The 103128-nt window shown below is 43.6% G+C and overlaps 3 protein-coding genes and 1 non-coding gene across 9 annotated transcripts; 3 read left to right on the forward strand and 1 right to left on the reverse strand.

Annotated features, from left to right (window-relative positions):
* Positions 1 to 8678: 8678 nt before the first annotated feature.
* On the forward strand, positions 8679 to 12190 carry TMEM167B (transmembrane protein 167B). The gene is made up of 3 exons (XM_042998115.1): positions 8679 to 8825; positions 10964 to 11095; positions 11635 to 12190. Exons 1-3 carry the CDS (start codon positions 8816 to 8818, stop codon positions 11715 to 11717), a joined length of 225 nt encoding a protein of 74 aa, XP_042854049.1. The 5' UTR covers positions 8679 to 8815; the 3' UTR covers positions 11718 to 12190.
* A 3181-nt stretch (positions 12191 to 15371) lies between these two features.
* Positions 15372 to 15782, forward strand: LOC122241782. The gene has a single exon (XR_006222004.1).
* A 1392-nt stretch (positions 15783 to 17174) lies between these two features.
* CC1H1orf194 (chromosome C1 C1orf194 homolog) lies at positions 17175 to 28063 on the reverse strand. The gene is made up of 5 exons (XM_007076435.3): positions 27177 to 28063; positions 18893 to 19009; positions 18255 to 18370; positions 17765 to 17895; positions 17175 to 17322 (listed from the first exon to the last, which is right to left on the reverse strand). Exons 1-5 carry the CDS (start codon positions 27510 to 27512, stop codon positions 17252 to 17254), a joined length of 771 nt encoding a protein of 256 aa, XP_007076497.2. The 5' UTR covers positions 27513 to 28063; the 3' UTR covers positions 17175 to 17251.
* On the forward strand, positions 28020 to 100718 carry ELAPOR1 (endosome-lysosome associated apoptosis and autophagy regulator 1). 6 transcript variants are annotated; one of them, XM_042998116.1, is made up of 24 exons: positions 28020 to 28150; positions 28366 to 28574; positions 65022 to 65142; positions 67714 to 67906; positions 72962 to 73109; positions 73805 to 73885; positions 74468 to 74573; positions 74707 to 74856; positions 80803 to 80891; positions 84772 to 84949; positions 85646 to 85774; positions 86170 to 86260; positions 88228 to 88333; positions 88609 to 88746; positions 89262 to 89525; positions 90826 to 90999; positions 95714 to 95894; positions 96200 to 96296; positions 96765 to 96866; positions 98199 to 98325; positions 98403 to 98581; positions 99103 to 99268; positions 99512 to 99567; positions 100402 to 100718. In XM_042998116.1, the coding sequence occupies exons 1-24, from the start codon at positions 28027 to 28029 to the stop codon at positions 100499 to 100501; spliced, it is 3309 nt and encodes a 1102-aa protein (XP_042854050.1). In that variant the 5' UTR covers positions 28020 to 28026; the 3' UTR covers positions 100502 to 100718. The 6 variants fall into 6 exon arrangements, with proteins under 6 accessions (XP_042854050.1, XP_042854051.1, XP_042854054.1 ...); XM_042998117.1 differs by having other exon boundaries at positions 28021 to 28150; positions 100433 to 100718; XM_042998121.1 differs by lacking the exon at positions 28020 to 28150 and adding an exon at positions 28176 to 28227.
* Positions 100719 to 103128: the final 2410 nt, after the last annotated feature.

Raw genomic sequence — 103128 nt, forward strand, 5'->3', positions numbered from 1 at the left:
CTAAGGGCCTAGTTCGTCATTGGCTATTGCCAGAGGCCTCCCTCAGTTTCTTGCCACATGGTCCTCTCCACACAGCAGCTTACAACATGGCAGCTGGCTTCAATTAGCACAGATGAGGGAGAGAACCAGGAACATCCAAGACACAGAAGCCACAGTTGTTGTTGTTGTTGTTGTTGTTGTTGTTGTTGTTGCTGTTTTGTAACCTAACCTTGGAAGTGACATCCCATCACTTCTGTCCTATTCTGTTTACTAGAAATCAATAATTGCAGCCCATACACAAAGAGAGGGGATTACATAAGGATGAGTATATTATAAGGCAGACATCACTGGGGGCTTTCTGAGAGGCTGCCCACCACAGTAGGTTATATTATCTGTGAATGTCATTGCAGAATAATAAAGGAGACATTATAATACTTTTGTTATTTAAGAAAGATTATTGAGTCTGATAGGGTTGAGAACTTCTGTGTTAGGTAGTGATGAAACTCTGGGTTCGAGTATAAAACATTCATAGTGTCAGCAGACAGATAAAATATTCCAGATGCAGACCAAGAGGTACTATGCAGCAATCAGAAGCAACAGACTAACAACATGGACAGAGCTTAGAAACACAGCGCTAAGTTTAAAAAGAAACACAATGAGATCTATAACAATACCATTTATGTAAATTAAATATACATACACACAAAAAATAGGAACAAATGAAAAAGCATAGACATTAAATACATTGAAAGGTTGTGGGGCAATGCACAGATAAACAGCAAGTGAAGGACTTTGGAAGGGCCAATTTCAATACTATGTCATCAACTGCAGAGCATCAATAATTCAGCCTTCAAAACCTGAGATCCAGAATATCTAGGGAAGAACGTGCAGTTATGAGCAGATCAGAAATAAAGCACAGAAAGTGAAAAGTCCTGGTGTGCTTCCATAAGATGTTTTGGGTGGATTACCAGAGTCAAGTTTGTTAGGTGGGGATGCAGGAAATGAGGCTGGAATGAAGCTGGAGTTAGAGTGTGAAAGGCCTGGAATGTTCTCTTCAGAGACTAAACTTCACACTGCAGAGTTCCTGGGAGGTCTTTAGGCAGAAGAGGCATATGACCTTATCTTTTTTAAAAAGATCACTTTAGCAGGGAGACCTAGGATAAGAGATGATTAAAACCTGAATTACAAAGAAGGAACTTTCAAAGGTAGAATTTGCAGGACTTTGTGTCTGAATGAATCTAAGAGCTGTGGAGAAGTTTACATACAGATAGATGGAATGTGTTATTAATATAAGTTGGAAAGTAAAATGGGAAAGCAACTGGGGGTGGGGTGGGGAGAATAAAATGAACTCGGTCTAAGAGTCTAGAGATGTCCTATAGACAGGCCTGGAAATCCACAGAGAAATTAGAACCAAAGAAAATGGCACTGGAGACATCAACACAAAGGTGATAGTTTAAAGACTGCACAGGAGGGGCGCCCTGGGTGGCTCAGTCAGTTGAGCGACCAACTTCGGCTCAGGTCATGATCTCATGGTCTGTGAGTTCGAGCTCCGCGTCGGGCTCTGTGCTGACAGCTCAGAGCCTGGAGCCTGCTTCTGATTCTGTGTCTCCCTCTCTCTCTGTCCCTCCCCTGCTCATGCTCTCTGTCTCAGAAATAAATAAATATAGGAAAAAAAATTTAAAAAAAGACTGCACAGGAACAAAGTCTAAGAAAGAAGGGAGCCAAAGAGCAGATCCTTAGAAACAGTACATCAGGAAACAGAAAGACAGAAGGAATGGTTCAGGAGGTAGTGTTGAAATAAATCTCTAGGCCCACGATGGAGCCATTCCCGTCCCTGGTGCCATGTCAGCAAACGGAAACTTAAATGCTCTATTTTACCAGAAATGCAGCATATTCCTCAGCCAATCCCCAAATGCCAAGCAAACTCTGGGCCTTCTTACTCCAACCAAGGTTGACTATCAGCCAGCCAATAAGATATTTTAATTTTTCTTTCTTGTTCTTTATTCTTTATCCTATAAAAAGCATTCTTCCTTCCACCCCATTTTGCAGTTCTTTGAAAGGAGACTGCTTCATTAAGTGTTCAAATCCAAGGCCTTTTACTAAATCTCTTTAATCATCTTTAATAGCAGGAAAAGATAAAAGAAGAATGATGAAAAGAAGAATATCTTTTGAAAGCCAAAAGAAAAAAAATTCAAAAAGAAGCAAGTGGTCAGGAGTGCTCTGTGCCACAGAGATTAAGGGTTTAAGAGATTTATATTTTTTTAATTTTATTTTTTATTTTTTAAAATTTACATCCAAATTAGTAAGGGTTTAAGAGATTTAAAACGACGCCTTGGATTTTACAATTAGGAGGTGGTGGAATAATCTGGACAAAATAGTTTGAGGGCAATAGTGAAGCCAGACGCCAGATTATAAGTGGTTAAGGAATGAGTGTATAGTTGGACAGTGAAGGGTAGAAAAGCAAGGAGAGGAAAATAGCCTTAGAGGGCAGTAGGGTGAAGGAAGGTGGACTTTCAATAAATGACTACCGAATGAGTAAGGCCGTGAACTTGCACCAGACACTTAACTGCTAGGAAATCCAGGTTTTCATTATGGCAAAGAAATGGAATGAGCTTCTAAAGAAAAGGTTAGTGACAAAAGAGATCTGTTCACAAAAGAATGGAGTCCATAGAGAGGCCGACAGCAGTAGCTGACAGAAAGAAGCAGTAGAGCTGAGTTGTGGGAGAAAAATTTGGACAGAAAGGCGATAGGAGGGGCTATCAGAAATGAGGAAAGCAGAGGCTGGGTGGTGTGCTTGAGGCATGTAGTAGTGATGGGATGGGAGAGGGCAGGCAGGGAGTACCAACTAGACCCCAAATCCAGAAGCAGTGCAGTCCCACACTCACCACGCCCCCACTCTCACCCCTACACCCCAGGGTACAGACCTCTGCTACTCACTGTTAGGGGCTTTAGGGAAGTAGTGTCATTTTTTTTTAAGTGGCTTTCAGAACTTCCACAATAATCTTGTGCAATCTTAACCACATGTTTGTTTACTAAAGAACACCTATACTCCCTGTTCAGCTAGCAGGCTCTGGGGTCAGATAAATTGGTTTTAAAATCCTAGATGTATTACTTACCAGCTATGTCACTTTTGAGACAACTTACTTGACCTCTCAATACATCCCTTCTTTATCTGTGAGATGGAGCTTTTAGCAGTTACTAACCTTATAAGGTTATTATGAGGCTTGGATACGTTAACACCCATAAGACGCTTTGAGTTGTACCTGGCAGGTAGTAAACATTCTGTGAGTGTCAGCTGTTTTTGTTCAAGAACCTATCTTTTCAGCAGTATCTTCTATTCTCCTTCATGAACTCTACATTCTAGTTCCACAAAACCACATTCAATTATTCACGCAACAAATATTTAACAAGCACCTATAAAATGTGCAGCGCTTGTATGGGACTGTGGATAAAATGAAAAACAATGAAAATTCACAGTCCCAGGCCCACAAACCTTACAGTGTAGCAGAGGGACATGAACTAAATAGATATTGTATGCTCTGATAGTTTATGATGGGGGAAGGCAGCCCAAGAAGGTCAGAGATGCCTTCCTTGAGCAAGTGAGGTTTGAGCTGAGACCTGAGGGATGAATGGAGTTAGTCAGTGAAGGAGAAAGGGAAGAATACGCTGTGCCCGCAAACTTGTCCTGTGCTTTCCTTTCTCCAGGCCTTTGATCACTGTTCTCCTTTCCCACTAGAATACCTCTTTTTTTATTGAAATGCTACATGCCTTTCCAGCCCAGCTAAAACATCCGCTTCTCCACTAAGCCTTCCCTGGGCTCTCCAGCTGAAAGCACTTTCTCTTTTACACTCCCACAGCACTTAATTTTCATTTTCCTTCTCACTTTCTACTGTATTTTCTGGTTATTTGTACACACAGCTTATCTTGTCTAGAAAATCTTATTAAAAACAGAGTGTTTATCATTCATCTTTGAGCTCCCAACGGCTAGCACATTCCTTAGGCTTAGAAGTCCTGGAACAAATATTTGTAGCATAAATTAATGCCTGTTTGACATCCCTTTTCAAATATGTTGTAATTCAAATGAAGCTATTGTGGCAAGCTGTGCCTTTGGGAATGAACTTACTCTTTGGTTAGACCAGAATGCCATAGTCATGGTCCCAATACTGATTAGTGTTCACCACAGTGACCACAACAACCCTAACAAACAGGCCACTGTTCTTGACTGGCAGGTGTTTGGCAACAACTGCCTGTCTTCTCATGGAGGCTGAAATGAACTGAGGAAGGACTGTCTGAACTGAGTCCCTAGTCAGTGGGGTTCTATTTATTCCTTGCAGTTTGGCTGCAAGAGCCAATGGCCCGGATTTGACCTGATGTGAGGCTATGATGCTTTCCACAGTGACAGAAACACTAATGCTTGGAACAAAACCATCAAAGATTAGCATCAGTGGAAACTATCCTAATTTGAGGGAGTGTGAAGACAAGGGGAAGGGGGCTTTGAAGTCAGATAGACTTGGGTCTGGATCCTAACTGGACATGTGATGTCACCCATGTGCCTTCTTTAAGTCTCAGGTTTCTCATTTTAAAAATATTCTGCAGGAGCTCCTGGGTAGCTCAGTCGTTTGAGTGTCTAACTGGTGATTTCAGGTCAGGTTATGATCCCAGGGTCATGGGATCGAGCCCCACATAAGGCTCCATGCTGAGTGTGGAGCCTGTTTAAGATTCTCTCTCTCTCCCTCTCTCCCCTCTCTCTCTCTCTCTCTCTCTGCCCCTCTCCCCACTTCGTATTCTCTCTCTTTAAATAAAAAAAATAAAAAATAAAAATAACCTGCAAAACAGTTGTGAAGATGAAAGATAATGTCTTTACATACAAAATGCCTGTGGTTTATTAAATATGTTTATTCATCTATCATCCCCAATACAGTTTGTTCCCTGAGAGCAGAGACTCCTTTTTGCCTCTATTCCTGCAAAATCTAGCAAAGTGCTCAGCACTTTGTACACACTATGTACACACATAGTACACACATTTTAAACAAATGAACAACAATAACAACAACAACAACAACAACAACAACAACAGTAATAACTAGCATTTATGGAGCACCTACTTCATGCTAGCTATTGTTATAAATAGTAATTCATTTAATACTTCAACAACCCTAGAAAGGAGCAACCAATACAACCCAATTTTAAAGAGAGAAAACAGAATATAATATTTTTAAATATAAAATTCCTAATATAGCAGATTTTTAAACAAAAATCTGGTGAGATTAATTTTATTCAATAAAAATACATAAAATGCTTTATAAAACCTGGAAAGGAAAAAATGTGGTAGAGAGAGAAGAAAGGACATAAATGTAAAAGTGGGAAGAAAGAGTAGGAAGAAGAAGAAAGACACATGGAAAAAGAAGAAACAGAAATGTGTAAATTCTGAGCAGTGTAAAAAATAACTACTTAATCAGAGTAAGACATTGTGGTCTATCACTGTCCTTTGAAATAGTAATTAGCCAACTACTCAATTACTCTTCTCTGCCCTTCAACTGTGATTCTTTTGTCCTCAAACTTTATTCCTAAATTCTGTGAGTGATGGGGGAAAAAAGACGTCTTTCAGAGAATGACAAAAAATTGGAGTGGTTTCCATCTAGTACAAAATGAGGAGATAAAGTTATCACCAAAAGAGTAAATGGCATGAGGGGCCCCTGGGTGGCTCAGTCAGTTGAGCATCTGTCTTTGGCTCAGGTCATGATGTCACAGTTCACGAATTCAAGCCCCATGTAGGGCTCTGTGCTGACAACTCAGAGCCTGGAGCCTGCTTTGGATTCTGTGTCTCCCTCTCTCTCTGCCCTTCCCCTGGTTGCACTCTGTCTCTCTGCTTCTCTCTCTCTCTCTCTCTCTCTCAAAATAAATAAACATTAAAAAAAATATATTTAAAAAAAGAGTAAATGGCATGAGCAAAAACTGTGAAAGCAAAGAGCACATTTGAAGAACACAGAAAAGTTTTTTCACAGTTGAAGCTTAAAGTGTTCACAGAACAGTGGAAAATGCTGCAAGAAGGCCATGATAACAGCTAAGGAGTTCAACAATATTTACCAGGCGGTGGTTGCTGTTGCAAGAAACAACAGTTGTGATTTGGAGCAAAATTTTCCAGTCCTCAGTTCAGAAGACCAGTATTATTGTTTGAGTGTGATACTGGGTAGTCTTAGGCTAAAGCTCACTTTATCTCTAAAATTGGGTAATAAGGCACTTGTGAGGATTAAATAAGATCATAAAACAAGGTGTGTTTGGCTTTTGAAATGTCAAAATGTCATACAAATGTACATTTTCACTTCTGGAGGATAGAATTGATGCTTAAGACTGAAACAGTAAAATCACTAACATGATGACTGCAGGATTGAAAAGGGAACAATCTGAATGACATTCTGAAAAAAGTTAATTGACTCAAAGATAATTTACAAATTTAAACTTTAGTGATTAGGGGAAAAGGCATATTAACCCTAGAAACTGGGAAATTGGTGAGAAGGAATTGCGTTTGGCTTTAAACATTTCAGATTATCAGAAGAACATCTATTAGAAATGTAGGATTGGAGCTTGGATAGGACATCGATTTAAGAACTCTACAAAGACGGGGTGCCTAAGTGGCTCAGTCGATTTAGTGTCTGACTTCGGCTCAGGTCATGATCTCATGGTTTGTGAGTTTGAGCCCCAGGTGTCAAAAAAATATATTTAAAAATATATTTTAAAAAAGAACTTTTTGGGGTGCCTGGGTGGCTCAGTTGGTTAAGCATCCGGCTTTGGCTCAGGTCATGGCCTCACAGTTTGTCAGTTCAAGCCCCACATCGGGCTCTGTGCTGACAGCTCAGAGCCTGGAGCCTGCTTCAGATTCTCTGTTCTCTTTCTCTCTCTGCCCCTCCCCTGGTCGCACTCTGTCTTTTTCTCATAAATAATAAACAAACATTAAAAAAAAATTTTAAAAGAACTTTTCAAAGAGGTAGCAGTTGAAACCATGAACAGAAAGAATAGGTCGCCAAGTGAGAGTTAATAATGAGAAAAAGAGGGTGCAGGTTTCTTAGGAACATCTATATTTAGGTAGAAGAAGAACCAAAGTAAAGAGAACAATTAGGTGCAGGTCAGTGAGGCTAGCACAGTTCAATAGGATCCAAAAAACAGGAGGCTTTCTTTAGCTGAAGATGAGCTACACGATTCAATCTAAATTGGTGAACATGAATTTATTTAGGACTTGGTTTGAGTTCTATCCAGCCATGGTGCAGGGAATTAACAGTCAGTTGCTAGTGATATTAGTACTGATGTTGTTTTAGATAACAATTGATGAAAGGTTCAAACGCCAAGACAATTAGGGGAAACTCAGTTGTTTTTGAGTGGTACTGAGCAGTTCATCTGGGCAGGGGGATTTGTCTGTGTGTGTATGTACATAAATATATCTGGCCTTGTCTTAGATTTTGTCCCCTATATTTTCCTTTTTTTTTTTTTTTTTTTTTTTTTTTCCGTGCACTGATGCATATTTTTGCAAGGAGTCTGTCTTCCATTAGACTTTTTTTTTGGCTTGCCTCTCCACTCCAGCTCTTAGAAGGAGGCATTCTGGTAGGTTTTTTTTCCCTGTAACCAAGCCGTCTGCAGTCAGCAGATGGCACTGCAGCAAGAGAGGCACAGAGTTCCTTTAGGACCTTTGTCAACCACTACAGACTGGTAACCTAACTAGTAATTTCAGCCTGGGAAGGCGGAGTCGCAATTTCGCCCTTATTTTAATACAGCAGGTCGGGTTGTGCACAATTAAAGATTTTGATTTACAGAATGGAATCTGTGGCTTTGTCTCCTCCACTCTCCTTCATCATTAAACTGGTATCTTTCCTCAGCGTGTGAAAGTTTTGTGAGAAGCGCTGTCCAGATATCGCCAATTCTTGGTTAAAGTGGCCAAGTTGACCCTAGCATTTAACTAAACACAGGAGATCATCGAGACTCTACTGAAAGTTTAAAGAAATATCCACAGAAACAAACAGGCAATTACCTGAATGTTTCCCGACAGACTGGAGCTTTAGGATCTGAAATAGGTGACTTGTTTCTGTTATAATGTTTCTTATTTCACTCCGAAAGTTCAGACGGAACCTAATTATTCTGATTTCCATAAGAAGTAAGAAAGAAGTGATTAGGTCAATTATTTCTCAATAAAAAATGGAGGGGGGGGAAGATTCTGGTATACCCGGTAGCAAAAAAGAAGGAAGAAAGAAAGGAAAAAACGAAAGAAAGAAAAGAAGAAAGGAGCCGCGAAGCAAAAGAAGTCCTTCCTGGAGACCGCAGGGACCGCCTCATGACCTCCGCTGTCAGGGTTCTCTTAACTGGAAGCGCGGGACCGAGACCTCCCCATCACAGGAAGGCTGCTGCTGGCGCGCGCGCGCGCACACACACACACACACGCACACACACCAGCTGCCACAGCGCAAAATAAAGTGCAAAGCTGCAAGCTTTACCTTTCCAACTACACTGACGCGAAAGGTCAGGTTACGCCCCCAGCACTACTGCTGCCAGGACACCAAGGAAAGTTGGTTACCATGGCCACTTAAGAAGCCTCCCGGATGGCACTCTTACGCTCGCGTTGGCAAGCAAGTGCCACTACCCACACAAGTCCCGTAGCTTGGGAATCAGCTAGCCACTCCTGATTGCGTTCGGCGCTCGCCTGTCTGCCCTTGCGCCTGCGTACTACGCCTCGTACCCGTCGCCGCGGCCCCGATCGGGAAGTGTCAACACGGAGCTGGGTTCCCCAGTCTTCGCGGCTACCACCTTCAGCCGATCCCGGACCCCCTAACCAGGCCCGGGCCCAGCCGCCATGACGAACGGTGAGAGCCAGTGCCCAGAGTGGAGAATGGGAGTAAAGGACGAGGGGAAACGTGGCGGGCGGGACCCGGACTGACGTGGCCATTCTCCCCGCCCCCTCCCAGCCCAGCCCCACCATGGCCTTTTGCTGCCCCTGTCGCTCATCCCCCAAGTCTTTCCGCAGGTTCCCCCGTCCCGTGCGCATCTAGAAATGCATATGTCTCATGTGCCCACACCCCGGGTCCTCGGTCTCTACCCCGTACTTTCTCTTTCTCCTTCCTAGAAGTTCGTTTTGGCCATTGCAAGACTCTTGGGCAGGCCAGTCCCGGTTGAACTATTGCTTTAGCACCAGGAAAAAGAGAGGATCCTCCTCCCAGCCCCCTACGTAGGCTTGTTGGGAGGACCAAGAAATCACAGAGGATGTCAAGTCTCACATTTTTTGGATGCAAATATAGACCATTGGAAAAAAAAAAAAAGTTCTCGAGAAAGTTATGTCTAAAGTCCTGCCTAGGTGATCCCATCTGGAGACCCTGGCTAGTGTTGCAAGGGTTGGATTTAGACACTGCCTCTTCTAAACGATGTGGCAATTGCAGCCCTGTTTATCCAAACTAGTTTTCCAAACGTCTTCATACACTTGATAGAGATGATTTCCGGAATTCCAGGGAAGGGCAGGAAGCAGGGATTTTATGGTCTTTAGAGTCAACTTTACAGGAAAGAAGAGAAGGCCTCTTGGTATGATTTGAGGGGTACAGGAAAGTATTTCTCAAAAGTACATTTTCTGTAAGCCTGGCAGTGGTGACTCAAATTTCACCTCCTTGTGAATTTTGGCATTGTCTGCAAGAACTTGTGAGAGTAAAAGAACACACTAAGGTATCAGTCTTCATAAAAACTTAGTGTATGTGTTGACTTATTGGACCCTTTCTCGTACGACACCTGGCTGTGAGGTAGTTTTACTGGAGGGAGGTAGAGTGGTCTAGAACTGGCAGATACTGTGTAAAATATCCTTTTGGAGCTTCCTGGGTAAGTCATAGGTATGAGGTTACTAAGCACAGTACCAGAAGTTACATCACCTGGAGGAAGACATCATCTGGACCAGGAAATAGAATAGCAGTTTGATACAGAATAATTACTGAGTAATTTTTAACCTTCCCTCCTTTTGTTATCTGATTATTTTTTTTAGGTGCCTCATTGTGCTTACATGTACAAGAAATAGCTTGTTTTATATATGTAATAAATAGAACTAATTGTTGAAAGCTTTATTCCCACAATTGTTTCGCTATGTTGAAACCTCAGATACTTTTTTTTTTTTTTTACAAGAGTCTGTTGTTATTCTACCAGCAATTTGGTTTGTAAGTAGAGTACTATGCCTGAGGTGTGAAATGAGCATAGGATAATTGTAGTTTTATGAAATCTAAAAAAAAAAATTTTTTTTAATGTTTATTTTTGAAAGACAGAGCACAAGCAGGGAAGGAGCAGAGAGAGGGAGACCCAGAATCCGAAGCCAACTCCAGGCTCTGAGCTGTCAGCACAGAGCCCAACGCGGGGCTTAGCACAGAGCCTGACACGGGGCTTGATCCCACAAACTGTGAGATCAAGACCTGAGCTGACATCGGACGCTTAACCGACAGCCATCCAGGCACCCCTGAATTCTAACTCTTGCTATTTCCATTAAGCTTTACTTTTTGCTTTAACATATTCTTCACCAACAAATGCAGATTGGGGAGACTTGGCTAAACATCTGGCTCTCCTTTATCACATGAGTGATTGATCATAAGAACATGTGTACTTTTGTTAGCTCAGGCTCCAAGGATTCTTATGCCTCTCTCAACCTGTTACCACTACTGGCCATTCCTAGGAGGTTGATTCCACGTAAAACTGATACCCTTTTCTCAGAACTCGTAGTTCTTGAAAGGGGAGGAGAGGGTGCAGTGAAATATTTGTACGGGGGTTGTCTACAAGCAGTTTGAGGAACTATAAAGTAACCTTGTTAGTCCCAGGATTTGGGCTCCCTCTTATCAAGGGTTGGCATTGTCAGTTGTGTTTATCGTCTTGATATTATATCACATTCTGTTCTTGAGTTCTCAAGTGGGATCACCTATCACCTGTCCCAAACTAGATTAGCATCAAAGGTTTTGTTGTTGTGGTTTTGTTTCTGTAACAGTGTACTCCTTGGATGGGATCCTGGTGTTTGGTTTGCTCTTTGTTTGCACCTGTGCTTACTTCAAGAAAGTACCTCGTCTCAAAACCTGGCTGCTATCAGAGAAGAAGGGAGTTTGGGGTGTGTTTTACAAAGGTAAGATCGTAGCTAGACAGTGAATGGAGATTGCCATGTCTGGACAGTGAGGTGCTACAAAGTGGGGGTGGGGATAGGCTGGCATTGTATTTGGTTCCACATTTACATAATTGTTTATTTTAGCATCAAGGTAATTTTAATATTCCCCACGGAGTAAAAATAGATAAAGAATTTTAGACTGGACTGGAATTGTTGGAATATTTTCCCAGTGAAAAGTTTTTCTGAATTTCTGGGAAGAATATATTGGAGTCTCTTTTAAGTTTTGATTTCATTAACTCAGAGGCTTTTTTATTTTTTATTATAGATAAATCCTACCTATCTAAATCTCTTTTTCAAAATAGAGCAAAATATAAACAAACAGTATATCCACCTAGAACCTATAGCTTAAGGATAGTATTTAAATGCATTCCTGGGTGGGCTCTTGAAAACCTTGATAGATCTCTTTGTGTAACTAGAGATTTCAGAGCATCACCTTGAAATTGAGGACTTACATGAAAGGCGGGTTTGATTTCTTTTCTCTTTTTGCTTTTGTCTGCTAGCCGCTGTGATTGGAACCAGGCTGCATGCTGCTGTGGCAATCGCCTGTGTTGTAATGGCCTTTTACGTCCTGTTTGTAAAATGAATTCCAATGCATCCATCTCATCAGCTGCCAACCAAGAGGATGAGGGTGAAGAACCTGTCCGGGGCCTGGGCCCAACGTGAGAAAGCTCAGCTAAAATCATCAAAGTCCCCAAGATGACACCACAGCATCTGCTCCTACCATATGTGGGGAAAACTCCTCATGGTTACAAACATTATTTATGCTTCAGGGGACTCGAGGAAGCCAACTTCCTTTGATCTGTGTGTGAATCAGTCCTCAGCAGAGAGCATATAATGTCCAGATAAATTACACTCCACGGTGATAAGATTACATATACCTCCTGCATAAAAACCTGTCACCTGTTTTGTTCTTCAGTCCCTCATCAGGAGCTTTTCAAACTGAGACTCATTAGGGAAGGACATAGGCTGTGTTCACACCTCTTGGAAGGAGAGAGAATTTTCAAGACTTGACTTTTCTTTTTCACTGTTTGATTTGCATTTGGCAAATTGATGGGAACGGGGTGGGTGGGTGGGTGGGAGAAAGAGGAGTTAAACAATGCCAAGAAAATTTTTGACTTTGGAAATTTATCTTTCATATACTCATATGGGAACGTAAGAGAGAGGCATGGTCCTCATTGCAAAAAGAGAACAGATGATATAGTTGTGCTGTGTGCTGGCAGCTTAAGAGTTTGCCAAGAAAATCTGGGCCTGTGTAAGATTTATCTGTGATGAGACCAGAAAGCAGTAACTTAGATAAGGAAAAATGTTCTGTTCACCAGTATCCCCCAAAGGAGACTTCACCCCATCAAATGGTAGATGGAAAATGAATCTAGTGTTGCAATTTTCCTAAAGCCTTTTTATATATTTTAGATTACTGAGTGCTGAATAGTGTCACTCAGTTTTAAATGCCATCGCTAGGGGAAAGAGAAAGTATTGAAGAAATAATTTTTAATATATTTGCAGTGAGGGTAAAAGAAATCTAGTATATAATTCATACACTAGTAAAGTCATCTAGTATAAGAATTTATTGTGATGTTAGATGGACGTTTTGTCACGTTATCCAAGACTTATTGGATTATCCACGTTATGTCACGTTATCCAAGACTTATCCACAGTCTTATTCTGTGTTTAAGTCTGGCTTATAATGGTAGTTTTTAATTGATTACTTGTTTTTCTTGGGCAACTCTTAGGTTGCCTCATATTGCAGTACTTTTTAGCTATCCCTTGGAAATTCTGTGTTACAAGAACATGATAAATTCAAGTGAGAGAGAGAAGTTGCTGATATGCATAGGCATGTTTGGATAGTTCACAGAATCCATGATTGAAATGAGGGTGTTTTTGAGAATAAAGGAAAACAGATGTTTGCAAGGGTGATTGATGGGCTTTCCCATGGAGTGTGGTAACTCTTGCACAAATCATTCTAGATGACTCAACATTTGAAGGGATGACTTCTCCATTAAAAAAAATGAAAAAGAGTTGGTCTAAAATTACATTATTGTAAAAAGCAAGCATAGACATAGGAGCCAATTGAATCACCCATACAGTAAAACGTGATTGTGGACAAGTTGGCTGTAGTTGACCTCTGTGTGGCAGGAAATTGTCTTTTGTCTTATCCCCAAAGAAAAGCTGCTAGGAAGTTTAGGTTTCAAAACAGGCAGTTTAGTGCTTTGAGGGTTTCTAGAGGTGTAGCAGGTCACCAAGTAAACACTACACATCTCATCCTCTCAGAGTTGTGCTTTTTTCTCTTCAGGAATTGGCCCAGAGGGTACATTTCACTGATTAGTATGGTTTCCAGTGTCCCTCCTGAGGATCTTTCACACGAGGGAAAGGAAATCTATTGGAACAGAAAGGAAGAATTACACCTTGTAGGTGTGAGTTTGGGACCTGTTGGCCAGCAGGAGTGCCACTCCCGGGAAATACAGGTTCAGCATGTTTTGCACTTGTTATTCTGTAGCTTTAATGACTTGTTTTCCAACAGGGCTAATGTCTCTAAGCTTGGTGAATAGAGCTGCTTCCATTTTAAACTCATTTCACAGTTCTAGTTCAAACCCAATTTTTACAGCCTCCTGGGCGGGTCATCTTGCCCTAAATTGTTATATTTTGAGGTGTTTTCATATGAGAATGTACCAAAAAGTGTACAGAATGAAGGTAATTTGCAGCAAGAAACAAATAACACAGCTTATTTCATTTCTTGTGTTTATGTAAGCAGATAAGCAGAAACCTGTTTAATTCATTACTTTGGTTGGTGTGTCATATATTTTTTGACTGAAAATTGTAGGACGTTATTCCCCTAAGGAAGTCTTAGGGGTAGGAGAATGGGGATAGCAATATTGCCTCAGATTCAAACTGGCATCACCATAAACCCTGAATGCCAGGGTGGAATGAAGTCAGCCTTTTATAGTTGAAATACAATTTTTTATTCACCACTGTCTGCACAAATCCTTGAAAATAAAATTCCTTTCCCTACTGTTTTTGTCCATTTTATTTGTCACATGAATTCATTGAACTTTGTTCAATACTCTGCTGGGTTCTGCCCATGGTATATATACCTTTTTAGTTTACATCATAGTGAATACCATCATTCCTGTTAACCTAGTGTGATGATCACCAAATATACGATATAGTTCATAATTTATGAGCGTGTGGTTTTCTCCTTTGAGGGAGCTCATACATGCATCAGCATTCATATATATCAGCATATATACATGAATAAGTGTTGAGGTGTATTAAATAAGGTAAATAGCACTCCTCAAAACATTTTGTCTACCACTACTATTAAAATACAAGTATCACCTGCCATTACCAGTCATAAACTCCTTCATTCAAGTGAGGTTATCAGGTTAACCAGCTATGAACCTAGGCAATCCTTGAGCCAATGGGATTCTGGCACATAAATGGATACTTTCCCCCTATTTGTTTATAAGCGCACGGTGGGATTGGTACAGTTACAAATTATAAATTAATATTTTTCTGGTTTACCCTCATGCATACCTTTTTCACTGAAAAAAGAGAAGGTAACTGAGACATTAAAATTGTGTTCCTTGATATGAAAGGAGCTAATACTAATTATATAATCACTACTTTTTTTTTTTCACTACTTATTCTGGAATTGGAAAGTTAGACATGCTTTAACAGACATGCAAGTTAATGAAGGTTCAGCAATATGACTGCCACAGAACCAAGTTCCAGGTAGCAAGAGGGCTCTTGTGAATGAGGATAGGGATATGCCTTCCTACTTTTACTCATCTCACAATTATCATGACTAACAAGCCCTTGGATTTAAGTAACCTATTCTCACCCTTCCCTTTGGTAGAATGATGTTTTCCTTCTCTCTTGGGGGAGGAACTCCTGCAGAACCTGATACTGGTTAATGACCGGGATTTGCCTTCTCCATGGGAAAGTAGCCACCTATAAATCTGAGACTGAATCATCTTATATCCAGAACTTGGGTCAAAGACCAAAGAAAAACTAGAGATATGGATATAAATATGCTACTGCACAAAGACCAAAAGACAAGCACGATTTAGGATTGCCGGGTTTTGTCCAGCCTTTCCCTCGGACCTGGGTTCCCCTCCGAGCCACGCGAGGGCAGCAAAACGCATACCGTCACGAGGGCCTATGCTCAGTGGTTCCTCCCAGAATCCTCCGAGGTGGGGGAGGGGCGGAGGGATTTAAAAGAGGATGCGGACTTCCGTTCTCTTTCCGGAGGGAGAGCGGCCTAGGGCGAGGTGGTTTGTGTGGTGCTTTGGTGTTGAATGGAAGGCGCGTATGGCCTGAGTGTGAGTGGATGCGCGACTGTGAGTGTGCGCGTGGGGCGTGCAAGGCGAGTGTGTGCGCCCGTCCCTGAGCCACTCTCCCCCGCCTACACCTTGATCTTATTTGATCGGGTTGTGACCCTTGCCCCGCGGGGCCGACCCGATATGAAAAGCTCCCCTCCTGCGAAGCCCCCTCCTCTGGGGCGCTGTGCAGCGAGGCCCCTTTGGCGGCGGCGACGCTGCGGTCCCGGAGCCGGTCTTACGGGGCCCGGCGCTCAGAAATGATGAATTGATCAGATAGACGAGGCCGGGCTAGTCCCGGGCCACTGATTATCGAGGCGATTCTGATCTGAGCCCGGCCCTGGGTCACGGCCACCCGTGGCATTGGGGCTAAGCGTTTACAATAGGCGGCGGCGGGGGCGCTGACGGGTGGGGAAGGCGCGGGTGAAGGAGCCATCGCTCCGCCCCCTGGAGCTGGAAGGGCACGAAGTCGTGTTTGCCGCTTCAGTGTTTTTCTTTAGCACCCCTCCCTTTTTTCCTTTAGTCCCGACTTGTGATGACCGTTTGTATGGTACCAACACTGGTGCCCGCTGATCTAGAGGCACACTACAGCGTCTGTCGCTAAAGGCTCTGTGTATATATGCACGCCTATATGTGTGCGCGCGCGTGTGTGTATATCGCGTGTGTGAGTATCCGTAAGAGAACTTGGAGAGCTTGTAAATATTCAGATTACAGGGACCCGCCCCGGATTTACTGAATTAGATTTATTAGGGAGGTCAACGAGTCTGTATTTTTAAAAACCTTGATGTATGGGTCACAGTAATAAATTTTTAAATATTTCAGTATCAAATAACCTGCATGAGATGATTATCTGGAGAGTCACCATCTCTGCCGCTTTCAGCCATTATAAATAACGAGAACTGAAACTTCATATTGTCACTTGGCAGCAGATACTATCTGAATAGGTGGAGTAACTGTGGAAGAGGGGCTGTGATAGATTGGTGGGATTTAAGGGCCATGTGTACCTAAGTAACAGGAAGAAGTCCTTTCATATCTGCATTATTCAATAATGCACATGCTGTCCAAACTTAGAAATGGAAGGTTACCCTACAGTATTCTAAAAGGTCTGCCATTTCTTGCCCAATTTAACAGCAGGTCCTCCTGAGTGACTTGTAATTTTAGAAACCACATTAATGCATCGGTTTTTAGGTCCCCTCAAGCCCAAGCACCAGATTATTGAACCATGTTTAGAAGAACTGCCTGTATTTCAAGGCACAAATTGACAAAGAAGGGAATTGACTCCCAGGCAAGAAGACCGCAGGCAGAGTCAGACAATGAGCAATGGCAAGGAGCCTGGACCAGACAGATGGAGCCCTCATAGCAAGGTAGAGTCCAGTAGATGACAAAATCCACTTGGTCCGAAGTATGTTAAGTGTGACCTCATCATAACCATTAATGCCACATAGAACTACCAGAATTATGGCAGTGTGAGCTCATTAAGAAAATGGGCTACGTCCATTCTTGTTTCCTCAACACTTAGCTCAGTGCCTGACATATAAAAGTTCGCAAGAAATGTTGAATGGATACATCAATGTTTGGAATGACTTCTAAATCCTTCTCAGCAAAATGACTCCAAATTGCAAATATGTCCAACAGGACTAACTTCTAGAAGTTGGGAAACTTCCATATTTTAAGAGTAGTCAAGTGTCAACTTTTACTCCTTGGGCAACACACTTCAAGCTTCATCCAGCACAAATCTATTTAATGGAGGTGGGTGAAAGGACGTTCCACTATGATTAATTAGTCCAGGGGCCTGTCAACACTAGGTAGAGAAGAAGCCACCATCATTCTTTCGGGAGTAGCCTCCATTGGTGGCTGCAGTATGAGGGGACACTGTGGAGAAAAGAGAAGAGGGAGTAGGTTGTGAATTTCAATTGTTTGCCTTTTCTGGGAACCTGTAATCATCCATACATTTCTGGGTACTGTGGAGCACTAACAAGCTGTCTTGTAACAGCTGGGAAACTGGCATACAGGGGACTAATGGGAGATAGCTAGAGGTCTTTCATTCCCAGGTTTCTGCCCTTTGCTAGAAATTTTGTTCCCTAGACCTAAGGCTGAGTTAAAGGCTCTGAAAAATTGAACTCATTTCCTAGCTTATAGGCAGCATGTCCCCTGGGTTTAGCATGATATATGTCAACTTAGTCACTGCTATTCCTAGATCCTAAGTTATCCCTTAAGTTCTCTAATGGCCAATCACCTCAACTCCCTGATTCCTAGGTCCATTTAAAAAAAACTCTTGTACCACCCATCTGCCCCCCAGTCTTCTAACCCTTACCTATGGATCCCTGGATGCTGTGGATAGACTCCTTCTTAGGGTTGATCCAGTGTCTGATGTTAGCCTGGGAAGTGATGGAAGGTGGCAGAGGAGGGGGTAAAGGTTCTCCAGGGAATTGGGTCTTGATGATTCTAGAAGATGGTATGGGGAAGAACAGGGGAGAGTGAAATCAATCAGAAGGAGAAAGGTGAGGAGGGAAAGATAGTTGCATGCAGCCTCAGAAATAATGCAGCCAAAGATCCTTTTTATCTTTTTCAGTGGAATCAACTGAAGCTTTTGTTTATACAGATAAGCACAATCCTGGAGGATCGCTATTCATTTTAGATAATAAAGATATAGAAATTGCATTACAGATACAGATGTAAAAAATATAGAAATCTGTATACAAATGAGTACCTCTTGGTTATCGTTATTTCTCAGGTAACACTTTACCTTACTTGACTGGATGGCATTGTCCTTAGGACGGAGAGGCTCCACCTCCACCACTTACCCATGGGTATCCTGGGTGGTCTCCTGATGTAAGAGTGTCTCATTTTTGTTCTTGAATGTCCCTGTGTGGTGGTTGTACAAGGCTGCTAAGCGGAAATCCAGGTCATCCTTTGGTATCTACAGAGGAAGTCAATCCCCCCCACCCCCAGGGTTAACTTGCCACCTCTACCCCAACTCTAGTCAGTTCTGCTGGGCTCTACTTCTCCCCAAAAGCAGAGTGAACCCTTTTTGTGCCTGAGATCCACCAACTCCTTACACACCAAAGACATCTTAACTCTTGTCAATATAGAATTGTGTCATGGTTAGGCCTAAGGAGGGGTGAGTTCTTACTGGAGATATGGAAATAATTATACTGTCCTTTAGTTGGGCCTAATGGGCCTTACTTCATTTATGGTTACAATCAGAAGAGAAATCTGGTAAGAAAACAACTTGCTCCAGATAATCAACTGGAGAAAAAACCGAAGCCTTCCAACTACTCAGGGGCCAGATAAATCAATATTTGGTTTTGGATTTGGTAGGATCTTGGATTGGGGACAAAATAAAGATGGTGATGCAGTTAAGGACAGACTACCTTTCCAAAAATGATAGTCACGAGTCTTAGGCGGATGTAAAGAGAAATAGCATTTCAATACTAGGTACCTCAGGATCAAAAAAATAAACTTCCCGCCTCATGGAGGTGACTGTGGGAGTTGAGTTGAGCCGACTCCAGGGTTCCTGTTGCTGAGCAAGGTGATTTGGGTTCTTATATGGCAGTTTCTGCAAAAGAGAAACCACACACAGGACCTGGTTACAGGAGGCCTTGCTGATGTGATGGCTTCAGTGACACCATCTCCTTATTCCATCCTATTTTAACTGAACCTCAGATATCTTCCAAGGGAGGAACAATATGAGGCAAGATTCCCAGACTTTAGATGCTCCTAAGTTTTCAATCTTGGAACTGGCAGAAGTAGGCCAGGAATACAGGGAAAGGGGTGAAGTGGGACAGGGGGTAAAGAGTGCAGAGGAGATAAGATGATGAGCTCAGGCTTAGATGTCCTGAGTTTGAAGAAAAGGCAAGACATCTGATTGCAGTCAACAGGTAGAAAATGGGAAGTGTGCAAGTTAGAGGAGAGCTCAGAACACGTAATAGAGGTTTGATGGTCTTCCGCATGAAGTAGTAGCTGAAGCCTGCAAAAGGAGTGTGGCCAAAAGGGCTCATGACTGTATAATATTATAATGGGGGGGGGGTGGGTGGAGAGGAAAGAGAAAGGACACCAAGGCAATCAGAGACAGGAGAATCAGAAGAGTGCAGTGTCTAAGCAGGAAGAGAAAAATATCAGCAGGGAAGGGTTATTGTGACTGCAGAAATGTCAAAGAAAAAGTACACTGGTTAGTCAATCTTCTAAATAGAACCGCATAAGCATGAATGTGAAAAGCACATAACTGATTTTCTTCATTGTATGTAAAGCTATATTGTATCCCTAGTGTCTAGAACAGCAACCTAACACATGGCATTCAAAAATGAAATACTGTTTGCATGATGACTGAATTCTAGTGAGTACAACTCCAACCTAGTAGAAATCAAATTCAACCTATCCAATGTTGAAATCCTCCTCCCCTCTATATATGGCAAAATGCTGTGTGACTCAGGTCAGTTATACATTAATTGAATACTATGTTCCAGGCAGTGTGCCACCAGCAAAAAAGATGACAAATGAAACAAGAAAACTACAAATATATGAGGCAAGCATAGGCAGATTTCCTCCCACTTTTCAAAAGCTACAGAAGTCTCATCATGTCCTCATTCAGTGGATGAGACTGTCTTTGAGAAAGTCAAGACTGTTGAGCATGAATACCATCCTCACATCCAGTGTCCTTCCATCTCAAAGAAAGAGATGTCCCTTTTACTCAAGAATAACCCTTATGAATGGAAAAACATATTCCCCTCAAATGGAAGAAAAAAAAGCCAGGTAGCAATACTTATATCAGACGAAACAAACGTTAAAACAAAGACTGTATCAAGAGTCAAATAAGGGCATTACATAGTGATAGAGGATCAATCCAACAACAGGATATAACAATTACAATTACCTATGTACCAAACACAGGAGCACCTAAATACATAAAGCAAATCTTAATAGACATAAAGGAAGAAATTGAAAAAAAAAAAGCAAGAAATTGATAGTAATACAATAACACTAGGAGACTTTACCCCACTTATATCAATGGATAGATCATCCAGACAGAAAACCAACAAGGAAATGATGTTTTTGAATGACACATTAGATCAGATGGACCCAAGAGATATATACAGGACATTCCATCCAAAGCACCAGAATTACACATTCTTTTTGAGAGCACATAGAGCATTCTCCAGGATGGGTCACATATTAGGCCACAAAACAAGTCTCAATAAAAAAAAATTTTAATTAAAAAAATTAAAAAAAAAATTTTTTTAATGTTTTATTTTTTATTTTTGAGAGAGAAAGAGAGAGACAGAGTGCAAGCAGGGGAGGGGCAGAGAGAGAGGGAGACACAGAATCTGAAGCAGGCTCCAGGCTCTGAGCTGTCAGCATGGAGCCTGATGTGGGGCTTGAAGTCATGAACTGTGAGACCATGACCTGAGCCGAAGTTGGAAGCTTAACTGACTGAGTCACCCAGGCGCCGTAGTCTCAACAAATTTAAGAAAACTGAAATCACAACAAGCAACTTTCCCGACCACAGTAGTGCTGAAACTAGAAATCAATTAGAAGGGAAAAAAAAAAAACCCTGAAAGAAACACAAACACACAGAGGCTAAACAACATGTTACTAAATGACCAATTGGTCAACTAAGAAATCAGGAAATCAAGAAACAGAAAATGAAAACACAGCTGTCTGTCCGAAGTCTTTGGGATTCAGCAAAAGCAGTTGTAAGAGGGAAGTTTATAGCAATACAGGCCTACATCAAGAAACAAGAAAAATAATCAAACGATCTAAAGAAACTAGAAAAAGAAGAACAAACAAACCCTAACAAAGAACTAACAAAGTTAGTAGAAGGAAGGAAAAATTAAGATCAGAGCAAAAATAAATGAAATACAGACTAAAACATACACACACATACACGAAAAGATCAGTGGAACCATGGGAAACATAAAATTGATAAACCTTTAGCTAGACTCATCAAGAAAAAGAAAAAAAAGAGAGGACTTAGATAAAATCAGAAACAAAGGAGGAGAAACAATAACCAACATCACAGAAACAGAAATAATTACAACAGAATATTATGAAAAATTATATGCCAACAAATTAGGCAATCTAGAAAAAAAGGATAAATTCCTAGAAATGCAGAATCTTCCAAAACTACATCAGGAAGAAATAGAAAATTTGAACAGGCCAATTACTAGTAACAAAATTGAAATGGTAATTTAAAAGTCCCAACAAACAAAAGTGCAGGACTAGATGGCTTCACAAGTGAATTCTACCAAACATTTAAAAAAGAGTTGGGGCACCTGGATGGCTCGGTCAGTTAAGCATCTGACTTTGGCTCAGGTCATGATCTCACAGTTTATGAGTTTGAGCCCCACATTGGGCTCTGTGCTGACAGCAAGGAGCCTTATTTGGATTCTCTGTCTACCTCTCTCTCTCTCTTTCTCTCTCTCTCCCAAAAATAAAGACTTCAGGAAAATAAAGAAGAGTTAATGCCCATTCTTCTCAAGTTATTCCAAAAAAATAGAAGAGGAAGGAAAACTTCCAAATTCCTTCTACAAGATCAGCACTACCCTGATGCTAAAATCAAAGACACTACAAATGAAAAAAAAAAAAATACAAGCCAATATCCCTGATGAACATAGATGCAAAAATCTTCAACAAAATATAGCAAAACAAATTCAATAATACATTTAAAGGATCATTCACCATGACCAAGTGGGATTTATTCCAGCAATGCAAGGGGGCTCAGTATTCACAAATCAATCAATATGTTACATCACATTAACAAGAGGAAGGATAAAAACCATATGATTATCTTAATAGATGCAGAAAAAGCATTTGACAAAATACACCACCTGTTCATGACAAAAAAATCTCAACAAAGTAGGTATAGAGGGAATGTATCTCCACATCATAAAGGTATATATCAATTTTAATGGTGAAAAATTCAAAGATTTTCCTCTAAGATCAGGAACAAAATAAGTATGTCTGTGCTCACCATTTTTATTCAACATAGTATTAGAAGATTTAGCCACAGAAATCAGATAAGAAAAAGGAATAAAATGCATCCCAATTGGTAAGGAAGAAGTAAAACTGTCACTATTTGCACGTGACATGATACTATGTATAGAAAATCCTAAAGAGTCCACCAAAAAATTATTGAAACTAGTAAATGAATTCAGTAAAGTTGCAGAATACAAAATTAATATACATAAATCCATTGTTTCTATACACCAATAACAAAGTGGGAGAAAGACAAATTAAGAAAACAATTCCATTTACAATTGCACCAAAAATAATATTATAGCTAGGAATAAATTTAACCAAGGCAGTGAAAGACCTCTTTTCTGAAAATTATTAAGACATTGATGAAAGAAATTGAAAACAACACAAATGGAAAGATATACCATGCTCATGGATTGGAAGAAATAATATTGTTAAAATGTTCATACTACCCAGAGCACGCTAAAGATTCAGTGCAATCCCCATCAAAATACTAATAACATTTTTCACAGAACTACAACAAATAATCCTAAAATTTTATGGAACAAAAGACCTCGGATAGCCAAAGCAATCTTGAGAAAGAAGAACGAAGCTGGAGGTACCACAATCCCAGATTTCAAGACATGTACAAAACTATAGTAATCAAAACAATATAGTACTTTAGGTGCCTTGCTGGCTTGGTTGGAAGAGCATGAAACTCTTGATCTCAGGGTCATGAGTTCAAGCCCCACACTGGGTGTAGAGATTACTAAAACAAATAAATAAACTAAAAAAAAAAAAAACAAACCCAATATAGTACTGGCACAAAAATAGACACATAGATCAATGGAATAGGATAGAAAGCCCCCAAATAAACTCATGCTTTTATGGTCAATTAATCTATGACAAAGGAGGCAAGAATATACAATGGGGAAAAGACAGTTCTTTTGATAAATGGTGCTGGGAAAAAAACTGGACAGCTACATGCAGAACAATGAAACTGAGCCCCTTTCTTATATCATACACAAAAACAAAAGGAAAATAGATTAAAGACTAAATGTGAGACCTGAAACCATAAAGTTCCTAAGGGAAAACATATGCAGTAATCTCTTGGACATTACCCTTAGCAAAATATTTATGGATATGTCTCTTCAGGGAAGGGAAACAAAAAGAAAAATAAACAATTGGGAGTACACCAAAATACAAAGCTTTTTCACAAAGAAAGCCATCAACAAAATGAAAAGACAACCTACTGAATGGAAGAAGATATTTGCAAATAATGTATCTGATAATTAATATGCACAATATATAAAGAATTTATACAACTCAACACCAAAAAACAAAACAAAACAAAACAAAAAAAAACCTGATTAAAAAGTGGGCAGAGGACCTGAATAGACATTTTTCCTAAGGGGACCTACAGATGGCCAACAGTCACACGAAAAGATGCTCAACATCACCAATCATCAGGAAAATGCAAATTAAAACCACAATAAAGTATCACCTCACATGAGTCAGAATGGCTAGTATCAAAAAGACCAGAAAAAAAAAGACAAGAAATAACAAGTGTCAGCAAGGATGTGGAGAAAAGGGAGCCCTTGTGCAATGTTGATGGGAATGTAAATTGGTGCAGTCACTGGGGAAAACAGTATGGAGGTCCCTGAAAAAATTAAAAATAGAAATACCATACAATTCCATAATTCCACTACTGGGTACTTACCCAAAGAAAACGAAAACACTAATTAAAAAAGATATATGGACTATGTTTACTGCAGCATTATTTACAATAGCCAAGACATGGAAGCAATCCAAGCACCTATCAATAGATGAATGGATAAAGAAAATGTGATATCTATATATCTATATATCTTTATTCTTTTTTAATGTTTATTTATTTTGAGAGTGAGAGAGAGTGCAAGTGGAGGGGGGCAGAGAGAAAATGCTAAGCAGGCTCCACACTGTCAGCACAGACCCCAACATGGGGCTCGATCCTGCCAACTGTAAGATCATGACCTAAGCCGAAATCAAGAGTCGGACACCTAACCGACTGAGCCACTCAGGTGCCCCTATATCTTTATTCTTTATCCATTCATCTATCTATCTATCTATCTATCTATCTATCTATCTATCTATCCATCCATCCACCCACAACGGCATATTACTCAGTCATAAAAAAGAAAAATCTTTCTGTTTTCAACAACATGGATGGAGCCTGGGTATCTGCTAAGTGAAAGAAGTCAGACAAAGAGAGACAAATACCATATTATTTCACTTATATGTGGAGCCTGAAAAACAAAACAAAACAAAAGCAGAAATAGACCCATAAATGCAGGGAACACACTAAAGGTTGCCAGAAGGAAGGTGGGTAGAGAGAGGGGTGAAATAGATGAAAAAATTAAGATATACAAACTTCCAGTTATAAAACAAAAAAGCCACGGCAATGAAAAGTACAGCATAGGGAATATAGTCAATAATATTGTAATAATGTTGTACGGTGACAGGTGTTGACTACACTTACTGTGGTGAGCACTGAGTAATGAAAAGAATTGTCAAATCGCTATGTTGTACACCTGAAATGAATATAACACTGTATGTCAACTATACTTCAAAAATAATAATAAAAAGGAATAACCTTTTCCCCCCTGAACCTAGCCTTGTGCTTCAGAGAGACCCGCACCATCCTAGCCTCCCCTGTACTCAGCTTCTCTCTCGTTCCTTTATCACCGTCTCACTACCACTCTATCACCTCCCCTGCAGAACTAGACTTCAAGAGTTGACATTTACTATCTCCACTTCCTCCCCATTTCCGTCCCCTCTTTAGCCACTGCAGTCTGGCCTCTTTCTCAAGCAAGCACTGAAGCTGCTCTTGCAAGTGACCAGTGATCTTTATCTTTAGCCAGGTTTGGAGGATCCTTTCCAGACCTGATCTTATTTGACCTCTGCAGTTTCTGGAACCATGATTCAGATTCCCTCAAATGTTCTCTCCATGCTCTGTGGGTCCAGTTCCTCCTTGTTTTCCTCTTGAGTTTAGTCGTAACTGCTTAGCTCCCTTGTCAGCACTACTTTCTCTTTCTCTGCCCCTTAGTGCATTCTCCAAGGTTTTTATTTATTTATTTATTTATTTATTTATTTATTTATTTATTTATTTTTTTGTATTCTTACATTCACTGGATGAGCTCATTCCTTCCTATGGCTTCAACCACCACATGGCTATTTTGATTTCCCGATATACATCTTCAACCTAGAACTCTCAAGCATGTTGCCTGCTATTCATGTTCACTTAAGAATCCTACAGGCACCACAAAACAACACCTACATAACTTATCTGAACATCTTTCTCCCCAAACCTGCTTCCCCTGAATCCCTCATTCAGTAATGGCATCAATTAAGTCCTCGGACACCTAGGAGCTATCCTAGACTTGTCCCTTCTTTTGGGCCCATCCATATCCAGCCACAAAGTCTCATCAGTCCTGCCCTTTGCATCTTTTTCACATCTGCACCATATTGCCATCCCCTGCTTTAGATCCGTTATTCCTCCTGGAGACTGCTGCCTCTGGAGGCTCTTGCCTCCTTGCTGATTCCTCTTGTCCTAACTCCCATTCTACCCAATCCACTGTCACTGTGTTTTCTGAAACACCCATTGATTGTGTCATTGTAGTGCTTAAAATCCTGATATGATGCCCCGGTGCCTCCAGGATGGAATCCTAGCTCACTAGCATGGTGTACACAGCACATCCAGTCCAACAAGGTCACTCCGGCTCCTGCTCTCTCCCCTCCTCCATCTCACATTGATGCTCCAGCCATTCTGGACTCTGGTCCCCAACAGGCCACTCTTTCTCTCCTTTCCATGTATGGGCACCCGCTGCCTCCTCTGCTCTGAACGTCTGGTTCTTGTTTCCTTCTTCCTAACTCACATTCCACCTCCTCCCTCACCTGGGCCAGCTATTTGGATGTGAAAACTCACCTGCTCTGGGAAGCTTTCCTTTAAGCTCCCAGTTCTCCTGATATACAACATATAACTCTGTCATAACACCTGTGCTATTGTGCAGGCATTCTTGCTGTTGTGGTTGTCAGTCAGCTTTTCTACCAGAGTTCCTCTAGAGCAGGAGCCATATCTAATTCATCTATATATCCTCAGTGTTGAGCAGATTGCCTGGCATATGGTAAATGATAAATGTTGAATAAACCAAAGGAAGCTCTTTGATCCTGTTATTTAAGCCACAATTACTATTTAATTCACCGTATTTCACACCACTTCAAGCATCCCAAATACCTCTGCCAGAAAAAAAAAAAAAAGATCATCTAAATTCCCAAATCACTGACACACACACACACACACAAACACATTCCAGTATTAACCAAAAGACAGAGATGGTGTGAAGGCAGATGTATAAGGCATGACCTGGTGGCTTCCAGAGGATTCTCTCCCATTCCATATCTCATGTCTCTTCAGAGAACAGTTTTCCAAACAGGGCAAAGGGCGGTTTGGCGGGACCTGCGACTGTTTAAGCCACATTACATAGCATTGCTTTGGGCAACGAAAGCCCCTTGTTCCTCTGGGCTAGAGCTCTACTTTACTCTCCTCAAAAGCACCTCTGAAACGTTAGCAGACCTGAATATGGGGCCAAGGAGGCAGGCAGAAAGCAAACTTATCCGGTACTTGACTCAGTGTCCTCACCAGAATCCTTTAAGTTACCATCTCTGCCCATTAGGCGAACAGAAAGAAGAGTGCCATCGACCCTGGTGGGAATCTGCGCAAGAAACCACAGTACCTTGGAAGCTCGGGCTTTTCCCAAGTAGGAGTCATCGTTATCCAACGTAGGGTGCTGGAAAGGGTCTCGGGTGAAAGGCATGGCAAAAGGCGCTGGTGTGAAGGACTGGGGGCCCGCGCAGCCGCACACAACGCACGCGGAGGATCCCGGGTCCCAATTGTTTGGAACGCCCAGTTTCGGTTGCCGAGCAACTGCCCCACCGTCTGTGACTGAGGTGAGTTCCCTTCGAGAAGGGCGCCACCTGGCGGTGCAGCGCGGGAGACCCCTTGCGAGGGAGCTCCTGGGAACGCAGAGGGAAAGTGTCACCGAGTGTACCAGGGAGCCCTGCATTTGCATTCGGGAGGCTTAGTTGAAAAACGCCGGCCTCCTGGCGTGCAGGACTTCTGCAAAAGACTTCATCTGGGGAAAGAAGTCCTAAAAGATGACCCAGGAATTTCCTTCTACCTCGCATCTAACAGAAGGATTTTTCAAAGCAATGAGAGAATGAGGATGTCAGGAGACGGAAGAGCCCAAGTGTCTTGCACAAACACTCCTTCCTTAAACCCGTTTATGCCAGTCTCAAGTCTTCTCACAGAGCCGGTTGTAAAGGCACCGCTGAATTTGGTGGGACGAAAGTTAAGATCTCCAGAAGAGGCTGCTGCAGTAGGTAACACGTACCGGGGCCACTCTTCCAAACTGTAACTTCTGGAGGTGAGATGGCGTCTCAATCTTCCTTCTATCGCTCCACACACAGGAGGTGCTAAATAAGTATTTGTCGAACGCCACGTCTGCAAAATTAGAGGTGCTCATAAAAGGCCCATGGCACAAAAGGGCAATGGAAAAGGTGGATTTGGTGGCGATGGCTTGGAGGATGTTTCTACTGCGTTCTTTACACGCCCCCTGTGCCCGCCTGTTGGGCCGGTTGCAGACCCCGGGCGCGCGCGCCCTCCCACGCGGCGCGCGCCAGCGGCGGCGGCTGCCATGGCGACCGGCAGGTGAGCGGCAGAGGAGCTCGTGGTCCCTGACCCACCCGCGCGGAGGGAAAGAGGAGGCGGTTGCCAAGGCGACGTGGGTAGGAGGAGAAGAGGAAGGAGGGAGGAGGAAGGATGGGCGGCCTCGGCGTAGCCGCAGGGAGGTGACTGAAGCGAGCCCAGCCCCTTGCATCCTCCCCCTGTGAACCTCCCTCCCCTTTTTTTCCGCCTTCTGCCAGCAGTAGCAGCAGCCGCAGCACCTGAGCCGCTGCTGCCGCTCGCTCAGGACAACGTTATGGCTGAGCCTGGGCGCAGCCTCCATCCCTCCTCCGGACGCAGGGGAAGAACTGAGCGGCGCACACTCCGGCTTCTGCGGCTGCTGCTCTGGGTTGGGACCGCCTTCCAGGTGACCCAGGCAGCGGGACCGGAGCTTCACGCCTGCAAAGAGGTACTGTCTTCCCCAATTCAACCCCACTTTGGTTAGAAAAATCTTGGATCCTGGCGGAGACCTTGAGGACCCAGGCACAGACAGTTTCAGAGGCCACGGAGTTTAGGTTTCTTTGGGGATGAGACGTGGGGCTGGGGGAGGGAAGAGGAGCAGACTGGCGTCATGGAGAGGCCAGCCTACTGGAGGACTCACGAAATAGATCATCCTCACAGCTTGGGCTGCTGAGCTCAGGGGGGAAGGTCCCAGCTCCAAGGAGCCCAGGAGGGACCCAGGTCCCTGGACTCAGGAATGAGGGAAGAAGAAGGCATGGGTTGTTTTCCAGCCGCAATGAAATTACCTTTAGTTGAAAACAAAAGATTATGTACAGAGGGGCAAAATGGAAAGTGAGAGAGAAGAAGTGGGGTAAGAGAAGAGTTAGGAAGGCCAGAGGAAAGTAGGGGAGCAAAGTGGGAATCCTTGTGGTTTTATCATGGCTTCAAAAAAGGAGAGTGAAGGTGGAAGATGTGTGAGGGGAACTGAAGGAACCCATCACCTCTCTCTCCCCACTCCGTGTCAAACATCCATTTACCTTGCAGACTGCTAAATGCTTTGCCTTTCCCAGTGCGCTTTGTTTAGTATACCTGATAGCACAAGACCCACCTCTGACCACACTTTGAGTCCTGTAATATTTCGCTTTCCACAAATCTCTACTTTCCTTTTCTGGACTTCTGCTGACGTACGTCATGAGTTTTTTTCAAGGTGTTACTCAAACGCTGCCAACACAATTCAGACAATAGGTAGTGAATGTCTTCCAATTAAAAATGTCTTTGAGCATTCTTTTTGGAGGGATACACAAGGTATTAAGGAGTAACAAAACTCAGTAGTTTCTATAGTGTTGAAATAACAATATTTGGTTGTTCTCGGAGTAACCCTTTTTAACCATATGGCAGAGACAGTAACAAAATACAAGAACTGCATTGGGGAAGGCAAAATAAAAGTTGTTCTGTTATTTCTGTGAAATGTGAAAGAATCGTAATGCACCAGTAGTTTAGCCCCATAAAAGGAATCTCCAATGTCATACTTGGCTAGAGTTTTGAGAGGTTGAAATACTTTTTGTAAGTTGTCAGTGTTGACTGATTAGTAACAACAACCCCCTCCCATATGGACATACATTATTATGAAGGTGCTCTATTCATTACACTGTCCACAACATAACAGATCAAGAAGTGAAGGGACGGGAAGAGAGAGAATTTCTTTTAATGTTTTTATTTATTTTTGAGAGAGAGAGACAAAGTGTGAGCAGGGGAGGGGCGGAGAGAGAGGGAGACACAGAATCTGAAGCAGGCTCCAGGCTCTGAGCTGTCAGCACAGAGCGCGACATGGGGCTTGAACTTGTGAACCAGAGATCATGACCTAGGCTGAAGTCGGATGTTCAACCAACTGAGCTACCTAGGCACCCCTTAGAATTTACTTCATTCATGAACATGATACAAGTGGCTCCAGTTAATGGCAGTTCTGGTAACTCTCGTCAGTCCCCTTGATGACCTGCTCTGGGCCATCTGTGTTGCCACTCAGCCACTTTATGACCTGTTTTAAAGATGGCTGGGAACAGAATGATTTTGTCCGTGACTGTGGCTGACGGTCCTTGGTGGCCTGTGGTCTAACCAACTGAGATAACTAGTTCAAGCAAGCCCACTTACCTAAGAATCCAACATGGGAGTCTTCTGAGTGAAAGGTAAGAGTCTTACAGTGCAGCGACTACTTCTTGGTGAGATCTTGTCAGCTCTGGAAAATATGAGACATTCGAGAAATTAAACATGTTGTATCATCTTGGTTTGGAGGGAGGGAAGAATATTGACACTTGAGAACTATAACTTGGGTACAAATTTAGCCTTTAGTCCTTTTTAAATGGCTGACATTTGCCTAAACAAAAGGTCTTGCCACAGAGCACGAGCTTAGGAGAGTGGAAGACTGTGCAACTCAGTTATACGAGGGTTCCACTCCCTGCCTGTCACTTACCACACAGTTTTTGAATTTGTAGGATGGATGTCTCAGTATTACCTACCTGAAAAAGGACTGCTTTGAGTACTGAAAGAGAGAGTAAAAATAAAAACATAAATTTGCATTACCTAACCTCCTTTCCCATTCAGCTTCTTTACCATTAGATCCACACCCCGTGCCAGAGTGAAAGTGGCTTAGGAACCATGCTTATTGGCCACAAGCATCAGCAAGTCCTGTTGAGACTCTCCTTGAGCAAATAGTGGCTGTTGGACACACGTGATACCAAAATAATAAGGAAGAGAATAAGCCCATTGTTATAATGTTCTTCATTTGGCAATATGAACTGATGCAACAAGTTTGGGGGCTTCCAACCCTAAATGGTGACAAAACAATTCAAGGTAGACTAACCCTTCTCTACTATTAATCTTCGTATGAATTTCTTGTGAGTCCAATTTGGGTATTACTGACAGGGACTCTTATCAGAGTCATTAGGCCAACCCTAATAACAACAGTGCTGTTGCAGCCTTGTTCCTCAAATCTGAGGTATCCCTCTAGAGCTAATCAGGAGACAGAGAGGTTTAGCATGAGGCCTAGACTAAGGTGACAGAACTGGGAGTTCTAGGTTGCTAAACCTGGGCCAGGGTGTGGCATGCGTTTCCTTTCACAGTTTTATAATAATCAGGGTCACCAGTGGAACTAAGAATCCTGTATGGTATTTGTTTTCATGAATGATTTCTTTAGCCCTGTACTAACCTGGGCCAAGTGCTGACTGAGAGCCAAAGGAGCATTTCCTATAGCACGATGAGTCTCAATCTAATGAGAGAGGAGCAGAAAACCTTCTTAACAGATCTGCCTTGTCCTGAGGCTCCAGCATTAACTGCCCCAAAGGGACTTCCCAATCTATACTGAAAAGTTTGTAGGGTTTAGGAATCTGGCATACCTGGATTGTAATAAAATTCAATTGAGTGAGTGATGACTCTGCCACTTAGTAAGGATGCTACTTCGAACAAGTTAATTAATTTCTTGCAACCTCAGATTCCCGATCTGTAAAGTGGGGATGATAATACTCTTCATTATTCTTACTCTCACAAAGCTGTTGTGAGGATTAAGTTAGATAACACGTGTAAAACGCCTAGTGCATGCCGTTGACATGTCATAGGTGCTTAAGAAATATTGGTAGGCAGGGGCGCCTGGGTGGCTCAGTCGGTTGAGCATCTGACTCTTGATTTAAGCTCGGGTCATGATCTCACAGTTTCTGAGTTCGAGTCCCTCATTGGGCTCTGTACTGACAGTGCGGAGCCTGTTTGGGATTCTCTCTCTCCCACCTCTCTCTCTGACCCTCCCTCCTTCCTCCCTCTCTCTCTCCCTCTCAAAATAAATCAATAAACTTAAAAAAAAGAGAAATATTGGTAGGCAGAAGAAATAAGTACACAAATAATGATACATAAATGATAACATAAGGTTAACATGTGGTGAACAATGCAAGAGTGGCAATATAGACGTGAATAGGAAGAAGAAAACATATTCGAACAGTTAGCACTTGACCTACTTCTGGAATAATCAGTAGGACTGCAATGGGCAGAGATGGATTAGATAGAGGGAGGGGCCTGTGGAAAGGTACACCAGGAAAATGCAAGGGATCCTGGGAAGAGCAAGTAGACCAGGCGGCTGAAATGTGAAGTAGGTGTGAGTACAATGGGAGATAAGGTTGGAATGTGGAGTCGGTGTGGGGTACAGTAGAAATCAAGGTTGGAGAGTTAGAAATCTGAAGTGCAGAATCCTTGAAGGATTTCTGGCGGAGGTAGTGGCCTGCTCAGAGCAGATTAGCATGAATGAAAGGTAAACATGGTTGGGGTGTCTGGGTGACTCAGTCGGTTTGAGAGTCCCGCTTCGGCTCAGGTCATGATCTCACAGTTCGTGGGTTCAAGCCCCACATCAAGCTCTGTGCTGACAGCTCAGAGCCTGGAGCCTGCTTCGGATTCTGTCTCCCTCTCTCTGCCCCTCACCCACTCACACTCTGTTTCTGTCACTCTCTCAAAAATAAATAAACTTAAAAAAATTTTTTTAAAAGAAAAGTAAACATGGTTGAGGTAGGCCAAAAGGTGAGAGAAGGAAATGGGGGCAAGGAGACTGGTCAGGGAGGGGGCTAAGAGAGGAACTGTGCTGGCTGGTGGTAATGGGACACATAGAGGTGTAGATATGAAAAATACACTGAAGGCTAGAGGGTTTGGCGACTGACTTTAAGTGCAGGGTGAAGAAAAGGGGCAAGCTGAGGGTTTTGGTCAGGGTTTTAGAGTGGGCATGGGAGATGCAGAGAGAACAGCTCTTGAATCAGAGTGATGGCCTTTCGCAGTTCTGACTTCCCCAGAGTCAGCCCCCGTACCAGGAGGGAGAACAGCCTGAGACCCTGGCACCACACTTTACCCTCTGATCATAGCTTCTGGGCTTCTATATTTCCTCCTGTATTTGCTTCTAACTCATTATTCGAGGTCTGAACTCCTCAGGGAAACAAGTTGATCTAGAAAACATTGAGGACCTCTGAGCTTTCAGGAAATATTTCACTGAAAGCATTAAGAGTTAAAGTGACTCCTTTGATTAGGAATCATCAAGGTTGGATGTTTAAAACATCCTGCCATATTTGGTGGACAGGGGAAATTGAAAGTCTCCATTCATCATGAAGTATTTATAGGGTTGCAAGAGGTTCTGTTTTTGTTTGATATCAGAGGGCGCTAAAGAGTAATAAATTCTTGAGATCTGAAGACAGTTAGGAAGTCATTTTGTCTATTCTCCTGTCTTAAGGTAGGAGTATAAAACTGAACCAGACTGATCATTATCTGCCTTACTTTAATAGAGAAACTTTAAAAATTGTAAAAGTGACTCGTTTCATTTACAGAAAACTTGGAAAAAAATAAATACAAAGAAGACAGTAGAAATCACCTATAATCCTAGCATTCAAACCATCATTTTTATGTATGTATTTGTGAGAGGGAGGCAGGCTAGTGGTACAGAGAGTGGGGTCTGGATATACTAAGTGGGGTGGGTTCAGTTTCCAGCTCCTCCATTCAGTAACTGTATGACCTTGCGGAAATTATTTAATCTCCTCAGGACTCAACTTCCTCATCATTGTGGTGGGAATATTAATAAAGACCACTTAATTACTATATTATGACAGTTAAGTGAGTTAATACATGTAAAGTGTTTAGAACAGTTACTGGTGCATAATAAGTACTCAATAAACATTAGCTGTTACGAATTTTTAGTGGAACTATGATTAACATGGTCTTATAGTAGTAAAAAATTAATAAGAATTTAATGGTGGTAAAAGTGTTGGAAAGGGGAAAAGAGTAGATGTGAAAGATATTCTGAGGACAAAGTTGGTAGAATTTGGCCAAGAGAGGGAAGAAAGCATAGCAGTTAAGGGTCTGGAGTTGTACTATCTAGATATGGTAGCCACTAGCCGTGCGTGACTACCAAGAAATAAAAATGCAGCTAGTGCAGTGAGGAAATGAATTCTTAATTTTTGTGATTTTAATTAAGTTGAAATTAAAATGCACACTCAATTCAATCATTGAAAAATTATTGGCTGTGTTTGGAACTACTTGGGTACTTTCATAACCATAAATTTATGAAATCTAAATAGAGATCAAGTATTTTTGATGAAGATGTAGCATCTGAGTTCGGTTGTACGGTAAAGTATAAAACACAACCAGAGTTGGAAAACTTAGTACAAAAAATGAATGCAGAATACTTCAGTAATATTGCATGTTGATTGCATGTTGAAGTGTATTATTAAAATTAACTTCTTTTTTTTAATGTTTATTTATTTGAGAGAGAGAGAGAGAGAGAGAGAGAGACAGATCACGAGTCGGGGAGGGGCAGAGAGAGAGGGAGACACAAAATCTGAAGCAGGCTCCAGGCTCTGAGCTGTCAACACAGAGCCAAACGCAGGGCTCAAACCCATGAACCATGAGATCATGACTTGAGCCAAAGTCAGATGCCTAACTGACTCAGCCACCCGGGTGCCCCTTATTAACATTAATTTCACCTGTGTCTCTTTACTTTTTCAAATGTGCCTGCTGGAAATTTTAAAATCTTGCATGTGGCTAGCATAGTGTTTCTATGGGACAATGGTGGCCTGGAAGTGATGGCTGTGTGAGTTTGTCACCTGCGGTTGAATCCTAGTTACCATTTCAACTGCATTGTCTTGGGCAAGATACTCACCTCTCTTTGCCTCAGTTTTTTCATTTGGAAAGTGGGGATAATTTAGTTCTTACCTTTTATGGATTGGAGGAGGATTAAAGTGCTTTGCAAAATGCATAGTGTATAGTGAGTGCTTAATAAATGTGTTTGTTACTGTTTTATGAAATCTTTGTTAAAAACTTAGGAATGGGACTGAACTCCAGATTGTTTTATTCCCTTTTGTCCTATTGAATACTATTTTGACTACTATTGAATACTTTATTCCCTTTTGTCCTATTGAATACTTTTTAATTTCCCTTTTGTCCTATTGAATATTTTTTAATGTTTATTTATTTATTTAAGTAATCTCTACACCCAATGTGGAGCTTGAACTCACAACCCCGAAATCAAGAGTCTCATGCTCTTCCGACTAGCCAGCCAGATGCCCCTTGAATACTATTTTTAAATAGCTTTATTATTTTTGTAACAATGATACATTCTTACTCTAAAATTTCAAAAAATATAGAATGCGAACAAGGACACAAAACTTACCCAAAAGTTTGTAACCGGCTAAAATCACCATAAACATTTTGTTGCATGTTTCCAGACTTCTTTCTATACTTCTAGACTTTCTATACTTCTACACTTATATGTATAGATATAAGTATATAATTCTCCAAAAGTGGAATCATATCACACATGCTGTGTTATAACCTAATTTTTTCATGCAATAATTTACAAGAGACATTTCTGTTAATAAATATAGGTCTGACTTCATCATTTTTAAGGCTGCATAGAGTTCTGTAGCATGTATATAATATAACCTATTTAATCAACTTAACCAATTCAAATGACTTCTAATTTCTATTACTATATACAATACTGAAATGAATGCTTTTGCATATATATTTGTAAATACTTGCTCAATTGTTATCCTGTTAACTCCTTAAGTTATATTGCTAGACATGGAGATTCCTTGATCAAAGAGCACATATTTTTTTAATATGTTTTTAAAGTTTATTTATTTATTTTGAGAGAGAGAGAGCGGGGGAAGGGGAGAGAGAGGGAAAGAAAGAGAATCCCAAGTAGGCTCTGCACTGTCAGCACAGGGCCTGATGTGGGGCTCAAACTCACGAACCACGAAATCATGACCTGAGCTGACATCAAGAGACACATTTAACCAACTGAGCCATCCAGGCGCCCCAAGAGCGCATATATTTTATATTGCTCTATATTATCCAATTTCTCTTTTGAGGAAATTGCACCAATTTTATTTTCCACTAAATGTCCTCACCTTTTCTCATACCTTTGGCAATACTGTCAGTCCTTTCAAACTTGACAAATCAGTAGGAAACACACACACACACACACACACACACACACACACACACACACACACACACACAAACACATCCTTTGGTTTTGCTTGGTCCATAGCAGAAGGACCCCTCCTGTTTCAAGAAGGACCCCACCTAGAGCTCCCAACCTACCTTAGAGTGTTTCTGGAAGCTATTACTGCAACTGAGAGACAGAATCTTCCTCATTCTATAACAAAAAATATAAACAAATCCCTATACATCATCCAAGTCACTTCTCAGCTGCTTCCTCCACCAGCCAGGAATGAATGAAAACTCTCTTTCACATTTCCCCACCTAAATGGTTCTGGGGTGGAACTGGGCTTGGAAGGCAGACTGTATACTCCCAAATTACCAATGCAATTGATTTACAAATTTGGTTAAGTGGTAAGAAAGAAAAGCAAAAGCTGTGGCAAGGAGACCTAACCTAGATTATAGATTGGGAAGGTTAGAGCTGGCCACTCTGAGGAGTGGGTTTAGTGGCGAGCTGAAGGTTTGGAGAAGTTTGGCAGGTGAAGACGAGTGGACAAGTTTGCAGGCAGGAAAGAGTCTGTGCTTACAGGACAGAGAGAAGGCCAGAGGGCCTGACAACATAATATTATACTTGCAAAATGAAGAATGTATATCCCCATTTCGAAGTTTCAAAACTATTAAAGGAAGACACGAGATCTTAATTAAAAGTCCTTGTTGGGATGGATTTGTTTAAAAATTGTTATTTACTTTTACATTTTAAGGTAATATATGCTCATAATAATCATTCACATTTATTGAGTGCCCTAAGTGACCTACAGGCATTTGGTTCTTATAGGAACTCTAAGCAATCCATTTGGTCCTTACAGGAACTCTATGAGATAGGCTGTTAATACCCAACCTCCATTCCACTTCCCATGGTTTCCTGTCCTCTTACCTGCTTCACTTTCTTCTACAGCACTCTCTGCCATCTGGCATATATTTTACATATAAACATATGTGTGCATATACACCCATATTTTTTAAATTGTCCATATCTTCCGACTAGAATGTAAACTCTTGAGGGCTGGTATTCTTGTATGTTTTATTCCTTGCCACATTTCCAGTGCCTGCCACAGAGAGATGAGCCTGCCAGAGGTCACTTGGCTGGTAAGAGAGCAAGAACTCAGGCAGCTGAGCTCTTAATCACCGTGCTGTTTTCTGCATGTCAGTCCCAATTGTGCAGAGGGTATGAGCTGAGAAGTAAAGGTTTCCCCTCCTCCCTGCAAATCCCCAAAGGCTAACCTCTGTCAACTCCTGCTTAAATATATTCTTCTTGAAATGTTTTATGCCTGTACAAGCACATCTGTCTTTTCTTTTTACCTTCTATACAAATCAGATCAGAATATTTGTCCTGTTCTATAATTTACTGTTTTCCTTACTTTAGGCCCATGTCTTTATTTTTAACAACTGAATTGTGATTCATTATAAGCATGTGCTATGATTTATTGAAACAGAAACTTGATGAATAGGTCAGTTCCAGTCATTTTTATGGTAACAGTGCCACAGTGAACATCCTCCTGTGTGTATTGAGGCATAATTGTTTGCTTGAGTCTGTCAGATGAATTCTTTCTGTTTTTCAGTTTTTATGTATTTATTTTGAGAGAGACAGACAGTGTGAGCAAGGGAGGGGGAGGGAGAGAGAGAGAGAGAGAGAGAGAGAGAGAGAGAGAGAGAGAGAATCCCAAGCAGGCTCCACACTATAAGCACAAAGCCCAACTCAGGGCTCAAACCCAAGAAACTGTGAGATCACGATCTGAGCCGAAACCGAGAGTCGGAAGCTTAACCGACTGAGCCACCCAGGCGTCCCTCATAGGATGAATTCTTTTTTTTTTTAATTAATTTATTATTTTTTATTATTTATTTTTATTTTTTAATTTACATCCATGTTAGTTGGCATATAGTGCAATAATAATTTCAGGAGTAGGACCTAGTGATTCATCCTCTACATATAACACCCAGTGTTCATTCCAACAAGTATCTTCCTTAATGCCCCTTGCCCATTTAGCCCTTCCCCTACCCACAACCCCTCCAGCAACCCTCAGTTTGTTCTCTATATTTTAAGGGTCTCTTAAGTTTTGTCCCCCTCCCTGTTTTTATATTATTTTTGTTTCCCTTCCCCTATGTTCATCTGTTTTCTATCTTAAATTCTATATTTATATAGAATTTAAATTTATATCTTAAATTCTGAGTAAAGTCATATGATATTTGTCTTTCTCTGACTTATTTCACTTAGCATAATACCCTCTAGCTCCATCCACGTAGTTGCAAATGACAAGATTTCATTTTTTGATCACTGAGTAACACTCCATTGTACATATATGCCACATCTTCTTTATCCATTCATCTGTCATTGGACATTTGGGCTCTTTCCATACTTGGGCTATTGTCAATAGCGCTTCTATAAACATTGGGGTGCATGAGTCCCTTTGAAACAGCACACTTGTATCCTTTGGATAAATACCTAGAAGTGCAATTGCTGGGTTGTAGGGTAGTCCTACTTTTAATTTTTTGAGGAATCCCCATACCATTTTCCAGAGTGGCTGCACCAGTTTGCATTCCTACCAGCAGTGCAAAAGAATTCCCCTTTCTCCACATCATCAGATGAATTCCTTTTTTTTTGTCTTTGCTATCTTTTTTATTTACTTATTTTATTTATTTTTTATTTTTAACTTGTTTTATTTTTTATTTTTTAAAATTTACATCCAAATTAGTTAGCATATAGTGCAACAATGATTTCAGGAGTAGATTCCTTAGTGCCCCTTACCCATTTAGCCCATCCCCCCCCCCACAACCCCTCCAGTAACCCTCAGTTTGTTCTCCATATTTATGAGTCTCTTCTGTTTTGTCCCCCTCCCTGTTTTCATATTATTTTTGTTTCCCTTCCCCTATGTTCATCTGTTTTACATCTTAAATCCTACATATGAGTGAAGTCATATGATATTTGTCTTTCTCTGACTAATTTCACTTAGCATAATCCCCTCCAGTTCCATCCACGTAGTTGCAGATGGCAAGATTTCATTCTTTTTGATTGCCGAGTAATACTCCATTGTATATATATACCACATCTTCTTTATCCATTCATTCATCAATGGCCATTTGGGCTCTTTCCATACTTTGGCTATCGTTGATATTGCTGCTATAAACATGGGGGTGTGTGTGTCCCTTCGAAACAGCACACCTGTATCCCTTGGATAAATGCCTAGTACTGCAATTGCTGGGTCGTAGGGTAGTTCTATTTTTAGTTTTTTGAGGAACCTCCATACTGTTTTCCAGAGTGGCTGCACCAGCTTGCATTCCCACCAACAATGGAAAAGAGATCCTCTTTCTCCACATCCTCTCCAACATCTGTCGTTGCTTGAGTTGTTAACGTTAGCCATTCTGACAGGTGTAAGGTGGTATCTCATTGTGGTTTTGATTTGTATTTCCCTGATGATGAGTGATGTTCAACATTTTTTCATGTGTCAGTTGGCCATCTGGATGTCTTCTTTGGAGAAGTGTCTATTCATGTCTTTTGCCCATTTCTTCACTGGATTATTTATTTTTTGGGTGTTGAGTTGGATAAGTTCTTTATAGATTTTCGATACTAACCCTTTCTCTGATATGTCATTTGCAAATATCTTCTCCCATTCTGTCGGTTGCCTTTCAGTTTTGCTGATTGTTTCCTTTGCTGTGCAGAAGCTTTTTATTTTGATGAGGTCCCAGTAGTTCATTTTTGCTTTTGTTTCCCTTGCCTCTGGAGATGTGTTGAGTAAGAAGTTGCTGCGGCCAAGATCAAAGAGGTTTTTGCCTGCTTTCTCCTCAAGGATTTTGATGACTTCCTGTCCTACATTTAGGTCTTTCATCCATTTTGGGTTTATTTTTGTGTATGGTGTAAGAAAGTGGTCCAGGTTCATTCTTCTGCATGTCACTGTCCAGTTTTCCCAGCACCACTTGCTGAAGAGACTGTCTTTATTCCATTGGATATTCTTTCCTGCTTTTTCAAAGATTGGTCATACGTTTGTGAGTCCATTTCTTGGTTCTCTATTCTGTTCCATTGATCTGAGTGTCTGTTCATGTGCCAGTACCATACTGTCTTGGTGATTACAGCTTTGTAGTATAGCTTGAAGTCTGAGATGGTGATGCCTCCTGCTTTGGTTTTCTTTTTCAAGATCACTTTGGCTATTTGGGGTCTTTTCTGGTTCCATACAAATTTTAGGATTATTTTTTCTATCTCTGTGAAGAATGGTGGTGTTATTTTGATAGGGATTGCATTGAATATGTAGACTGCTTTGGGTAGTATCAACATCTTAACAATATTTGTTCTTCCTATCCAGGAACATGGAATCTTTTTCCATTTTTTTGTGTCTTCTTCAATTTCTTTCATAAGCTTTATATAGTTTTCAGTGTATAGATTTTTCACCTCTTTGGTTAGATTTATTCCTAGGTATTTTATAGTTTTTTGTGCAACTGTAAATGGGATCAATTCCTTGATTTCTCTTTCTGTCGTTTCATTGTTGGTGTATAGGAATGCAACTGATTTCTGTGCGCTGATTTTATATCCTGCAACTTTGCTGAATTCATGAATCAATTCCAGCAGTTTTTTTGTGGAATCTTTTGGGTTTTCCATACAAAGTATCATGTTATCTGTGAAGAGTGAAAGTTTGACCTCCTCCTGGCCAATTTGGATGCCTTTTCTTTCTTTGTATTGTCTGATTGCAGAGGCTAAGACTTCCAATACTATGTTGAATAACAGTGGCAAACGTGGACATCCCTGTCTTGTTCCTGACCTTAGGGGGAAAGCTCTCAGTTTTTCCCCATTGAGGATGATATTAGCGTTGGGTCGTTCATATATGGCTTTTATGATCCCGAGGTATGCTCCTTCTATCCCTACCTTCTTGAGGGTTTTTATCAAGAAAGGATGCTGTATTTTGTCAAATGCTTTCTCTGCATCTATTGAGAGGATCATATGGTTCTTGTCCTTTCCTTTATTGATGTGATGAATCACATTAATTGTTGTGTGGAGCCTGAACCAACCCTGCATCCCAGGTATAAACATCAGATGAATTCTTAAATGTAGACATAGTGGGTCAAAGAGTCCAAGTGTTTAACATTTCAATAGATGTGTGTCAGGTTGGGAGCATGGGTTTTTAAAGCTAGCATTAGCCTTCTCCACCTGCAGTCAGATGGAGGAAGAGGGAGGCCTTGCCTGGAAAGACTGCTGCCAATTTATTCCCCCCCTGGGAATCACTGAGACCCAGAGGGCAGGGTTGAAGAGCCTGTCAGCTTTATCAAGCTGCCAGCTTTTCCAAGTCAGGGCAGATGGGCCTGATGGCTAATTTTGCCAGATTTTCAGAAAATAATTTGGTCCAATTTATAGCTTTTTCTCAGTCTGTATCATTCCTCTTGTAAGTGACAAAAATTGTGCCATTTGTCACATTTCTTCTTAAGCTCTCCTTCTATGTCATACCAGATAAAGCACAGAACAGATAATTATAGTTAGTGCTTGACAGCTGCCAAAAGAAAATACATTTTTCATACTTCCGAGCTCTCCACTTTTCAAAATCTTTTTAAGTCTGAGAGCCCTAATATGAGGTTATCACCCATTCTTCTCTTTCGATTTGACATGTGTTATTAAAGGCATTTATAAAAGACCCACAGAACTATGTGGGGTGAAAAAATAAATACGCTGATTTTCACAGGCCTAGAATGTGATTTTCTAAATTGGAATTGTACTGATGATACAAAATAAAATGCAAAACTAGCAATAATAATTGGACTTTAATAAGCCTGTGTGCTAATTGGAGTATCCTCTTTTTACTGCATGCACAACAGTCAAGGAGACCTGTTTCTGAATTAGAAAGGAAACTGAAACTGGCTAATTTTCTGCTTGAAATTGATTACTTTGCCCTCCAACCTCAATCATGTGAAAATAAAAGAGCGGCTAATAATCCACCAAGAGGAAAGATAAAGGAAGCATCAATTGTATCTGTTCATCTGACTTGGTTCAGATTCTCATAAGGATGGTGCTGGCTCAGGATAGCACTTTGGAAAAGTCAGGCCTGCCAAGCCCTGTGCTGAACTAGATGCTCCATAAAGTTTGAATTCATGGGTCAACTTACTTTCCTTATAAAACATTTGTTTTAATAAATCAGTGCTAGAGCTCCCATTTGCATACATTCAGCTGTATGTATAAATCATCTGTAAAAGAAAAGAAGGGATTGTGGGGTACCTGGGTGGCTCAGTCAGTTAAGTAAGCATCTGACTTTGGCTCAGGTCATGATCTCGCAGTTTGTGAGTTTGAGCCCTGCATTGGGCTCTCTGCTGTCAGTGCGGAGCCTGCTTCAGCTCCTCTGTCTCCCTCTCTCTCTGCCACTCCTGCACACGTGCACTCTCTCTCTCTCTCAAAAATAAATGAACATTGGGGCGCCTGGGTGGCGCAGTCAGTTAAGCGTCCGACTTTGCGTCTGACTTCAGCCAGGTCACGATCTCGCGGTCCGTGAGTTCGAGCCCCGCGTCAAGCTCTGGGCTGATGGCTCGGAGCCTGGAGCCTGTTTCCAATTCTGTGTCTCCCTCTCTCTCTGCCCCTCCCCCGTTCATGCTCTGTCTCTCTCTGTCCCAAAAATAAATAAAAAACGTTGAAAAAAAAATAAATGAACATTAAAGAAAAAAAAATGTTTAAACAGGGCACCTGAGTGGTTCAGTTGGTTAAGTGTCTGACTTCAACTCAGGTCACGATCTGGCGGTTCACGAGTTCCAGCCCCGAGTTGGGCTCTGTGCTGACAGCTCAGAGCCTGGAGCCTACTTTGGGTTCTGTGTGTCTCCCTCTCTCTCTGCCCCTCCCCTGATCATTCTCTCTCTCTCTCTCTCTCTCTCTCTCTCTCTCTCTCCCTCTCAAAACTAAATAAACGTAAATTTATTTTTCTTTTTATTTATTCATTTATTTTTTTATTTTTTTTTAACTTACATCCAAATTAGTTAGCATATAGTGCAACAATGATTTCAGGAGTAGATTCCTTAGTGCCCCTTACCCATTTAGCCCATCCCCCCCTCCCACAACCCCTCCAGTAACCCTCAGTTTGTTCTCCATATTTATGAGTCTCTTCTGTTTTGTCCCCCTCCCTGTTTTTATATTATTTTTGTTTCCCTTCCCGTATGTTCATCTGTTTTGTCTCTTAAAGTCCTCATATGAGTGAAGTCATATGATTTTTGTCTTTCTCTGACTGACTAATTTCACTTAGCATAATACCGCCCAGTTCCATCCACATAGTTATAAATGGCAAGATTTCATTATTTTTTTTTTAATTTTTTTTTAACGTTTTTTATTTATTTTCGAGACAGAGAGAGACAGAGCATGAACAGGGGAGGGGCAGAGAGAGAGGGAGACACAGAATTGGAAGCAGGCTCCAGGCTCTGAGCAGTCAGCACAGAGCCCGACGCGGGGCTCGAACTCACGGACCGCGAGATCGTGACCTGAGCCGAAGTCGGACGCCCAACCGACTGAGCCACCCAGGCGCCCCTCATTATTTTTGATTGCTGAGTAATACTCCATTGTATATATATACCACATCTTCTTTATCCATTCATCCATAGATGGACATTTGGGCTCTTTCCATACTTTGGCTATTGTTGAAATGTAAAAAAAAAATTTTTTTAAACTTAAAAAAAGAAAAGAAAAGATGGGATTATGACCAAATATAAAGTAAATAACAGCTTAGCAGCAAGTCGTAAGAAAACAAAGAACTATGGGGGGTGGAGGGGAAGACATGTTGTTAAACAATCACATGTGTTTTTAGCCCTAGGGTATCTAAAAGACTACTCCTGATTTTTATATTCACCAGCTAGTTTTTCTTAGGTGGGGATAGATTCAGGTAAGGTTTCAGAAGAATGTGTGATTGTGGCCAATGTACTTGGTTGTGTATAATGTAACTCTCATTCTAGTCAGATGATGAGTGACCAAAGGGAGTGGGCATGAATGAGTGTGAGCAGAAAAAGGTGGTACCGCTGGGAATATGCAACAGATTCTCAGGAGCTTCTCTGAAAGATGAGACATCCTCTTAATTTTTAGATAACTTAAAAATCTCAGGCTTTGTTTTTGAAGTTATTGATATCACCCCATTTCCATTAAAATCTTTATTTTATATGTGCAGAAACTGAGGCCCAAGGAGATCAACAGGTTGGTTCACTCTGGGGAGTGTCGTTTAGATATAAAACTGTGACCTCACAAAAAACTGCTGTTAAGGTGGATCTCAGTAGCCATCCAGACATAAGGCATCCTGACTAGCTCCCTAAGATAGTGGAATGGTGCTTATCCTCAGGTGGGTTATATTGCTTAACAATTACAATTGTTTAAAAAAGTACTTTTCACCCCAGGTAATGAGAGGCTCACTATTTCTAGAGTGAACCCCCTACTATTGGGGTAAAAAGTATTCTTTTCTAAACTTTGTAATTATGAAGCAACATAATTGGTCCTCTGATGTCCCTATTGTTTATGGCACTCGTTTCCTCCACCCTAGACCCTTTCTGTTTTTTTCCTTCTTAGGAAGATTGACAGATATTGTCCATATTGGTACCTAGGCCCAGAGAACAGTTATCGTTAGAGTACTCACAGTTTGAAAACATTAATGACAGATTTCCTCTAGAGATCATGGGCCATCATCAAGTTTTCTCCACCAAATACGTATTTTTTTCTCTTATATATTTAATCCTCTGAAATTTAAAATAATTCACATAGCAAGTATTTATTGAACATCGTGCACTGAAGGGACCCTGGAAGAATGATAGGACATGAAACTGACATCGATGCCACCTACAGTCTTTCAAGGAACAAGCAGTTACAAACGGAGATCAGTGCATGATAGGATGAGGCCAGATCGGAAGGAGCAGTGGGCAGAGCACTGCCTCTGGAGCCGGGTTCATATCCCTGGTGAAGCTTCACTGGCTGTCAGACTCAATTGTCAAAGGAACTCATCATATGTAATTTGAAGGATTTTTGTGAAATTAGAAATGAGAAATAAGATATGCACAGTGACAAGTTGTATTTGTTTGTTAGGGCTGCAGTAACAGAGTACCACAAGTTGGATGTCTTAAAACAACAGAAATTTATTCTCCCACAGTTGTGGAGGCAAGAGGTTCAAATTCAAAGGGTCGCGGTGCCTCTGTGTTGGCTCTAGGGAGGAGTCTTCCCTTCTCTTCCTCGCTTCTGGTGGTTGCCAGAAATCCTTGGCACTCCTTGATTGGTAGCATCACTTCAATCCTTGCTCTCTTGTCACATGGTCTTCTCCTGGTGTGTTTCTGTGTCTTCACATGGCCTTCTTATAAGGACATCAGTTATTGAATCGAGGGTCCGTCCTACTCCAGTATGACCTCCTCTTAACCAATGACATCTGCAAACACCCTGTTTCCAAATAAGGTTACACCTTCTGAGGCTCTGGGTGGACATGACTTTTGGAGGGACACTATTCAGCCAGTACACCAGCACATAGTAAGTACTCAGTAAGTCAAAGTGATTATGGTTACCAAGAGCCAAAGTGCAAACGAACCGAGAAAAGCGATTTCAGTACAAGCTGGTGTGGTTAAGGAGAGCTTCTCCAAAGATGTGAGAAGGTCAAGCAGGGCTTTAGAGAAGTGGTAAAATTTAGATAAGAACTGAAGGTGTAGGTATGGTGGGGGAGGAGGACGGCATATCAATATTTTAACAATGGGACTATTAACCATGTAAAATCAGCTATTAATGAGACAAATCTCCTTTGTTCCAACAGGAATTTAAAACTATAATCTTTTTCTGAATGGATAAGCACATATATTGTCTATTGTTATCTATTATCTATTACTTTATAACCAATGACCCTAAAACTTGGTGGCTTAAAAATAACAAACATTCATGATCTCCGTTTCTGTGGGTCAGGAATTTAAGAGTGGCTTAGCTGGGTGATTCTGGCTCAGAGTCTATCATGAGGTTACAGGCAAGATGTCAACTTGTGTTGCAGTCCCCAAAAGCTTGTTTGGAACTTGAGGATCAGCTTCCAAGATGGTTCAGTCACATGGCTATTGGCAGGAGCAAGTTCCTCCCACATGGGTCTCTTTATAGGATTGCCAGAGCGCCCTTACCACATGGCAGCCAGCTTCCTCCAGAGCAGGTAGTCAGAGAGAGAGTGAGAGACAGAGAGCGCAAAGAAGCATCCAGGGACCCTTTTATGACCTAATCTCAAAAAGTCACACACTATCACTCTTGCCATATTCTTTCTGTTCTTTAGAAGCAAATCGCTGAGTCCAGCCCCAACTCAGGGGGAGGATTGAGCTCTTTCTTCCTTTGGAAGGAGGAGCGTTCAAGAATGTGTTGACATGTTTTAAAACCACCACATCATAGTACATCATGAAATCATCCATTCCTTTGACTGTTGGACTAGTTTCCTAAATTTGATGTTCCTAAATCTCCATGTTATTATTATTACTATGTATTAATACAATAATCATTTTGAACTCTGACAGTATGCCAGACACTGTGCTTGCAGCTAGAGATTTGGAATGCATTGGTCCAATGCTTGCCTTCAGGGAGTTTATAGTTTAGTGGGAGAGGGACTATGTCATAAATATAATGCTCTTATATAAGTGACAAAAGTGAATATAAACAAAAGGCTTTGGGTTTGCACTATAAGAAGGAAACTGCAGAAATCAGAGAAGGCTTTTAGGGGTAGGTGGTATCTGAGGGCCTAGGGTAGCACCTCAAGCCTAGCCACCTCTTGGTATAGACTAGATGCTGGGAAGGTCTTTGGGGAGGGACATTCTAGGCCAGGAGATGGGAATGTGCAAGGTTTGTATGGGGGATTTTCAGGTTGTCCAGGGTGGCTTTCATGGAAGGGGAAGGAAAGGGAATGGGAAGGTGGATTGAGGCCAGTCTTAGAGGCTCTTATAGAATAGACAGTATTAGGGAGAAAGATTGAACTTGATTCTGAACACACTGGAGTTTTTTCAGGAGGGTAGCGAATGCTTACATAGGTGTTTTGGAGAATAGAAAAAGTTAGACCAGAGAAACCAGTGTAGCTGTATGTGTGAACTCATTCATTCACTAATTCATTCACCCATTCATTCATTCAACAAACTTTATTGCAGACCTGCTATGTTGCCAGGCATTGTTTATAGTCTAATGGGATATACACATATCTGAAATCATCACAGAGATAAAATTACAACTGTGACAAGTGCTACAAAGGGAAGGTACACGGTGCAATGAGAGCACCTATTACGGGATTTGACTTAAGCAGGAAGTTCAGGTAACTCTTTTCAGGGCAGTGATAACCCAGCTAGGGTCTGAAGGATGTCCAGCAGTAACAAGCCATGAAGGGGTAGGAATCAGCACATGCAAAGGCCCTGAAGTGAGTACAAAGGACTGAAAGAAGGACAGTATAGTGTGAGGAACAGGGAAAGAGAACATGGTGAGAAATAAGAAAGGAAAGGAAGTCAATCAAACCATGAATGGTCTTATTTTAATTAAGTAATTAGCAGTGCCTCCACCTATAAGGACTTCAGTTTTCAGGAAATATTCCATCAAAATAGTAAAAGCCAAAGATAAAATAAAGATTATGGCAGGAAAAATACAATTTAGAATGGCAAATACAGAAAAAATAATTAAATGAATATATGAACCCTATGCAAGCAAATGGACTGGAAACTTGACCCTGAGCTTCCCGGTGGCTAAGGTAAAAAATGAAAACGTTATAGAACATTCTCAGAGCCCATTAAGAAAACACATGAGAAAATTACTTAGCGGGAAGATGCAACAAAAAGATGTACTGATAGGGCAGCTGTGGCATGAGAATGGGAAGGATTAGGAACATCAGAGGAAGACATTGCAGAGAGATTCATTGATGAGTTAATATATTACTGAGACTCTATAGTATCTGTGGATATTATCTCTCAGTATCTTTGGAGATTGTTATGGGACCAGTGATTATTATTTGTCTCTTGTATATATGTATATGATATAGAGATGGAATATATCTTCTTTTCAAGCCAAGATAATTTCCTTTGGTCTCTAACTGAAATTGCAGGGGATACAGTGTTTTGATTGCTATCTATTAACCATTACAGAAGTTGGTACTGCTTGGAGTGAGAGGAAAAAACAAGATGGCTTGTTTATCAGTAAGTGTAAAAATAAAGAAGTAGGGGATTTGTCCTGATTTCTCCTGCTAAAAAGCAGGATCATCTGAGGCCTTCCTGAAAATTAGGGAGAATGGCATCCTGCTTTAATTTCTTCCATCAGATTTCACTCTTGGACCCAGGCCATTTCTGCTTTGGCAAAGCAAGGGGTGCTGATGTGAGCTGTGTTCCCAGTGATGGTGCTCCAGGCTGGCCCCAGGGGAACCTTTCGAGATTGTTGTATGCAGTGGTTGCCAGAACCTCAGGCACCATCAGGTGCCTGGCCGTGGGTGGGGGGATGCGGGAGGGCAGGAGGAACTCTGTTACCAATTTTAGTACCGCATAAAGAAGCCTTTCATTTTCTACCTCCTAGCAGAAGCCATCTGAAAAAGTGAATTTAGGCAAATGGCTTGAAGTTGAGCATTCTGCTTTGGACCCTGTTCTTTCTTCCAGCCTCTTGCTTTAGCTTTAGGTTTTCAGATCTTCTTCGACAAAGCCTCACAGCCTGCTCCAGGCAGAGCCCAGCGGTGGAACTCTGGTTTGGGCCACGCACAGGCTTTCTCCACCTCACAGGGCTCCGGGGCCTCTCCCTGGCTGGCATCTGGCTGCCACCCTCGTCTGCCACCAAGACCCTTAGAAAGAAGAGTGACTTCCTTTAAGAATCAGCTCATTCTTGCAAAGGATTGCTGAGTCCTGGCCCTCTGTCCCGTGAACAGATGGCTTCTATGATGGTCTCCTCGGTTTACCGATAACAAGCAGTTAATCTGTTCAGTTGGCTGCTGTGTCTCCTGCTCTGGTCTTTTCTTCATGACTATGCAGCTGTGCAGCTAGTTGGTTCCACCTGGATCTTCGCTTCATGCAACTTTGAAATCCTTGGCAGCTTTCAAAGCTTCTTGCCCTGGAGAGGCCTGTCAGCTCTTCTTTCCCAGTGGAAAGTCCTCCATGGTGTTTCATCAGAGCTTCTCCCAGGGATGTCTCATCACTTCCAGCAGAGCAAAGAAACATGAAGAAAGGGTTCAGATTTAAACACTTACCTCCAGGCACTCTCCTCCCTCCTTTTAATTAATTAATTAATTAATTTTGAGAGGGGGGGGGTCAGAGGATCCGAAGTGGGCTCCACTCTGATAGCAGAGAGCCCAATTTGGGGCTTGAACACAGGAATCACCATGAGATCATGACCTGAGCCGATGCTTGACCCACTGAGCCATCTAGGCACCCCTCTCCTCCCTCCTTTTAAAAAATACTGGACTGTATTTAAAAAATACTTAGGTGCCCCTAAGCATCCAACTCTGGATTTCTGCTCAGGTCGTGATCTCAGAATTTGTGGGTTTGAGCCCCACGTGGGGCTCTGGGCTGACGGCTCAGAGCCTGCTTGAGATTCTGGCTCCCTCTCTTTCTGCCCCTCCCCTGCTTGCACGTGTGCTCTCTCTCCTTCTGAAAATAAATTTAAAAACCATAAAAAAACAATAAAATAAAATAAAAACACTGGAGCCATGTAACTTTTCAGCATAAAAAGCAGTGACAATGGTGGGAATTGGAAGACGAGGTTTCTGGAAATCCTATAACTGCATAGGTGACTCAAAAAAAAAAAAAATGACCAAGCCAATCTCTAAGTCCCCACCCACTCTCGACATCTCCCAGCCAGCTTCCTGGTTTAGTGAAGGGGCTCCCCGCTGCAGCTGGTATGAGCAGCACATGGAGGGCTTGCTACACCCCAGATTGCTGGCCCCACCCTAGAGGTTCTGATTCAGTGGGTCAATGAAAAGGCCTAATAATTTGCATTTCTTACAAGAACTTATTGAGGCTGGTGGTCTTAGGTCCACACTTTGAGAACCACTGCTTTAAATTTAATGGAAAGGAGGGGCGCCTGGCTCAGGTCATGGTCTTAGAGTTTGTGAGATTGAGGCCTGCATTAGGCTCTGCACTGACAACACATAGCCTGCTTGGCATTCCCTCTCTCCCTGTCTTTCTTTCTCTCTCTGTCTCCCTCTGCCCCTTTCTACTGCCCGACTGCACACACTCTGTCTCTCAAAATAAATAAATAAACTCTAAAAAAAAAATAATAAATTTAATAGAAAGGATAAGAGTTTTGAAGACAGGTGGGTTTGGGCCTGAGTCCCAAACCAGCAGCTTACCAGCCATGTGACTTTGGGGCATATGCCTGAGCATCTCTGATCTAATTTCTTCATCCTTAATATGGGGTAAAAAATATCTACCCCACAGTTCATTGATCCAACACGTATTTGTCATATAACTATTGCAGTACCAAGGTTCTAAGCTAGCTGGTGGGGACATGACAATGAATGAGACCATCTTTGGTGTCAAGGGATTTGGGGTAGTTGTAAAGATTAAAAAGAGAAAATTTGCAAAGTTTGAAGACCCTGAGAGATGTCTATTAAATATTCATTTCATTTCCCTCAGAGGAGGTAACATGATGCTGCTTTTACTTTTTTCAGGAGGGGGTGTCCAAAAGAGTCATCCTCAAATTTTATAGTATAGGGCCTAGAGTCATACTTCTCTCTTTGTCTAGATAGAAAATTTGAGGTATGGGCACTGGTGTCAGTTTAATCGTGTCCTCCAAAACTCATATGTACCTTGGAGTAACCCCGATGTCCTCCAGCACCTCAGAATGTGCCCTTATTTGAAATTTGGGTTTTGGCAGACTGTAGTCAAGATGAGGTCATTTGGGTGGGTCCTATTCCAATATGACTAGTGTCCTTATAAAAAGTGGAAATTTGGACACAGACACACACACACAGACACACACACACACACACACACACAGACACACACACACACACAAAGGAGAATGCCACGCAAAGATTGGGGTTATGTTGCTGCAAACCAAGGAAATCCCAGAAGTTGTCGGCCATCACCAGAAGCTAGGAGGGAGGCATGGAACAGATTCTCCCTCTCTCGTCCTGTAAAATGAAAACTGTACTGGTGCCTATATATGCCGGGACCGCCTTGATCATATTGGTATCTCCTCACCATATCCATAGTAAATATTTTAGCTGAATTACTCTGAAGTAAAGCAGGAAACATCTCAAAGGATTATGGTGAAGGCATAGGGTTGGAATAGAGATACGGTAGAAGTAAGCAGGGGCCAGGGAGTGAAGTGAACCTTGCAGGGAGTCTGGTGCTTACTCTGAGGGCAATGGTGGGGCAGTGGTACATTATGTTTTGTGGTTCAAGTGGGTCACTCTGGCTGTGGCCTGGAGAGTGGCTTGGAGGAAAGGAGGGAGCCAAGCCCAGGAGACAATTGAGGAGGCTTCTCTAGGCAAGAAGTAATTGTGTTTTGTCTTCATTGGTAGCAGTGTGGATGGAGAGAGGTGGACTGACTCAAAAGATATTGCGGAGGTAGAAAACAGATAGGTCTCAGTGATTACGTGGGGCCTAAGAGAGGTGTCAGGAACACAGTTGCTGGCTTGAACAAGTACTGAATGTAACAGCTTCAATATCAGAGCAAAAAGACAATGCCAAGACTGGTATTTTATCTTTTAAAGTGTTTGGGGGGGGGGGCCGCGCCTGGGTGGCACAGTCGGTTAAGCGTCCGACTTCAGCTCAGGTCACGATCTCGCGGTCCGTGAGTTCGAGCCCCCAGTCGGGCTCTGGGCTGATGGCTCGGAGCCTGGAGCCTGTTTCCGATTCTGTGTCTCCCTCTCTCTCTGCCCCTCCCCCATTCATGCTCTGTCTCTCTCTGTCCCAAAAATAAATAAAAAACGTTGAAAAAAAAAAATTTAAAGTGTTTGGGGGGGGTGCCTGGGTGGCTCAGTCAGTTGGCCATAAGACTCCTGAATTCTGCTCAGGTCATGATCCTCATGGTTCATGGGATCAAGCCCTGAGTCAGGCTCTGCATTGACTCACTCTGCAGTGTGATGCCTGCTTGGGATTCTGTCTCTGCCCCTCCTACACATGTGCACGAGCACATGTTCTTTCTCTCTCTTGAAATAAATAAACTTAAAAAAAAACCCTACTTTAAAAAAGTGTTTGGAATTTATTAAATATTTTAAAGAAATAAGTAAAACTAAATATTTAAACATTTTTTGAAGTTTTATTTATTTTGAGAGAGAGAGAGAGAGAGGACACGTGCACATGAGTTGGGGAGGGGCAGAGAGAGAAGGAGAGAGAGAATCCCAAGCAGGCTCTACGCTGTCAGCACAGAGCCCAACTCGGTGCTTGATCTCCCAAACCATGAGATCATGAGCTGAGATGAAATCAAGGCTCCCCCACTCAACCAGCTGAGCTACCCAAGCACCCCACTAAAATAGTCAGACTTTTCAAGTGCACCTTCTATAACACATTAAGTAAATCACATTCATAAAAATATAAACATTATTATCATTCTCATATAAATTGTTAGCAGATAAAATTAATGAAAATAAAGTATTATTCAACAAACCCTAAAGATCATTATTGCTACCACAGGTGGATTATGGTATCATTCAGTTAGGTATGGAACACCAGGTGGGGAGGGTAGTTAAGAACTATTTTTTTTTTTACTTTTTATTAAAAAAAATTTTTAATGTTTTATTTATTTTTGAGAGAGAGAGAGAGACAGACAGACAGACAGACAGACTATGAGTGGGGGGGGGGCAGAGAGAGAGAGGGAGACACAGAATCTGAAACAGGCTCCAGGCTCTGAGCTGTCAGCACAAAGCCCGACGCGGGGCTCAAACTGGGAACAACGAGATCATGACCCAGGCTGAAGTCAGATGCTTAACCAGCTGAGCCACCCAGGTGCCCCTATTATTTTTTTTAATGTTTTATTTATTTTTGAGAGGGCGTGAGTGGGGGAGGAGTGGAGAGGGAGGGGGACACGGGATCTGAAGCGGGCTATGTGCTGACAGCAGCAAGCCTGTTTTGGGGCTCGAACTCACAAACCGAACCATGAGATGATGACCTGAGCCAAAGTCACATGCTCAACATACAGAGCCACCCAGGCACCCTGAGAACTATTTTAAAATGTTGGTTCTGATGCGCCTGACGAAAACCTGCATAGGCAATTAAAGCTAAGGGTTGGGGGCACCTGGGCAGCTCAGTCAGTTAAGCATCTGACTCTTGATTTTGGTTGAGGTCATGATCTCACGGTTCAAGGTTTGTGGGATCAAGCCCGGCCTTGGGCTCTACTCTGACAGCACGGAGTCTGCTTGGGATTTTTCTCTCTTCCTCTCTCTCTGCCCTTTCCCCACTCATGTGAGCACTCTCTTTCAAAATAAATAAGTAAACTTAAAAAAAATAAGGATAAGGATCAGGAGCTCTGGGGTAAGGGCTGAGCTCAAGGTATAAACTTGGAATTATCAGTCCATGAAGGCAATTGAAACTTTGGAAATAGCTTTGTGTAAGCGATTTGAACTGAGCTTTAGGAAAGTCTAGGATTTTAATTGAACTAGAAGATGTGTAGGTAGAAGGATGGATTTACAAACTGAGGAAAAGAGCAAAGCAAAGAAAGCTATGGTGTTAAGATTAAGTGGATACTGTTAGCCGTGCGCTGGCCAATGTTTAACAACTTGCTCTTCAGAGGTGAAGGGAAACCCTGGTTTATCGTGTTTGCTGATTTCCGTGGTAATGCTCCCATTAGAGTCACTGTCAAGCTATCAGCGTCACTGAGCATGGGGTTGGGAACAGATGAGCACAATCAGCTGTTGTAAGCTCATGTTGTGAGCAAGTGAACTTAGCCCACAGCTAAACGCAGTCCTGATGGAGAGGGAGGGTTCTATCTGGGAGTGGTGTTGGATACATTGAAGATAAAGTGAACGACTAGTGTGGCTGTGAAGACAGATGACAACAAGTGTTGACAAGGAGGTGGAGAAATCAAAACCTTCATACATCGCTTCTCGGCCTTTTGGCCAAGATCAAGTGTAGAAACCTTCATACAGTGCTGCTGGGAATATAAAATGGTGCAGCCACTGTGGAAGGCAGTTCGGCAGTTCTTCAAGAAGTAAACGTGGAGTTACCATATGACCGAGCAATTCCACTCCTAACTATATTTCCAAGAGAACTGAAACATATGTTAACACAAAAACTTGTCCATGAATACTCATAGCAGCAATATTAACAATAGCCAAAAAGTGGAAACATCCCAAATGTCCGAGTAATGAATGGATAAATAAAATGTGGTATATCCATACAATGGAATGTTATTGGGCCATAAAAAGAAATTAAATACTGATACAAGCTACCACATGGAGGAACCATTGAAAACCTTACGCTAAGTAAGAGAAGTCAGATACAAAAGGCTGTCTATTGGGGGCGCCTGGCTGGCTAAGTTGGTAGAGCATGAGACTCTTCATCTCTGGGTCATGAGTTCAAGCCCCATGTTGAGATTACAAATGAAATGAAATGAAATGAAATGAAATGAAATGAAATGAAATGAAATGAAATGAAATAAAACGGCCACCTATTGTATAATGCCATTTATGTGAAATGTCAGTAATAGATAAATCCATGACCCATAGAATAGACTGGTGGTTGCCAGGAGCTGGGGGAGGGAAAGATGGAGAGTGAATGTTGATTGGTAAGATTTTGAGGACTCTTAACCCCCAGTTTGAGAAACAATATTCTAAGAGATTGTGGCATGGCAGCTGTTCAGATATGTTTGCTTCATTGGAATTACTGAAGCCCTGACTGCTGACCTGGCTCTCCAGGCTGGAAGTCTCTCCACCAGGTCAAGTTCTCCATCACAAACAGCTAACACATCTGAATATGAAGCTGTCCTTGGAGAGCTTTGCATAGACCAAGCCTAGCTGGCTTGTGTCTTTCATGCATGATTAAAAGCTCAGGTGAAAAAAATTTGATGGAACATTTTGATCTCATTAAAAACCAAGAAAAGCACATCTTTGAAATATAATCTCATAAAACCCTGCTTGTAGACAGATGTGTGTACCAAATTCTCACCTATCAGAAAGGGATTGAAATTTATAAAGGGACATTTTGTTTCCTGGCGACAAAGCCATTTCAATCCTAGGGATATTTACAAGCAATACCAAAAAGCTCTCTGCACCTGACAGACTGGCTGCAGGTACCAAGTGTCTAAATGTCAGTGACCAGCCTCTCTCTTGGAGAGATTAGCTTTGGAGGAGTTGTTGGGGGAGAAAAAGTGGAAAAAGGACAGATGTTATTTCATATGTATGAGCAGACTGGGATTAGGGGGTGAGTCAAGACGGGTGGTAAACAGCAAGGGGAACCAGGGAGGTCTAACTGCTGCTGTCATCATTGCTGTTAGGCCAGAAATGGCTCCTTCCTCATAGCCCTCACAGAAAGAGGAGTGAAGAGCCTGGGCACTCCCTCCATGAGCTCTCTGCAGGCAGGGTCAGCTGGCTTTGTTTTCTTTTTTCTTTTTGTTAGCCAATTTACAAAGAGCTGAACATAATCTCCTAATTGTCCTGAGAATTTGATGTTACTCAGTTTGGGTGGGTGGGTGGGATCCACTCAATCATCTTAGCAGGGCATTGTCATCCCTGTTTTATGGGCACAGGGTTTAACCACGGGTCCGCGGTTGTGCGGGACAAGATGAGAGTCTGGATCCCTGGGGTCTAATCCAGAGCGCCTTGCACAACTCCAGAACCACTCTAGAGTCTGCCCTTTTGCCACCATTCAGTCACTCAACAAATACTAATTGATAGTGATTGTGTCAGGCACTGTTCTGGGCCCTTGGGCTACATCAGTGAACAAAAACAAAGATGCCTCTTCTTGTGTTGTTTCTGATCTGGAGTGAGGGCAAGGGCAGAAATAGACAATAAACACAACGAAAAGTTAAGTTAGAAAGTGTGTTTGAAGGTGGTAAGTGTATAGAAGAAAGGAGTCACTTAGGATTTGAAAATTGATAGGGTGGGAGGGGAGGAATTACAATTGTAAATAGGGAGGTGGAAGCAGGAGGAATAATATCAGGGGCCTTGGTAGGGGCTGAAGGGGAGGGTGCACGTAAAGAGAAGAGCCCCAGAGCCGGGTGCAAGGGTGCCCGTACGTGTCACTAATGGCGGCTGTCGTTACCACACCAGTTCCATCTCCTGTGCCCAAAGTGGACAGGCAGCTCTAGTTCCAGACAGGCTGGACAGCAGGGCCTGCCTGACCCAGGGCCTGGTGGCACAAACTGCCCCAGCTGGGTGTGAAGACCCAGCAACCAGTTTTGTGTAATGTGCCCATGGTCAAATGAGCTGGGGTGACCGAGTGCCGTCTGCGGTTTTTGATCAAAATGGGAGTTGAAAACCCCAGAGTCGAATAGAAAATGCTGAAAGAAGGGGCAGCGGAAGGCTAAGGCTCCCCCATCCTCCTTCAGACTGGGAGCCCCGGGGCTCCCAGCTCCGTATTGCTAGGCAACAGCACACAGATTGAGGGCAGCCAGCAGGGGCCAGCCTGCCTGGGGTCTGTTTGCTTTGGCTGCTGCTGGGTCTGGTACCTGTTCCGGGGGAGAGGCTGTGTCACTTGGAAGCAAACACCTGACTGTGTAGGGTTATTAAAGGAAAGCCAAAAAGCCATCCTTGACTCTGAGTCAGCCTCAGGGCCTGCAATTCCACCTTTAGCAATTTGCTCCTTCAAGCAAAGTCTGTGGTGTCAAACTTTTTGGGGGCTAAAACAAAATCTTAACTGAGAAGACTAAATATGCAGAAGAGATTTTAGGGAGGAAAATGTTGCTTCATTAAAGGGGGGAATCCCCACTCCCGGCTGAAGGGGCTTTCTAAACCCCTAGATTCTGAACCATAATTTGAAAATCCTTGGCTTAAAGTATTTCAGCCCCCTGTTAAAAAGTGAACAGCCTTTGTTCAGCAAAATATTAAGCTATTTTATTTTATTTTATTTTAATTTTATATTTTTAAATGTTTATTTATTTTTGAGAGAGAGACAGAGCGTAAGTGGGGCAGTGGCAGAGAGAGAGGGAGACAGAATCTGAAGCAGGCTCCAGCCTCTGAGTTGTCAGCACAGAGCCTGACACGGGGCTTGAACCTGGGAACAGCGAGATCATGACCTGAGCCAAAGTCGGACGCTTAACCGACTGAGCCACTCAGGCGCCCCAATATTAAGCTATTTTAAAATTACTAATATGTTATGATAGATTTTCATGGTTTTCTGCTGGGGTAGGGATGGTGGAGAACAGACTCCTCTGAGGATCTGATGAAATCTGTACACCCTCTGCCCAGGAAAATGCACATACGTGAAATTCTGCATCTGGTTGTATCGGGGAAGTTGTCCATAGACCATAGATTAAGGAGCTCTCTTCTTTCAGGACATTTGTTTATCTGATTTACTTCCAAATGGGACAATACTTAAGTCTTGAGAAGAGTGAGTTTTGAAGGGGGGAGGGAGGAGAATCAGAATCTTGGGGATGGAGTCTGTATTTTTAACATGATCTCCAAGCAGTTGTGATGATCAGGTAGGCATGGGCATCAGGGCTCTGGAGGTGGTTTGTCTAGCCCCTAAGGCCCAGGAGACACTGCTGTGAGTTGGCAGCCCTTATGAGGGTGAGGAAGAGGGAGGCAGAGAGAGAGAAGCCCTGCTTTCCCTCTCTAGTCTGACAAGCTGGAGAATAGGAAAGACCCTGTGTTCTCCATCCTGCCCTTCGTAATAGGAAACTGAGGTTACTTGTGCCCCTGAGCCTCAGCCAGGCCCTCCACTCAAAATTCAAATGAGGGCACTCCAAAGCAAAAAGAACAAAGACCAGTACTTCAGGACACCATCCAGCTAGGACTGGGCCTAAGAAAGAGTCTCATTTGGGACACTGATGTTCAAATTCCGATATTTGTGGTTTTCCATGTTCTGTATTAATGAGAGGTCATTCCTCCCTCCTAGCAAAGGGTTAGTGTCTCCTTAATAGTCAGGATTGTTTAATGGGATCTGCTCCCATCTGGGTCAGGTGCTTTCCAAGCAAAGAAGCATTCGCCACTGAGTCAACAAATAACCTATTGATCCCTCTGTACCAAGCTTGGGGCGTTTTCACTGGTCTACCTCGCCTCCATCCTGACATTCTTTTCGGAGGATCTGGTTTTCAGGGACAGCGAGAGGACAGGAGGATGAACCTGCAGTTGGGGGAAGAGCAGGAGGCAGCCTCCTCCAGACCCCAAGGCCTGTAGTCAAAATCCGGGTTTACTTAAGAACCTGTTTCTTGACGCAGGCCCTATCCCAGCCAAGACAAACCCAAGTCGTGTTTCTCTCCTGCTTCCTTGGGTGGTTGTAACTTTATGCTGCATGACTTGGTGGTTCTTGGACTTGGGATATGAGACCCTGGTTGGCTCTGTCTCTCCTGCCTGTGGTGGGGGATGTATCCCCTTCCCCCCACTGTAGTTGCTGCAGTAATCCTTCCTCCTCTCAATGTTTTGCTCAAGTGGAGCCATTTATCCAAAATGAACAGTTAAGATGTGTGCATTCCAATGTGTATAAATTTTACCTAAAAACAAAACAAAACAAAACAAAACAAAACAAAAAAAACAAAACCAAACAGCAACAACTTCCAGAAGGGAGGAGTGGGTGGAAGTAAATGGGGAATGAGTAGAGGTAGATGAAGAATGACAGAAATTAAGAATTGAAGCTGGGGGGTGGGGGTCATCATATTCTGTTCCAAAATTCTTGTTTTGACATTCACCACAATAAAAAGAAAAAAAGTACTTAGAGATGTCTGTTTTCTCTTAGAAGTCTCCCTACATGCCCCTTCCCCACTCAAGAATCTTGAAGAAACTCATACCCTTTACCCTAGTAATTCCACTTCTGGGAATGTATCCAAATCAAATAATGAGAGATGCACAGAAGGCTTCATAGTAATGCTATTTAAAATAAGAAAAAGTTGGACAAAATTCCATGTTAAAGGAACTGCAGTGCAATCATTAAAGCCACGGGAAAGTGCTTGTGACCGAAATTGTAAAAAAAAAAAAAAAAAAAAGAGTACAAAACTCCACACTGTATGATCTTCATTTGGTTTTTAGAAATGCATGTGCATGTATAGAAAAAGAATGTGGAAAGGAATACAATCATAGGTTTAAAGTAGTGATCTCTGTTTGCTGGGCTTGTAGATTTTTATTTTCATTTTAATACTAGCCTATATTTTCATCTTTTCTACAATGCACATTGAGCACTTTGACAATTATTTTAAAGACTGAGAAGTGCCATTTTGAAGGAAGCAGGAGGAAAAGGTGGAAGAAAAAACAGATTTCCATGCAGGTCCTAGCCGTAAAATAGTAAGGTACTGGAACTGGAAGGAATCTTGCAAATGGCAAGATTTCTCAGTTACAGATGAGAAGACTGAGGCCCAGAAGAGTCAAACAACCCCCTCCGCTGTTTGTTGTCAGTCTCTCAGACTGCTTGTTTTAGCACCACACGGAGCCCTTACTTCCCTCCCAGGAACTTCGCAGCTCCAGAGTGTGCCGTGTTAACCCCTGCAGGCCCCGCTTGGGGAGCAGCCTTTTGTCTTTCCAGTCTAGGCCACCTGTTGCCAGCGTCCTTGGCCAGCGGGGCTGCAGAAATGACCTGACAGGAAGAAGGCCAGAGGAGCAAGGGGCCAACTGCCACCCGATCACTCAGTGCCTCTCCCTCTGACAGTTCCAGCCAACTATCTCCCTGCCTACTCGGTTCTGCTGTGGTTACTTCTAAGGAGTGAGGTTAAATGTTTGTGGGGTCTGGCCTTGTGGCTTTCAGGCCATCATGAGTTGAAAAAGAAACAGTGCAGTTCAATGGTTACTGTCACGTTGGAGTCAAGAGACGTGTTATAGTCTTTGCCAGAGTCCTTACACATGGTCTTAGTCCGTTCTGGCTACTATAACAGAACACTATGGACTGGGTAGCTTAAAAGGCAAACGTTTCTTACTCATGGTTCCGGAGACTAGGAAGTCAAAGATCAAGGTGTAGGCAAACTCATTGTCTGGTGAGAGCACTCTGCCTGGTTTGCAGATAACCCTCTTCTCACTGTATCCTCACATGGCTCTGTTCCTCTTTTTTTTTTTTTTTCTTTTTCATGTTTATTTTTGAGATAGAGAGTGCCAGCGGGGGAGAAGCAGAGAGAGCGGGGGACAGAGGATCAGAGCCCGATGCAGGGCTCAAACCCACAGCCATGAGATCATGGCCTGAGCTGAAGTGGGACGCTTAACCAACTAAGCCACCTAGGTGTCCTGACACTAATCTCTTCTTGAAGGCTCTACCCTCAGGCCCTAATTACCCACCAAAGGCCTCACCTCCAAATACTATCTTATCAGGGCTTCAACATATGAATTGGTTGGGGGTGGGCACAAATGTGCAGCCCATAACAGTTATCAAAACCTTCTCTGGAGATCGTGGGGGCAAGCAGGAGTATGCAATGATAACTAACTGTAGAGAATGGTGGAAGACCAGAAATAAGCCTACCTACGTGTTTATGGTCTGTCTCCTCCCTGCCCCATCCCTGCCAGCACACTCCCCACCATGCCCACATCTATACCCTTAAGAGCTGTGACTGTCTCGGATACCACTGCTTCACCAGAACCTAGCACATAAGAGACCCTCAGTAACTACTTGTTGAACGCAGTATATGAGTAAACACCATTTTCCTAGAATGTGGAAGACCCGACATGTTCCAAGCTAACGGTATTCCCAGAGTTTAAACATTTTAGTTCCAAAAGAGCAGAATGTTTGAAAAACAGTTATTTTTTAGCACTTAATATTTATTTGTACAACTGTAACACGATGCTTCCAAACAGTTGTCAGTAGCCAACACATAAGCACCAGGGAACTGCCATGGGCATATCCAGTGAGACTGTCATGATGTCCGCTCTGTCTGTTGCCTTCCACTTTTTCCTCCACTCCTCCCTCTTGGTGTCTTTTGAATTTGGCATCTATCTATCTATATATATATCTACATATATATATAGGTAGATATACTTTTTAAATATATATATTTAAAAATATATATACATATATAGAGAGAGATAGATATACACTTTGGGGGATATTTCTTTTTTTTTTTAATTTCTTTTTTATGTTTGATTTATTTTTGAGGACAAGAGAGACAGAGCACAAGCAGGGGAGGGGCAGAGAGAGAGGGAGACATAGAATCTGAAACAGGCTCCAGGCTCTGAGCTGGCAGCCCAGAGCCCAAATGCAGGGCTCAAACTCACAGACCGCGAGATCATGACCTAAGTCGAAGTCAGACGTTTAACCAACTGAGCCACCCAGGCACCCCTGGTAGGCTATTTCTTAAATGCAACTACCGGATCACAGATTTCTACTCTCTGGGGTACTTAATAGGATAAATCAGAGGTTGGGCATTTTCCTGTGGCATAATCTTTTTTTTAATTATTTTTTTTAAATTGTGGTAAAATACACATAGCATAAAATTATCTTGAACATTGAAAAGAATTTTTAATGTTGATTTATCTTAGAGACAGAGCGTGAGTGGGGGAGGGGCAGAAAGCGAAAGAGAGAGAGAGAGACAGAATCTGAAGCAGGTTCCAGGCTCTGAGCTGTCAGCACAGGGCCCGAAGTGGGGCTCGAAACCACAAACCACGAGATCATGACTTGAGCTAAAGCCAGAACGCTTAACTGCCTGAGCCCCCCAGATGCCCCTATCTTGACCATTTTTAACTGAACAGCTCAGGCATTAAGCAGCCATCACCACCATCCATTGACAGAACCCTTTTCATCTTGCAAAACTGAAATTCTGTACTCAGGGCCCCAGTCCCCAGGAACCACTAATTCTACTTTGTCTCTCTATGAATTTGAGAGGTACTGTGGCTACCTCATATAAGTGGAATCATACACTATTTGTCCTTTGGTGAGTGGCTTAATACAATTGGCATAATTTTCCTGTACCAACAGACAGCTCAGCATTTGACCAAGGAAGTTCCAACTTAGGGATTTTTTTCTTCTCTTCTCTCATATTCCCCAGGAGTATCGCATGTGGCTGGAGGATTTAGGGGGGGGCAGATTAGCTAAGGTGCCCACCCCTCATTTCCAAACCCTACCGTTCTTTTCCTGATGACAGGCAGCAGCCACTGCCTACTGTGCCCTGTTTGAAATTGTGAGTTGGATATGTGCACGGGGGAGTGAGGAACTGTGTGCTAGACATACATGCTGAATATATTTGTGGGTCTCCTTTGTGAATCTGTATGTTATGCAGACTATACGCTTTCAAAGATCACTGGGTGAATTGAGGTACTGTTGGGGATTTGATTTGTTCACAGAATGCTGAATATAGTCCAGGAGTGCTGCCATTTATATCTCTGATTTAACTATCTGTCTAAGCTTATATTGTGAATAGTGAGATCTCGAAGGATAGTTTAGATTTGAAACAGCTGCAGTAGACCCAGCCACTTTGGATGGTGGAAATATCCCCAAGTGACATGAAATAAATTAGCACATATTGAAAAGGGAATTTTCTAAGGCTTGGAATCATCATTTTCCCGGCAAACCCCCCACCCAAGTGGCACCCAGGGGACACCAAATGAAAGGCGATGAAAAGAAACACACTTGGCCCGTGTGTCTCCAAAACGCCAAATGTAGTCTGAGTGAACTGAAATTATCTGCTCGAACAGATTAGATATTTTAACACCCATTCTCAGGCCTCCGAAGCAAGCCTGTCAGCTGGCACACAACCAACACTGTCTTATTTAATTTTTAGATTTGGCTGTTAAATTTGGCCCAGTGTGAGTCTGTGTTTGATTGGGTGTATGAGGATGGTGGATTTCTGGTGGGAAGGCCTGGGTTCTAGCTCAGTGACTTACCAGCCGTGTGAACACAGGCCATTTCACCCCTGTGTGAGTGTTTCCTCACCTGTACAGTGAGGGAAGCACTCCTGCTCTGCTTGCCTTATGGGGAATTTGAAGATCAAATGAGACCGTGTTTGGGAACCGTAAAATCACCATGCAGATGACCAGCTTAATCACGCTTACAGTGGGGACATCAAATCCTTTCTGCCTGGTTCACTCAATTTGCATTTAATTTACATACTGTGAATTTTACCCCTCATTCTTGCCGTAAAACCCTTTGGGGAGTATCATATTTAGACCTGGAATTGCTATATGTGTAGTTGCTCTCTTCACCTTAGAGTCCTCTGAGATAAGGAAAAGACTGGAATTGGGGGTGGGGGGAATAGACCCAGAGACATGGTAGCCCAAGGGCACAAAGAATCCTGATGTTTTTCTTTCCTAGATGACACTGACGTCTAAGTCCAAAGCCAAAGATTCTCATCAAAAGTTAGGCTACTGGGGCAGCTGGGTGGCTCAGTCAGTTAGGCATCCGACTCTTGATGTCAACTTACAGTTGGTGGGATTGAGCCCTGTGTTGGGCTTTGCGCTGACGGCACAGGACCTGCTTGGGATTCTCTCTCTCCTTCTCTCTCTGCTCCTCCCCTGCTCGCATGCACTTTCTCTCCCTCTCAAAATAAATAAACGAACATAAAAAAATTAGAACTCCCAAAACAGTTCCCCCAATTTTCCCCTTCTCCGCATCTTCTCCCTTCGGATGAAATTGCTGAGTTTGTATGTTGCTATCTTGAGCCATACTGGGCACAGCACTTAGTAACTCTAATGGCTGGGCATAGAATATATATTTGGTAAATATTTAAAATAGAGGGAAATAAAATTGTTCTCTTATCATCTTGAGTTTCTGAAACTACAGCTCGAGAAACAACACGTTCACTATATTTCCACAAATCTGAGATGCCATTGCTTCTTAGACCCACCGTTTTTTACGTATTGCAAAGAGAGGAAAAGCTTTATCAGTTAAAATATGACACAGTGCTTCCTTATTGTGTCAATTATAAGCCACTTTGATTTCACAGATGTTAAAATGTGAAATAAATATGCATTTTAGAATAAATGAAATGCAGCGTGTTTACCTCTTCCAATAGGTAAAGATTTCTGCTTTTGGTTCTGATGCATTCTTAGATTAGCAAACTTCAAAATGGTCTCATTTTTAGTCTCAGCTCCTTGCATTTACATGTGGTATGCAATCATGCTCTTATGTGGGTTGAAAGGGGACATTAAATTGATTTTTCTTATGGACACAATAGTACCAAGTACTTCCCTGCACTTGAATATAGATTTAGGTAAGGGCGGATTATAAAATACTTGTCAGAGCCAAAATGATAATAGTTCTGTGATCTGTTGTTTATTACGAGATTTAAAAGAGTGAGAAATGTTTAAGGGCATTTGATGGATCCATTGTGGGTTTTTTTTATCCTCCAAAGTAGTGCTTTTTATTACTTTTGTTGTTACTGTTGTTCTATTTAATACTTGATTGGGCTGTTTTGTGGCTCTTATTTAGGTTATTGTTAGTTCAGTAAAGCAACTGAACTGTGAGTGTCCCACTGCACAGAGAAATTAGGCATGAATAGGTTCAGGTGATGAGAGCTGCCTGGGTGAGATAGGATGTTTTCATAAAATGTAAGGTGGGAACTCATCATCTTTCCAGGCAGAAGGGAGTGTGAAGAACAGGAAAATACAGCTTCTGTGACAATCCTTTGCACGTTTTTCACAGACCAGTTCTTGCTCATAATTCTACGGTTTAGGACAAGAAAGCCAGCACCTGTTTCCAGCCTGTTCTGTAGTTTCCTTCTCACATTCCTTTGGTCCGTTGGGTCATTATCTATATACAACAGCAAAGAGAGTCACCACACAGAAAGGATTTCTAAGGACTGGACTGTGGTTGGGTGGAGAGGAGTGATCCAAATCATTGCAGCTCCTGTGGGCTTCCTAACAAACATTCGGGCACCATGATCCTTGCTCCCTGCTGGGGCCCCAGGCGCGTGTCGGCAGCCCGGCAGCCCCATGCTGGGCGGGAAGTGGGTGGAAAGCTGTTAATGTCTGATCACTGCTAATGCACGTTTTGCCCACTGTTGTCTCCCCTGCAGTCTGAGTACCACTACGAGTACACCGCGTGTGACAGCACGGGATCCAGGTGGAGGGTCGCCGTGCCGCACACCCCGGGCCTGTGCACCAGCCTCCCCGACCCTGTCAAGGGCACTGAGTGCTGTAAGCATTCCTGCCGCTCACCTCTGGCCTCTGCCCCGAGCCTCCTGCCATCCAAGCCAGGCCCTCTCTGACAGCGCAGCTGCCTTAAGGAATCAGATCTCTCCCCCAGTTAGTCCCCAGCCCCTTTGAGATTTGGTACAGAAATGTGATTTCATGGATGCAAACTGGGTATCTAAATTTGCTTTTCTTTTCTTTCTTTCTTTCTTTCTTTCTTTCTTTCTTTCTTTCTTTCTTTCAAATTTAAATCCCATCAGGGGATAAAGTATGAGCAATTCCAGCTGTGTGCCAGTCAGCGATTTCTTTCTGTTTGCATACATTTTCTTTTGTGCCTGTGCATCTCTCTCCAGTCTGCACTTACCAGCCACAATCAGGCATTAGGAAAAGACTGTGATTTGCTTTTGTTCTTCAAAAGGAAGCCAGAGAAGATGAATTTCTGCACAGACAGACCTTTAAAATGCACTGGGCATCACTTCAGGGAACAAGAACCTTGCCCAGCTGTGGAGCTGACTGTGCGATCAGAAAAGCCGTGACTTGTCTGCAGCTCTGTCCCCACCTCTGCGACTCTGTAGTCACAATTTTTCTACAATTGGCAGCTGTTTCCCCTCCACTGTTCTTCTTAGCAGTGTAAAGGGATAAAACAGGGACTAGAATCAAGGAATACTTGGAGATTTGGAAAGGAGATTTAAATTCTTTTTTTTTTTTTTAATATTTATTCATTTTTGAGAGACAGAGCATGAGCAGGGGAGGGGCAGAGAGAGAGGGAGACACAGAATCCGAAACAGGCTCCAGGCTCCGAGCTGTCAGCACAGAGCCTGACTCGAGGCTCGAACCCACTGAGCGCGAGATCATGACCTGAGCTGAAGTAGGACGCTTAACCAACTGAGCCACCCAGACACCCCGAGGGCATTTAAATTCTTTAAAAAAAAACCCAAAAACTTACATAGTGCCTGGTTCAGTCGGTGAGCAAATAAATGCTTGTTAAACTACTGAACGGATATTGTGAAGATCTGAGCGGGACTGAGGTGTGACTGCTGCAAACAAGTGAGCCATCTTCAGGTAACTCCACCAGCTTAACCGAGCTCTTCTTATGTGCATGCGCTGTGAACCACAGAGATATATAAGGCACAGTCTCTGCCTTCAAAAGCTTAACGTCTGGTGGAAGAAGCAGACATTCATTCCTCCATTCATTTTTTCAGCAAAACTATACGGAGCCCCTACTATGTCTGTGCCAGTTACTGAGCCACTGTCCCCAGAGGAGCTCAGAGCCTAGCAGCAGGCACACATCAATATGATGTATTCATATGAGATGACAAAGGACAGGAGGTACGGGTGCCTAGGGCTCAGGAACAGCTCGGGGAACTACTTGGGCAGAGGTTTGCAGGTGGAAGAACACCAGACACATTCAGGGAAGAACATGTGGTCTGGGGTGGAGGCAACGCATGGAAGGTGACGGTGACAGATGGGGCTGTAGTGGAGCAAAGCCTGTAGTGGGAGATCAAGCTGGAAAGTTAGGTTGAGGAAAAAATTGCAGAAGATTTTGAATGCCTGGCTGAGAGCTTAGATTCTATAACCCAAGGGGAGTGCCTGATGATCTCTTAAATAACAGGAATAATAGTACCTACCCGTGTTTTAGAAAGATACCTCTGACCACAGAATGAGCAAAAGCAGGAAACAGGGAACTAGTTAGGAGGACTCTGTAATCATTGAGCTAACAGCCAGGAGAATCCCAACCAGCATGGTGGCAGTGGAGCCAGAAAGGAGACAGAGACCAGAAACTCGGGGAAATTCATGGCTGAAGGGCTGGGCACCGTTCAGAAGACCATGGTATGTTCTACTGGAGAGCTCTCAGAATGGCCAAGGCTGTCCCTCAGGAAATGAAACCGTCAGGGACAAGTTCACTAAAGCAGAGCTCCCACAGCCTTAAATTTTATTTTTTTATTTTTTATTAAAAATTTTTTTTAACGTTTATTTATTTTTGAGACAGAGAGAGACAGCATGAACAGGGGAGGGTCAGAGAGAGAGGGAGACACAGAATCTGAAGCAGGCTCCAGGGTCTGTGCTGTCAGCACAGAGCCCGACACGGGGCTCGAACTCACGGACCGCGAGATCATGACCTGAGCCGAAGTCAGCCGCTCAACCGACTGAGCCACCCAGGCACCCCCAATTTTATTTTTTAAAATAACAGCTTTATTGAGATATAATTTGTATATCATAAAATCCACCCCCTTAAAGTGTAAAGTCTAGTTTTTAGAATATTCACAGTTGTACAACCACTATCTAACTTCACAATATTTTCATCACCCCCAAAAGAAACATCATATCCGCGAACAATCTCTACCCACGTCCCCTCCCCCCAAGCCCCTGGCACCATAGATCTGCTTTCTGTCTCTGTGGATTTTCCTATTTTGGACTTTCCATATAATGGGAATCATACAAGATGTTTTAAATCTTAGTGGGTCAACTTCTGGATCTTGATCCTCTGCTCCTCATTTTAGGGTGCCCACAGGCTGCCTACTCCTCCTGGTGGCAGTGGCCTCACCATCCTGCCCTTGTCCCTTCTCTGCGTTCCAGCCTTTTCTTGCAAAGCCGGGGAGTTTCTGGACATGAAGGACCAGTCCTGTAAGCCATGCGCTGAGGGCCGCTACTCCCTTGGCACGGGAATCCGGTTTGACGAGTGGGATGAGCTGCCCCATGGCTTTGCCAGCCTCTCAACCAACATGGAGATCGAGGACACCACCACCGAGTCCACTGAGAACTGCACTGCGTGAGTGCTCCCTATAGTCCCTTCCCCTGTGCTGGGCTGGGGAGGATGGAAACCAGGGAGCCAAGCAGCCAAGGGTTAGGTTGGAGCAGCTTCCACAGGACTGTTGGACATAACACCCACCTCAGCCCACTCTTACTGATCCAAGCTTACAGTGACTGACAGGCGTTGGTGAGGGGTAAAGAACAGGGGGAAATAGAGAGGGGCGGATATGGTGGATAAGGGTTAAATGGCCCCGTCCACTTAAAATAGAACCTAACTGGATTTCTGCCATGGGATTTTGGATCAGCAATAAGCTGCCTCAACTTGATTGCAACCCAATGTGTAAAGCGCTAGGTATCTTCCTGGCTTTGGTGTTAACTTCTAAAACTGGTCAGTCCAACCTGAGTTTATAGGTTTGAGGGAGATAGACTAGGGACAGATCTTTGGTCAGTGGTGGGTGGGATCTTCCAAACCTCTTGAGACCCTGGTGACCAGAAAAAATTTTCTAGCTCAGAAGGAGATCTTTTCAGTACTTGAAAAGCTCAGCCCCAGGTGCTTGAGTAACTGGTGAGTGATCCTTATCGTATCTTTCGATATTTAATTCCAGGGACAGGAATTAAATGATGTGCCTTCTATGTGTCAGGCACTATTCTAGATGCTTTACATATATTACTTTCTATAATTCTCTCAAGAACCTTCTGAAATTGGTTATCATTATTTCCTTTACACAAATGAGGAATTGGAGGCTTAGCAAGGTTAAGTGACTTGTCCTTTGTTACCCAGCTTAGAACTGGTGACATTGGAATTCAAACCCAGTCCCAAGCTCTCTACTGCCCCATGAAGCCACCCTCAGATAACATTTAGTGTATGCTAGGCAATGTCGGGTCCTAGGGAGGAGAAGCAGAGGGGTGCACAGATGCTCTTTGACAGATAAGATGCGAGGAAAGTACATGAAAGTTTCTCTTACCCCCAAGTAATCAAAAGGATAAAAGGAGTTAATGATTGTTTACACTTGGGTCTCTAAAACTGGGACCAATGTGTCCCGTTCCTACACTTAAAAAGAAGGCCCATTAGCGGAGCCAGGCAACAGGTATTTTATAGTCCGATTTTAATGTCACTTTAGAGTTTAACATTATGTGTCAAAATCATTGGCATGACAACGTTGGCAACAGAGATAAAGCCAGGGAGGATTAAAGCTGAAAGGAGAGCCATTTACATCCTAATAGAGAATGTAATTGACTCCACCTCCCCACCCCTGCAACAAGGTGCAGGCCCGGTCACCCAATCAATTCTTACCCGCTTGAAGAAAGGGTTTCTCTCTCTGGGGACGTCACTGAGAGTCCAGAAATCATTACCTCTCAGCAAGACAGGATGTGGGCCAGTTAATAACAACTTGTGTTTCCACAGCACACACTGCTTCAGGGCCTGCATCTTAAGGCATCCAAGACATCCCTGGGAGGGGAGAAAGAATGTTTTTCCTCTGTAGAAATGGAGACGAAATGGCCATCTAGAGAGGCTGTGTGATTTCCTCACCGCCCTCAGAAAGGCAATAATTGAACTAGTACCGAGATGTTACCCGAACCCATGTCCGCTGTCTCCAATCTGACCAGAGCCAGCCTCCCCGCTGTTCTGCCTCCGGCGCCCCCAACTCGTCTCAGCCTCTGCTCCAGCCTCTGCATGCCACTGGCGGCCAGCAGCCAGACCGAAAAAACACAAGTCCAACCACCGTACTTCCCCACTCGAAACTCCAGATTCTGTGGATTCCTGTTGCTCCTGGAATAAAATCCAATACCTTGCCGCAGCCTGCGTGGCCGGCCTGGTCTGGCCTCTGCCTTCTGCCCATTTCTCCAGCTTCACCCAAATGCCTTCCCTCTGGCTTACTGTGTTCCAGCCACGTGGCCACCATACTCCTTCCCTCCTGGGTCTTTGAACACGCTCTTCTCCAGCTCTTCTGGCTCACTGCTGCTTCACACTCAGGTCTCTGCCTGAAGGTCACTTCCTCGGAGACGCCGGCTCTGACCCCACAGATTCCCGTCACATACACACTCTTGCACCATCTTGTATTTCTCCTTATGGCACTTAGCAGACTTATTACTATGTGATCAATTGTGTGATTAGTTAAGTTTCCTAATCACTTCCATGCCTCGATTTCCTCATCCTAAAAAAACAAAATAAACAAACAAAAACAGTGTTAAAAATAGTATTCTTGTAGGTTGTGGTAAGGATTAAATGAGATGATCCATGTGAAGAATTCAGAGCAATCCCTGCCACTAGAAATCAATCAACACATGTTGTTATTATTGAATGTGAAATGATCTTCACCAGAGACAACTCTGACAAAACCCAGAATTGTGATGCCTTTTGCAAATGTAGCCCACTTATGGCATCCTTTTAATTATTCATCTCACTCTAGGAGTTATTTATGGAAGATGCCATGGAGCACATCAGCATTAAGCGTTGTCTCTTTTAGCAGGAGAAATCAATACCATTAGATTAGTTGGGGTGTCTGGGATGAGCTCAGCATAGGTATTTGAGAATAACACTATTTTTTTAATGTTTACTTATTTATTTTGAGAGAGAGAGAGTGGGGGAGTTCAGAGAGAGAGGGAGAGACAGAATCCCAAGCAGGCTGTTAGGGCAGAGCCCAATGCGGGGCTTGATCTTACGAACCGTGAGATCATAACCTAAGCAGAAATCAAGAGCTGGTCGCTTAACCAACTGAGCCACCCAGGTGCCCTGAGAATAACACTATTAAAGAACTTGAGGGGCGCCTGGCTGGCTCAGTCAGTTGAGTGTCTGACTTCAGCTCAGGTCATGATCTTGTAGTTCTTGAGTTCAAACCCTGCATGGGGCTCTTTGCTGACAGCTCAGAGCCTGGAGCCTGCTTTGGATTCTGTGTCTCCCTCTCTCTTTGCCCCTCCCCTGCTCTCTCTCTCTCTCTCTCTCTCTTTCTCTCAAAAATAAATAAACATTTAAAAAAAGTAAATAACGAACTTGAAATACATGCTATTATTCTAACAAACATAGATCCCCTTAACAGACCACTGTTAATACTTGCCTGGGCTGGTCTCAGGCAAAACAATGAAAGAGTGGGATTATCTTTGGTCACCATTTTCTACATTAATCTATATAATTCTGAGTCCCTCCTATGTGCCAGGCACAGGGCTTGGTCCTGGGGCTACATTAGTGAGCAAGATAAGTTTGGTCTCTGCCCTTACAGCATCTGTAAGCCAGCCAGGAAGACAGACAATTAAAGAAGAATTAAAGAAGAATTAGAATATGATCAGAAGAGGGGGCACCTGGGTGACTCGGTTGGTTGAGCATCTGATTTTGGCTCAGGTTATGATCCCAGGGGCATGGGATTGAGCCCCTTGTCAGGCTCTGTGCTGAGCCTGGAGCCTGCTTAAGATTCTCCCTCTCTCTTTCTCTCTCTCCTTCTCTGCCTCTCTCCCCTGCTCATGCTCTCTCTCTAAAAAAAAAAAAAAAAAATATATATATATATATATATATATATAATCAGAAGAAGCCGAATTGCAAATAAAGAAAAGATGCTCAGCCTCACTAATAATCAAAGAAATAAGATGTAAAGCCCAATGAGACACTGTCTCTTACTACATCACATTGGCAACAACTTTACAGTCTGACCATTCCAAATTTGGGGAGGACGTAGAGGAACAGGAACTCTCTCACGTGCTGGCGGGCGCAAGTTGGTAGCAACTACTTTGGAGACGGTATGGCAGGAGCTGGGAGAGCTGGAGGTTCACATGCCCTCTAACCCAGCGGTTGTTCTCCCAACCACCTCCCTCAGACACGCGTACGAGGAGCAGAGCAAGAGTGTTTCTAACAGAGTGGGTACAAGAGCAAAACACTGGAAACAACCTAAAAGTCCACCAATGAGTAATGGGTAAATAACTGTGGTAGAACCATGCAAGGCAATATTATAGAGTAGCAGAAATGAAAAAATAGCTCTGTGTGAATAGGGATGAATCCCACAATCATCATACTGAAACGAACAAAAAAAGTAAGTTTCAGCACACATAAATATGATGCCATTTACACGAGGTCTGAAAACGTGCAAAACCATGATCGTAGGGCATATTGTTTAGAAATACCTGCATAATTATTAAAGGATAAGGAACCATGTGCAGATGGTAAGCACCATATTCTGGAAAGTTGTTACTTGGCTGAAAGGAGCAGGTGGTAGTCAAGGGCTTGAGATTAGCTGGGTGTACACCAAGGCTTCTGCTATATTGTATTTCTTAAGCAGGGTGGGGGTCTTCAATCTCTCATAGTATGTGTAAGTGAAGTAGAGGAGAGTTATGGCTACGAGAAGAGAATCTGTGAGAGCTCAGGGTACACATAGCAGAGGCCAGTAGAGTCAAGGGGGACTTCTCAGATGAGGTGACGTTATTTTAAGACATGAGGAGGAAGTAAACCGAGGGGGAGAGGAGGTAGTTTGTTCCAGAAAGAGTGAACAGCATGTGGGAATACCCAGGGGGAGGGAAAGTTTGGCAGAGAAAGTGAAAGAAATGCTGCAGGGCTAGAGTCTAGAAGGTTCTCTGGCCTTCCCTCTTCCCAGTTGCCAGTTACATGCAGCATCTAAAAGTGGGCATTTCCAGAAAAACAGGTGGGATAGATTGGATGGACTCTTGGTTTCTGAAAAACAGCAGTGTCTGCTAAATTTCGTTGACAGCTTCGGAATTAGGCAGACTTGGGTTTGAATCTCAGCCCTGCCACTTGCTGGCTGAGTGATACCGGGCAAGGTACTCACTGAGCCTCAGTTTTACCATCCATTAAATGGGAATGAAAGGAAATCATGAATATAAAACGTGTAGTTCAGTACCTGGGAGGAAGACAGGTGGGGGTACACCTAACTGTCTTCCTCATGTCGGCTGTATCTCCAGCCTCCTTGATCCAGAGGTCATTCTTTACTGAGCATGTTCGTGATGAAATTCCCATTTGTGAGTCACGAGTCTGGAATTCCACAGAGACCCAGCAGGACATGAGACCTGCACTTCCCACAAAGCATGATGGGCCGTGCGCCTGCCAGTGAACTTGGCTCTCGTTCCCTCACAGGTCCAAGTGGGTTCCCCTGGGTGACTACATCTCCTCCAACACGGACGAATGCACAGCCACGCTGATGTATGCTGTCAACCTGAAGCAGTCTGGTTCCGTCAACTTCGAGTACTACTACCCAGACTCCAGCATCATCTTCGAGTTTTTTGTAAGCCCCTGGCCATGGGGGAGGCTGGGAGGTAAAGGCTCTCCAAGGCTCAGATTCATTTACAGGATCACAAGCACATTTCCGGTTGGGGATTTTCCACAGTTGTCTTCCGTCTGGAGAGAACTATGGACAAATGGGCTGAGACTTCAAGATGTGGGGAGAAAGGCAGAAGTTCGGGGGCTCTGCAGGGGCAGGAGACCCTAGGCATTCCGCCTGCTCAGACATGAAAACAGCATGTAAAGTCTTCTGAGTTATGAGTTATTTTTTCGGTGTTGATGCATTGCCTTTAAAATAATTTTTTTTTAATGTTTATTTACTTTTGAGAGAGACAGCGTGAGCAGGGGAGGGGCAGAGAGAAAGGGAGACACAGAATCGGAAGCAGGCTCCAGGCTCTGAGCTGTCAGCACAGAGCCTGATGCGGGGCTTGAACCACGAACCATGAGACCATGACCTGAGCCAAAGTCAGATGCTTAACCAACTGAGCCACCCAGGCACCCCTGCTTTGACGTTTTGTGTGTATAACTAGCTCTTGCCCTGCTTCAGGACTCGTGTTTTGAGCTCAGTCCCCAAAAGAAACTGGAAACTCTTCCCCCATAAGAAGAGCCCTCTGGAAGCCTGTTGCAGCATGGGGGGGGGGTGAAGAACCCATTTTCTTGGAAAGCTTTGACTCTGTCCCCAAACTCTTGCCACCTCAGGTTCAGAATGACCAGTGCCAGCCCAACGTGGATGACTCCAGGTGGATGAAAACCACAGAGAAAGGGTGGGAATTCCACAGTGTAAGTATCATACCAGCCTTCTTGGAGCCTTTCCTGGGGCTACCAGAAAAGGGATCAAGGGCTTTTCTTCCAAGGACAGTTTCCTCCTGGTCTGGGCTTCCCACCCCTCTGTCCCTAGAAGGCAGGGGTCTGACATGATGAGGATGCCATAGTTTCTGTCCTCTTGAGTTGACAGAATATGGGTGTGGGCCGACTTGCTCCCATGGCTCGACCCCAAGGACCAGCAGCTTCGCAGGGTTAAGGGCCAGGTCTTCTGGGGATACACAGAATCAGAGAAGAGTGAGGGAAGTCCACTCACCCTCCTGTCAGCACCTTCAGGCTCCTCCATGGGTCTTACCTTGGAGATACTCATAGTATATGTGGGTGAGGGAGAGGCCATGAGGGTTGTAAGAGGAGACTTCAAGGCAGAGAGGAGCTAAACTGATCTGGGAGGAAGGGCAGAGCTGAGGAAGTTGAGGGAAGGGATCAGAAGAGGTGCCTCCACGCAGACAGTAAGGGGAAGGATCCCCACAAGAGGCTAATCCGATGGATTAGGGATATCCATCTCTGCAGCTAAATGAACTTCCTGTTTGCGGTTTCTAGGTCGAGCTAAACCGAGGCAATAATGTCCTCTATTGGAGAACCACAGCCTTCTCAGTGTGGTCCAAAGTTTCCAAGCCTGTGCTGGTGAGAAACATCGCCATAACAGGTACCAAGGGGGAGTTGGGTCCGGCATCTGCTGCTGATTTCCTAACTCTGTGGGGGGGGCTGGTGAGGGCCGGTCCCCAGGCCTCAGTCTCTAGGCTCAACCGTTGCTTTTCTATGTTGTTCGTCCTCCCTAGGGGTGGCCTACACTTCAGAATGCTTCCCCTGCAAACCTGGCACATATGCAGACAAGCAGGGCTCCTCTTTCTGTGAACTTTGCCCAGCCAACTCTTACTCAAATAAGGGAGAGACTTCCTGCCACCAGTGTGACCCTGACAAATACTCAGGTGATGTTTCTGAGGGTGGGTAGAGTTTGGTGGAGGTGGGGAGGGGGTGATAACCAACAAACATGGGGAGAAAACAGGAAGGAGAGCATCCTTCTGACCATGCTGAAGACGATGCTTCTTAAACCCTGGTTTCCTGGACACTGGAAGAGCCTTGCTGATCCACACTCCACTGATCACTCTGGAAACAAAAATGAAATTGTCCAACAAGTAATTATTGAGCCCCTACTATGTGCCAGGCCCTAGGTGCTTGGAATACACCAGTGAACAAAATCGGCAAAGCTCCCTGTTTTCATGGAATTTACATTCTGGTGGGGGGGGGGGGAGGCAGACAATAAACAGTAATGATAATAAATATATAATAAATTATAGTACATTAGACAGTAAAACGTGCAGGGGGCTGTGGCAAAAAGAAAAAGCAGTTCAGGGTTACAGGGATTAGGAAAGTTGGAGAAAGGGGTTGCAATCTTTTTATTTTTTTCCTAAGCAGTGAAATTTGTAGACACAAAACCTTATATAAGATTACAGTTGGGGTGCTTGAGTGGCTCAGTCATTTGAGCGTCTGACTCTTGACTTCGGCTCAAGTCATGGTCTCCTGGTTCACAGGTTCGAGCCCTGCGTCGGGCTCTGCGCTGACAGTGTGGAGCCTGTTTGGGATTCTCTCTCTTTCTCCTTCTCTCTGCCCCTCCCCTGCACTCATGCTGTCTCTCTCAAAATAAATAAACATTAAAAAAAGATTATAGTTATAAATAATAGATACTGTAAGTAAAAGGTATATGTTTATATATTTTAATTCATAACAATTATTATCAAAGTTAATTTAGAAGAGCCATGAGGCTGTATTGATGAGCAAAACATTTTGACAGCAAGGGCTAAAGATGGAAGTTACAATCTTTTTACTACTTTTAGCAGCCTGAGCATCCATTGAATTCAAGGGAGGCCTTTTCAGGAAATCCAGGGTTCCTTGGAACATAGTTTAAAAACGAGTGTTCTGAGGGAAAATAAGGGGACAGGTGTAGCAGGCTGTTGCTAGTCTCTGAGTAGCTTCCTAAAGCATCACAACTTGAGAAACAGAACTGGTCATTTGAGGGAGTCCCAGGGTAGCAGGGCTATGGTGTAAGGTGGGCAGTCTCCCCAGAGGACCCTCTGCTCAGGCACCCCAGGCATTGGCACAGCGGCCAATCTCTAAGACAGGTTCTAAACAAATAAGCCGGGAGGGAGAAGGAGTCCCTTCGCTTTCCCTACAAACACTCATAATTATTCCAGTTTCCTTTTCTTACCCAGACTCACATACACACCCAGCTCAAGGCTCTCTCTCAAGCAGACACTCAAACCTGTCCACAGACACACCCTTCAGCAGGTGTTACACTATGTGTTTGCTCGGCCAAGACGAGCCACTGACCATGTGAACCGCTTGGTTTTTACACTATTCCTAAAACAACAGTCCTGTTTATCTACACAGATCTTGCCAAATGAGTATAGTTTTCAGCAAGAACAGGAATGTTGAGATCTTGAGGGATGTTTTTAATCCATAAGCCTAAATTCCTGTTTTTCCACTTGCATTTCTCATTCTCTTTCCCTGCTCTATCAATGGCAGCCTTTGTTGGTCTTAGTCTCCAGCTGCCTTTCCAGCCCAGCAGCTGTACAAGAGTTTGAATGGCAAGGTGGCTCTAGAGAAACCGCCTGGGAATGTTTTGATCAACTCTGTATGTAAACTGATTGTCATCCAGACAACTGTTATGAAAGTGTTCAGTGGGGAGTCTGAGTTTTTGAACTTTTGCCACCAGGTTCTCAATCCACCTCTTTGACTAGAAAGTGAGTTTTTACAATGACTTGACTCTTCCAGAATACAGGGTCAGTGGGAGGCTGGGGAAATGCAGAGAGAGAGAGAGAGAGAGAGAGAGAGAGAGAGAGAGAGAGAGGCGGGGGTGGGGGTGGGGGTGGGGGAGAGATCAGAGCCTATGATGGACTGTGCGTAAAGGGAGGTCAGAAGACCCTGTGAACATTTAGTCATCCATTTACAACTAAGTCCTGAGTGCCGGCCAGGTGCCAGGGCTTGGGCTTGGTGCTAGAGTTGGAGCTGGTGCCTACCCTCTACCTTATGTCGGAAAGTAGGAACGCCGTTATAGGAACACCTGAATTTAGTAACCCCATGGTGCAGTAGCTGCTGGGATAGGAGCTCTGAGTGTAGCACACAGTAGAGGCAAAGAAGAGAACTGGTCAGTCCTTTACTGTGGAGACAGGAAAGGGTTCAGTGGCTGTGGTCTTGAAAGATGAGTTGGTGATTTGACGGATGGTCTAGAAGTGTAGCCAAAGCCAGAAGGCTCAGGGATCTTGAAGAAACTTGGCATGGCAGGAACTGACTTGGAGAGACCTAGCATCCAAGGCCAAGAGGTGGGCAGGCAACAGGCCATCCACCAGCCCTTCTGTGCCATCGCTAAACATTTGAGATTTGATCCTATCAGCAGGGATGGGGTGGGGGGCATTAAAGAATTTTAGCTGGGGAGTAACATGATCTGGCTTGTGATTTTGAAGGACCACTCTAGCTGCCATTTGGAAAATGGATGAGGAATGGAACAACTGGAGGTGGACGCCACAGTCCAGAGATTTTGCAACAGGCATCATTGCCGGTATCCAGGACCTAGACTAGGAGCTGATGGGACTGTATCTGTTAAGGACAAAGACTTGACTAAACGCATCTTTCTTATTGATAACTAAAATTTGATCATTAAGATGAATTCCTTTGTGTTACATTGAATATTAGGGACTTACTTCCTAGTAGAACAGCTTTGGGTTTAAGAGCATGGACTCCAGAACTAAATTACTAAGGTTCAAATCCCTGCTCCACCACTTACTAGCTCTGTCACCTGGGGCAAGTCCCCTGTCTGTGTATAAAATGGGAGTGGCAATAATCCTATATACCTCATAGTGTTATTGTGTGGATCATTTGATTACTACAGATAAAGGATTTGGAACAGTGCCCGGTATGTAGTAAGCACGTATTTTATCATAGCTGACCCTTGAACAACTTGGGGACAAGGGGTACCCACCCCCCAGGTAATCAGAAATCCACATGTAACTTTTGAGTCTCCAGAAACTTAACTACTAATGACTGGAAGCCTTACTGCTAGCAAAAACAATTGATCAACACATATTTTGTATGTTTTGTGTATTATATACTGTATTCTTACAATAAAAGAAGCTGGAGGAAAAATGTTATTAAGAAAACCACAAGGAAATCTACTCCTGAAATCATTGTTGTACCATATGCTAACTAACTTGGATGTAAATTAAAAAATAAATAAAATACTAATAAAAAAAGAAAAAAAGAAAACCACAAGGAAGAGCAAACACATTTACAGTATATATACTGAATATATATATATATATATATATATATATATATATATATATATATATATGTATAAACCCAGTCTGCATATAAGTGGACCCGCCTGGTTCAAACCTGTATTGTTCAAGGGTCAACTGTGTTCATTTCCGTCAAGGCTAGTCCCAGCTGTCTTCGCTTAATATGAAAGTACTTTTAGCATAGGTAACAACAGTAACACGTCACTTGGATGGTACTTTACAATTTACCAAACATTTTCTCATGTATTACTCACAGCAGAGTGCAGGACTGATCTCCCTGTTTATAAATGAACCAAGGGCAGCACAGAGAATTCGAGGGATTTGTCCAGAGTCTGAAGTGGGGTCTGACCTGGGCCAAGCATTCATTAGATGCTTGAACCTTCAGGGGAAATGTTTTCCTGTGATGCAGTGGATCAGGATGACAAGACCTTGTACTCCTAGAGGTGGGGAGAAGGTCCTGGAAGGAGGTGGGTGGCTCAAAGAGAGAAACTGGAGCCCCCATGATAAACTTTATCTTCTCACAGTTTTGCCCTGGGGCTAATGCTATAGGAATCACTTTTCACTCCCTCACCGACCATCTAGGCTGATCTTTCAAACTTGACTAGTACCCAACTTAAACACTTTGATGAAACCTGAGCTAGGGAAGTAAGGTCTGTCTCAGCATTTGGGTTAATCATTTCTTAAAACTACCTTAGCAGTTGTCAGTGTGTAAACAGCTGGACCCTTTTTTGCTGAAACCTGGAGCTAGGGCATCAGGTTGAGCAAATATTTGACAGAGAAAGGTCCTTGTGCAGAATGTACTTTCTTCCATGCAACTTGCAATTTGCTAGACCCAATATGCAAGGTCCTGGGAATTGGTGTGTTTTCAGCATCTCCCCCCAAATTTCTCCTGGCCCAGTTTGTCAAAAGCAGGAGTCCCTGGATCTCTCTGTGCTGAATGAGGCCTTCTGCTTGTTAGCCAAGTCAATGAGCTGAGAAGACTCCAGCTGTCTCTCAGGCAGTATTTCCCTCTTGCCCAGACTAATAAGACGGGGACAGAAGAGGTGTGAGAATGCGCGGTTGAGGAAGCTCCCCAGGGCAGGCCAAGGAAGCTGTAACTAGGAGATTCTCTGATCTAGGAACTCATTTGGTGCCTTGGAAAGAAGAAGGGATCAGTTGGGAAATAAGCCTTCGCTGGGAAAGAGAGAAAGAAATTCCTCAATCCTTATTTAAAATCCCATGACAGTTACCAGATAGAAATCATTCGCACAAACCCAGGTAATAATAGTTACTAGCATTTAGTGAGTCCCTACTTACGATGTGCCAGGGATGTGCTGGCTCCAGTGAGGTGGATATTATTATTCCTGCTCTACAGATGAGAGCACTAAGCCTCAGGTTCAGTAACTTGCCTGAAGTGACACAGCTGGTAAATGAAGCAGGATCTGGGGTGCCTGGGTGGCTCAGTAGGTTACGCGTCTGACTTCAGCTCAGGTCATGATCTCAGGGTTTGTGGGTTCGAGCCCCGCATCAGGCTCTGTGATGACTGCTCAGAGACTGGAGCATGCTTCGGATCTGTGTCTCCGGCTCTCTTTGCCCCTCCCCCACTCATGCCATGTCTCTCTCTTTCTCTCTCTCTCAAAAATAAATAAACATTTAAAAAAAATTTTTTTTAAAGAAATAAAGCAGGATCCAAACCCAATTCTGTCTAACTTAAAATCTCAGTCCACTCTATCACACAGCCTGTCAGATAATATATAGAGTGAGGAGGTCTCGCTTGTATTAAATGTTTACCTGCAGGTGACAACAATAGTCACTGTGGAAATGATGGAGACAGGTGTAGTGGTAGTATTGTACTGGCACTCTATAAAGCCATGACTTTTATTTTGGGGAAGTAAAGTCCCTGGAAATTTTTAAAAATTTATTTTCAAAAGTTATGTATATTTTTCTGGATAGAAGAAACAGGTCTTTTTACAAATTCTCAACATGTTTGTAATTCAGAAAAGGTGAAATTCATTGTTTCAAAGAGGGATACACCGAAATAGTTCTTGCTATCGAGGCACTCATAGGGTTAAAGCAAACTGACATACAGAGAGTAGAATAAATAAAATGATAGTTAAGACGGTTTTTATTAGGAACAGGTCAGGGTTAGAGATGGCACCAGGATGTTTGGGGGTAGGGAAAGTGGAAAGAGCTCTATATCTTTTTTTTTTTTAATGTTTATTTATATTTGAGAAAGAGAGAGAGTGAGCGGGAGCAGGGCAGGGGCAGAGAACGAGACAGAGACAGAATCTGAGGAAGGCTCCAGGCTCTGAACTGTCAGCACAGAGCCCGACGTGGGTCTTGAACTCAGGAACCGTGAGATGATGACCTGAGCTGAAGTCAGATACTTAACTGACTGAACCACCCAGGCTCCATGAGCAGGGCTTTAGGGACCGGAAGTGAAACAAAGGGAAGGGTGGGTATGCAGGGTGTTCTACCCCCCGTCAGTACCTGTGCTGTGCTATACCCCTGGGTCTTAGAGGTCACAGGTCATGAGCAAGTGGGCAAGAGCTCTGCTTTCTTATATAACTTCAACTATTTGTCCTTACTTTTGCAACTTAGAAAAAGGATCTTCCTCCTGCAAAGTACGCCCAGCCTGCACAGACAAAGACTACTTCTACACTCACACAGCCTGTGATGCCAACGGAGAGGTGGGTAGCATGATCTTGGAGCCCCTTTGTCCCAGATAGTTCCTTTGCCTGCTCCTTGGGCTTTACCACATTTGGAGTTCCAGAGGTCAGAGAAGCTGGCACCAGAGAAAACCCCACAGACCTCCGCAGTGACCCTGGGGCCAAGGGGGGAAGCAAAACAAGACGGCCTCATTCATTTTCAGGTCAGAGACTCGTTTTTGCCCCATTTGTTCCGCTCCTTAGTTACATGTGCTCTGTTGCAAAAAGCCATTTCATTTTCTTTTGCTTGGTTTCTTCCATTTGCTTATTAGCCCCTCTGGGCAATGACTGCCTGTCCATGCACACTTATTTCCTCATGGAACTCATCAGACTTGTCCCCTTGGTGCTGCTTTTGTGGGCTGGCAAAGGGAATTGATTCCTACTTCCTGGCTCACTGGAGAATGGCCTGACTGTTCGGTCTTTGCTGGTTCCCTCTTTCCCCCAGGCTTTCTGCCTCAGAAAGACTTTCCTTTGTAGTCTGCATCGCCACTGAGTCAGCAGGCGTGTTTTGAGTATTAATGCAGTGCCAGGCTTGGTGCTCAAGTTGGGGACTCTGCGGTGACAGAAGTGCCTGCCCTCGGGGAGCTCGCAGTCCTAAGAAAGAGGGTGAGGGAGGAGAACAGGGCCTGACCAAAGCAAGAAGAAAGATGCGCAGGGCCCTGGGAGAAACCGGGAGAGGAGCGACCAGGACTTGGGGGTCCAGGAAGGCCTTTCACTGGTCACATGTTCATTTCAACAGTCAGTCATGGTGCTAAGCACTCTGTATACAACAGTCAACCAAACAGAGGGAACATCTACTCTTATGGAACTTAATTCTTGCTGGGGCACAAGTGGAGAGAGAGAGAGAGAGAGAGAGAGAGAGAGAGAGAGAGAGACAACAGATGAACAACAAATTAGACTATATCAGTAAGTGGAGGGAAAAAAATAAAAGATTAGGAGACAGAGAATGACAGAGGGTGGAGATACTATTTTAGAGAGGGTTGGGATGACATTTGAGGAGGTGACATTTGAACAGAGACCTGAGTGAGATGAGTGGGGGCCCCAGCGCTTTCCAGGCAGGGGCACAGCAGGTGTGGAGGTCCTAAGACGATTTGTCTTAGATTAGACGTTCTAGATGAGTTGTCTGTATCTGTATCCCTAAACCACAGCCTCTCAGACAGAGAGAATGAGAAGTTGGGAAATCTGCATTCAGCATTAAGCATGTGCTTGGCTCTTAGGGTGCATAGGTATTTGCCGGCTGGATGGCTGGATAGATTCTCCTTTTGCCAAATAAGCACGGGATAAAGTCTGGTCCTTAGCAGTGGCTGTTTTTCATAATCATCTCCTACTCTCCACCCTCCCCCACCCCTTTCTTCATGTTTGGAGCATCATTCCCTTGCCCAACAGCCAAGGGAGAATGGCTGCACATGTCATCAGTTGTACCTTACATTCAGTTCTGCAGTGTTTGGGGTTCTGTATGACCTTGAAAAAATTATTTTCATTTTATTGGCATCAGTTGACTCACTAATTAAATGAGGACACTTAATCCTGCTCCTCTTCTCCCCGCTTGGCATAACATATGACTGAATGTGGCTCTTTGCTTCCTTCTGCCCCAGTCTCTCCCCTCCCAGGCCCAGGCCAAGGCCCTCTAAATCTGTAGTGAGCTCTGCTGCCTGCCAGCCTGGCTGTCTGCCTTTGCCTTTGGATGCTCAGTAGGGCCAGAACCAGTGCTCCGCCTTAGCAGCCCAGCTAAGGCTCAGGGGAGGAGCCCTGAAGCGTGAGTGCACACGAACATGGGTTCATCAGGAATGCTTTACAGAGCTCTTGTGATTTGTGCCTCATGCCCACACTGGTTCTGCTGAGTCTCATGATTTCACTTTGCCTTCTAAACTGTATTTTTAAAAATATTTTTTAGATTTTATTTATTTTGAGAGAGGGAAAGAGAGAGCACATGCGGGGGAAGGGCAGAGAGAAGGAGAGACAGAATCCCAGACTCTGTGCTATCAACCCAGAGCCCTACGTGGGGCTCCAACTCATGAGAACATGACCTGAGCTGAGACCAAGAGTCGGACACGTAACCCACTGTGCCACCCAGGTGCCCCTAAACTGTATTAAAAAAAAAATTTTTTTTAACATTTATTTATTTTTGAGACAGAGAGAGACAGAGCATGAACGGGGGAGGGTCAGAGAGAGAGGGAAACACAGAATCTGGAACAGGCTCCAGGCTCTGAGCTGTCAGCACAGAGCCCAACACGGGGCTCGAACCCACGGACCGCGAGATCATGACCTGAGCCAAAGTCGGACGCCCAACCGACTGAGCCACCCTGGCGCCCCTAAACTGTATTTTTAAATCAAGGGACGTAACTCGTAACTCGAGCTGACTCCCATGATTGCCCTGGTGACCTTTGCCGTGCCTCGGGGGTTTCTCAGGGACTAGATTGGCCAATTCACTGGGGCTGCTGCATGTGCTGCTCTAAGGGATGGCCCAAGTCAGTCTTCCTGCTCCCCAGACCCTTCTCTCCATGAGACTCAAGGGGACAGGCTGAGAGCGCCTAGGTTAGAGCACAAGCCGAGGGCTCTGGCCATTAGCTTCTCTTCCAAGGGAAGAATGTCTTCACAGCTGAGCTGAGCAGGGAGAGGAGGAGCTCTAGCACTCACTGTCAACAAAGACAGCACAGGTTCCTTTTAAGACTTGTCACTTCTTATCCTGAATAGAATGGAAAGATGCCTTATTCATCCACCTTTTCACATATATGGTAGTGCTGCACAGATTATCACATCAGCGTAATCCACAGAAGTACTTTTTGTCTCTGACTCAGCCCAAGGACCACATAGGAGGCTTGGAGCTGCTGAACCAGGAGCCTCCTGTAGGTCAACCCCTCTTCTGTATAGATGCCTCCATCAGAAGAGTAGGGATGGCCCTAGTGAATGACAGATACAATGCTTCCCTTCCCCACTGATGTGATAGCTGACCATTCCTCTTCCCTCCTCCCTAGCTTTATTGAGATGTAATTGACATATAACATTGTGTAAGCTTAAGGTGTACAGTGTGTTGATTTGATGTATTTGTATATTGCAAGATGATGACCACCATAGCATTAATTAATACCTCCACTATATCACTTAATTACCCTTTTTATTTTTGCAGTGAGAACATTTAAGATCTACTCCCTTGGCGACTTTCAAGTATATACAGAAATACAGTACTACTAACTGTAACCACCTTGATGCACCCTTAGATCCCCAGAACTTATTGGTCTTATAACTACAAGTTTATACCCTTTGGCCAACATTGTCCCTTCTGCCTTGATGTCTCAGAGAACACAGTAGCCATAGATTGTTATTATGTGATTGTTGCCCTTGCTAGATGGTGAGCACCTTAAGGGCAGGGGGCCATGTCTCATTCATCTCTGAGCCACCAGGTCTGGCACACAGATGTATTAGGCTTTCTAAAATGTCTATTGAGTAAATGAAAAGGCAAAGAAAATATTTGGAAGACAAATTGGGACACCCCTTTCTATGTTTTGGGGTTTTCATCAGCTACTTTTCCCGTGACTTTAGTAGTGATAAGATTCTACATTGGAATCAGAGCTTTCTCTGGAGACAGCTGGTCCTCCCATGACCATTCTTTCTGTCACACAAGTCCTCATTAAGTATTTCCCTCTTCATCCAGTCAACATTCAGCAAATATTTGTCGAGCACAACCATGTGCCAGGCTCTGGGCTAGGGTCATGGGAGGCACTGGTAACCAAAACAAGTTCCCCACCCTGGTGGAACTTTCGTTATAGCCCAGAGTCCTCCCACCTCACCCCATTCTCGAGATAAATTCCTAAAGATGTGCCAAATGCCACACAGGCTGAGCGTTCTTAATCCATTTCTGCAGACACAGCTCATGTACAAATGGGCCCAGCCGAAAATCTGTGGTGAAGATCTCAAGGGGGCCGTGAAACTGCCCGCTTCTGGCGTGAAGACCCGCTGCCCACCCTGCAACCCAGGCTTTTTCAAAACCAACAACAGCGCCTGCGAGCCCTGCCCTTATGGCTCTTACTCCAACGGCTCTGGTAACCTCTTTATCTGCATTCTACCCGTTCCCACATCACCCACATGGGTGGTCAGCTGAATGTGCATTCTGTCCTTCCAAGGATGCAGTAAGGACCGGGACACTCTGTGGACTAAGTTCAGGAGAAGAGAGGGCAGGGTGGGACCTGTCTGCAGGTCAGAGTCATACTTGAGAACTGCCTGCCTTCCTCCCTATTCCAACTGCGAATGTGACTCGGGCTTGAAGTACCCAGTCCTCACCACAGAGACTGCTAGCATGCAGCAGGGATGCTAACCAGAAGGTCTGGGAAGCTGGGATGGCCAGCTTGACACAATCAGAGCCATAAGCCATGCTGCAGAAAGGAGTTGGGAGGATTTGTGTGCCTATTCATGTAAATGCATTTACTGATAATAATGTGACAAATAATATGAACTACATGCATCAGACTAGGAGACACATTTAAGTCTCAAAATGAAGAACTTGGTGAGCAAGTAGGACAGCTGGAGTTTTGGAATTCAGGGTCAGAGTTTACGTCCTGAGTTTGTTAAATACATTGTCAGAATGTTTTTGAGTCAACTCGATATAACCGTGCTATGGTGCTCAGCATCACCCTCCTTTGGCTGCCTGCCCTTGTCGCCACTTAATCTGTGTGACAGCAGCTCTGGTCAGGGTGGCCGCGGCCTCCCCGCTGAAGGTGTGGATCTTGTGGTTACCCCAGATTGCACCCACTGCCCAGCCGGGACGGAGCCTGCTGTGGGATTCGAATACAAATGGTGGAACACGTTGCCTTCAAACATGGAAACCACCGTTCTCAGTGGGATCAACTTTGAGTACAAGGGCATGACCGGTAAGTGCGTCCCCACTTACTGTGAGCTGTCGGCTCCCTGCTCACCCTACAGGGGCTCCTCCACTTCACATTTCTTCATAATAGTGATGTCTACAACGAAATGAGCTAATCATGCCATGCATTCTCTCTAAAGTTCCACTCCTTGCGGACATTTGTCCTCCAAAACTTAGTTTTAGAGACAAAGCCAGAACTAGAAGCAAGGTGCACACTCCAAAGAGCTTGCTCTGAGAGTTTCAGAGGCTTTGACCCAAGTAGCAGGATAAATAACATGACTTGGTTGGGCTAGTGGTTCTGGATGCCTCAAAGGACAGTGTTCTCTCAGCATGTCATCTGGGTGTACACTTGCCCTTCATCTGCGACCACTGGGGTGTTAACTCTCCCCTCTCTTTTTCCAGGCTGGGAGGTGGCTGGTGATCACATTTATACAGCAGTTGGAGCTTCAGACAATGACTTCATGATTCTCACTCTGGTTGTGCCAGGATTCAGGTGAGGAATACAAAACCCAGGGGAATCCCACACCACCTTGGCCACAATCAAGTCCCACATAGCTTAGAATGTTGTAGAGGAGAGGGCTTCTGGCATGCAGAAGTATGAGTTCAGAATAGAGGAGAGCAATGGTAATGGTCTGACAAAGATAATCTGAATGCTAATATGGCTTCTTAGTTGCTGCCCATGCTGGCGGACCTACTGGTCGCGCTCCGTCTCATCTGGCTTCTCTCATCTATTGGCCACATGCTACTCAAATTCTTCCTCCTTGGGGGTGCCTGGATGGCTCAGTTGGTTAAGCATCCAACTCTTGGTTTCGGCTCAGGTCATGATCTCATGGTTGGTGGGTTCAGGCACCACATGGGGCTCTGTGCTGTCAGAGCAGAGCCTGGTTGGGGTGCTCTTTCCTCTCTCTCTCTGCCCCTCCCCCACTGCACATGTGCACACACACACTCTCTCTCTCAAAATAAATAATTAAAAATAAATTTGTCCTCCTCATGGCATCTAGATAAAATGTTACCAAAAACAAAACAAAATAAAACAAATCAAAAAACCAAAAACGCTTTTAAAAAGGAGAGCCAGAAATACCCATAGACAGTTCATCTTTATTTGGGGTAAGAAGACTGAGATGGATTGTTCTCATTGTCATATTGATCCCCATATCCCAAGAAGACCTAGGACATTAAGCAATTTGTTTGCCATTAAAAAAGAAAAAATACTACAGGCAGTGTGGTACAGTGGAAAGAATAATAGGCTGAAGACAGGACACTTGAACTTTGCCAATTATTGGCTTTGTGAACTTGGAAAAGTCACCATGCTCCCCCTATAGGCTTCAGACTCCTCATCTGTAAAACGAGTCACATTCTGTGACTTTGGACTAACTCAGGTTGAGATGATCCTTCCAGCCCAGTGGTTGGCACAACTGTATAGACGGGAGCTGGGACTGATGGTACTTAGAATACGAGCAAATGGCCAAAGCCAAAAGAAAAGCCATAAAAGGATTTCCAAAGCCAAAGTGAATTCTTGTACCCATATGTGCTTTCAGGATAGGGGGGACCACTGAAGAGGTTCCCTATTTCCAGTCTGTCTTCTCCACTACCTTCTTCAAACTCCCTCCTTTCCATCCCTAGCACAGTGCTCAGCCCACAGTGGTTGCTCAAAAGGTATTGATTTCCTTTCCCTTAATTTACACTACTCAGAGATGAGCAGTTATATCCCATTTGCAAGGTGAGCAAAATTTTTAGGCTTTTGGGGGGGATAACATTCCTAAAAGTACGTATCAATTTTCAAATCTGATTGCTATGGTAAAGTCCTTCCTCAAATTACCCACTCACCACCACCCCTTACCTGCCCCCTTGGGCATGGATCTCTTTCCCAAAAGAAGGACCAGACTGAAAACTTGGCTTGAAGAGATGATAAATTGAAATATCTGCTCATTTGACCCAGGAAAAGCTCCCACCACCCCAGAGAATGAGCTGCTAAGTGACTGTAGGTAATTTACATCTTATGATGGTGGAGCTTCTCAAACCTTAATGTGCTTATGCATCACCTAGGAATCCTGTTAGTGTGCAGATTCTGATTCAGTGGGTCTGGGGAGAGGCCTGAGGTTCTGTGCATCTAATAAGCTCGGGTTAGGGTGATGCTGCTGGTCTGGGGACCCCACTCTGCTAGTGAGGTTATATAGCATTTTACTAAGCACTCGTACATCTGGTATGCCTTTGGATCTCACCACAATGATGGAAGGTAAATAAGAAAGATATTATCACCTTCATTCTACAGATGAGAAAACTACAATTTGGCTAGGACAAGGTCACATAGCTAGGTGGCAGAATTGGACTTAATCCATTGCTGTTTCCAACATACTCAGAACTTAATCCTGTCCCCCCAGCAGACCCTTTGCTGCTGTCTGGGCTCTTCAATAAGCATTGCCTGACCTCTGGAACTGACTTTTAATTTCTGCACCATAGACCTCCACAGTCAGTGATGGCAGACACAGAGAATAAAGAGATGGCCAGGATCACATTTGTCTTTGAGACCATCTGTTCTGTGAACTGTGAGCTCTACTTCATGGTGGTATGTTTCCCTTTCCTTGTCTGCTATGGGGCTTCCAGGGACTATGGGGAGGGTTGCCCCCCCCCCGCCCCGCCCCATTGGCACATGAACATAACTGACAACCTGCTTATAGTGACTTCACAGAGGAAGGGCCTGGACCGTCCATCAGGAACTTAACAGTTTAACATGGGTCTGACCAACTGTAATGGGCCCTGGGATGGCAGCAGCATGGGCGCCCTGCCCCTCACCAGCCACCCAGCAATTGTACTGTCTTCACTTGTCTGTCTTGGGTTCAGGGTGTGAATTCTAGGACCAACACTCCCGTAGAGACATGGAAAGGTTCCAAGGGCAAACAATCCTACACCTATATCATCGAGGAGAATGCTACTATGAGCTTCACCTGGGCCTTCCAGAGGACTACTTTTCATGAGACAGTAAGCTCCTCCCCTTCCACAGACCCCTGGCTTCCAGGAGACACCTCTGAGTCAGGATGATCCCTGGCATTAGCTTAAGTATGAGTGTGAGGTTCAGAATCCAAGGGTTAGAAGGATCTTAAGGAGTCCATCAGGGAACTGCCTACTCCAGCCCCTGAGAAGCACCCAGCCTTGTCCAAATGACTTCCAGGGAAGATGACACTCTAAGTACTAATACTTTTTTCCCCTTTCACAAGGAAAAGACCTGCTTTTTTTCATTTATCATTATCTACTGCATATTTCCCCCATGGCACTTAATATTTTTATACAACATTTAGAGTGGGTTAGTCTTGGTTTAATGTGACACAAAATGTACATAAAGAGCTACTATTTAGTGAGGAAAAAAAAAAGGATTCTTCCAAGACTTTTCTCAAGTATTACAGGGTAAAAGAGGGTTAAGTAGTAATTTGCTATTTCCAGAGAACTCAATTGCTGCTGATGTCTCAGCCCTCTGCCCTCTTTCCTCTTGTTTCCAGGGCAGGAAGTATACCAATGACGTCGCCAAAATCTACTCCATCAATGTCACCAACGTCATGGATGGGGTGGCCTCCTACTGCCGTCCCTGTGCCCTGGAAGCCTCTGACATGGGCTCCTCCTGCACCGCTTGTCCTGCTGGCTACTACATTGATCGGGATTCAGGAACCTGCCACTCCTGCCCCCCTAACACAATCCTGAAAGCCCACCAGCCTTATGGCATCCAGGCCTGCATGCCCTGTGGTCCAGGGACCAAGAGCAACAAGGTGCCAGCAATGTGTCATGCATCCTAACCTTGGCCCTCTGGATGAACAACCTCAGAGGGTTCCAGGACCTGGGTGGGATTTTTGAGGGGCTGATACCCAAGCATTCCCTGTAGCTTACTCCCAGGTTAAGTCCTTGAGGACACCCACCCAGGCTGTGACCATGGACGGCAAGTTCTTAGCTGTAGACATTGGTTTTCAGGGTCTAGGCCTCAGTCAAGGACAAGTCTCATCTTCAAGAGATGGGTTAGGGAGATCTGTGACTGTCTGGTCCAGAGGGTTATTTGGAATCTCTGCAGAGACTTAAAGGAAAGGAATAGGAGCTCGGGTTCACATTCAGCCTACTTCAATCCAGACAATTGTCATGGGTATTTGCCCTGAGTCCTTTGGGAAGGCAACCCACCTTTGCTGGGACATGCAGTTAATTGGCATTGCTCTCTTTTATCCTAGAGATTTCTTCTAAAGTAGAAAAGCAGTGCTGTTGCCCCCATGTACTTTCTAAAGCTAAGAAAGTTCTGTGACAGAAAGCTCTTATGTGTTCATCAATGCTTTTAAATGAATTTGTATTTCATTGATCACAACCACACAAACACACAAACATCTGTAAGGCATTGTTTATGCAGCCCATGAATGCTGCTCAGTTTAGCTGTGTAGTAAAAAGCCACAATTCTGCAGATCCCAGACAACCTCTTTTGGGCACCCTAGACTTTTGCCACTAACTTCCTCCCCTGGGGCTCCCTCTGCCGTTGTGGGAGGGAGTGGCAGTTGCATGTGGCTGCTGCTGAACGGGGACCCTAAAACAGAGCAAGGCGGGGGGTGGTTATGGGAAATAAGTCCACTTTTGAAGCTCAGTGTCCTGCAGAGAACCTCGGAGAGAGGAGGCAGGGTTCAGTGAGTTTTAAATGGGGAGGGAGCAAGGCTTGTATTTCCTCCTCTGCCATCCTGAACACCCTTCTTCCAGTTAGCAATTCTTGTCTTCTGCTTAAAAGCAAGAAGGGCTACCTTGTGTATTGAGAGAGTTCTATATCCAGGCTGAGGGACAAGGCTATAAAAATCTGACTGAATTCCTTACTGGAAAACAGTAGATTTGCGTTTGTACATCATATATGTGCTAATAATTGAACTGTGAGATGCACATGACCCCCACTAGCCCATTTGCCTTGTTTTAATGTCCACTCAATCTGTACGTCCGCTTCTTTCACCCCTGGGCTGGACCAGGCCGGGGACGATAGCCACCCCTCTCCACTACAGTCTCTTCCAAGTTCTGCCCACGCAGCGGGCCTGACGGACCCTTTCCCCTCAGATCCACTCTCTGTGCTACAATGACTGCACCTTCTCGATCAGCACTCCAACCAGGGTTTTGGACTACAACTTCCTGGCTTTGGCAAAAACCGTCTCTCTGGCTGGAGGGCCAAGCTTCACTTCCAAAGGGCTGAAATACTTCCATCACTTTACCCTCAGTCTGTGTGGAAACCAGGTAAGGTGTACGCGAGCTGATGGCGTCATATTGAAAGAGGACATCAGTGGGTCAGAGCCAGAGATGACACAGGAGCAAAGCCAAAAAGAAAAAAAAAAAACAAAACAGGCATCAGGCGGTTTAGGAAACTGAAAGGTTTCTAAGTGATTATTATTCTCCCTCAGGACCTTTTCCTATAAAATCAGATGTTTGGTTTATAAACATTTAGGAAAATAAAGGTGTTCAAGATAAGATGTTCGTTTACTCCTACCTGACTTTTATTCTTTTAAAATGAATATGTAAAATCAATGCAGAAGGAAGATTCTGTTCCCTTTAAAAAGCAGTCTTCACTAATCATGGAACTTGTTATTTGTTTTCTTCCCCCCCCTTTTTTTAAATTTAAATTTTAGTTAGTTAACATACAGTGCAACATTGATTTCAGAAGTAGAATTCAGTGATTCATCACTTACATACAACACCCAGTGCTTATCACAACAAGTGCCCTCCTTAGTACCCATCACCCATCTGGCCCATCCCCCACCTACCTCCAGCTGTCAACCCATAGTTTGTTCTCTATCAATTAAAAAATCCCTTACAGGGGCGCCTGGGTGGCTCAGTCCGTTGAGCATCCAGTTTCGACTCAGGTCATGATCTCACGGTTTGTGAGTTTGAGCCCCCGTCAGGCTCTGTGCTGACAGCTTGGAGCATGGAGCCTGGAGCCTACTTCAGATTTTGTGTCTCTGTGTCTCTCTGCCCCTCCCCCACTTGTGCTCTGTCTCTCTCTGTCAAAAGTAAATAAAATGTAAAAAAAAATTTTTTTTAAATACCTTATGGTTTGTTTCCCTCTCTTCTCTTCCCTCCCCTTCCCATACGTTCATCTGTTTTGTTTCTTAAATTCCATCATATGGTTAAATCATATGGTATTAGTCTTTCTCTGATTGACTTATTTTGCTTAGCATAATAAATTCTAGCTCCATCCACATCACTGCAAATGGCAAGATTTCATTCTTTTTGATGGCTGAGTAATATTCCATTGTATATATACCACATTTTTTATTTTATTTTATTTTTTTAACGTTTATTTATTTATTTTTTTTTTAAATTTTTTTTTTCAACATTTTTTTATTTATTTTTGGGACAGAGAGAGACAGAGCATGAACGGGGGAGGGGCAGAGAGAGAGGGAGACACAGAATCGGAAACAGGCTCCAGGCTCCGAGCCATCAGCCCAGAGCCTGACGGGGGGCTCGAACTCACGGACCGAGAGATCGTGACCTGGCTGAAGTCGGACGCTTAACCGACTGCGCCACCCAGGCGCCCCAACGTTTATTTATTTTTTGAGACAGAGAAAGACAAAGCATGAACGGGGGAGGGTCAGAGAGAGGGAGATACAGAATCTGAAACAGGCTCCAGGCTCTGAGCTGTCAGCACAGAGCCCGACGCAGGGCTCGAACTCACAGACCGCGAGATCATGACCTGAGCCAAAGTCGGCCGCTTAACCGACTGAGCCACCCAGGAGCCCCAATACCACATTTTTATTCATTCGTGAATCAATGGACATTTGGGTTCTCTCCACAGTTTGGCTATTGTTGATAATGCTGCTAAATTGTCAATAGTTTGAATCTGTATTTTTGTATCCTTTGGATAAATACCTAACAGTGCAATTGCTGGGTCATGGGATAGTTCTATTTTTAGTTTCTTGAGGAACCTCCATACTATTCTCCAGAGTGGCTGTGCCAGTTTGCATTCCCACTAACAGTGCCAGAGGCTTCCCTGTTATTTGTTTTCTAAAGGCTGGATAAAATAAACTGTTTGTAGTTCATCCCTGTGAACCTTTGCTGACAGTATAAAAGAAAGTAATGTGAAAGGCTTTACAGGATATTAAAAGAATGTTATGTTCAGCCATTTCATGCTGCTGCAAATATTTTGGATCAAAAATTCAAAGGCAGAAATTAAAGGGCAATCACACCGCTACTGCACTTAACTAAATCACAAACAAGGCAGGATTCATAGTTGGAGAGTTATTAGTTTCAAATATTACAAAATAAAGAGCATCTTGAGCCTTTAGTCTGTGACCCTGTGAGGCAGTGAGGCCTTTACACAGCACAGCTTTACCACCTTCTGTAGCGTGCAAAAAAAATGTGACTTGTGTTTATGTAGACAACAGGCCAAGAAATAAACTAATCAATATTCTATGGCAATTATGTCTTAATAAAAGAAAGGAAGGAAGGAAGGAGGAAAGGAAGGAAGGAAAGAAGAAAAGAACTAATCTATGGAAAGTTCGAGATACATGTCTCTATCTTGTCTTTCAAAGTGTTTGAAGAAGTTAAAATGAAGCTTGCACAGTGAGTTAGTGATAACTCAGGAATTGAGACTGATTAAAGGAAGACCATGTAGTAAAAGTTTCATTCAGTGAGCTGGAAGGGCGATGAAGATGTGGAGTTTGGAGAGATTGCCTTCTTTTCTTTGCTCCTTTTATCTTTTCAGAAATGCTTACTGTGTACTGTCACACTACAGACTGGCATTTCAAAGACAAAATAACTCTTTGTTTTACCATAAGGTACAGATTTCTTTCTGTTCTCATGTTCCTTATTTCTTACACTCTAAAAAATAAACTAAGAACCACCAGATTTAGCAACTGACATTGCTTCATTTTTAACAAAACTTAGAATATTGAAAATCCTACATTGTAAATGCTTAATACACTTACATTTTAAAAAATTTTATTAAGTTCTATTTATTTTAATTTTTTAATGTTTATTTATTTTGAGAGAGAGAGAGAGAGGCAGAGAGGCACAGAGACAGAGAGACAGAGTGCAAGCAGGGAAGGGGCAGAGAGGGAGGGAGACACAGAATGTGAAGCAGGCTCCAGGCTCTGAGCTGTCAGCACAGAGCCCGATGCGGGGCTTGATCTCACAAACCGTGAGATCATGACCTGAGCCAAAGTTGGACACTCAACCGACTGGGCCACCCAGGCACCCCAGAAAAAATTTTATTAAGTTTAAAATTTTAATCCTGGTATAGTTAAAATACAGTGTTATATTAGTGTCAGGTATATAACACAGTGATTCAACACTTCCATATATCACCCTGTGCTCATCGTGTTAAGTGTGCTCCTTAATCCCCATCACCTATTTACCCCATCCCCCCACCCACCTCCTCTCTGATAAAACACCAGTTTGTTCTCTATAGTTAAGAGTCTGTTTCTTGGTTTGCCTCTCTCTCTCTTTTTCCCCTCTTTTGTTCATTTCCTTTGTTTCTTAAATTCCACATATGAGTGAAATCATAGGTATTCATCTTTCTCTGTCTGACTTATTTCATTTAGCATTATACTCTCTGGCTCCAACCATGTTGTGGCAAAAGGCAAAATTTCATTCTTTCTTATGGCCAAACAATATTCCATTGTGTGTATATACCACATCTTCTTTATCCATTAATATATCGGTGGACACTTGGGCTGCTTCAATTATTTGGCTATTGTAAATCATGCTGCAATAAACTTAGGGGTGCAGGGGCACCTGGGTTGCTCAGTCAGTTTAGTATCCAACTCTTGATTTTGGCTCAGGTCATGATCTCACATCGAGCCCCACGTTGGGCTCCATGCTGGGCATGGAGCGTACTCAGGATATTCTCTCTCTCTGTCTCTCTCTCTCCCCCTTCCTCTGCTGCTCCCCAACTCAAGCTCTCATTGTCTCTCTCTAAAAATAAATAAATATAAATTTTTTTAAAAATATTGAAAAGATTATTTTAATTTTTTTAAATGTTTATTTTTGAGAGAGAGAGACAGAGTGTGAGCAGGGGAGGGGCAGAGAGAGAGAGGGTGACACAAAATCTGAAACAGCCTCCAGGCTCTGAGCTGTCAGCACAGAGCCCAATGCGGGACTCAAACCCATGAACTGTTAGATCATGAGCTGAGCCAAAGTCAGATGCCTAACCGACTGAGCCACCCAGGCGCCCCACAAATGATTTTATATTAGCAGACAAGTTATATATTGATATTCCACAAATTTAACATTTTTTTCAAGAACAACATCTCAGTGTTTCCTCTACTATAAAATCTCCAGGAGGAAGGAGTCTTATGCCTACCATCTTCCAGAGTTCTCTACAGTGAGAGTTGTTATGGAATGTTTATTTCTTGGCATGTTCTCTATATAAACACAAACTTTCTTCTCTTGATACATTTTTTAAAATGGACTAGGTTCTAATTATTTCCCAGATGTCCTACCTCAAGGCAGGGAGGCAGTTACTTATGGGGTCTGTTTCAACTGCTGGGAATCTCTGTCTGGAAAGTGCTCCCAAGACAAGCACAGTGGAATCAGAGCACTAAGGGAGACACAGAGAGGGAATGTTCAAAAATTTCAGGAAACCAGTCATATATTTCAGCAGCTATCTAGAAAACTGGTCAGGGTAAGGTGGGCTGGTAGATTAGAGCTCCAGATTGTTTGCCACCATCACGACACCACTTATACAAGGTTCCCACGTGATTGCAAGGAAACAAAAAGGCTTGCGACCCCTGGGCCAGGCTTCCAGAAACTAGGACACCTAGACCTTATTTTTAGCATAAAAAAAAAAAAAAAAGTCTGTTTTATAATTAGATCTGGGATGAATCATTCCACTGCAACATACCATCGGAAGGCTGAAATTTCAGATGTGAAAAAGCTGTGCCCTCCTTCCTTTTGGGAGTTCTATGACCATTCACTGCTCCCCACTTCATCCTCTCTGTGTCTGCCAACCCAGGGTAAGAAAATGTCCGTGTGTGCCGACAATGTCACTGACCTTCGAATTCCTGAGGGTGAGTCGGGTTTCTCCAAATCCATCACCGCCTACATCTGCCAGGCGGTCATCATCCCCCCGGAGGTGACAGGCTACAAGGCTGGAGTGTCCTCACAGCCTGTCAGCCTGGCTGACCGACTTATCGGTGAGTAAATCAGCCGCTGCAGCCTGTTTGGGCTTGTATATGTGTAAGAGAGAGTGAGGCTACCAGGCTCTGAGGTGAAAAGGCCCCAGATGAGGGACCCAACCTCCTGACCTTTGTTTTCCATTCCATCTTGGGATGCCACGTGCCCCCTGGGGCTTCTGACAAACCTTGGTTCACCCTTTCATGAGCCACTCTGGGGTGTGATGAGATGGAGGAAGGTTGGATGTTGACAGGTATTGAAAGAATTGAAGTGGTTGCCGGCTCATGCTACTAGTGACAACTAATTAGGAGCTCTAATTTGGCAGGGGTGACAACAGATATGACTCTGAATGGAATCACCTCCCCAGCCGAACTTTTCCACCCGGAGTCCTTGGGAATACCGGACGTGATCTTCTTTTATAGGTGACGATGAGAGACCAGTCTGTACAAGGGAAACCTAGGCCCCTCCACAATTTCTGGTGCATCCCTCTCTCCAGCCACCTACTTATCAAGCCAGAACATACCCGATGTCTAGCAGAACCACCCAGCAGTGACAGCTACAGGCTGGGAGCCATTGATTCCCAGCTTCTGGGGTATTACTGGGGCAGATGTGCCCTGGAGGCAGGGAGAAATACGGGATTATCTGTGGCTGACTTCCCTTCCTGCCTTAGGAGACTCTGGTGTTATGGATATGCTAACCTTTCCTGGACCAGTGCCTTTCCCCTTGACCACATCTCCCCGATCCCCACTCTCTCACTGTATAACCCCAGTCCTGTGCACTCCCAAGTCCTGACTTCCCCAGCAAGGAAACTGTTCCATGTTGACGTCAACGACTCTCCAATGGCACAGGTGAGTGATTCGTTCCCCTATGGGGGTTGGCTTTCTCTGCAGGTCCAGTGATGTGACCCAGTCCTGCAGTTCTGGGAGATCAGCCACCGTCCGTGTCAGATGCAGTCCACTGAAACCCGCCCCTGGAAGTCTGTCATTGCCTAGGTAAAGGGGTGTAACAAAAGGTCTCCCTTCTTTGGACTCATTTCATCCCAAGAGCCAAAGAGAAAACAGTCTGAGAGCCATTCATTGGCTCTTGGGGACACAGTCATGGCTCCAAATTCTCGATCTTCAGATGTCAAGAATGGGGCAGAAGGATGAGTCAAAGCGACTCTCGCATTCCCATACCATTATGGGGACAGCGGCATAGCCAAGTGATTATTTGATTCATCTCCTCCCCTTACTAGCTATGTTATTGTGCATACATTTCTTATCTTCTCTGGGCCTCTTTTTCCTTATCTGTAAAATGAGGGTAATAATAAGTTCCCTCAGGGGGTGGTTGTGAACTTGTGGACTTCTCATGGTGTCTGGCATATGTACTCGCTATTATTAGGATGAGTAACGGTTTAAGGAATCCTAAGAATCTCTCCACAAATAAAAGACCCAATTCTGAGTTTAATAGCTGAGTGCATTAAATCGAGAATTCTGGAACCAGTTTGATGACCGCACCCCTCCCCCACCTCCTTTTTTTGCCCCACCTAACCCCAACTAACATTTTGAGGGGCACTGGTGTCTTTTGTGTGTGTGTATTTTTTTATTTTTATTTTTTTAGTGTTTGTTTATTTTTGGGAGAGAGACAGAGTGCGAGTTGGGGAGGTGTAGAGAGAGGGAAACACAGAATCTGAAGCAGGCTCCAGGCTCTGAGCTGTCAGCACAGAGCCCAATGCAGGGCTCAAATCCACAAACTGCCAAGATCACGACCTGAGCTGAAGTTGGACGCTCAACCGACTGAGCCACCCAGGCAGAGGGGCACTAGTGTCTTGAGGAACATGGTTTGGGAAATGTTGCTCCTAAATAAGAGCCACTCAGGGAGATGGGAAACAAAGCAGGATATTTTGACTCCGCAGTGGTGTCAAAATGTAAGACCGCTTTTCTTGTTGTTGTAAACATCACAGTAAAGCACATAACAGCTACCCATGACCCGAAGTCTATTCCTGAAACCCACCCCCCAGGTAGCTGCATCAGAGTGGCTTTTTGCAAAATGTCACAAGTCCACGGAGAGAACAGGAGCCTCTGAAGTGTTGGTTGGGGCAGCCATGCTAGAGCTCAGACACCTGACATTAGCTGTGATAATGTCAGCAAAACAAACGGGCAGAGAGTAGAGAGCCCGGTGGAGGGTGGGAGATCAGAGAGCAAGACCTGTGTTACGGACTAGTTGGAAGGGTCCTGGTGGGGTTCACAGTTTGGCAAGGAGAGGATGGATCAGGCAAGCTATAAGATGACAGGACTCCCACCACCCAGCCAGTGAGCGCTCAAGTCTCTTTTCTGCTTTGTCAGCACATGCTCCGATGGGACCTGTGATGGCTGTAACTTCCACTTCCTGTGGGAGAGTGTGGCTGCTTGTCCGCTCTGCTCCCCTGCTGACTACCACGCTATTGTCAGCAGCTGCGTGGCTGGGATCCAGGTGGGTTTCTCTCCTTGGGGATGTCCCATGAGAGAAGGGAATGTGACCTCTAAGTTTCTTGTTTTCCTCCCCAACAGAAGACTACCTATGTGTGGCGAGAACCAAAGCTATGCGCGGGTGGCATCTCCCTGCCTGAGCAGAGAGTCACCATCTGCAAAACAATCGATTTCTGGCTGAAAGTGGGCATCTCTGCTGGCACCTGTACTGCCATCCTCCTCACCGTCTTGACCTGTTACTTTTGGAAAAAGAATCAAAAGTACATGATGGGGTATTGGAGTTTGGGGATGGACAGGGTTGGATCTTTGAAGTGGGAGGAGAACATCTGAGGGTTAAATTCATGGGGCTGTCCTCTGGAGTTGGCCACAGACGCTGTGACTCTGGCCAGAGACTGGTTGAGCCACTTATCCAACATATGTATTGGTTATCCTGACTCCTGAACACGGACAGTATCACACGGCAGTCTATAAATGGCTATTAGATGCTCAAAAGAAAAGCAAAGAGTATCCTAAATCTGTTGTTATTATTAACAATTAAAATAATAAATTTATGATTCCAATATTTCTATTAAGCTTTGGGAACACAGAAACAGCCAGACTTAAGGAAAAAAGATCACTGAACTGGAAATCAAGATTCCTTAGCTATATGCCCAGCCCTCACACCATTTTGCTGTTTCAGATTCCTTATCTATGGTTACCTGTTTGTAGCCCAGCCTCTCTCTCTCCTCCCTCCCTTATTCCACATTTTGTTGTCTTATCTTTCCCATCCCCTGTCTCATAGACTGGAGTACAAGTACTCCAAGCTGGTGATGAATGCTACCCTCAAGGACTGTGACCTGCCAGCAGCTGACAGTTGTGCCATCATGGAAGGCGAGGATGTGGAGGATGACCTCATTTTTACCAGCAAGAAGTCACTCTTTGGGAAGATCAAATCGTTTACCTCCAAGGTAGGGAGGCTCGTCAGTGCACTGAGGTCAACCTGGAGGGCTGGAGAAGACACCAGTCCTAGGACACTGAATGGTCCCACACTGTTCAGGGATCACTACTCTGCTCCCCACCCTCCCTACTGTTCTGTCCCTTCACCCTCAAAATCCTGGCTTCTGCCTTCTGTGTTTCCACACCTTTATTATTTCCCATGGGGTCCAAGGCTGCTCTTGACCAGGCTCCTTCTCTCCCAACATGCACTCCAGTTGATGAACTGTTTGGGCCTTTTAACTTCCAGAAGGAGTATTGAACCATCTATGTTGTAAGAATCATTTCCCCCCACCCCCACCCCTTTTTTATTTTTGAGGGTGGGGAAGAAGTGGTCTCTAGGATCAACTTCTGATAGAAGCCAGGCTCTCCTTTGACCAATGGAGGGTGCTGTCCCCTGATATCTGGGCCTGGTCCTTTGGGAGCTGAGTCAACAGCTAAGTCTAGGCTGCTCACCACTGAGCATTGTGGAGCTGGGAGAGTTGGCTCTGTCCCTGTGGCTGGGTGAGCGAGTTTGAAGCTCATAAATGCAATACCCACAACCCTGTCGCTGGGTGTGGGGCCAGCAGAGAGCGTCCAAGCAACTCCTCCAGGGCCACAGCCCTCTGCAGTCCAACTCTGCCAGAACGCACACCTCACTGCTGCCCTGAACCAGTTCATCAAACAGGTGTGGGCGGGGAGGGTGGTAAGAAGAGAGGAGAGGACTGGAAGGTTGGTGAGGGAAGGAGGGTGGGTAGGTGTTTAGATTGTAGAATCTCATTCCCTTTGTACTGACCTATCAGGGTGACTCCCTTGGCCTTTTTAAAAATCGTGTGTGTGTGTGTGTGTGTGTGTGTGTGTGTGTGTGTGTGTGTGTGTTTAACCAATAGGAGAACAATTTACCCTGGGACCCCTGAGTCTTTCTGGGCTTTTAGAATTCAGCAAAGATGCAAAGCAGGGGGTTTTAAAGATTTTTCTCATCCTCTGACTGACTGAAAGGACCAAGAAGAATAGAGGGAATCTTATATCTGTTTCTACAAAGCCGCTGGAAACAGGAATTCCATAAGGGTTCCTTCTGTCACCTCTTTTCCCTTTCTCTCCTTTGTTCGGCAAACTTGCCCCCCTGCAGCAGCCAGCTCCTGTCACCATCTCTCTTTCAGAGGACTCCTGATGGATTTGACTCCGTGCCACTGAAGACATCCTCAGGAGGCCCAGACATGGACCTGTGAGAGGCACCGCCCTGCCTCCCCTGCCTCCTCACCTCGGCACATCACCTTGCAAGCCTGTGGCGATTTGGGTGCCAGCTTCCTGCTGGAAATCTCTTCATTGTGGCCTTATCAGAAGAAGTTTGAATTTCAGATATCTGTTTTTTTTATAGAGTACCCAAACCCTCCTTTCTGCTTGCCTCAAACCTGTCAAATACACCCACACTTTGTTTGTATATTACTCCCTTGCTTGCATCTTGTTTCCCAAAATGGTCCAGCCTTGCCAGAGCCATGGCTTTGTCTGCTCATAATTCTTATAGCACTGGAATGAAAAGTTTTCTTTCTTCTTAAGTATAGAAACAACTTCCTCTGTCCTCTTATTGAAGGGCAGAAGCAGCTGGGAGTTTTTCTGATGATATGCCCTCAGCTCCTGATCTCTTTAGGAGAGAGGCTGTGTGAGGAGGGTGTGGGCATTCCCTCCTGGACCTGTGTGGTGGCCTGGATTCACTGCTCCTGGATAACCAACTCAAACTGAGTTTCATGGATAGGCTGAGGGCAAGGTGAGTAAGGCCTGGGGAAGAAAAGGCTCAATAAGCACAAAGAGAGGCAACCAGGAAAGTTTTGTTTTGTTTTGTTTTTTAAACTAGGTACTTCAACTCCCTTTCCTAAGTAAGTCATAAATATTCTCATAGGAACCAAAGGAAAAAGTGCACCAAGAAAATGCCCAAGCCCTGGTGGATCTATTCTCCCCCCCCACCCCTTTTTTTTTTTTTTAACATCCCACCATCTCCCTGTGACACTAAAGAGAAAAGGTAAGCCCCAAACACAGATGTTTTAGCTTTATTCTCTGCTTGCTTTTACCCACAGAGATGACAAACCCTACCAGTAAGGAAAATTTCCTGTCCTTGAGGGCCCCATTCCTAGAGGCTTGAGCCATAGCATGGAACTGGAGTATCTTATGTTGAAAGAACACAAGGAGGTCAAGGTTTTGATGGGGCCATACCAGGGGATGCAGCCCACAATGGGATGAACCTGAGGTGGCCAGGATGTCTGCCTCTAAGCTTAACTCACTCATCTGCTCAGCTACCAAATAAACATTTTCTAGGTGGGCCAAAAGAGGAATTGACTCCCAACCCCTACTACAACCACAGAACCAGATCAGTCTTCAAGGAGGAAAGACTAGGGGGAGTTGAACAAGATGTGTAGCAAACTGGAACACCTCACACTTTCAAGTCTCTATCCTTCTCTTTCTCCTGTTCTCATTTCCTATGTGTGCTAAAAAACTAAAAAGACTTCCCAATTTCTGGCAGCATCCCTTTTGAAAGGTGAGTAAAGTGAGTGTCCTCTGTGCCCCTTTTCTCTACTTTTGCACCAAGTATAATCGATGGACTTCCAGTGACTACAATGGCAAAACCAGTGCAAAGCTTAAATTCTGGTTTCCTTTCTAATACTGGCAATTCTCCCTCCCTATCAAGCTAGCACGACCATCCCTCGGTCAAGGGCCCCGTTACCCATGCTTGCACGTATCTCCTTTTTTAGGTGGCCGCTTGGTGCCCAGAGGGTAGGCAGAGAAGGGGGTTGGCATTTCTAAGTGGTTTGTCTGCCATAAAAATGGTTTGCTGATCTGGTTAACCACTGCTGCCCTGGCAGTGGTTTTATAAAAGGGTCAGTGAGAACCAGGCCCTGCTGTCACTTCTGGTCATCAGTAGCACTGCTGAAGGCAGGTAGTCCCTTTGGTTCAATAAACCTAGAAACTTTTTTGGGGGGTGTCCTCCTCTTATGGGAGTCGGGCTCTCAGACCCTGCAGCAATGTTGGAATTTCTTCCAACAGATGCAAACACCTAGCTCCTGAACTCCAGCCTCAAGTTTTCTGTAGCCTCAGTTAACACCCTGGGCACCTGCTTCCCCACTGAATAACTTTCTTTCGTGACAAGAGCCATACAAGGTCCTTAGGCACCTTCGAAGCAGTAGGAAAAAGTATATACCCTGTTGACTTCTTTATTCTGACATCTTGAAACTGAGTGCCCACAGAGCAACCTCAAATTCCACTGATTCAATGTTGTTATAATGCTTTAAGCATCTCCTTTTTACTATTGCTTAGTGTACCGACTTCCCTGTGTCCTGCCAGGGAGCGCCTCAGTTATGATATCGGGGTCACCTGTGACTTAGACGTATTAGATGTTTTTTAATAGCCCTATTAAGATATCATTCACAAACCATATAATTGGGTCATCGAAAATATAAAACTCAATGGATTTCAGTATATTCACAGAATTGTGCAGCCATCACCATAATGAATTTTAGAAGAGACACATGTTAGATTTTATATGGGAAGAGCATTTAGCTCTTAAACAAAGGCAATAGTGGTTTGCTACTGGGGGAGGAAGTGTGGGCTCTGGAGACAAAATACTTAAATCCCGTTTGGTTACCTAGAGTTCTAGAAGACACAAGTAATTCTCATCACGTAGGCATCACCTGATTCGGCTGGGAAAACAAACATTGTGGTGTGTTCAAGGACTGGGAGATTTCTTATGCCAATACAACTTTTTTTTTTTTTTTGTCTGACTCTACATTAAAGATAAGACTGACTATATTTATACAACAGAGACTTTGTAACGGATTTTTCAGCCTTGTGAAACCAAATTTTTGTC

This window comes from Panthera tigris, chromosome C1, assembly GCF_018350195.1.
Source record: "Panthera tigris isolate Pti1 chromosome C1, P.tigris_Pti1_mat1.1, whole genome shotgun sequence".
In the NCBI taxonomy this organism is placed as follows: Eukaryota; Metazoa; Chordata; class Mammalia; order Carnivora; family Felidae; genus Panthera; species Panthera tigris.

Bases quoted from the DNA above. Each gene is read 5' to 3' on its own strand.
- ELAPOR1 (XM_042998116.1), top strand. From the start codon at position 28,027: ATGTTTCTACTGCGTTCTTTACACGCCCCCTGTGCCCGCCTGTTGGGC. The intron at 88,334-88,608 runs GTATGTTTCCCT...TCTTGGGTTCAG, and splicing joins GTGAGCTCTACTTCATGGTG to GGTGTGAATTCTAGGACCAA. The intron at 91,000-95,713 runs GTAAGGTGTACG...CTGCCAACCCAG, and splicing joins TCAGTCTGTGTGGAAACCAG to GGTAAGAAAATGTCCGTGTG.
- TMEM167B (XM_042998115.1), top strand. The intron at 11,096-11,634 runs GTAAGATCGTAG...TTTGTCTGCTAG, and splicing joins TTGGGGTGTGTTTTACAAAG to CCGCTGTGATTGGAACCAGG.
- CC1H1orf194 (XM_007076435.3), bottom strand. From the start codon at position 27,512: ATGCAAATGCAGGGCTCCCTGGTACACTCGGTGACACTTTCCCTCTGC. The intron at 19,010-27,176 runs GTACTGTGGTTT...TCTCTTTTGCAG, and splicing joins GAAAAGCCCGAGCTTCCAAG to AAACTGCCATATAAGAACCC. The intron at 17,896-18,254 runs GTAAGTGGTGGA...ACCATCTTCTAG, and splicing joins ACCACCCAGGATACCCATGG to AATCATCAAGACCCAATTCC.